The sequence below is a fragment of the Magnolia sinica genome, chromosome 8 (genome assembly GCF_029962835.1).
Source record: "Magnolia sinica isolate HGM2019 chromosome 8, MsV1, whole genome shotgun sequence".
Classification (NCBI taxonomy): domain Eukaryota; kingdom Viridiplantae; phylum Streptophyta; class Magnoliopsida; order Magnoliales; family Magnoliaceae; genus Magnolia; species Magnolia sinica.
In genome coordinates, this window is record NC_080580.1 from 5,980,929 (window position 1) to 6,125,107 (window position 144,179).

General features: G+C 39.6%; 2 protein-coding genes, 2 non-coding genes and 2 pseudogenes across 4 annotated transcripts; all 6 read right to left on the reverse strand.

The window, feature by feature from the left end:
• Window positions 1-20,419: 20,419 nt before the first annotated feature.
• LOC131253840 (UDP-sugar pyrophosphorylase-like) lies at window positions 20,420-22,425 on the reverse strand. Its single transcript, XM_058254974.1, has 3 exons — window positions 22,052-22,425; window positions 21,354-21,458; window positions 20,420-20,787 (listed from the first exon to the last, which is right to left on the reverse strand). Exons 1-3 carry the CDS (start codon window positions 22,112-22,114, stop codon window positions 20,524-20,526), a joined length of 432 nt encoding a protein of 143 aa, XP_058110957.1. The 5' UTR covers window positions 22,115-22,425; the 3' UTR covers window positions 20,420-20,523.
• Window positions 22,426-32,824: 10,399 nt separating this feature from the next.
• Window positions 32,825-33,755, reverse strand: LOC131253841 (DNA polymerase delta catalytic subunit-like). The gene is made up of 3 exons (XM_058254976.1): window positions 33,603-33,755; window positions 33,420-33,509; window positions 32,825-33,338 (listed from the first exon to the last, which is right to left on the reverse strand). Exons 1-3 carry the CDS (start codon window positions 33,738-33,740, stop codon window positions 33,174-33,176), a joined length of 393 nt encoding a protein of 130 aa, XP_058110959.1. The 5' UTR covers window positions 33,741-33,755; the 3' UTR covers window positions 32,825-33,173.
• A 13,645-nt stretch (window positions 33,756-47,400) lies between these two features.
• LOC131252716 (UDP-glycosyltransferase 76B1-like) lies at window positions 47,401-52,061 on the reverse strand (annotated as a pseudogene).
• Window positions 52,062-56,618: 4,557 nt separating this feature from the next.
• On the reverse strand, window positions 56,619-57,671 carry LOC131252717 (UDP-glycosyltransferase 76E2-like; annotated as a pseudogene).
• An 11,849-nt stretch (window positions 57,672-69,520) lies between these two features.
• LOC131254617 (small nucleolar RNA R71) lies at window positions 69,521-69,626 on the reverse strand. The gene has a single exon (XR_009175738.1). It is a non-coding gene; the product is annotated as a small nucleolar RNA R71 (small nucleolar RNA).
• Window positions 69,627-85,218: 15,592 nt separating this feature from the next.
• LOC131254528 (small nucleolar RNA R71) lies at window positions 85,219-85,324 on the reverse strand. The gene has a single exon (XR_009175642.1). It is a non-coding gene; the product is annotated as a small nucleolar RNA R71 (small nucleolar RNA).
• Window positions 85,325-144,179: the final 58,855 nt, after the last annotated feature.

Here is a 144,179-nt window from a genome sequence, read left to right on the forward strand (position 1 = left end):
CAAGTCCTTCAAAAGCCAGACATCTTAAGCCGGATGACAAAATGGGCGATAGAACTCGGAGAGTTCAATATTCAATATCGTCCAAAGACTGCAATCAAAGGTCAGGTTGTGGCTGACTTTATAGCCGAGTTTACCATCCTGAGTGCAGACACCGAAGCAAAACAACTCTCATGACCCCGCCTATTCCCTCGCCTATCAAGGATACGGAGTTGGAGCAGAGGTGAGTCCTCTATGTCGACGGGTTGTCCAATGCCAAGTGTGCCAGGCAGGAATTGTCCTGGTCGCTCTCGATTCTATGACTATACAGTTCGCCACCAGGCTCGGTTTCAGAGCTTCTATTAATGAAGTAGAGTACAAGGCCCTATTGGCGAGACTCAGATTAACAACTAGTTTGGGGGTTCAGTCCCTTGACTTGCGGTGCGATTCTCAACTTGTGGTGAATCATATCTCCACCAAGTATGAAGCTAAGGAAACCAAGATGGTGACCTATCTAGCCGAGGCCAGGAAACTAATAGAAAATTGTTCTGGAGCTGCGTCGTCAATCAAATTCCAAGGGCAGAGAATTTTTAGGCTGATGCCCTCACAAAGTTAGCCTTAGCCACGGCAGGAAAGATTCCTTGGATCATCCCCGTGAAATTTATAGAGAACCCTAGCATTGACCGAACGGATCAGGAAGTGGTCAACCCAGTGGAAGCTACCCCAAGTTGGATGGACCCGATCTACAACTACCTTGTATCTGGTGAGGTCCCCCAGGATAGATTGGAGGCCCGACGCCTGAAGATTAGAGCCGCCCGATACATTGTCCTAGACGAAGTCTTATACAAGAAGGGGCACTCCCAGCCCTACCTCAGATGCCTCTGACCCGAGGAAGCGGACTATGTAATATGTGAGATCCACGAAGGTATTTATGGAAATCACTCCGGTGGCCAAGCCTTGACTATGAAAATACTCCGATAGGGGTACTTCTGGCAGACCATTCGAGAGGACTCGAAAGATTACGTCCGAAGGTGTGACAAGTGTCAGAGGTTCGCCGCTATACCGAGGCAACCTGTAGAAGAAATGACCCCCATGAGTGGGTCGTGGCCGTTCGCTCAGAGGGGGATCGACATCATTGGACCTCTGCACTCATTAGGAGGGTAGGAGGCAAGTAGTATCCTGTCTACTACGTAAGCAAAGCAATGGTACCCGCCGAGACTAGATACTTGAAGGATGCCAGCTCTCCCACCCCTGGAATGCCGTTCGACAATGATAAATTCCTAAGCATATGTAGGGGGCTCGACATCTCAAATGCTTACGCCTCACCTCGGCATCCGTAGTCCAACGGACAGGTGGAAGCCGTGAATAAGGTCATCAAGCACCATCTTAAGATGAAGTTGGAGAAAGCGAAAGGCAACTGGGAAGAGGAGCTCCCATTCATCCTGTGGGCCTATAGGACACAGCTCAGTCATCTACTGGGGAGACCCCCTTTTCGCTATCCTACGTTTTGGAGGCAATCGTCCCAATTGATATCGACTTCCCAACGGCTCTGGTCAAAAGCTACCAAGAGGATCAGAATGTAGAGTAGGTCACAATAAACCTCGACTTGCTCGAGGAAGCTAGAGATGTCACCAGACTCCAAGTCACTACTAGGCATCATCAAGTGGCACAATTCTACAACTCAAGAGTCAAGACAAGGCAGTTCCAGCTAGGGGACTTAGTCCTCTACCGTGTCTTCCAAAATATAGCAAAGTCGGGGGCTGGGACACTCGGACCCAACTATGTGGTCAGATCGATCCAGCCAGGCTCCTACCACTTAGAGGAACTTGAAGGATGCCAGCTCTCCCACCCCTGGAATGCCGAACACTTAAAGATCTACTATTCGTGAGAATCTATTGGCCACTGATGACCCTCAATAAATGTATCACTCAGAGTAACAAGCCTGGTAAGGCCTTTAATAAAAGTTCCTACTTTTTTACATCGTTTACTTAAACAATTTACAAACGGAAAAAGTTACCTCTCATAAGCAGAGGCTAACTTAACGGACCAATCCCTTAAAGAAGGGTTCGGAACGTTAAACCCACGAAAATCCACCAAGGGATCCCCTCTATGCAGAGGAAAAGGACGCAGATGACCCAGCCCCCTGAAAAAGGGGTCGGCTCATCACACAATGATAAATCTACGAAAATGACCAAGGGGCACACGCAATTCATGGGGGGTAGACCTCTCAAGGTGTCGGTCCTTAAACATTAACATCAACGAATCATCACAGCAATCAGTACATGAGAATATACCCCCTACCAAGAGGTTAAAAGGTCATCCATATAAAAAAGTAATCATTAAAAAATCATCAAAAAATTATCCATGTTATAAGAAAATTACAATATAAGTCTCACTCCCTCCGAGTAGAGGGACTAGCTACCGAGCTGGGGGGCTGAGCGTCAGGGGCGGCCTCAGCGACAGGAGGGACATTCTCAGGCTCATCTAAAGTGACCGATTCAGCATCCTCAGCCTCGTCTATAGTGAGAACTTCGAGGTCGATGGTCAAATGAAGCTTCAGACCTCAACAAGGCAAGCATCGAAGCCAGTGTTATAGCCAAAGTAATACAATTTATCCAGCTCCTTGTCCCTTTCAGCTAACTCCTTGTATTCAGCCACAGTCGCGGAAGCCTGCAAGGCCGCTCGAACCTCGAGCACTTCTCATAGGGCTACCAGGTCTACAGATGCTGCGGCCTCGAGGGCGATCGGCTGCTGTGCCAACCAGTACGTAATTATCCATTGATTCATCTTGAGTCTCTCCTTCACTACTTCGAGCCCCGACTTAGCCTTCATGGCCTTGAACTCCAGGTCCCTATTAGCCCCACGCAGACACTTGATTTCAGGGTTGGCCACGTCCAAGCGAGCTTGGAGTTGGTTGACCTCCCCCTGGAGCGTTAGCTCCCTTGCTCGACCCTCCACAACAGCCCTTCTTAGCTCCTCTTGCTCCGTAGCCGAAGCTTCTAACAGTTTCTCTAGCTCAGCCCTTTGTACCTCGAGTTCGGCCCTTCGCGCCTCTTGCTCTATCTTCTCCATCAAAAACTCTGCCCTCTTCACCTCGAGCTATTCCATCTCCTTCAGCCTCTCCTTCACATCCACCATCATCGGCAGCAACTGGTAATAGACTGCTGCGTAATCATTCATAAAGTTGACGTGGCATTGGGAGAGCATCGGCTATCCTAACCTCTAGTACATGCTTGGGCGCTCATGGGTTTAGCAAAGCCATGTGATAACCGAGAGGCAGAATCTCTAAAATGGGCTTGAAAGTTCCTTCGACCCCATTGGCCGTGGAAGCTTGGGCAGTAGCCTCGGGCGTGGTGGTGTATCCGACAAGGGCGTCGGTTTAACTGGTTAAGAGCTCAGCCTCAGCGGCAGGATGGTGAGCTACGGATCGTGCAGGGACGACAGTACCAAGAGTCTCATTGACTACCTCTCTCTCCACCCTGAGAGGGCCTACAACTGCTGAAGGAGGAACCTCGAGGGCCTGCTCCTATGTAGATGGCATCAAGATAGTGGTAAGGTCGACTCCGATGGGGGCCTCAGGGGCTCGTGCTTTGAGAGCAGGGGTCGAGGAATCAATGGGAATGGCTTCAACTGGGGCCATGATGGGCACAACTTCTGCTGAAAGTTTAGCTCCGAGAGCAGAGGTCATAACTACAGCCAGAGCAGGTTCAACCTCGAAAGTCTTCCTCTTCTTCGGCATCACCTTCATCCTCGGCTCAGATGAAAGGACTACGTCCATTGGAGGGTGCGACACTATCAGTCTTTTCCTCTTAGAGCTGCCTGCCTTCATTCCTATCGAAAAGAGAAGATAAATTTACAGAATATCAGAAAATAAATCCCAGAAGATTTTTACCCGGCTTACCCAAAGCAAAGAGAGTATGCTGGATTCTGCAGAAGCCGAACGAAACCAAGTTCTTCTCGTTGATGAGTTCAAACCAGATGCGCTGGTCCTCAAGAAGCACTCTGGCTTGGGTGACCTGCTGCTTTTGAAGAGCAAAGAGGTCTGGAGCTCCCCTCGGTTGAGCTGCAAACAAAAGCAAAGCTTAGAGTTAAAATATGGAAGGATGGATCAAGTGTACAGTATGACTAAAAAGAAGTGGCCGACCTGGGTTGGCAAACTTGGTAGGGACTCGGACCTGTAGTCCACCCAATTCAGAGGCAGGGGCCTCCCATTCCCCCGAGGCACAGAACCACTTCCCTTTCCAATCTTTGTTAGAAGAGGGAAGTTGGGTTACCCAGCCTGGGACGCATGGAGGCCTAGCTAAGAAGTTCCACCAGGCCTTATCCGACTTATCGTATTTGGCCATGTACAAAAATAGGAACTCGTCTGGCATCAGCCTCTGACTTTCCGCCAAATGTTGGAGAATAAAGGTAGAGGCGAGGATCCTCCAGGAATTCGGAACCAACTGCCCCGGCACTATTCCCAACTATGTGGTCAGCTCGGGCAAGAATGGGTGGATGGGGAATTGGAGCCCGCATTGAAGGGCATAGATGAAGATAGCGATCTCCCCCTCAGCTAGAGAGCTCGCTTGGTCCTTGGGGGCAGGGGATCGGATGTACACCGAGTCGGGAATTTGATACTCTTTGCGAAGCTGGGCCATTTGGGACTCAACCAGGATCAAGCCCCCATGGACTAACGGTTTTGACCTGCCTCCCGAGGGGCCTGCCTTCGACCACCCCTCGGGATCTCTGAGAGCCCTCTTCAGTCTCTTGCCTCAGCTTTTGGCCCTCTGACTCACTGTTCTCTAGGCCGGGACCGAAGTGCCAAGGGGTACGGCCTCAAAAGGGCCTCCGAACTCTCCGAGTCCCGAGGCAGTAGTCTCTGGTTCAGAGTCTAAACCAGCTCCCCGGACCTCTTCTACTTCGTCAGAGTTGCTCGACATAATGCAATGAAAAAGGCTTTAAAGTGATGGAAGACTCACAGCATCGTAGACGATTTCCTCCAAGCAGAATCTTTTCTCCGATGGTCGGAAACTCTTTATCCGAAATGAAAATCCTTTTTCCAGCAGAGGGCCCCACCTAGGTTCCCAGTGCAAAAACTTCCTGCAAAGGCTTTGGTAGAAAATCTGCGTTCGTTCTTTCATCACCCCTGCATATGGCAAATGTACACCTTAATGCAAATTGTCAATTGTTCAGATCATAGGGACCAGTGCAGATGGAGAATAGTTGAAGAATCAAACTGATTATTGAATGATCCTGACCATTCGGCTGGTGTATGCCAAATGGATACATTAAAGAAAGGAAGATGAAGAATATTATCAGCTGTCCAAATTCAACTAGAAAATCAGACTACTAATATTGTCCAAGTAGGAGTCGTGTCCAACATGAAAAGGGCTTCCAAATATTATGAGAATAACGATATTAAGTAATAATCATGACCGTCATAAGTTTACTATTTATAGTAACTCACATTTTTAGGGAGTTTGAGTTGAGTTTGATTATGAAACTTCTTCCTAGATTCGAGATTACTATTTTAAGTATTGTAAATTCATTTTCAACATCAATCAATTAAAATTTGAATTTATTAGAATTTATATCTATTATGGGGAAATCTGAACAAGGATAATCGGGGTCGGCCCGAGCTACCCGAATCAGTTTACAATGCCTCGGAATGAGGATACCACGTCAAGTATGAGCCGACCCTAAGTTACGAACGTAGGTTAGTTGAGACAGGCTCTCCACTAACGAATCACGACTCAGAACTACAGCCCTGATTGGCCGATCCGAACCCTCGTCCTCATTCGAAGAAGGATGGCTGAGCCGAGCTCTAATCCTCGTGCTCAGCTTCATTTAGCGGACTCCGACCTCGGTGATCTACTGACAAGCTCTGACTACTAGTACTCGGTCTCAGGTCTACACAGCCTAAGGTCGAGCTCAGATGATGACACTCCGTATGCCGAGGCTGAGACCAAGCCCAGGTGAGGGTACTCCGTGTGCCGAGTTTGGAGACTAACCTAAATACGGACGTGACCGAAGATCTCACCCAAGGATACGTGCCCTTAAGACATGATATGTCGCACGACTCAAAGACTTTGGATAATATCTTCACGATCACAATATCTTCTTGATTGAGCAAATTGTCGAGATTAACAGACGTAGATCGTTCAACCCACAGGTATAAATACCAGGGGACCTCTTTGCTACAGGTACGCAAGATCTCACACCCTCTTTCTACTTTCGACTTAGACCCAGATTCCCTAGCCTGACTTAGGCATCGGAGGGTCCCCCGGCTGAGCCAGGGTCTCCTTTGCTCACCTCTTTGTGCAAGACCAGGGCTCGTTCGAGGTTTGTAGCATTGAGTGGAGGGTGGTCCAGATTTTAACCTCAACAAAATCTATCCTCTTCTTGCGGTAGAAAATATTCCACGGGCCCTGGTCGAGTTGAAAAGAAGGTCTACTACCATTTGGGAATCGCTTTCCACGACAACCCTGTTTTGGCCAAGAGCCAAACACAGGTTAAGACCAACATATGTGACCATTCCCCTCGATGGATGAATTCTTGAATGTAGGATTGCCATATAGTTACAAGCTTTGTTTGTTAAGGTTTGGTAAGCACACAAGCCAATATGAATCCACGAGGAAAGAAAGCAGAAAATAGAAATAAATTCTAAGAAATTCGAAATTGATTAATTGATGAATAAAAATGAGTTCACAACCCTTTAAATAGGGGTACCAAGCAATGGGAAAGAAATTAGAATCAAACTACAACTCAAACTCCTAGAATCCACGACTTACTATAAATAGTAAACTTACTATTTATAAACGGTCGTGATGTCTACTAGTGCGCAAGGTTTTCGGCCAAAAATAGTAAGTGTCCTATTTGGCTTCACTAAACCATTCTCCTAATTATTCTAAGCTCTTTTCACGTTGGGCGCAACTCCTAAAGCCCGACGGATGAAGAGTTATAATCAAACTAAAACTTACTATTTATAGTAAAAATGAAATTAAAACAGAAAAATGACCGTCGATCCAGGGGTTTTTCGCAATTCTGGGCTGCGCAACCCAGCATAGCAGGGTTGGTTGGCTTCAGTAGCTCGTTCTACCCCAAAATCATATATTTTACGTCAGATAACTCATTCCGGATTGCAAGATACGCCCGATTTAAGGTTCGATGGTCTAGATCACTTTTGTCGTCGACCGGGCCTTTTCTGATCCATCTTGGCCATGTAACTGATGAATTCTTGAATGTAGGATTGCCATATAGTTACAAGCTTTGTTTGTTAAGGTTTGGTAAGCACACAAGCCAATATGTCAAACAAGTGCAAGATCCAAACTTTCCATCAGGTGGGCCACTTTAACTAGATCTTTTGGTTAAAAAAATCAGGTCATTTCACTAATCAAGTTGGGCACAAATCAGGTCATCTCACTAATCAAGTGGGCCACCATGTTTAATGCATACAACAAAAGGACCAATTTTTCTGTCCATCCATTTAGTTTCTTCACTTGAGGACTGGGTTGGATGACATATACACAACACGGTGGACCACCTTTCTTGCAATTTCTATGGTCGGCGTCCCCCTCCCCAATGTCTTCGTTGTCTCCTTTTTAGTAGCCTGCCTGATTTATGAATCAGGTTGGATGTTGGGATCTAGGCCTATTGCATTCACACATCATAGTGGACCCACACAGCTGGAATGCATGATGATCATCATATACGTGATCATAAAAATTACTTCGATTGTGACCGTTGATTAAGTCGAGGAGAACAGTGTCGTGAGACTGTTAATTGCTTTGGTGGTATGTTCTTCCTGACAATAGGATTTTCTCAGGGCTTTCTTGTTTTCATTATCCTGTAACGAGGTTGCTAACATCTACATCCCAACAGTACGTAAAATCATCAACACCCAAAAGAGAAGGTGCTCCGGTGAGCATTCCAGCATTCCTCTGTACTCACATGCACACCTTCTTACGTTAGCACCATGCGCACCTTTACACACGTATCTTAAGCATAGAATCTGAACAGTATGCATTCCAGCATTCCTCTTACTCACATGCACACCTTCTTACGTTAGCACCATGCGCACCTTTACACACATATCTTAGGCATAGAGTCTGAACAGTGCATGTGATGCGACACTCCTTGACCTCACAAACCCAACTTTTAGACTTTGGAAAAAGGAAATAATTTTTTACCTTGATTTGCATTTCTCTTTACTATAGCCCACTATAGTTTTGGATCCAGCTAAAAATTGGGCCCATAAAGTTTCAGGAGGTGCTGCATCATGTGGACCATTCAGATTCTATGCCTAAGACACGTGTGCAAAGGTGCACATGGTGCTCATAGAAGAAGACGTGCAGCATATATATATATATATATATATATATATATATAGCGAAAAGGTTCTATGCGGTCGAGCTCATGGGAACTTCCCATGAGGTCGAGTTGTGTGGGCCCCACCATGATGTGTGTCGAACATCTACCCCATTAGTCAGATGCACCCTTCCATGGTGGGCATAGGGCTTAAAAATCAAGTCAATTCGTGACTTGTGCGGGCCACACCACATACAAAAGTTGACAGGGGTTGTCCTCCTTTAAAAGATTCATCAAGATGTGGTTCCCAAATCCAGCCCATCCATTATATGTGTACCACTTGGATGAGGGGTCAGACCAAGTTTCAGTCACATCCAAATTTCATGTGGGCTCCACGAAGTGCTTTTATATGTTTTAGGCATGTCTTCAGATGATTTTACATGGTATAGCCCACCTAAGTTCTGTATACGACGGCTGATTTTTAGGTTATCCCATAATTTAAATGAGACCCATCAAATGGATGGTATTGATGTTCGACACACATCACGGTGGGGCCCACACAGCTCAACCTCATGGGAAGTTCCCATGAACTTGACCGCATAGAACCTTTTCTCTCACTCACACACACACACACACACATATATATATATATATATATATGGCATTGGTCTCACGGTACCGCGAGAGAGAGAGAGAGAGAGAGAGAGAGAGAGAGAGAGCAGTGGTCTACTGCACATGGTACCGCGCAAGATATTTTACGCACCAACCAATTCAAGTAAAAAGGTAAGCTAATATTAAGCCCCACCGTGATGCATTAATGAAATCCACCTCGGTCGGTCATTAGGCTCATGATATAAATTTAGCAGTATGTCTCAAAAAGTAGGTAGATTCGTGATTTAGATGGACCCACACTAAGTGAAACCATTTGGATAATGGGAATCCCTGTACTATTTTTACTCATATGACCTACCAACATTATAAACGTGGCTGATCTTTTATTCTGGCGAGTAAATTATTGTCACACACCTTATGGATGGAACGGATTTCAAAGACACATCAAGGTTGGCCCACCACAGCTGACTCAGTAATGGTTGGGATGCATCAGAGATGGATTAATGCACGTCGACCCTGTCAGTAGCGACCTTGCTACAGGTCGGTGGTAGTGGGCCCAACAATGATGTATATATTTAATCCAAGCTGTGCATCCATTTTTCCAGCTCCATTTATCCTATAAACCTAAAAATGAGTAATATCCAAATTTAAAGTGGACCACACCACACGAAAATAGTGGTGATTAAACACCCATCATTGAAAATTCTTAGGTTACATTTTATTTACCATCCAACCTATTGATTAGGTCACAAAGACCTGGACGAAGGGAAAACACATATTAGCTTGATCCAAAACTTACTTTGGCCTAAAGAATTTTTTAATGGTGGACTTTCCAGCAATCTTTCTTGTGGCATGTTCCACTTGAGATTGGATTTGACTCATTTTTTGTTTGTCATGCCACACATTCAGCTAGAAAAATAGATGAACGGTTTGGATTAAACACATACATCATTATTGGGCGAACGAGTACCAACCAGCTGCTATGCAGTTGCCAGCGGTCCCAGCGTGTAATCCATGGCATAGGACAACATCCCAACCAATGCCGGGTCAGCTGGAGGTGGGCCCACCTTGACATGTATGTAAAATCCACTCCAACCATAATGGGGCATGATGATAATTTAGGTATATTGCTTCAACATCAGCCACATCTATAATTCTAGTGGGCCACATGAGTGGAAACCTTGTAGGGGACCCCCACCATTCAAATTTCTTCACTTGGTGTGATCCACATACATTGCATATAGGTTTAATGTTTGATATCCATATACTAACTTCCACAAGGTAGCTAATGGATGGAATGGATTTCACATAAACATCATGTCAGGTCTTGTAAAAATTCAAATGTAGGCTTCTCTTCTCCCACTGTTTTTCTTTTTGTGACCCGTAAATCATAAATCAGCCAGAGTTTTTTAACCTAATGGTTTAATTGCTATCACAGACTGAATTGTCGGAGTGGATGACAGCAAAACATTATGTTGAGGCTCACTTGTAGCACACTTGTCTAAGTTGGCATGACGAGTGGGAATCTGGTGCGCATGCAGAAGCTATCCTACGGTACGGTGCGCGGGAGAACAATACCACATATATATATATATATATATATATATATATATATAATTTCCTATGCCTTGGTTAATCGTGTCCATCCTGCAGTGACCGACTGGACCCAAACAAAAGAAAAAGTTCGTTAATCGGGTCAGAAGCAGCTGTGCATATGGGTTAGTCAAAGATAACTTCCCCATATATCGGTGCGGCACACGTGTGCAAAATTCAGGCTTTCATCAGGTTCGCTCCAGAACTCAGGTGGGCCTCACCACCGGAATAGTGGGATGGGGACGCAGTGTGTTGCGCCAACTGTGTTTTGTATATGCCATCTAATTCATGCAGAAGATGCGTCTCATCAGGATGCATAGACAGTCTAAAAATAAGACCATTTGAAAACTCTGGTGGGCCACACCTCATGATTTTAAGAGGTTTTAGGCATGATTTTACATGGTGTGGTCCACCTAAGATCCAGGACGTCCTGAAGTTTGGGCGCCATGGAAAAAAAATTAATAATAAGGGGTCTTCGCCCACCCCAAAACAAGATTGCATTTGAATCCAATCAAAATTTCCCAAACACCCAAACAGGCCACTACGTACCTGCATACATACCTTTGATGGAAATGCATCCCTTTCCTTGTAGAAGCTTATAAGCTGCAATTGCCTAAGCAGCGGTGGCACCGTTCGTACGTAGCACAATCCTCGGCCGCCCCAACTTCTCAGCGACGGCTCCAGCGAAAGGGAAGATCACGTCGGTGATGATGCACTTAATCAGGCCATCTGGGCTGTCTGATAGTAACCGAGACAAGCAATCCTGGAACGGTACTTGGCACGTGTCGTTGAGGATGGAGATAAGGGTTATCGGGTCATCGATTAAGGCCTGATCGTCCGATAAGCCGTCCGTTATGGACTTAAAGTGAAAGTTGGGGAAGTTGGATGGATTGGGAGAGTTGAAATGAGTATGAATTACGGTGATTGAGAATCCTTTGGAGTGTAGGAGAGTGGCCAGTTGAAGCATGGGATTTAGGTGTCCTTGGAATGGGATTGGGAAGATTACCAAACGAGGGGCTTTCATTTCCTGGATTTGCATGTCTTTTGCTGCTTGCATTGCTTTGGAGATGTGGTCGGCTGCAATGAAAATGAGCCACTTGCTTTTGGGCAATGTTGTGATGTGAGAGGGGGAGCTAAACAGCAGGTTATATATAATAATCAGACAGGGTATGATGGTTGATGCACATTCCCTTAAAATCCATAGACGTGGTAAGTATTAACTCATACCGACTACGGGTCGTCTGCACATAATCTCAACCGTTGCTTGCCAGAGCGTGCCCACAATCTTCGTTTCATCAAATTGGCAGAACGAAGCTTCATTAATGTGTCAACCCTGGAGTTCGGTCAGGTCGTGACCGTGGGGCCTACCTATATGTATGTGCTATATATCGATGCCGTCCATCCGCTTTTTGAGCTAATTTTAGCGCGCGGGCCAAAAATAGAAGCAGATCCAAATCTTAGGCAGACCACCTAATAGGAAACATTGTGGCGATTGAAAGGATGACGTTAAAACTTCATATGGCCAAACAGTATTGTTTATTTGCCATACAACCTATTAATAAGGCCAAATAGACCCGGACGAAGGGAAAATACATGTACCTACTTGATTCAAAACTTTTGTGCCCCACAATAAGTTTTTAATGGTCAATCATTATTTTTTTTCCTGTGGTGTGGCCCACCTGAGAACTGTATCTGCTTCATTTTTTTGGAAACTAAATTGAGCTGGAAAAATAGGTGAACGGAGTGGATATACGACATATACATCTAGGTGGGCCCACAGTCATGCCTGACGAACTCGGTCAGGTCCCAACGTACTTCATCCGCGTCCGACATAAATATCCAGGGCATCGAAATAAAAACTTCCCCCGCGGATCTTGATTTTGCCGGTGCATTACACGATTCCTCATTGGGATTGAAGCCGCACGGGACACACTCCATCCATCGCCACGTATGCGTGTATAAGGTGCCCCTGCGATCAGGGCCGCACGGTGTTGGGTGAGCAGTGATAGGAGTTGTCCTTCCCAGTCCAATCCTAAACAACGCAAAAAACTAGTAGTAGATTTGTGGGTCCACTGTAGTGCGAGCATATCATCCAACCCGATCAGCGTGCTTACTCCACTATGAAAATAGGACACCCCAAACAAAAGTTCAACTAAAGCATTAGGTGGGCGTCACTTGTATTTGGATGCGTTTGGTCCATTTTCTATTGTTTTTCACGGTGTGGACTGTTGAGGGTCAAATATTGCATGTTTTTATTCTCCAATTTTAAGGTGGAGTGGCCTTAAAATTAGAGAATGTCATATATAAGTAAAGAATGCTCTCCACACGTATGCAAAACAAACTCCTGAGAGCATTTTTTTGTCATTAGGTAAAGTTCCTCTAACATATGGTGATGCCTGCAGTAATGCGAAGTGACGTAGGGATGAACGTGATGAGTATGATTACCATCTTCCTCAAGGATAACCACATTGAATCCATGGAGCTTCTCTAGATTCCTAATGGAGACTTCTCGAATTCATGAAGAAAAAAAAAAGTAAGAAAATAAAAATAATATTCTAAAAAATTCATAAATTGATTGATGATTGTAATAAACAAGTCTACAATCCTTTAAATACAGAGACCAAGTCTTCGAAGAAGTTTCGGAATTAAATTATAGCTAAAACTCCCTAAAATTTGTAACTTACTATAAATAGCAAATTTATTATTTAAAGTAAGTATCCTATTTGACTTGACCATATTATTCTCCTAATTATTCTAAGAACTTTTCATGTTGAACACAATTCCTAAAGCCCAGTAGATGAAGAGTTACAATTAAATCAAAACTTATTAAAAATAGTAAAAATAGAAATAAACAGGGAATTTGATCGTCAATCTAATGGAATCTCGCAAATTCGGCATGGGTAACCCGAAATAGCCAGGTTAGTTGGCTAAAGTAGCTTGTCCTACCCCAAAATCCTATATGTTACGTCGAGTAACTCATTTCGGTTTGTGAGATATGCATGTTCTAAGGTTTTGACGGTCTTGATGACTTTTGCCTCCGATCGGGCCTTCTCTGATCCATCTTGGACATAAAAATGTCTGCTACCCACTCTACATCAATTCCCTCCGCTTTAAAAGAACTCGTCCTCGAGTTCTCGTCCTGCTTTGGTTCATGATACTCGGTCAGGTACGACTCATAATGATACTCGGATCAAAAGTTATGATCAATTTACGGTTCACCTTCTTTTGGTCCAATCATGCAAGGAATTTTTCGATACCATGTCCTACATCAGACCCCTCCACTTAAAAAATAAAAAAATAAAAATAAAAATAAAAACTCGTCCTCAAGTTACTCTTCACTCATAATACTGAAATAAATTCTGGAGTTAAATGTTTATCACCCTTTCCATTGGATCTTGCATTAGGCTCTTGAGCTGACACAATACATGTACTTATGTTCTCATTAACTTGACTAGTATGGATCAATTCCTTCACTTGTGCCCACAAGATCTCACATTCTTTTTTAATCATCCGACAATGAGGACGGTTAGGCAACCTTGCCCCATGAATAAGGTCTATGTGATGTTGGATGTTCCTCATGGGCTGCAATCTATCAAGTAAATTTTCAGGGCCAGTATTATTTGAATTTGTTTAACAATGGCTTTAAACTTGGAGGAATGTCTAGGGGCTTCGAGCCCTCGCCCTTTTCCACCACGGCATACATCTTGTGGGTTTTCTTAGATTCCTCCACAAAATGCCGAATGGTCAAAAGGGAGCTCCTCTCCACTTTAAAAGCTTCTGGTTGTTTCTCTGGTACCATAGGGACAAGGATTATCTTTTGACCATCCTTGACAAAAACGTAAACGTTGTCTCACCTTCTGTGGGTCGCATCATAGTCAGATTGCCATGGTCGACCGGGTAACATATGGCATGCTTCCATGTCGACCACGTCACAAAGTATCTAATCCTTATAAGTTTTACCAATTAAAAATGAGACAGTGCATTGTTCAATTACCTTGGTCTTGTTCACCTTTTTTTTTTTTATCCAGCCAATTGAGTACGGAAAATGATGTTTTGTCATTAATAGCTGCAACTTGTTCACCATCACTTTCGAGACGATGTTCTCACTACTACCACTGTGTATGATTACATCATAGACATCGCTATTGATGGTGCATTATGTACGGAATATATTGTGTCACTAAGATTAATTGCTTTCGTGGGTGTACAACAATCACCTCACGACTAGAGATTCACCACGATCATCGCCCATCCATTCTTTGTCATCTGCTCCTTCCTTGGTAGTTGTTCACCTTCATCAAAGCGAGAGTCTTCTTCTGTGGCCTCACCTTCAGTGGTCCCTTCATTTATGGTCAAGTGGGTTGTAGGGCGTTGAGGACATTTGTTTAATAAGTGGCATAGTTGGTCACAACGATAACAATTGTTTAGCCTTGGCTAAACGTAATGATTTAGAATCTTACTTGGGCCCGCTATTGTGGGTGCTACATATTGAGGCCTAGATGGGCCAATCCCTATGTCATGATTTGCGATTGCAGGAGGTTGGGGATGTCCTCTACTGATTCTTTTCCTCATGTCAACACTGAATCCTGCATGGGGGGTCCAAGTTGAAAGATAAGGCCAAGTAAGAATTCTTACAAGTTGCGTTTCTCCATTCAAATGGTAGGCTCGAGTACGAAGAACACCCGATGAAAGAAGTTAGGGCCATCCAATCACCTTGTTTGCATGTGTCCTTTGTATGTGATGGGTGATTGTCAATTGCTCTCTATGGCGTACCCCATCAGACGAGTCGCACGATTGTTCTGGTTTTTTTATGTAGGTAATCTTGATTGTACAAATTGGATGGTCTGGATTTTACACTCACATGAAAGGACGCTGGGATATTAGGTGGAGCTCACTGTGATATTTGTGAGAAATCCACTTCATCCATGCATTCTGCTAGCTCATCTTACAATGTGATAAAAAATGACCAACTCAAGTTGGATGAAGGAGATGAAAAATTAAGGAAAGAAATGCCTACGAACTTTCCTAAGCTCCACCTTGCTTTTTTCTTTTTTTGTTAGCATGTTAGCACACCCACGGTCAGTTCACAGCCCGATCGATACCAATACCTCAGTGTTGATACGAGGTATCTTTCACTCAGTCTACCACTTGAGCCATGTATCAGGGTGTTAAGCTCCACCTTGCTGATTATATGCCATCCAAACCTTTTATAAGGCCATTCTCACTGGAATAAAGTGAAAAAACAAAACACCTTAGCCTGATATAAAACTTTTGCGGTCATATGAATGTTTCAACGGCTATCATTGAATTCATACTTTTTCCTCTCATGTGACCCACTGGAGTCTTATATCTGCCTTGTTTTTTGCCTCATGTGGTAAAATAGGCTCGAAAAACGGATGGACGGAGTGGATTTCTTAAAACATCATGGTGAGCCCCACTTAGCATCCTAGCACACGAGCTTCCTCGTATAGGCTTTACAGGAAATCCTCGTCCCACATGCTAATTAAAATATTTGGTTCGACTAGTCGTTCTTATCTCCACATGTCGCATATTCCACTGCATGAGGGAAGTGACTTTGGCTCATATTTCCTTTCTTAGGTCACCCGTGAAATCAACGTCCCTCCATCCTAATCTTTTTAAAAGCGATCAGAGGCATCGTTACACGTTCACGTGAAACCCTACATACATGGATCAAATGTACATCAATCTTAACAATCTGGACCGTAGATCCCATTATGGATGAGTCATATAATCTGAAACTACCCGAATCTGGTGAACCAAACCGTTTTATTGGTCACCATCACATGAACAATATAAGCAGAAAACAACAAAACTATTGACAAATGATGATTATTAGATGTTAGGGTCATCCAATTAATCGAGCTTGTTCCCAGCTACAGTGGGACCCATGATTTGAACCCTTCGGTTTGCTGTACATGAATGTGAGCTAGGTCCCATCAACCCTGGGATCCATGATTTGGAATATTTAGATTGATGTACATGAATGCCACGTATACCAGGTGGTGAAGATGGTCAAAGTTTGTGCAGTTTGCTCTAGTAATATAGGGCTGTCAGGGGTACTAGACCTGAGGCTACCACATGTTAACATTAACAGTACCAATCTAATTTCTCGGATTCATTTTGGTGTACCCTTTCCGTGGATTCAATGATCAAGAAGTGACATGTGTTGTCGCACATAAAAAATAGCATGCAAAAGATTTTGTGAGATATTTGTAACAATTTCTATATAATCACAATTGTCACTCAACTGAATATTACATATTATTTAATGACAAGGTGCAGTTAATAAGTTTAAAAGAAAGAAAGCTATGGAGAGAAGAGGAACATTTATAAGAATACAAAAAGATAGAAAGACACGGAAAATTTTCCGTGGTAACAATTCTAATACTAATTGAAATAAAGAACATAGATAAATGCAGAGTATTTGCAAGGCAGAAAGGTTATAAATAGAAGGGAAACTAATATAACAAATCATATCATATCAATCAAACAAACCAATCAAATTATCCTTCAATTATCTTGTAATTTATTTTTCATTTTTATAGCTAAGCTCTTTCTTACGAGTAGTCGTAATCGATTAGCTATAATCTTAGTCTACACTTATACACTGGACTTTTATTTCAATATAAGCAGTTCTTTATTTAGAAAAAATAAAAATAAAATCTTACAGTTGCGCCTCAATCGACTTAACAAATTTCCTTTTTGTTTAACAACAACCAAGTATCAGAAAAGCCTTTTCATATGAAAGGGAAAGCGGAATCCATTTTCAGAGAAAGAATCCAACCTTCCGAATATCGCTTAATCACTTTATAAAACAACTTGCAAGTACTGAATAGGCGATCGATCTTCTCTAATCTCGATCATATACGATCGCAATCATTGTATATGCATTGTTTGGGGTCAAGTTGTTCAATTGGAATTGAACTGCACAATCGGATCTAGCATACCTGGCACACCACACGTGAAAAACATCCAAACCAACAAAAAAAAAAAAAGTGTTGAACAATTTTTAGCACGCCAGATGGGACCAAACTACTTAGTTGTCATAAAAAGCTGATATATTCAAGTATCATTGTGTTGTAAAACATGAGATGAAAGAGTAATCACAATACTTCTACCACTCATGAACCTCAATCCGTTAAGGAAGAGTTGCAGGCACAACCAACACCTGAGTTGTTGCCAAACACAACACCCAATTCTTTAAACCTGGATAAGACATGCATCCTCATCACGACTGACCCTTTAGAGATAATGTCTACTGGGTCACGTGAAATGCAAATGGCTATTCAACATATTACTGAACAGTCACTAACTTAGGTTGAACAATCTCAAAATGAGTCAATAGATGGATGGTTCGTTAAGCCAAGAGCATGAATAGGATGATGGCCATCATTACTAAACAAATGCCCAGTGTACATTAGAAAATTGTGCCTCAGCTTGTTGTTGAAGCAAGCTCTATTGGGAATTTGGCACTAATAGCACCTAAATATTGCATATTTATCCCTTATTTGGAATTGCTTTTATCGTATACATCAAGTTAATTAATCCTAATTATGTGTAGTTCATGTGCAATGAGAGATTTGAAGTCCAAGACCAAATATAAGTTAAAAGTAAAGATTTAAAGCTAAAAAATGATCATAGTGTAGTGATTAAAGATTTAAGAGCTCAATAAATGATGATCAAGCGTATTTGAGCACGTGAACCAAAGAAAATTAAAAGGAAGCCGAAAAAAGCTTGGTTCCAATAGAAGTCCTAATTATGCATATTTTTGAAACTCCAAGATACCACTGAAAAATTCTTTCATAAGTGCAACTTGGTTCCAAGGTAACAAGATTCTCTTAGTTGGGTCATTGACTTAGTTGACTCAAAGCAACTCATGATGAATTAAGCTAAGCCAATCATTTTTGTGAAAACTTAAAATTATTTTATTGGTAGAAGTTAAAAAGAGTTTGACATTAGCGGTAAAAAAAAAATCATTTTGAAATCATGACCTTAGTTAAGGAACCAGGCACGTATAACTGATGTAGAGTGGGTCGCGGACACTTTCATCTCCAAGATGGACTAGAGAAGGCCCGATCGAAGGCGAAAGTGATCAGGACGGCCAGAGCCCTAAAACAGATATGTCTCACAAACCGGAATGAGTTATTTGATATACTATATATGATTTTGAAGTAGGATAAGCTACTTTAGCCACCCAATCCGCTACGTTGGGTTGCCCTCACCGAATTTGTGAGATTCCATATAATTGACAATCGAAAGTCCATTTTAATTTCATTTTTACTATTTATAGTAAGTTTTAATTCGATCATAACTCTTGATCCTTTGAGCTTTAGGAGTCGTGCTCAACATGAAAAGGGGCTTAGAAAAATTAGGAGAATAACGTAGTTAAGGCTAAATTGGACACTTAATAATTTTGGTCGAAAACCATGAAATCTAGTAGGAATCATGATCGTCTATAAATAGTAAGTTTACCACTTATAGTAAGTCACATTTTCAGGGAGTTTGAGATGGAGTTTGATTCTGAAACTTCTTCCTAGGTTTGCTATCACTATTTAAAGGGTTGTAAATTCATTTTTTTTAAAAAAATCATCAATCAATTAATTTTTGAATTTATTTCTATTATCCTTTTGTTTCTTGTGGATTCAAGAAATCTCTATGAGGAGTTCAAATAAACTTTGTGGATTCAGAATAATTATCCCCTTGAGGAAGATGGTGATCATGTTCATCACTTGCGTCAATAACTATTATACATGGCTGCATTTTTTGTTATTTTAGCTAGTTGAAATGATTCTAATATTTATAAATATTTTAAATATATATAGGCCATTGTGTATTTTTCAATTAACTATTAAATATCAAATTGTGGTCAAATGATGACTTTGGTCAAGTCTTCGAGTTGAACCAGCTGGACTTTTGAGTTGGGATGAGTTTTCAGTGTTTTGAGCTAATGGTCTTTTGCTGGAGTCCTTTACAGCCTCGTCTATGTAATGTTTTGTTGCATTGGAAATCAGTTAATGCAAAACAGGCAGGTCTTTGCTACCCTTTACGCTTGTTTGTCAGGAGTTGCATGATAAAACCTTATTTTGCTTTGCAACCATTATTCTTTATGATTATGGGCTTTGCTTGGAGGAAAGCAATTTTTATGGTTGTTACTGTATCTTTGGAATTGTGTGTTGCAATTACTTTCAAGCTGCCCTTGGATTTTGTTTGTAAACCAGAATTGTCAATTTGGTCGATGAATTGTTACATTGTTGCTATGTTTGGATGCAAATGTGAATTGAAAAATGGCTAGTCTGTCCAGATTTTTATTTGATTGCTGACTGTTGGCGCTTGTTGTAAAACAGATGAATCAGTTTCGGATGATGAATCATAGCAAACTGCCAGGTTTCGGATGTTGTAAAACAGAAGTAGAGTGTTTCTCGGTGTAATCATCTCGCTGGGCGACGTTCTTCAGGGTCCGGCCTCTGCCCGGTTGCCTGCTGTTTGTTTGCTAGTTTGGGGGAGTCTGGCTGCCAGGTTTGGAGTTTCTTCTGGTTTGGAGCGGCTGGTAGTGGTTGGAGCAGTTTTGGAATCTGCTGCTGCTCTGGTTTCTCCTCTGTTTCAGCTCTGGTTATTCATTTTATCTTCGCCAGTTTTAGTTCCGCTGACTGATGCGGATTTCTCGGTTTTCTCTGCATTTATGTGGAGCCCCTCTGGATGCTATTGCTTCTGGTATCGGTGCTTCCATATGTTGCTGCCGCGCTGATAGGTCCAGCCAGTTTTCGTTTTTCTGTCTCTCTGTTTAGCCATGTGTAGGGGTTTGATATGATAGGCAGGGCCCGGATCTTTTTGTTGGGGCCTGCCCGGCAAAGACCAAGAAAACCGCCGCTAAATCCTTTGCCCGCGGTTAGCTAACAGCCGGTAAAGCATCAGTTGGCAAAGGCTTTACCGACGGCCAGGACCTTTACTGACAGTTGTGCTGGACGCCGCTAAATCGTTAGCTTTTGCTACACGACCAGAAAAGTGGTCAAAAGCTACGAATAAAATCCGTAGCTAAAGATGAGTACCCCACCATGCGACCGTAACCATTGTGCAAATCTTTCTCATTAAAAAACAAAAAGAAGTGAAATTGAAAACAAGTTTCTGGCAGAAATGTACAAGAAACACAAATTGCAAAACAAATTTAATGGATTCACTTACCGAAGGAGTAAAGCCATTAAATGGATTTTTCCCTGCTTTTGAATCTGCTAACAGATTCCTCGCATTTCGAATATATGATGCCAAACCACCTAGATAGCTTGAATTAAGCCGAGTTACCTATAGAAAAGAGCCACTTCACATCAATAAGCAGATACGTGAAGAGTATAAACAATCTTGCTGACAGGTACAAAGCAATGTAGGTTTCCAGAAACCCATCAAAATCTTCGAATATATGATGCCAAACCATCTAGATAGCTTGAATTAAGCCGAGTGACCTATAGAAAAGAGCTACTTGACATCAATAAGCAGATATGTGAAGAGTATTAACAATCTTGCTAACAGGTACAAAGCAATGTAGGTTTCCAGAAACCTATCAAAATCAGTTTGGTCTTCTACCAGAAATATGTGGTCAGCAAGGCTTCCAAAGATAAATTTCAAAATAATCATAATAATAAGAAAAATAAATGTTTGAGTGAGGAAAATGGAAGGTTAAAAGTTGAAACCGATGCTACACTTTTGCTGTTGGACTTGGAAATCAACAGAGACCATTTAATATTTCCAGGATACAGCAGCTGAGTTGTAAAAATAAACTGAGAATGCATGGAATATAAGGTTCTTGTACTCGTAAGAACCAAAATAATAATAACAAAAAAAAAATAAAAATAAGTGCCATGAAAACGAACCTGATCAAAGAAACTTTTCTTTTCTTCATCATCAACACCTTGTTCAGGCCAATGTACAAAAAGATGACTTTGTCCCTCTGCCGACAACATTTTTGCAAGCTCAATCTGGCAATCAACAATCAAGATAATGAAGGCAATGAGATTGTTATCAAAGTATAACTTTTGACAATCTGGCCTTGATAGACCATCTTAAAGTCACCATTGAAAACTTGGCTGGATCATCATCCTCCGCCACAAGTAACTAGTGAGAATTTCGATATAAAGATAACATGAAGTGGGCCACCATTCATTCATCAATCTCACCGTTTGTTCCAATATACCTGAAAAGTGTTGAGAAAAGAGACGAGCCCTTGAGAAGAGATTGAGCAAGATCTCAATGTTGAATTAGCTCTTTTATTTCTTTCTACATCTGCACAACAAAAGGTCAAGTCATCTATGCTTAGGCCATAGAAACTTTGGCTCTCTAAATGCCAAACAATTTTGAATCCAAAAATCAAAAATTGGATTTGGGTTTTGAATTTCTGCAGTTGAGGCCCTAGGAATTTAAAACCCCAAAATGAAAGTTACCGTTTTCTAGCGTTGGAGAGCCAAATTCAAAGAAACAAAACAACCAAATGCCATTTCAAAGTCATCTTCCAGAAAGAAAGGAAAAAGGGAAAAGAAAAGAAAAATCCACTTGAGTTCTTTGGAATCCGTACCATAAAGCTTGAGTTGTGTTTCAAGATCACGGATCCCACCCGAATAACCTCCACTACTGCCATCGGGCTGTTTATCAATCAACTGCCTCCTTTTCTTGGTCATTGTTTCTTCAACAATTCAACTCAACAAACATAAAAATACTATCAAACAGATCCCAAACCAATTTCCAAAGAAACCCAACTTCAATTCAATGAAATCGTCAATGAAAACAGAGAATTCTGCATGAAAAAAAAAAACACTAAAAAATAAACCTTTTTCTATGGCACTCTTGCTTTGCACCAAGGCCTCATCTCTTTTGGTAAGCTTCCATGTCAAATTAATGTGCATGATAACCATCAATCATTTTTCAGCAATGATCCACGTCAAATGTCTACTTTACACACACAACACAATCAGATAATGATATTCAGACAATCACTGTAAGAGTATCTTCAATTACAGCTACAAGACCATTTGTGTCTAGGTCCCATAAAGTGAGAACATCTTCTGTACCACGTGTCAGTGAAATTGCGGTGAATTGTGATAATGTTTTCTTGGAAAATGGTTCTCCTACCTTTTGACAAAGAGGATCTGAAAAAAATGGGTATGATTTGAGGAAACAAATAGAAAACTACTAGAGTTCTATGGCAAAGATGTTCCTGACAGTGTAAGAGGGAGTAGAAAAATATATACAACTTCCTTATTTTGTCTCCAGAAAAGAATAATGTGAAAGAAAAAACATGGGTTGGATTGCTTCTCTTGGTTTTGTATCTCGAGTCTTTCACTTGTCTCAACTTAACTTACCATTGCATAAGCTTAGCTTTGCAGGTTGTGTTCATAAAAAGAAAAAAGAATAAAAGGAACCAAAGCCAAACATGATTAGATGGAGTAAACTGAAATGAACATAGCAAGGAAACAGATTCAGTAAGCACTGAGTTTTCAGCAGATGGCTTGAAGATGGATAAAACAATGAGCCAGGGCCACATAATGCAGCTCATTACAATGTACATAGGACATACTGAATCTATCCAACTGAAGTTTGAAAGGGCAATCAATATATCATCAGTGCAAGACCAATGAGAAAACAATAGAGATTGGACATTGGAATAAAAATATGCCCATCCTCTTTTAGAACAACTAAAGAACCAAGATGGCATGGCAGTTGGAACAGTTATTTTAGCCTAATGCTGACTGTCTACAACCAATCATAGGCAGTCAGCCTTTAACAGTGTCAAAGGCAGTCAGCCTAATGCTGCAAAAGAATTTGGTCAGCTCCCAGCTGAGCATGACAGAGAAAATACTCATCAATGTATTAACAGAAAGGTTCTAAAAGGCGATTATACGAGTGAAGCACTCAGCTGCTGCAAGGGAATGGAAGCTTTTGAGTTCTTCCAGGTTATTCCGTAGATACATATGCTCCAAATATCAATCTTATGGTAAAAGATGATTACAAACTTGTAAAAAAAAGTTCCACATGAATTTATATCCGAAAGAATGAAAGAAAGACGACTTTTAGTTATCATGAAACACAATGGAACCACGTGTTCCTACTTCCAGCATTCTGAAAACTTCCACATGATTTCATTAAGAAAATTTTAGATTTAACCAAGACTTGAAAAAAGGAAGGAAAAAAAAAAATCAATTTAGTCACAATTCAGTCGAGACTTGTTTAAGATTCAGTCCACTTGACTAGTCAAAACTAATAAAACTTGAAAAAAGAAAACTCGATGAAACTCGACAAAACTTGAATCTCCTCGCAATGTCTCAAAAACAAGAAAACCTAAATAGGAAATAGAGATTAAAACATTACAAAGAACAACAACCTCACTTAGAACCATAGATTTCCTATCAACTGTTTCAAGTTTTATTTCTTCATTATCCAAACATCTCTTCCACTCCATGAAAAATTCTACTATCACCCAAATAAAGAACACTGAGTGAACTGCTATACTGACAACTAGTAGTATCAAATCCATGGAAGCTTATGAGGATGCAAGAACCCAGTTTAAAGCAAGAGACGACTGCACCAATATAATGAAGAGGGCAATCAATACAGTACAAACGTTCCATAATTTCAGGAAAAGTAGGATGATCATAGAGTACAATATCAATTCAAGTTCTTCAGATATGAAAGATGCACGTGCCATTTTGAAGAAATTCCAGAAAGATTAATGATTAAAAAAAAAAAAAAAAAACATTATACATCTATACCCACAACCATACGCTCAAAACTATGTTGTGCTAGATTTCAAAAAGGCAAAAGACATTACATAATTTCTTAATGAAATGTACACTTGGAACAGTATCTCACCTGGTAATGCAAGTCCCTGAAGAAAGGGAACAAATACTCAAAAAAAAGAAGAAGCAAAACATGAGAATAATATTGTCAGAATACAGTATTGGACTCTGAATTTATTTACATCAACAGTGATGAAAACAAGTTTAGCAGTTACTTCTGGCCAACGAATTTCTAAATTCAAACACGAACAAAACCATTTTCTGATGATCTTTTGGAGTGTATATGAATCATGAAAAAGAGAGTTATGGAAGCCTATGGTTTAAAAAGGCGTGAGGCAAAGGCAAGCCATAAGCCTCATGATAACCTTTTCTTTCTAATTTGATTAGGAAATTGAAGAAAAATAGCAATAATAAATTAAAGAAGATCGGAATTAAAGTTTAAAATAATTTGCATAACCATCAACCTCATGTGAGAATGCACACAAAACATATATATGGGTACAAGCAACTGCACTTTTACCCAACATTTTTTAGTTTTTTTAATGGCAATATAATGGCAACATAACTTTTATTGAAGAAAAGAACAAAGCTGAAATGGCTCTAAATGCCAGATAAAGGTGGATGATAAGAGATCATCCAAAGAGGAGGACTGAATCAGGCCCCACAAAGGAACAAACCTTTTCACATCCATACAGCTACTAAGCTCAAATTTTCAGTTTTTTTATTGATTGAATTTCTCCTTAAGCTTGATAGAAGTATGTTTTTACCCCTTAATATCTGTTAATTTGAGTTGATTGAACTGATTTGTTTAAGTTCTGAAGGCTTCCATGAATTGGTGTGAGTGTGTAAAAAAAAATGTAGGAGGGCTTTTGGAGGCCCTTACTGCTACAATACGTTGTGGGAGGGTTTTAAAGTCAATGCATCAATGCATAACTAAAGTTAATCACTGTATGCTGTTGTTGCAGTCATGAAGTAGCATCCATCGGGAGACCATTCGCTTGTAACAGAACATTCTGCCTTTGTTGTTCCAAGCAACTTTTTCTCAGAATAGTCCCAAAAAGCCTGAAAAAACAGAATAATATACAATAACAAAGGAAAAGAAAAACATTGATAGATAAATATTCTGAACTGAGAAAAGAATATCCACAGTTCAGCAAGTGACACATTGCAAATAAAATCCTATAACATATAAGTGGGAAGACAGGCAGCTTTTGAGCAAAGATCAACTAATGATTTAGCACCTTCAACCAAAGGAAAATAGTACAAGGTTCACACATGGTGTTGTGGATGCACCCGCTGCTTGTTTCCATATCCCTCTTATGAAGGCACTTTGGGTGACTAAAATGCCCTCTAGAAAGGTGATGTGGAGCCAGCAATGGGCATGTAAAATAAGGCAAAAGTATTGCCAGAAAACCTCTTGGCCAAAATAGAATGATACTAATTTTATAATGTGTCCAAGATCTGCGCAGCAATTAGGCAATATCCATTTCAGGTATTAGCTAACAAAAAAGAAATTTCAATAAAATGACTCAAAGCCACACCAGGAAAACTAGAATTATTTCAATTGGCCCCAATTTGGCCCATTTAAGTCATTGGGTCTAAAAGCACATAGGGCCTTTGATTTCAGGCCCAAGCTTGCACATTAACATTATACAAGGGCCTATAATCCTCCCCTTGAGCATCAGTATAATCATTTTGCAAAACATGAGAATGGCCATGTGATTGGTGCCCATGGATTGACTTACATTTCTCATTTATTTCTGGAAAGCATTACACGCTGCACATCTGGTGTAAATTTAGGCATATGCAATTACAAACAAAAGAGAAGTGCAATTAGAAAAACCTCTGGCTGCAATTCTACACAATCAGCAAAATCAGCATCTGCAACCAACTCCTCTGCATTCTGAGGTCGTAGTCTTACAGCCACTCGAACTCTTCCAAGAACTGTCCCAAGCATCCAAAGAAAAGAAAAGAAAATTCAGAATTGATCATAATTAAATTTTTTTTAGAAAATATTCCAGACTACAAAACAGATGCTAATGAGACAGTCATTTTCCAGGCAGGTCAACCAATTAGCCTTCTAAGGAACATAGAGAAAAGATACACACAACAATCTTTTCTTCTTCTTTTTTTTCCTTCTTTTTATCAAGAATCCTGACAATATGATGAGATATAACAAGAGATTTTTATTAAGAGATAATCGAGGAGGAAATAATTCCAAAATAGAGCATCATGGATACCACCTTCATTAACAGTAACATCTGCAGCAGATCCATTTCAGTTTATGGTTTTTAATGGTGTAAACAATATACAAATTTTATGGCATGGGCCAAAAGATGAACTATAAACAAATTTCAGGTGGACCACAACATACAAAACAGTGGTGGAAGACCATTATAAACATTTTTTTTTTTTGTGGGTCACAAAAGTTTTGGATCTAATTTTATCAAAACAGGTTAGATAGTAGCAGATGGCAAGTCAAAAATGATAGTGTTGGAAATATGTAAATACCCATGAAAATGCTGGACAAAAGGAAAGTGTAACATGGCCATAAAGATATCTACACAAAGAAAGCTTCAAATTGATTAATTTAAAAATAGAAAATGATATTTGCATAATGTTTACTACAAACAAACAATATCAACTCACCTAAGGCCCTGTTTGGTAGACACCTAAAAAATGATCAATAAGACTACTGATTTCAAAACTAAATCATCCCAAAATTGAAGAAGAAACTGATTGCATGGTAAAGTGAAGCAGCAACAGATTTGGATGCAGGCGTGGGATAGCGTCTATTAATGTAAATAAGTATAAATAGGTAGGAAGTAGGAGCGGGAGTGACAATCTGATGTGTGATTAGAAGCGGAAGCAACACCTAGTTAGAAGCTGTGTTGTCAAATCGCATAAGTCTTCTATGATGAAAAGCATCAAATTGAAACATAAGCAAACAGCTTCATCATTCTGAATGTGTTTCCACTGCAGATAATACTTTGCTCTGCCGTGAAGCTCTTTCACAGGGCAAAGAAGGATACGACCATCGGAGAGGTATTTTCCCATCTTGATTGAAGTATCCAGCACCCATCTTCAAATTTAAAGTATAAAAGCTGATCTTCTGATATGTTATCTGGGTGCAGCTGAATAAATCCTATTCTGACATCTGTAAGACTGCACTAGTTCCCCAGGCTAGCATGTTGGAATTCTCAAACATGTGCAGAGTGCTTAGTGACCAGGTCCTTGATTTTGTTTTGGCCAATTCAGATTCTCAGCATTTAATTTTTATTTTTTAAAAAAAACTAATAAACAGTCCCATCTGATTCATAGTGCAGGGGCTTCTCAAACTTGGTAGGATGATATCAAATGCTTAGGAATGTGCATTAGTGGGATAAGTGCCATAGTTTGCATGAATTTCAGGCCAATTTGGGATTCTTTTAAGTTAATAAAATCATTAGATGAGTTGAGACAACACTCTTACTAAAGAATGATCTGTTACAAGTTCCAGGTGATTTATCTTTTACTATTCAGGAGTATGCTAAGTATCTAAGCATATCCATGACAATAGCAAACAATAAAAGATTGCATATTGATTAGAAATTTAATAATAATAATAATAATAAAGTTATAAAAGATTGCAGGTAATCAATGAAAAAATAAACGTAAAAATTTTCAGCTATAGCAAAGAGAACAATGTGAATAGGAAGTTACAGTCTGTTACATGTGTTGGGGTTTACCTTTTGCTGGGTGAAACTGTAGGCACGACCTTTCCGAAGCTTCAGAATCGAAATTAATGGTTTGAATCCCACAGTTTCCTTCAGTAAAATCTGCACTGCACAAATTGTCTTAAGTAATCACCACAAAAGCATATTGGGACTAGGCATCTTTAAAAGCCACAAACCTGCTCGGATGCATTGTTACGGAGAAGATTGTTCAGTAATTCAAGACAATCCTGTTTAGAAACAAAATATCAGTGGATGCCATCAGTACCCATCAATATGCTCAAAGAATTCTGCGCTAGGGTTTCCAGACAACTGTTTAGAAACAAAAAGATATTTGCATAATGTTTACTGGCAATGTTTTTGTCTCTAAGTTTGATACGGTATGGTATAGAGTGCAATTTTATCTTAGGTATACGCTGCTGCTAGCATGAAGGGAGTGTAGCATGTGCCATGCTGGGCCTGATTTGGCCTCAACTGGGAGACTCATTGAGTCAAGTCAATGGCTCAGTCGACCCGACATGACTGGAACTGAGTCACTCCCCTTCTGAATGGGGATTTTACCAAAAACAAATATGTGCAAGTGGGATTTGAACCCCAGCATCCGCGGAGGTAAGCTATGCCCTTAATCAGTGAGGTTAGTGTTGTTATCGGTTTTGAGTTATGTTCTATATTACTTAATTGAACTATTTTAAGAAAAAGAGTGAAAAGGGTCTGGTAGAGTCTTCTATTCAACCCAACCTGTTTGAACATTGAATTGAGTTATCGGGTTTTTGAACTATGTACACAGTGCTACATGCAGTGTTGTTGTTGGTTTTGAGTTATGTTCTATATTACTAAGCTTGTGAACATTTTTCTTTTATATCTAGCTTGTAATGCTAAAACATAGATGTCGTTATGCATACAGAAGCACCTGGCCTCAACTGCATCCGTTGTGTGAAGAGTGATGAGGATATTTCATCTGGGATGCCACTAAATGGATGGGCCACAACACGAAAATACCATGACAATGCAAATCCCTAATTCGGGATTCGACAATGCAAATCCCTAATCAGGTATTCTAAATTGCAGAAAGCAACAGCAAGAAGGGGAAAAGGTTTACATCATACCTAAGAATCGGAGATTCACGAGCAACGGAAGGCCGAACTGTAGCAAAGGGCTGAGGAGATAGAGAGAGAGAGAGAGGACTAGGGTTTTGAGAGAGAGAGAGATAGGGATAGAGAGAGGGAGAGGGAGAGGGAGAGCGAGATGGAGAGGCAGAGAGAGGGAGGGAGAGGGAGAGCTTGAGGGACTCGAGATGGAGAATCGGCGCGCAGCTGGAGGTGAGGGGGCGGAAATGAAGTTAGGTTTTTGTTTTTTACTTCTTCTTATAGAACCCTTTACCCGCAGTTGTTAAAATCGGCTGCTAGCAAACGGTAGCCCCATCAGTCGGCTAAGCTACACTTTCTTGTAGTGTAAAATATGATAGGCAGGGCCCGGATCTTTTTGTTGGGGCCTGCCCGATTGGCTGTATATCCCTGTTTTCATATTTATAGATCAGGTGGATCATCCTCCACCATCCTCTAAAAAAAAAATCATAGCAAACTATATCTTTTGCTAACTACTAAAATACTAAGCATTCTCCGCCAATTCCTAAACACCGTTGTGTCATCCACAGTACACGTAGTGTAGTGTAATTGTACATCCAAACAGACCGTCCAAATTGTGGACCCTCTATCCTTTAAAATTGTAGCCATCAATTTGGTGGTTAAAAGGAAATGGTCAGTTGTTTTCTAAATGATTTATATGCTTCCAATATTAGATCCATCCCACAAGCTGGGTGGACCAGATTCTTTCAGGAAAAGTATAAAAGGTCAGAAAATCCTGATGGATGGATTGGGTGTCAAACCTATGCGTAGGCCTGGCCATGGGATGGGCGCTAGAGCCTTGATCTGGTCGGAGTCTATTAAATTTTTAAAATTTTCAGGCCCATAAATGTGCCATGTTGGCACGTGTGACGTGTACAATGTCCACTTAGCAAAGCTCATATTATTATAGTTGTTATTATTAGATTTTTATAAATTAGTACCTCATTAATATGCTATTTACATCTGGGTACCCTTTTTGTCGAAACAGTCCAGAGCATAATATAAAGGGAATTGCCGGAATTGCCAGAAGCTTGGTGACTGTGGTTAGCTGGTGGTTAGTTTCATACACTTTCAACTTTTTCACAAGTTAGATATCATCAAGTGAGAGAAGTCATATGATTCTAGTGTAGCTGTTTGGTTATTGCACGATTTTATACACTTTCAACTCTAGTATAAGATTTTGTTAGTGTTTACTGCTGGTTGTTTATTCTATTTTTCTTAAAATGGATAGTTTAGCATGTTCCAATGGACTACCCAAGTGAACAGCTCCACGTGACTCAGATATGCTTGCTTACCTTTATACTGTGATTTTGATTTGTATAGATATTTTACAACTTTTTACAATCCATGCATTTGAACAGTCATGCATGCCTTCATATTATGATTTTGTTGTGAATAGATATGCTATTAGGTGAAACAAATTCAAAATACCAAATTTAAAAGTTGTTTTATTTTTATGTTGAATTTTACCGATGGACCAAATCTGTCGCTACTATCAGAACTGTATATCAATAGATTTCAAGTTCAAACACTTTGCAAAGGATTGTAAGTCCAAGCGAATAGGACTTGCAGAAAGAATCGACAGGGCCTCAATGATGACGATGACTCGGAAGGATGATCGTCGAACACAAATTTCTCCCACTCTGAATGGTCAGGTTCCGAAAGCGACACCACAGCCCAAGAAAGAGTGGATTCTACTTCCCAAGCCTAGCTCCTAGAAAGAGAGGTTTAATTCCCCTCCACGTGGAAAGAAAGAATCTTTCAATGTGCCTACTTTCCTAATCCACTTGCTTTTTTTACTTGACTTTCCCTTCTTTCTGGAATTAGAAATCTTCGAATATAAGCTTGAAATGCGAAGTCCGAGAGATAAAGTCTTACCTGGAAGCACGACACATATATTCTATATTCTTAAGCCAAATAAACCAAATACTTCTCCAGCTCTCGCAAGAATTGTATGGGAGTCATCCATGGATGGACTTTCCGAATGACCATACCGGGAAATTCTACCACACTTCATGCAACAATGGTTGTTGATCCTGTTTTCACTTATCCGAAGAATAGCAACAGACCATATCTATTGCTCAATAGTTTTTGGAGTTTTCGCGGGACTTTTAATTTTTACGGCAGATACGATCCGTTGTTTTTTGGGCATCAGATCTGTCAATTTTTATTTTTATTTTGACGGATCCTATCCATGGGCACTACAAGAAATCCCACTTTTAGCAACGAAAATTTTCGTCGCTAAAAGCCAAAATTTCGTAGCTAATAAGTTTTTGCGACGAAAATTTTCGTCGCTAAATTCGTCGCTAAAACATCGGCGTAAAAGGGTTTTATCAACGGAAAATTTAAATCGCCGCCAAAGGTAATCTTTTTAGCGACGAAACTTTTCGTCGCTAAAAGAACTTCACAAGACTTTTAGCAGCGAAAATTTTCACTGTAAAAAATATACGTTTCACTTTTAGCGACGAAAATTGTCGTCGCTAAAAGAACTTCATAAGACTTTTAGCAACGAAAATTTTCGCTGCCAAAAATATACGTTCCACTTTTAGCGACGAAACTTTTCGCCGCTAAAAAACTTTATAAGGCTTTTGGCAACGAAAATTTTCGCGGCCAAAAATTTAAATTCCACTTTTGCCAAAAATATATGTTCCACTTTTAGCGACGAAACTTTTCATCGCTAAAAAAACTTTATAAGACTTTTAGCAGTGAAAATTTTCATCGCTAAAAAAACTTTACAAGACTTTTAGCAACGAAAATTTTCGCTGCTAAAAATATTCGGTCCACTTTTAGCGATGAAAACTGTCGTCGCTAAAAAAAACTTTACAAGACTTCTTCGCCGCTAAAAAATATTCGTTCCACTGTGAAAAGAAATTGTTAGACTTTTAGCAACAAAAGATTTGGTTGCTAAAAATATTTACAAAACTTTTGCCTACGAAAAATTTCGTAGCTAAAAGTCTCTTTTAAAAAATGAATATTCCGGCACAAAATTTCACAAAAAAAATATTTTTCCTGATATACACCTGTTATAATATATTTCATTATATTTTTCCTGATATATACCTTTTATATAGTATAATGCATCATATTCATATTCACATTCACATCCATATAAACCCAAACTAGTAAATCCATCCAAACATAAAAGTACATTCATCCAAACACAAACAATCTTATCCACATCACATTCATTCACGCATAAATACATATAAGTTCGTTTATCCATCGGTGGATGTCTATGAAACAAGTGTTCCTCCCGACTCCTATGTCATTTTGGATCAAGCCCTTCATCATGGGAATGTCTATGAAACAAGGAAATTGATCGGCTCCTATGTCAATGAAACTAGGAAATTTTCATAAGACAGCTACTTGACTGGCTATGCTTGGGACGAAAGTATAGAATTAAAAATGAGTTCATTGGAACAGCATAAGAATAATTCCAATAAGAAATTAAATGACCTAGAGCAGGTTGAGGTGATCGGTCATGTGCAACAAAGACTAGAGAGCTCCAGCAAGGAATAATGATAGGAGTTGAAAGGCCTCAAAAAGAATATGACAGGAAGACCTAAAAAGGTCTTGGATCAAGGTGGTGAGGAAGTATATGAAGGCTTGTTCAGTTGCATAGCATAGAGCCTTAGGATTGATTGGTGAAATGAGATTCACAAAGCTGACCCAAATACCTGAGGGAAGGCTATGATGATGACGATGATACACACGAGGTCTCATGTGCAACTAGTTGGACTATTGGTTATTGACCAACCAGCACATAAGATTCAATGTTTCAAGCGTGTCTAACATCCAACCAATCAAAAAGGTTGGCACCTCCATGAAAACACCTGATGCAAATTTCAGGTTGATCAAATAATCAAGTAGGCCAAACCACAAAAAACAATGGACAACCGCTCAGCCGATCCAAAGTACATGTGTGGCACATCTGATGAGTGGATATACCCGATTTATGTGCTAGGTGATCTTCATGGCCGGACCAACCTATTGGAGGGGGTGAATGTCATACACACGATACATTGACAATTATGCACTAGGACCATAACTTAGCAAATGTAGGAAACTTACCTGATTAGAGCTTTGCAGCCAATGCAACAAAGTTGTTTCTTAGCAAATTTCATGATACCGCTGTTTGAAGGAGTTGAAATGGAAACTGATCTTGTGTGGCTGCCATGGAGAAGTTCCTTTTCCGCATTCTTCAGAATGGGATCAAATATTCTCAAAAGCGGCTGTAACATGGAAAATACTCAATAACCAGGTCAATCAAAGAAAGTAGTGAAGTAAATCTTGAAGGAAATACCAAATAACACCTTGCTAATTTGATTTTCGAGATAGTAATGGGAATCAATTGGAATGTTATTCTCTAGCACGAAGATAGGATCCTCCGACCTTTCATAAGCCTGTTTCATTATGAACCAGTGGATTTGAAAGCATTACCAACGAACACAGAAAAAAAACAACTCACAAAGAACAAGCATCACATAACCAACTACCTTGGCACCTTTTGCAACTTTAATAATAACATACGGAACACGATCCCCAACATTTGGAGCAGTGGCAGCATCCCGCTTTTCATGACAACCACACAAGCAGAAAATAAGAGCATGCAATAAAAGAAAATAAAAATGCATCTTGCTGTAAGAACAAAGATAGGAATGACATCCAATTTGTTTAAATAAATACTGATTCGAAATCATGAGAACAATTAGCTGTACTTTATCAGAGACCAGATTTCAATATTAAAAAAAGAGCAAGAAGATGAGCATGAAGTACTAAGATGGGAAGCATAGGGTAGAGATCCTCTCATGCATCTCCTAAATTAGAAAGTGGAGTTGGTTTTATGCTTGTTTTGGGGTTAGAGGAATGTGGAAAAAGTTATCATGTTTAAGTTTGGTCAGATACATGTAAGAAGTTACCTGACATGGATTGAGTTCAGGAAATGACTGTGCCACACATCTACAGGCATGCTGATCAAGATATGGTGTAATAATTGCCTCAGCTTCCAATTGTCACATGGATCATGTCTTCCAGTACAGGTTTATTCCATTTATTCCTATTTTCTCTCACAAGTCATATATCATGAACCATGAACAGATTGGTTTCTTATTTTATGTCGAAGCATCAAACCACTAGCCCTTCAAGATTGTGGATTTTGGTAAATTATAAAGTGAAATATTTTACTAAAACTTATTTATACTCAAATCTTTAGTTTCCAATTTCAAGGATCCAAACTGCTCATAAAGAGGGTTTCTATAAATGGGCCTGCATGTCTAGAATCTAGATATATTTTATGCAAGAATCGCATGACAATTTTACAAAGTTTTTAGTTGATTGTATTCATATTAAATAAGTTTTGATGGTGTTAGCACCAACTCAAACCCTCAACCTTGGGGCCTATTGAGCCATTACATGGAACAACTAAGCAAAGGTTTGGAGTAAACAAGAAAATATTAGGAAACGCGCCATTCATATTATATAAATAAGAAAAACTTTAGGGGCTGTTTAGTTTCGAGTGAATGCTATGGTATGCCATGGTACTTCTTTTTCTTGAGTACTAAGTCACAAGTATGAAAAGAAATCAAGTATTAAATACAAAATATAATTATCATTAATAAATACAAAAAAACCTAGTGTACACTATGACGCTACATAGGCTGCGACCCCTGTAGCATACGCCACAAGGGATTTACGCTATTTGCTAACTTTAGCATCGTAGCTACGCTACGCTACGACACTATTCAAAACAGTGGTGTGGACACAACTGATAGATTTGCAGGTTATCTTACCAAACAGATTGATTAGCAAATCACCCAAAGAACCTGCAAAAAAATCACTTCATGTGGCCTATAGAATCACTCTCAAACAAAGTCAAGAAAAGGACGAGTTCATGAAAAACTAAGCAAAGTTTTGTTAAATGAATGATACATATCCCATGATCAACTTCCTCCTCTTTTAACTCTCTAGTTCCGAATCAGTGTCTAATATTTGCTCTCGGTTATGTAGTAAAGGCCTATTAACAAAATAATTCCTAGTCAAAACTCATAATACTACTCATTACACATAATCCGGATACAACTCACAGTACCACCTCCAATTGAGTCCAAAAATCTACTAGTCTACTACACTTCATACGATTAATAGCTTGCCTGAACAAGTCATGGGGCCTCCAGTAGAGAAAGCATAACTATAGTTGCACAAAGCGTGAAGCAGGCAACAGATATTGGTGCAAGAGGTCGTAAGCGTGGAAGCATTTGTTTCAATTCTCAAAATGTTGGCAAGCATAAACAGCTAGGAAGCAAGGGCCGCACAATTTGAGGTGAATCGCACCTGGTGGAAGTCCATGTATATTAGATTGTGCAAGGTTATTTTGTCTTTAATTTTATTTGTTCAACCACAAAAACCATGTAGAGGCGAGGATGTTGCTCAATGTTCAAATTCAACCTTTTGACAAGTTCTGCATAAAAAGAATTCGCGCTGGTTTCTCCACCATGCACCACCAAACACGTCTTCTCACCAAAATTACCACTTGAGCAGAAATAATTGGCACTCATTTTATTTTGTAGACATTACTTGCAAAATGACAATAATGCTCCCATCACCCTGTACTATGGCATAAAGGATAATATTTCTTCTCCTTGTTCCAAATCTTCATAACCTCCATCTCCTTCGATTAGATTGGGCTTCCATCATGGACACTCGTGTGCCATATGCTGTGTCTTCCCGCATTGGGAAAACAGCTATGGTTGTCAGCATTTTTTTGCCTGTTCACATCTCTTCCTCACTCTTTACTTTTGATCCATGCGACTGAAGGTGGCTAAATAGTACAAACGACACAAGAATGTCAAAATTATTTAATTTTCAATCTTTTTTGGCCAACATTTATTTATTTTTTTCAAATTATGAGGGATTTCAATTTTTCCATAAATGGTTGCTTCACTACCATGTGGGAAAGATGCACTAATATGTCCACATATATAAAGGACACAAACCAGGACATCAAATTTTTTATTTTATCCACTTGGAAATAAATACATGATAACATCTGTTGGCAGGCAAAAGGAAAACATTACAAGAGAAACAGTATGCATTTGCCTCAAAGCCATTTTGGGAGAGGAAAAACATAATATGTGATTGTAAGTTCTTGCATTTCCATGACAAGATCATCATTTCTTTGATTTTCATTTTCTTCCTAGGATTTTTATTACTAACCATTTTCTTGAGTCCTGTGATTACCATATTGTGGCATACCTAGGAGTAAAACAACCTGATTTTTCGGGCCATAAGTTTTAAACAATGTGGCCCACCTACTAAAAATCTCCTAACCATATTGGCAATGTGAAGATCCCCATTGTGACATGTCCCAACCAAATGTGGTACCTTGTTACATGCTCAAAAGGGACATCTATGAGGCGGAGAAGAATTGATCCTCGTGCAATTGGGAGAAACAGAAATGCAAGGCAATACAATCCAATTGATCCCAACCAAATTGTGATGTTTCCTAGCATTCACAGTTGGAAAGTAGCCATCAGTCACATGGCAGCAACATTGCTTTCCAGTTGAACTTGAAAGGAATATTGCTGTCATTTGGAGCTCAGGTCATGAATGATGAGGGAATTAAGATTTGGTTATTTCGAAATTATTAGACTAACAATTGCAGAGCTTTGCTAAGCAAACACACATGTGCAATAAAGCTCATAGGTTGATCTGTTGTAATTTTCCCTGCAAGTCCTCAAATTCAAAGGCTGAAAATCCTCAAAGGCTGGTGGTCCCATGATCAGAAAAATCTATAAATGAAGTTTACCTCATGGTTGGAATGGTTGCCTTATTTTCTCTGTCCTGTGAAACTGGTGAAGAGGTGGATGTAAGGCCTCTGTCGGTGCTTTGATTGACCCCATTATCCTTTCCAGTATTAGAATTCCTCCCACTACCAACATCTGATCATATGTAATTAAGTCAAGGACTTAAAACTTGGAAATATGACAATGGTAAAAATAATCAAAAAGAGATCATTCCAGTAGCTGATCAGCATAGTGCAAGTTCTGAATGAACAAACCTGATGGTGCAAATGCAATGTGATGCAATCGTCGATCACCAAAAAAAAAAAAAAAAAAGAAGGTAAGGTCTTCAGCTCTAACCAAGTAGCATGAATTTTACAGTAGTAAAAGAAGGTTTGTTGAGAAAAGGTTGGAAGCCCCACGAGTCTCCTTAGAGATTAAGGCTTGCTACTCTCCAACAATCTCCACCATAAACATGGAACATATACACTTATGTACGTAAGAAAAGAATTCAAATGAACATATCCAATAAATGAGAACTGAGAAAATAAAAATCACCAAGAAAATATTTTTTTTTTTTTTGTTTTAAAGGAAAACTAAATTCATACATTTTGGTGCAGTTCCCATAGAGACAAGTCCTGTACGAACCTGGCCCCCATGGTCCCAACTTGATCTAATTTTAGGCCTGCAAGTCAAACACGGGCCTATTTTTAAGTCCACCAAATGAACAGGACAGGCCCAGTCCAATTTTGACAGGCCCACCAATTATACATGTCTTAGTCCTCCCACCCAATGAATCACGCAACAAACGTGTGAGTTTGCACATAGGAAATGCCTTTTCAGCCTTGAATGTAGACATCAAAATCTCTGCTCATGATGGAAAAATAAATTATTATTATTATTCAATAAAGATCGACATAAATCCGGTACTACAGGCAAATTACGATACACATCAAAATCCCTGCTCATGATGGAAATGGCTCGCTTGAAATGCAAACTATGTTAATAAAGGCTTTCAAGCAACATGCTGATGGTCATCTAACTAAAAGTTATTATAATCCTATTTCTTGGGGCCAGGAAGTAGGACCTCTACCGGTCATAAAATCTGATTAACCTATAAGATGCGAGGCATAGGGCAAGGCAGAGATTCCCGTGCTATTTGAACTCACTTAAAAGAGAGCTCCTATCCCACCTAAATACCTCCATGCAATGTTGAATACAATTTCTTCTCATGGGCTGGCCATGAAATTCTTTACCTCATGCTACACTTTGCAGCTCTTTCTTAATAGAAGACGTGCATGCCCCATAAGAAGAAGTCTTATTATTAAGTGCCACAAGACAATTCCAATGTATCCACCATGTTGGAAGTTATCATCACTAGTTTCTAACACATTTACATGTAAATAAGTTAAACGCATTTAGGTGGTATGATTGCTTTGCCCATCATACATGTTAGGTCAAGGATCTGTTACAAGACATCGGCAACAGTTCCAAAGCATTTCAGCAGCATGATTGCTTCAGTCATCATACATGTTAGGTCAAGGATCAGTTACAAGAAGTCAGCAAAAGTTTCAAAGCATTTCAGCTCATCATTTTTTTAAAAACCAATCTGCACAGAACCATTGCTTCCTGAATTCCCATGAGCAACACACCAAAAACTGATCTAGTTTCTTCCTCTCTTTTTTTTTTAAAAAAAATAAAAAATCGAAAAAAAATAAAAAAATAAAAAAATCGTTGAGACAATCTGAAAATTCTTGCCAAGTTTTAAGTTATATATATTGCAAAGTTCAAAAGGAGAACTTACCACAGGATCCATTTCATATTCAAGTGGCTCTAAAATGAAATCTTCATCTTGGATTACTCCATTCACCATCAATTTTCCATCACGAACCTATCAAAAGGCAAAACACATGCATGTCCGATGCTTAGCATTAGAAAATGAAGTATGGAATCAAATGCATATTGAATCATTCTTGATCAATGAAAGTGATTTTAAAAAAATTAGCTAGAGGGGAAACTCACTTCGACAAAGTCCCCTACCTTGGCGACAACTCTTTTGATAAAGATATCACCTGAGCTGAAACCCTTTTCGTGCACATAGTGGTATCATGATCATAATTATAGGGTCCTAGTCATGCATATCATTCCATTGGCAACAACTGCTACTTAAGATGTATTGCAGTATGAGATTAAAAAAAAAAAAACATATCTGCAGGGCAGGAGGAACCTTGAAAATCACTGTCTGTGACATCTGGATTGTTAAAATAATAAGAAACCTGTAAAGTTTGCAAGGCAACACAAAAGATCAGCTCCAAGATATTTAAAGGGGAAAAAATATCATCCAGATGAGCAAGATCTACATGATTCTGGACGATAAAAGCATCAAGTCAAGGCCATTCTCAATGCAAGAGAAGATGTTCTGATAGATATCATTAGTTTAAAGAAAGCATGATTTTAATCATTTCATCATCCACCGCTGGTTTCCTTGACAATAAATAAAGCTTAGTGATGTAGCTAGTGAAAGAAGACTTGCCTGCATATGGTCAAACCATAAAGTAAGGCCAACAAGAGCTGCACTAGCAGACAGCTTCCTAAAATCAGCTCCCCAGTCCTTGTCTGCCACCCTGCATCACGGCAAAGATCACAAGGTGTCCAAAAGACAAGCCAATGTGCACAAAACAATAATGATCGGATCATGATACAATGGAAATGAGAAATTACTAAGGATGGCTTTCCAATTTGTCATGGTTATGAGTATTCTAATCAGGACTCAGAAGGGAAAGAAGTTGGGCTTAACAATCATCTGATGAGGTAGATGTTGATGGGAGATGCCATAGAACATCTTATTCGCTTCTCAAGGCTTCCTTGGGGAAATGTTCAGGGGTGGGAAATGCAGGTTGGAAAAATTACTTGCAGAAAAATCATTATAATTTTTTCCAACAGCCTTCCAGAAGAATATTATATGATGGCGAATGTTTTTTCTGTACCAAACTCTCCTCGCAACATACTTGGTAGCCCCAACCATTCACACAGGATCAAAATTTTACCTAACCATTTACAAGAGAAGGCCCTATAAAGCAAGTTTACTTCTCTAATGTCCAATGTCTGGTTTTTTCACTTTCATATACCTTTCTACACTGGATGAAGTGGAGCCCCTCTCTGTTTTTATCTCATATGCAGAGGAATCTTTTTTTAACAGTTACATGCAAAGGAATCTTTTCAGAGTTTTTTCTCCGAATTTCAGGCTGCATACTAGACATTGACTACAAATCTACCATGAAGCAACAGCCAACAGTAATGACAAAACAACAAATAAAAAGATAAATATGTGGAATTGTGCCACAAAACTCTTACGGCATTGCACCAAAGAGGCTTTAAAGCCATCACGCCAATAGAAAATCAAATCTATGAAAGGAAACAAGAAAACTGACTCAATTCAGTCAAAATATCATCATAGTCTACTCCAGAAGTCCATACATACAGCTCAACAAAGCCTATTGGAAAACAAAAAGTGATCTTCCCTGAACCATCTCTAAAGAACCTGGTTGAGCATTTTCCTCAAAATATGCAACTACGGAATACCACCTGACTGATATTTATGGTCATTTAATACTACCAAAGGTTTTGATTTCCACCATGTTTCTTGAATAACAGATGCATGGGTCTTTATATATTAAGCCTATTGACAGGATCTGCTATGGTTGAAATACAACCTCTAAAAGAGGACTCAGTTGATATCAATTATTTAGAGACAATTTGCTGAAGTACCATCTACTTATAACTGTATGGTGCCGTAGATCCGTACAGCTGTGAAAACATCGAAAAGAAAAACTATGGTTATATATTTCCATTCTAACATATCCAATTGAACCTGGGGGGTGTGAGGTCCACCCTTGAACCTCCATAGTACAGATATCCACAAGGACAGCCTGTTTGGCAAGCAATGTATCAATGGAATTCTTTCGTTGATGAACCTGTATCTCTGGACATAAAAAATCAAACAAAAAAATGGAACAGAGTAAAAAAGAAGTCTGACATGATGTTTGTAAAAAAAAAAAAAGAATTTGATAATGATTATGATTTTGGTGTAGTGCACTCTTCGACTTCAAACTGCTTGCACCCAATTCAACACTTGGGTTCTTGATTCCAGTAGACAGAAGGAAGAGCACAAGCACTTCCTGAGCTCTTACATTTTCAGGATGTGGAACTTTAACAAGCTTCCAAAGCAAGCTCACTTGAACAATGAAATGGACAACTTAGCAAATACACAAAAACAAAAATCATAATGAACATCCTCACAAGGTTAATAATGCTGAGATTGACTTCTCAGTCTTAATGGGATACGACATAGCATGTAAATGAGAATGACAGTTATCAAACAAGAAGTATCACCTTTCTTCTGTCTGTTTCAGGCAAACGATTCTGGCCAACTACTTTCCAAAGTTCTGACTCAAAACTAGCCATTGGCAAGTTTTTAAGGCTTTCGAGATCATCTATAGACAACACATCTTCTAACTCCTTCCTGCATGTGTGCGGGCACACAAACAAATGGAGCTAGATCATCTTTTACCTGAAGATATGTAAAGAAAAGGAGGAAAGCCAAACATCAATTTCAGACAAGTAAGCTTCCCCTTCCTCATGTTGAGATTTCAGAACATCAGACAGCATACCTATATACCTGAAATATGAATAAAGGCTGGACATATGTGATTCTTGCTCAAAATTATTTGTGCCAAATAGCCACAGTTTCAAGGAAAATATAATCTTAAAGACCTAAAGAACCAATGTCATTATACAACAGATTGATTTGAACCTGTAAATGGGGGGAAAAGGCTAACAAACAAAAAAACAATTTTGAAAGCATGCTAGCATTGAATAAAACCACCTTGGTAAAAATTGCTTGCTAAGGTACACCACTCATTATGACGCAACACAGATCAACAGATATTATTGAAGAATCAAATTAAAGTACATTGCATCCACTTCAGATATGAATCCCTAATAAATCTGTTAATTAGGGATTTTCAAATATGAATCCCCAAAAAATCAAAAAATCAGGGATTTTCGATTCTGAATCCTCAAATCCGAATCCCATACAGGCAAATTAGGGATTTCGAATCCCAAATCCAGAAATTAGGGATTTCGAATCCCAAAATCCAGAAATTGGGGATTTTCGTCAACGGTGAGAACGGTCAGAGAGAGAGAGAGAGAGAGATACCCGATCACGGTCCACCGATCCACCGAGAGAGACAGAGAGAGAGAGGATGCGCGAGAGAGAGAGCACCGAGAGAGACAGAGAGAGCGACAGAGAGACAGAGAGAGAGAGGGCGCGGTTGAGAGGGACCGAGAGAGAGAGAGTGAGAGACCGAGAGAGAGAGAGAGGGTGCGCGAGGGAGAGGAGACAGAGAGAGTGAGAGACAGAGGAGAATATATCTCCTTCTGTCTACTCGCGCAGACACCAACGCCCGTGGCTGGTTGTCGGTGTTGTGTGGGCCCCACGATGTTGTATGTGTTTCATCCCTGCCGTCCATCTATTTTTCCACATCATTTTATAGTATGAGACAAAAAATGAGGTATATCCCAATCTCAACTGGACCACATTATAGGAAACAGTGTTGAATGAGCGTCGACCATTAAGTTACTTTTGGGGGCCATATACATTTTTGGATCAATCTGATATTTCTTTTTCCCATCATCCGGGCATGTATGACCTAATCAATAGATTTGATGTCAAATAAAAAGTACAATGGACCTTAGGAGGGTTTTAATGGTGGATATCCAATCACTATTGTTATCATGTGGTGTGGTCCACCTGAGATTTATATACCTCTAATTTTTGGTATTAAGCCCTAATTTTATTTTTTTTTTAAATTTATGTGAGAGAACACCAACACATCTCCCATAAATATTGTTGCTCCACAAGGACTCTTTTATTTATTTATTTAGAAATGCTCCGGTGCCTACGAACACAATTAGTTATAGTGTACCCATTTTTATTCAGAACCTAGACAGTCCAAACCATTGATCAATACGGTTCATCAGGTATAATCCATATTTCAAGAACTACCATGAAAATATCACACTGATTGAGTAAATTTGACCATTCGGTAAATGGAATTAAAAATGGGCGGTCAAGATCATTTACACAAAAATAGGTCCAATCAACATTTCGATTCATCCATTTGTTAGGATTATCATGGTTTGCTTATAATTGTAAAGAATCACATTTGTGCAAGTGACAATTAAAAACCCATGTAATTCCATTTTTTTATCATCAATTAAGTTATTTTTGAATTTACTAGAATTTATTTTTATTTTTTCTCGTGGATTCGAGGAATCTTTATGAAAAATATAGAAAAACTCCATGGAATTGGAATAATTATCCACTTTGAGGAAGACAGTGATCGACCTCATCACGTCCATACCTGCGCCAGTTGCTATAAGGGTTTGATAGAGAATGGTGCCCACCATACCATAGCCATTGAGGATGGGTTTAGAACTCGAAATACATTTTAGATGATGAAATAAACTGTTCATATTCTAGTGTATAATAAGAAGCATTCGTTGAACTAATGATTGTCTAGGACAGAAAATTTAGAACATTGAGAACTAAAGATCAAATGGCTCATATTCGAATCCAAGCATGATAGGTTAGGATCAACAATGAAGCATTGCTACCATAGCATCTATGGCATGATTATAACAAAAACAGGGGAGATCATAGTTTAGGAAGCAAAACATATTGAAAACCCACCCCAGCAATGTATGCTGATAAGGGGCACCGTGAGTTGTCAAAATCCTCACTGCAAAATGCATGCCAAGGGATGGATGACGAAATGCATCATGGGAAGTTCTTGTGACCAGAAGCTATGTGGGCCCACAGAAATGCAGTAACAAAACCACTTTGTTCATGATTTTCTCAAGCTCGTAATGGGACAGGGTCTAAAAATCGGGCAGGTTCAAAACTAAGCTAGGCCACTCCGAGTGAAATACTGAGAATGGAAACGTCCACCATTGAGACTTCCTAGAACCCATTATGATATTTATACACCATCTCAACCGTTAATAAGGTTATCACCACACAAATAAAACCATGGGCACAAATATCATCCCGATGTCCTGCCAAGTTTCCAATGGTGGATGTTCCATCCTGCCCGTTTTGTCTGACGTGTGGCCCACTTGAATTTTAGATTTGCCTGATTTTTGAACTCTTCTATGGGCCCATATAGCTTATTACCATTGAAGCGGATTGCGTAGTGAGTAACTCACTATGAGTAAACTCTGTGAGGTCCACCATAATTTATGTATTTTATCCTCTCCATCCGTTAATTTTAACAGATAAATTTTCGGATTGAGACTAAAAATGAGGCATATCCAATGTTCATAAGGACCACACAACAGGATACAATTGAATTGAACATCTACAGTTGAAAAATTCTTGGGAGCCCTAGAAGTTTTGGATCAAGCTTATATTTGTGTTTTAACTTCATCTATGTCTGTATGATCTTATGAACAGGTTGGATGACAAATAAACATCACTGTGGGGCCTAGAAAGGTTTTTACGGTGGAAATTATTATCCCCATTGTTTCCAGTGATATGATCCACTTGATCTTTTGGGCTCAACTCCTTAAATTAGACAGAAAAACGGATGGATGACATGGATAGACCAAATACATTCAGGGCCTGTTTGGCCAAGCAGATTAAGAGGGATTAGGAGGGATGGGATGGTAAAATCCCATGATATGCCAAACGAGCCAAACAAACTCGATGAATTTATCCCGGGATATGGCAAACCCATGGATCACCATGATGTTTTATTATAATATATTTCAAAAAATAAAAATAAAAATACAAATTCTGAATTTTTATTTTCAAAATCTCAAAAAATTTCTTATATTTTAATTTTTTTCCTCAAAAATTTCAAAATGTTGATTTTTTTTTACATGAGCATCATTTTGTTTTCAAAGTTTTTCTCAAACATTGTCAAAGTTTTTCTCAATGTCATATTTTTGCATTTTGCTCCATTTTTTTGTTCAAATCGTACCAAATTAGTGCCAATAGGTGAGAAATGCTTGATTCTTCATTTTTTTTCTACCAAATTCAAGGATTTGAACGTTAGATTTCAAAATTTGAGGGCAGGTGATCCAATTTGGGAGAAATTGGTGAATTTGATTTAAACATCTGAAGTTATTTACTGTTCAATTTGAACTGATTAAATTGTCCAAAAAGAGTTGATTAAAGGTTCAATTAGTGGATCTCCCTAATAATTTAGTAATTTTATTTTTCACAGATAAATTTCAATTTACATTTAAAAATAACATTTTTTCCAAAATGTATATTTTTTTACTCTTTTAATAAAATATCATTTTTATTATAAAATATTTCAAAAAAAAATTAAAATACAAATTAGAATTTTTATTTTCAAAATCTCAAAAAACTTCTCATATTATAATTTTTTCTCAAAAATTTCAAATTTCTTATTTTTTCTTCAAAAGCAACATTACTTTTAACGACGAACATTTTCGTTGCTAAAAATATTATTGGCGACGGTTTTGGTTTGTCGCTAAAAGTGGAAATACTTTTCGTCGCTAAAAGTAAATTTCCATTTTTTAGCAACGAAATTATTCGTTGCTAAAACTCTTAGAGGGAAAATTTTTAAAAAGGCGGGAAATTACTTTTAGCGACGCAACTTTTCGTCGCTACTAGGCACGGCCAAGATTTTCACGACTCTTTTAGAGACAAAAATATTCGTTGCTAAAACTCTTAGCGGGAAAATTTTTAAAAAAGAGGGAAAATTATTAGCGACGGTCTTGGTTCGTCGCTAAAAGTCAGGGCCAAAATTTTTATTTTTTAGCGACGAAAATATTCGTCGCTAAAACTCTTCTGGAAATTACTTCCCCTGGTGAAACTTTTCGTCACTCTAAATATTATTAGCGACGGTCTTGGTTCGTCGCTAAAAGTCAGGGCCAAAATTTTCAAACTGAGATGTTTTAGCGACGAAAATATTCGTCGCTAAAACTCTTCTGGAAATAAAATGTTCATCGCTGAAAAAATTATTAGCGACGGTTTTGGTTCGTCGCTAAAAGTTAGGGCCACCTTTTTCAACACTTTTAACGACGAAAGTTTTAGAGACGAAAATATTTGTCGTTAAAAGTCTTAGCTGGAAAATTTTTTAAAAAGCAGGAAATTAGTTTTAGCGACGAACTGTTTCGTCGATAAAAGTCCCATACACGATTTGTAGCTACGAAAAGTTTCGTAGCTAAAAGTAATCGTCCAAAAAATGTTTGGAGCCTTTAGCGACAAATATTTTCGTTGCTAAAAGTCTCGTCCACGATGTTTAGCTACGAAAACTTTCGTCGCTAAAAGTTTCATTGTTAAAGATACTCTTTTAGCAACGAAAATTTATTTCATTGCTGAAAGTCACTTTTAGCGACGAAAAAAATTTCGTCGCTAAAAACCCTCTTTCTTGTAGTCCCTATCCATCGTTTAGCTTTTATGACAACAAAATTCAATGGACGAAGTCCATCGTCAACTGCATTTTATGACGAATTTGGTCCAACATTCTTTTGTTGTTTTGAGATAAAATTCCATAATTCGAAGTTATTTTTACCCATAAACTTCTCCATTTCAAAATTCACATTCAATACCCTCGATTCCATGCTTCAGATTCAATCTGAAAACCCAACGTACTCTCCGATACCACTTGTTGAAAACACAAAAGCCCTAACATGACTTGTCTGGCATAGAAGCAACCTCAGATAGAATCACACAACATAATAGGAAAATAAAAATAAAGCAACCACATATAACACAAAATTTACATGAAAAAACTACGATACCAAGCGACGAACAATCCATTATAATTAAAAAGTTAAAAGAGATGAAACAACTTACAAATGAGAAATGCTAACTTCTCCCTCGAAACCCTTGAAAATGTGCTAAGTTCCTTTTGCTCATTCAGAGATTAACTCTAATCCCGTATTAACCCGGTTTATATAACCCCTGTACAAAATTAGAAACAAAAACTTGCAATTACGCATTCCACTTTGTCGCACCTTCGGTTGACCAAGACATCAACAAAATCTCTTGATCAACCAATAAAGATCTCGGTTGACTAGGAACATCACAGTGTGCTCGACCTATGAATTCCTCGTTTAACTAAACAACACTACAACATATTAAAGGCACTATCAACAGAAAGCTTATCAAATTTAATTTTCCGACAAACTCAAGATCACTTAAAAGGGAGTCGAGTTCTCTTAAGTCAATTGAACTCTTTCAATGATACTAGGAGGCAATATTATAGTTTGGCAATGAGATTTTAAATCCATAAGAAAGTATTAAACCAACACTATGACAACTCCTAAGTAGCCATCGAAATTGTGTTATCCCAATTTCGGATTACTATGCATCACCCGTGAAGAGAATGGATATGAAAGGAACTCACCTCCGTCAACTATTAACAGAACTTGCTTGAAGAGGATGACAGGAAAGAAGTTGTCTTGAATGTTCACATAGAGCTTAAATTTCAATCAGTGCACTATTTAATATCAAAGGAATATGGTTACACTGAAACAGAACTCTATTTGATACGCATACATCTTGTTGTGGCTTGGCCATATAATGAAAATACAAATGAATTATTATACAGAAAAGAGGCATTTAAAATTACATAATAAGATCAATCAAACTCTCCAATGAATCGTACGAAGAACCTCCTCTCCTTAAACAACTTATTGCATTTTCCTTTAGCCCACTTACCCTCTCTCTTATCTCTTTCCCTTCAATCTCCACCATCAACCTTCTTATGGCCCACTCTATCTCACCTCTCTCGAACCCATTCTCTAGTTGCAATCCCACCCTCCAAACATAGCTCACATACCTAGCATTTACCTTTTGGTCCCATAAATAAGGACAGCATAACATGGGGATCCCTTCACAGATGCTCTCCAATGTAGAATTCCAACCATTGTGTGTCCAAAATCCTCCCACTGATGGGTGGGCCAACACTTCTTGGGGCCCACTTAACGATCCAGCCCCTCTCACGTGTCTTCTCTTCAAACCCTTCTAGCAGTTTGACCCAATCGTCGCCACGTATGGAGCCAGGCCGGACCACCCACAAGAAGGCCTGGTCACTATTGGCTAGCCCCCAGGCTATCTCCACCACGTCTGTTTTATTAATAGAAGCTAAGCTCCCGAAGCTGACATACATGATGGAATGTGGTGCCTGTTTGTCTAGCCAAGTAATGCAGCTGTGGTCTTGTTTTAGCAAGCTGTTTGAAGCTCCTGGTGAGAATTTATGTAGTGGGCCAATTGCAAAGATCGGAAGGGGATGATAACCTTTTCTAAATTTCTCCAATGCACTTGCTTCAATACTATCAAATGTGTTCACGATGAAACCCGAAGAGGCCTTTGTGCTGTTCTTCACGTTGGCCACCAATCGCTCCAACGTCTCCGGATCCGTCAAGCTGTAGTCAGGGAGATCCTTGATTCTGAGGGGCAGAAACTCCGACACTAGGGCATCCGGCTGTTGATCTGGTTGATACAGATTAGTGAATATGTTAATTAGAATCAACATTTACACCCACACTCTTTGATAGATATGAGGTAGATTCGAGCTGTGTGGGGCCCACCGTTGTTGGCTTGACTGTGAGATCCAAGCTTTCCATCAGGTGGGCCACTTTAACTAGGATCTTTGGTTAGATAAATCAGGTCATTTATGGGAGGAATGTCATGTGTTTTTCTCAAGTATCTTGTAGTGGGTTGTAATCCCCTACTATCAAGGTGTGCCATGATGGTAATGGTGATGGCTCTTAATGGTGGTTGTAACGGCAACCACCGTTACCATTAAGATATGGGCTGTAATGACTGTTATGATCTTTTTTGTTTAAAAAAAATAATAATAATAATGGAAATAAAAAGAAAAAACTGTATTAGCCCTATAGCAAGTCATAACGGCTGTTACATGGCCGATATAAGTAATTTTTTCAAGTAACAGCTGTTACAACCGTTACAACCCATAACATGTAATGGTTGGCACCTTACCTTTTATAGACTCCCCATCTACCGTTCTAACTGTGAAATCTTCAACACCCTAGAGAGAAATCGCACTCCTTATACTTTGGAAACACCAACCTACATTAACCTTTTATTTGAATGATTGAAAACCAAAATTAAAAAAATAAGTGTTTTTTTTATAACACTAATGGTATTAAAATAAGGTTTTAAAGTTCCTGATTAGCAAACCATTGTGGGGAAATACCTGAGTCTCCGCCACAAATTGTCAAGACCAAGAGGCCTCATGGCCATTGATTCAAGAATCATTCCCGCCTATTGCCCATGTCCCTTAGGGCCTGTTTGGCCGGACCGATCCCACGGTATTAGGAGGGATGGGATCGCGATATCCCAGGATATGCATGAGGAGCCAAACAGAACCGGTGAACTTGTCCCAGGATATAAGCAATCCCATGGATCTTAAAACAATCCACTGACATCACCATCATTACCTTAAAATTGATCCCATCCCTTGGTTGGACGGATTGGAAGGTAAAATCCCGGGATATGCCGGGCATGCCAAACAGACCCAGTGAACTGGTCCCAGGATATAGCAATCACATGGATCTTAAACCAATCCACTAACACCACCATCATTACCTTAAAATCCATCCCATCCCTCCTAATCCTGTGGGATTCGCCCGACCAAACAGGCCCTCAGTGAAGATGGAAAGTGATGGAAGGCCTAACTCCAGATATCTTAGGGGCCGTTTGGCACCATAGTATGTTTGGCACCATAAAGTAATTGTGGGTTTCAAGTCCCCTCAACGAAGGGGTTTGAAATCCAAGGTGAAAGCTTGGATTACATTTAAAATCATTCCAAGTACATGTGTAACATGTGTATCACTAGGCTATTAATCTATTGGGCACATGGCCCACTGATGATATCCCAAAACAATCATATTATCAATTGCATCACTATAATTACTTTAATACGATGATCTGTGTTGTCCAAGTATTGTCAATGTAAATCAACAGTTAAAAGTCATTGGTTAGTCATTCGGATGTGATCTTGTGCTTGTGACCCATCCGAGACTTGGAATTGGAATTTTATCATTTTCGGGCAAAGTATATATATTTCAACAGGCTTATTACAACCATTGTGCCAAGCATAACATACATAAAAACGGTTAGAGATATTAAAGTTCATTTAGTAACTAAATTTAAACCCCTGTAAATATATTATGCATAGCTACTTTGAATTACAGTGGGTGCCAAACATAACAACAAGATTTCAAATACAGAGGGTTTCAAATAAGGGGATTCCAAATCCAGGGGTTCCGAATCCACGCTCCAAAACAGGCCCTTGGTAAATCTGAGCTTCTCGCTCCTATTAGCGGCCTCACTACTATGCAGTGCAGTGTTGTGAGCGGTTATAGAGGGCTGATGTTTGTTTCTTATAGCTTCTTAGCCTAGCTCGGTTATTTTCTCCTTTTACATATCTTTTTGAGTTTTATATGTGTTTTGAGCGATGGGTAAAAGATAGTTGAGGTAGCCGTATTTTTTATGGCACCCACCCGAATATATTTTTGTCCAAAAAAGCAATAAATTTCGGATGAAAAAAATAATAATCTTGTCACAGGTGCTATACGGAGACGTGCGTGTGGCCTTGTCAAAGACAACGTCCCCATTTGCCGATATGGCACACTTGTGCAAAAATTAGCTTGTTCATCACGTTCGGTCCAAAATCCCCTCGTGCGTGTGATGTGGCACACGTGTGAAAAAAAATCAGGTTCATCAGGTTCCCCGGTCCAAAAAAACAAAGAAAAAGAAATCAGGCTGTTTATCTGGTTCGCCCCGAAATTGTGAATTGTCCTGTTCAACCCAGTACTTAGGTGGGCCTCTTAGGATGGGAACGCTGTGTGTAGGGCCACAGTACTTTGCATATGACATACAAAAGGCCATGAGGATAAGGCCAATTCAAAATTCCGGTGTGCCATACACCACATGATTTTAAGATATTTTAGGCACCAGTTTCCATGGTTTGTCCCACCTGGCTTAATTTTGGACGCCAGGAAAAAAGTAAGGGGGCTGACATGCTGGGATGATTGGATGTCAGTGGGCGCCACACGTCGCTCTATAAGCTTCCTACGGTATTTGTCCTCACCCACCCTAACACAAGATTGCATTTGAATTACACCCAGATCCATAACTCAACTGGCAGACTGATATGAGATACCTCGTTGCAACACTCGAGGTCTTTGGAATCGATCCCCAGCGGGGGTGGCTAATATGAGTGTGTGTACTGACATGGGTGTGTACTAACAAGCTAACCCACCCACCAAAAAATAGAAGAGAAAAAAAGATTGCATTTGAATCCAATCAAAATTTCCCAAACACCCAAACAGGCCACAAAGTAAATGCATACATACCTTTGATGGAAATGTTACCCTTTTCTTGCCTAAGCTTATAAGCTGCAACTGCCCCAGAAGAGCTGGCACTGTTGGTGCGTAGGACAATCCTCGGCAGCCCCCACTTCTTGGCGACGGCTACAGTGAAATGTAAGACTACATCGGTGATGATGCACTTAATCAGGCCATCTGTGCCGTCCGATAACAGCCGAGACAAGCAGTCCTCGAAGGGTACTTGGCACGTTTCGTTGAGGATGGAAGCAAGGGTTAAGGGTTCCAAGTTTAATGCCTGATCGTTCGATAATCCGTCCGATATGCACTCAAAGTGGAAGTTGGGGAAGTTGGATGGATTGGGAGCGTTGAAGTGAGTGTGAATTATGGTGATTGAGAATCCTTTGGAGTGTAGGAGAGTGGCCAGTTGAATCATGGGATTTATGTGTCCTTGAAATGGGAGTGGGAACATTACCAAACGAGGGGCTTTCATTTCCTGGATTTGCATGTCTTTTGCTGCTTCCATTGATTTCGAGATGTGGTCAGCTGCAGTGGAAACGAGCCGCTTGCTTTTGGGCAATGTTGCGTTGGGGGAAAAGGCTAAACAGATGGTCTGCAGATGAGGTAGTAATATACGATGCTCAGGCAACGTATGATGGTTGATACACAGGCACTTATTATACACGTGGTCAGTGTTAAAACCGACCACGGGATCGATGTATGGATGTAGAGCGCGGATTCGGTGAGATCCCGGACTCACCCAAGAAGGTGCGGCACTTACCGTGGGGTCATTTAGAACTGATGAAGGGAAAAGACAAGTGTAGCTCTAAAACAGTTTTTATAAGTAGTTTTTTATTTTTATTTTTATTTTTAAGTAGTAGTTTAATCTTCATTGTGTGGTACACTTGAGCATTGGATTTGCCTCATTTTTTGATCATATTCTAAAATGATCTAGAAATGAATAAATGGCGTAGATAAAACTCATGCACCACGGTGGATCCCACAAAACCCATAAAGACAGGGCAGGACGCAATTTGCTTCCAAATATTAGGGATGAAAGTCGGGTTGGTTCAACCCGACTGATGCATGACCGACCCAACATTGGGATGTATCAGGTTCGGTCTTAAGCTTGGGCTATATAAACACCAACAAAGTAAAACTTCAGTTGGGCTTAAGTTGAGGTGTATATATATATATATATATATAAGTTATTATAAATTATAATTGAGTGTCGATCAGCTGTGTTGAAGGTATGAGAAATTCCAACGACATCGGGTCTCATTGGTCCATGCCATTTTCGATGACTTAAGCTAACAAGATATGCCGGATTTCTCTCTTCCAAACAGATTGTGTGCTACACAACACAACTTTTAAAAGAGTAGTTGTCCTGTATTTTAGCTTGTTTGTTTAGAAAAAAAATGAATTCCTATACTATAAATAAATACATATATAATTAATAAAATTATAGGCACAAAAATTAAGACATGTATTGAAATATAATAAACTAATGTAATAATAAAAATATTATCATGTATCCACCCAAACCCAACCTGATTGAGCCTGCTTGGGTTGGGTTTGGGTTGAGAATTCCCAACTTGCCCAACTTTCAGCCCTACCAAATATGCCAGGGCATTGAAATTAGAGGATTTCCTCTACGGGATCACATGATGCTGTTGGTGCACCTAAACGTTCTAAATTGGGATGGTAGTGGTGTTGTACATAGTCTGTCCAACGGCAAGTGTGCATGTGTAAGCATTGGACGTACACTTAAGTGGGGAAAAATCATTATCTCATCCAAGCAGTACACGCGGTCTTGCCGCTTTTCCAACAGCGCTGGATGAAGTTGTTCATCCCATTATCGTCAATTCTTGCAAAAGCCAATCAAAATGGATTGTGTGTGAACAAGATAGATTTGCGGAGTGTATTTATAGATGTTTAGGGATATACTAAGAGGATTCTACGCTAGTATAACTGGAGTACATCAAGTGGCACCACGTCATCCACAAAGTGATCAAGTGAAGAGTGGTCACACAAAAGTGCTTACGGGACGATGATAGGTGTAGAAGCAAAGAGGGTTAAGATTGTTAAATGGTTACAGAAACCATCGGAACATGGAAAACATCTAGATGGCAGGATTGAGGCTATAAGTAGCAAAGATTTTAAACAAAACAAATTGTCTCGTACTAACTCTATGAAACTAAATATATCTTATTATCCTTGTAATTATCCGTCATTTACATTCCTTAGTGTAATTCTTTTACTTTTCTGTCAATCAATTACATTTCTTAGTATAATTCTTTAATTTTTTGCATGTTGTTTATATTCCTTAGTGTAATTCGTAGCGTTAATCAAGTAGTTATTAACTTTAGCTGTAATTTGGATCCACACTCATACGCTGGATTTAATTCAAGTGTTAATCCAAGTTCTCCACCTAGTTATACTCTAATAATTCATTTCCTTTTCTTTTATTTGTATTGAAAATTCATTTAATACAGAAAACAAATGTGTAACCCATTATTAGAGGATGAACCCTACTCTTTGAATATCACATTATCCTTTTAAAAATATTGTGCAAGTGGCTGAATAGGCGATCGATCTTATTCGATCTCAGTCACATATCACGTATTTGCCTATCTTGATGCTTGGGGTCATAGTTGTTTGGTTGAAATTGAGCCACTCATTCAATTTTGACAAATCCACACTTGTCACATGACAGAAACGGTAAATCAAGCCACAACAATAGTACACATGCCACCCTATTGGATGCAATCCACCTCCCTTTTCTCGCATCATTATTTAAAGGTATGTGCCCAAAAATGAGGCAAATCTAACACTTAAGTGGAGTACACCACATATGACACTTGCATTTAATGCAATTCAAACTTACCATTTAGTGTGGTCTGTCCACTTAAGCATTGTATTTGCCTCATTTTTAGGCTCATACCTTAAAATGATGTGAAAAAAGGGAAAGGACGATGGCAAGAGACTTGCATGTTTGGATGCCCACATCCTCCGTTTTAATGTTATGTAATGAGTTGCTAACATATGAAGATCATGCCCTAAAATGATATTTCTGTACGGATAGACAGAGTGGATGTGGTCACATACATCACGGTGGGCCCCATAGGTAAGTCCCACCCATCCACTAGGGTGGGTGGGACCCTGACCATGGGACTTACACTGATGTGTCTTAAATTTTCACGGTCCAATCATTTTGACAGCTCATTTTAAGGCATGATACCAAAAATGAAGCTAATCGGCCCCAAAGTTAAGTGGACAACACCACACAAAATAGTCGTGATTAAATCCCCACCATTAAAAACTTCATGGAATCCATCAGAATGTTTATTTGACATCCAAGTTGTTAATAAGGTAACAAAGACACAGCTGAAGATACCACAAAAATACCATCTTGATCCAAGGCTTCTGTGGCCATAATAAGTTTTTAATGGTCAATTTAATTTCATGTACTATGGTCTATCAGCAATTTGGATCTACTTCAATTTTTGAATCATGCCCTACAATAAGCTTTCAATACGTACGGACGGTGTGGATGTAGTCACATACATCATGGTGGGCCCCACAGTCAGGATCCCACCCACGGTGGAACAGGGGATCCACCGAAGCCGCCCCGGTCTACATCAAGGGCCCGCTAATCTGCAAAGCTCGACAGACATGCCCGTCAGTTGGCGTGTGAACACTGACAGGGACTGTCTAGTCCATGACCCATACCAATTCAGACTTTTACAGATTATTCCATTCCAAGAGTTTCTTGAAGATTACCTGGTCCATCAATGGTACGAAACACCATCTATTAGCATCGTTATCTCCAAGCAACTGTTCTACCACCTCCTCGTGACCAGATCCACAAGTAGATTGATTATTAAATAATTAATAAAATCCTGGTAAACCACTCTCCACTATGAAAATGAAACACCCTTAATATAAGTTCAACTAAGCATTAGGCACACTCCACGTGGCTTTGGAGGTTTTTGGCCAGTTCTCAGTTGTCTGCGGCCACCTACCTACTAATTAGGTTGGGAGCGGATTAGGTGAGACCCGATCCATTAAGGTAGGCGGGACTAACAGTGATTTATCTGTCTTAAAACAACACTGTCCATTCATTTTCAAAGCTCATTTTAGGGCATGATTCCCAAAATGAAGCAGGTCTAAATCGTAGGTGGACCACAGGAAAAAGTAGCGATTGAATCCACACCATTACAAACTTAATTGAGTCCATCGAAATGTTTATTTTCCATCCAACCTTTTGATAACGTCACAAAGACCTATATGAAGAGACCACACAAATATCATCTTGATCCAAAGATATTGTGGCCCACAAAAAGCTTTTAACGATGGATTACTATTATTTCCTGTACTATGGTCTATCTGATATTTGGATCTACTTCGATTTTTGGATCGTGCTCTTAAACAAGTTTTCAATACACACGGACGGAGTGGATGTAGTCACATACATCAAGGTACGCCTGACAGTAAGGTCTCTCACGCACATTAGTGTATCAGGTTAGTCTCATTATGATTGTTATTATTATTATTATTATTATTTAATTGTCCATTTTTTTTAATGGTGGAACGGAAGTTAGATAAGACGTATACATGACAGTGCTCTTCACAAGTTTCAGAACAAGCTCTTGAAAGTGTTTTTTTTTTTTAATCATTTGATAAAGGATGCTCTAACATGTGCTGGTACGTGCAATAATTCAAAGTAGGAGGGGGAAAGTATAATTTTAGGTAATTAAGGGGAGCCCCTACAATATATAGAAATGAGCAAGGCCAACCCACCACTACTCCAAGCAAGAATACCATCTTATAGAGATATCAATTGATTCTACCATTATTTTAATCATTTTTGATAGGACAAGGCCATCAACTGTTTTGGTAGTTAGTTGTTAGCTGGCCATCAGCAATTTTAGCCATCGGTCGTTGGTCTTCCGTTGGCGTCGTAAGTCAGGCTGATGCACTCATTAAGTGGGCCATAACTATATGTTGAGTTAAACCAGCCGCTGTTCATTTATTGTAATGGCACGTCGGAACTGACGAGTGGGACGGCCTACTTTTGTGCGAGGTGATCTTGATGACTTGAATCCACCATTTTGATGGCTTGGATTACCTGCATAAGTTAGAGAAAAGATGGGCCTGCATGATAAGTTCGCATGCAGCTGCATGGCTGGAAAGAGACTACCTCTGAAAGTCATAATAGAAGTTGCTATATATTTTTTCCGTATAAATCCAGGGTGCAGATTGAAGGGTTATGACCATCCAATCTAGGAGATTTGCGGGGCATCCGTGATTGATGATATGGCCCACCATTACACCTAAACTAGAAGCCTATTATCCACTTAGACAAAGATGCATTAGAATTTAGAAAGACGATATCAGATCAATCAAAGCATCCAAGGACTGATGGGAAGAGCCTCCTTTCCTAATAGAACAGTTTACGTTCTCCTTCAGATCCTTGATCCTTTTCCTTATCTCCTTCCCTTCATGTCCAACCATTAATCTTCTTATTCCCCTCTCTATCTCACCTCTCTCTAGCTCATTCTCTAGTGTCATCCCCACCCTCCAAACATGGCTTACTAGCCTAGCATTGATCCCTTGCTCTGCCAAACGTGGCGAACAAATTGCATAGGGACCCCCTCACATATGCTCTCTAACGTAGAATTCCAACCATTATGTGTCCAAAACCCTCCCACTGCTGGGTGGGCCAACACATCTTGTTGTGGGGCCCACTTGACGATCAGGCCCCTATCGCGTGTCTCCTCTTCAAACCCTTCAGGCAGCTTGGCACATTCCGAGAGACTAACCGATCCAGGCCTGACCACCCACAAGAAGGGTTGCCCGCTATTGGCCAGGCCCCACGCCATCTCGGCAAGATCTGCTCCGTCCATCACACCTGTACTCCCAAAGCTCACGTAGATGACGGATAATGGGGCTTGTTTGGCCAGCCATGCCATGCATTTATTATCTGGAGTTAACAAGCTGCTGGAATCAGAAGGGCCCACCATGAACTTGTGGAGTGGACCGATCGGGAAGGCCGGGATCCGAAGGTCCAGCCGGAGATTGGCCAGTGTGGTCTGTTCAAGGCAGTCTGGAGTGTTGAAAATGAGTCCTGATGAAGCCCTTGCCGCAATGGTCAATGAGACAAACAATTGAAGAGTTGCGTCCATGGCGGATGTAGTGATGATAGGCAAGTCCTTGATTCTGAGGGGTGGAATTTCAGACACTGGATCTTCTGACTTTGGATCTGGTAAGACATTGAAATTTATTCATGATTAGAAGTGTCATATGAATATCGCCGTGTGGCCCATGGTTTTGTTGATCCAAACCATTGACGCCACAGGCCGTGCTGTGGATGGACTGTTTCCACCAAAAGTCTTCCAGAGAAGAAGATCCTACCCATCCAGTTATTGTAATTCTTTACGTACAGTTCAATGCCACGCATTCTTCCTAATCGTCTATTTATCGGTAACTGATAGAAGGGCTAGGATTTTCTCGTCTAGTGGATTTTGGGTTTGTGGTCATCCAAATGAAGAAGAACTGGATGGCTAGGATCTTCTTCTCTGGAAGTACTGGAATTATGATTTAACCAAACAAAGCCTTTGAATAATTAAAGAGCCGTTTACAAAAACCCGCATATTTTTTGTCCATTTAGGAAAAAAAATAACTACTTTTAGAATATTTCAAGTAATCTGGTTATCCTTTTGCTCTGTTATCAATCTAACCACCTCATGTTGCCATTGCAATTGGATACAGTTTTACAACCCTATTTTATAAAAGGCTAAAATACCCTCCATTTAAAAAATGCCTTTCATTTAAAACATTCAATGTAGCAGATAGTGGTTGTAATGTTCAAGGATCCCAAAGCTAGGTGGGGTCAACTATGTTGTTTGTGAGAAATTCACACCATTCATATGTTTGCCAAATCATTTTATGGCATCAGTTCAAAAATGAGGCAATTTAAAAGCTCAAGGGGGCTACACAACACGAAATAGTGGAGATTATATGCTCACAATTGAAACATTTGTTGGGCTGCGGAAGCTTTTGATTAGGTTAATATTTTTGTTCTTTCAATTCATCCTAGTGGTAATGACCTAATCAATAAGTTGGATGACAAATAAACATTACAATTGGCCTTAGGAGGTTTTTAATGGTGGGAGTTCAATCACCATTGTTATCCTATGGTGTGGTCCACCCGGCCATGGTCATTGATGAATAAAAATAAGCCAATCTAATCATCATGTGAGATGCATGAATCAGTTTCAGGTATATATATTGTTTGTTAATGGCGTGACCCACCTGATTATTAAATCATACTAAATTGAATCATACTTAATTAAAATACCAAAATATTCTTTTCAGGGGTGAAATGGCTCAAATGCGATCTCCTTTATCTTTTCTAAAACGTCACAAGTAGAGCATTATCGGCTCGAGAAGGTGTACCCTTTCAATGGATGCAACCAGCCATGGTCATTGATGAATAAAAATAGGCCAATCTAATCATCGCTTGAGACACGTGAATCAGTTTTAGTTGTCTATATTGTTTGTTTATGGTGTGACCCACCTGATTATTGAATCATACTTAATTAAAATACCAAAATATTCTTTTTAGAGGTGAAATGGCCCAAATTCCTTCTCCTTTCTCTTTTTCTAAAATGTCGCAAGTAGAGCATCATGGGTTCCAGAAGTTGTACCCTTTCAAAATATGCAACCCACCATGGTCATTGACGAATAAAAAATAGGCCAATCTAATCATCATGTGAGACACATGAATCAGTTTCAGGTGTATATATTATTTATTTATAGTGCGGCCCACCTGAAGATTGAATCGTACTAAAATTTGTTTCCTCTGATCATCATGGTGGGTTATACCTGTTGAACTGGACATGTTCCATCTTACGTACCACTGAACAAGGGCTGGCAGGGTTAAGTGTTGGGGATTTGAGCTGCGGAATCACACAGATCTAGATCTAGGATAGCAATTCAATAGTAACAAGCAATCACAGAAGAACGAAAACATTTAACGTGGAAAACCCTTACGGAAAAAAACCATGGCACAAAACGACAGAAATTCACTATGAAATAGAAATTACAAGAGAGAGGACTTACTCGATTCGAACAACCTCGAATCTCACCCTTGCTACACACTTTGATAACCCTAGAACCCCTTTAGAAAGCTTTAATTAGAATTATTTTCCATGTCCTAGAAAAGCTCTAGGGACACCTATTTATAGTTTTGACAACTTCCCCTTTCGCACCGACTCAAATTTCCGCAGTCCGCATTAAATCCGAAAACCAATCTGCGTAACCACGACTAGTCGAGGGACCCCTACGACCAGTCAAGCAATCCCCACGACTGGTTGAGCGGCCCGGACACCAAAAGGTGAGCTCGCTGGACTTTGAGTCAAGCTGGCCATGACCGATCGAGTGGCCCGGACACTAAAAGGTGAGCTCGCTGGACTTTGAGTCGAGCGGGCCACAACCGGTCGAGATGACCCCTACGACCGGTCGAAGGCAGTGAAGACTTTTCTAACAATAATCTCCACCAAGTCTTCAACCTTCAACCGTGTAGCTCCTTGATATCTTCTCTTATCTCTTCATCACATCATAGCTTCAATCAATGTTTCTCGTGCACACTCCGTCCTTCTTTTACGCCATCGCCAAGCCCAGAAAAGTTGCACAGAACTTAAACTTTTCTGTAGGAACGACCTTGGTGAGCATGTCTGCTGGATTCACACTAGTGTGAATCTTTTTCAGTGTGACACCTCATTCATCAAGCACCTGTCGGATAAAGTGGTGACGAACATCAATGTGTTTAGTATGTGAGTGATAAACAGAATTTTTAGCCAAATTGATAGCGCTCTCACTATCACAGTTAACCGGCATGGCCTCCTGCTGAAGTCCCAACTGATTTATCATGTCTCTGAGCTAAACACCTTCTTTAAAAGCTTCCGTCACTGCCATATATTCTGCTTCGGTCATGGAAAGAGCCACCATAGACTGAAGCTTCGATATCTAACTGATTGCTCCACCCGCTAGTACAAACGAGTATCTTGAAGTTGACTTCCTGGAATCTATATTGCTTGCGTAATCAGAATCTATATACCCTACTAACTTTGTTCATGTCTTTTTAAAAGTTAAGACGTAGTCTTTCATACCTTAAATATATCGAAGTAGCCATTTCACCGCTTCTCAATGTTGCTTACCGAGGTTTGACATATATCTGCTCACAACACCGACAGCCTGTGAAATATCCGGTCTCGTACAGACCATGACATACATTAAACTGCCAATCGCATTCGAATAGGACACATGGGACATAACCTGCTTTTCCTCATTAGATTTAGGACATTGTTCTGAGGAAAGCTTGAAGTGAGCCGCGTGAGGAACGCTCACCGACTTTGCCTGATCCATCTCATACTTGATTAATAATTTTTCAAGGTATTCTGCCCATGATAACCAAAGTCTGCTCCTCTTCCTATCTCTATGAATATTTATGCCAAGAACCCTCTTTACAGCCCTCAGATCTTTCATCTCGAATGTCCCTGATAATTGAGTCTTCAGTACATTAATTTCAGACATATCATGACAGGCGATCAACATATCATCAACATACAATACTAGGATGATAAACTTTTCATCATTTAGTGTCTTATAATAGACACAGTGATCGTATTCACTTTGATTAAATTTCTGTCTCATCATGAAAGAATTAAATTTTTTATACCACTACCTAAGTGACTGTTTCAGGCCGTACAACGACCTCATTAACTTGAAAACTTTTTCCTTTGCCCCTTTAACTTCGTAGCCCTCTGTTTGCTTCATGTAGATCTGTTCTTCCAATTTTTCATGTAGGAATGCAGTCTTCACATCCATCTGTTCCAGCTCGAGATCGTATTGGGCAACCAGCGCCAACACAAATCTAATAGGTACCTGCTTAACCACCGGTGCGAATATCTCTGTGAAGTCGATTCCTTTTCTCTAAGCATAACCCTTCGCTACCAACCTTGTTTTGTATTTATTCTGTTTCCTTTTAAATAACCACTTGCATCCGATCACTTTTCGGCCCACAGGAAGCTCCACCAGCTCCCATGTGTGATTTTTGTACAACGAGTCCATCTCATCGTCCGTAGCCGCCTTCCACTTTTTTACATCAGGCTCATCAAGAGCCTCCTAAATAGTAGACGGGTTTCCCTCATCTGTAATGAGGGCATATGCAATATTAGAGTCGTCCCTGTATCTTGCCGGTAACTTGCGATCACGCAGTGGGTTCCTTCTCACAGGTGGCTGCTCCACCTGACCCTGTATCTCTGTCTTCACATCTGTCTCTGCCTGAGTATTATCTGTATCAATTGGATGTCTACGATCACCCTTTCGGGTTCATCTTGCTCCTTTTGATCATTCTTGCAAAATAAGGAGCTTTCATCGAATCTGACGTCATGGCTAATGATGACTTTGCGTGTGACCTTGTCGAATAACCTGTAACCTTTCACACCAATGTCATAGCTAACAAAGATGTACTTTTTGGCTCTATGGTCTAGCTTATCTCTCTCCATTGACGGTACATGAGAGTAAGCGTCACAACCAAATGTACATAGATTTGAGTAGTCGATTTTCTGATCACTCCATACTTCCTCTAGAATTTTACATTCAATTTCTGTTGAAGGAGATCAGTTCACCAAATAACAAGCCGTGTTAACGGCCTTAGTCCATAAATCCTTGCCCAACGCAGCATTACTTAACATGCATTTAGCCCTCTCCAGGAGAGTCCAATTCATTCACTCAGCCACACCGTTTTGCTTGGGCGTGTGGCGCACTGTATTGTGTCTGATGATCCCTTCATCCTTGCAATAATTATTAAACTCAGTGGAAGTAAATTCTCCACCATTGTCAGTCCTTAAAACCTTTATTTTTTGCCCTGACTGTTTTTCATCATTGCCTTTCATTGCTTGAATATGGTGAAAACTTCGGATTTACGTTTCATAAAGTAAACCCAAACTTTCCTGGAGTAGTCGTCAATGAATGAAACAAATCATAATGACCCCTCAATGGAAACTTCTGGCGATGGCCCCCATACATCAGAGTGCACATAATCAAGCACTCCCTTACAAACATATTTTCCAGATTTAAAAGACAGTTCAGATTGTTTACCATATATACAATGCTCGCATATATTTAAATCAGAATTTTTAAAAGTTGGAATCAAGCATCGATCAGAAAGTACCTTCATGCCTCGCTCGCTCATGTGGCCCAGACGAGCATGCCACATACGTAGAGATGTGGAGTCTGCAATAGCTAATGCCGCTCCACCTACTGAAGTGCTCCTAATCAACCTGTAAAGGTTTCCTTACCTCTGTGCTCTCATAACCACGAGTGCCCCTTTTGAAACTTTAAAGACGCTATCAATACAGGTGAACTTGCACCTTATAGCCTTAAGTGCACCAAGAGAAATCAGACTTTTCTTCATGTCAGGAACGTGCCCGACGTCAGTCAAGGTATGCTTCATCCTATTAAACATCTTGATGCTAACCGTACCAATAGCCACAACATTACAGGCATTATCATTGCTCATAAAAACCTATCCACCATCGCATTCCTTGTAACTGGTAAACCAACTCCGATGAGGAGTCATGTGATAAGATGCTCCTATGTTAAGTATCCACTCGTCTTTATGATTGTCATGTAAGTAACCAATCATGGAAACAGACAGAACATCACCACCACTTGATTCTTTATCAGATGTGACCACATTGGCCTCCTTGGAAGAAGCCGCTGAATTTTCTTTCTTCGTTTTAGGATTTCTACAATCCTTCTTCATGTGTCCAGACAACCCACAATTTCAATACTTTAATTTTCCTTTGCCCTTGCCCTTGGATTTGGATATAGGCCTTGAGGATCATGTACCTCGCTCAAAATCTCTGCCCCTCGTAATTAATGCATCGAAAGATGCCCCCATGTCGCCGTTTAACTTTCTCATAGCCTTCCCTTGAAGGATTGAGATAACAGTGTCAACACTTAGGGTTTTATTTGCAGTGCACATCGTGTCCCTGAAAGACTTATATGATGCAGGAAGAGAATTCAACAATATACATGCCTGTTCCTCATCTTTGACCACTTCCTTCATATCCAGCAATTTGCACATCAATTTATTAAAGTTGCTAATATGGGCTCTAGATCTCCACCTTCTGCCATCTTGAAGGTATAACATTGTAGCTTCAAGTACAGGCGATTTTTAGAGGACTTCTTTGCATAGATGTTTTCTAACTTTGCCCATAAACTAGCCGCAGTTTTCTCCCTCAAAACATTATAGAGAACCTCATCCGTGAGACATAAACGGATAGAGGCTAAAGCATTACTATCAAGGTTTTTCCATTCATCATCTTTCATGGTAGATTTTCGCTCCTCAAGAGCCTTAATCTCGCCTTACTTGGTTAACATGCTAATCATCTTAACCTTCCATAACACAAAATTATTTTTTCCTGAGTAATTCTAAATATGAAACTTGCTGTTTCCCATTCTTACTAATCCTGTAGATTCAGATCTGTGCCCCAACGATTGCTTTGATACCACTTGTTGGGGATTTGAGCTGCGGAATCACACAGATCTATATCTAGGATAGCAATTCAATAGTAACAAGCAATCGCAGAAGAACGTAAAGATATAATGTGGAAAACCTTTGCGGAAAAAAACCACGGCACAAAGCGACAAAAATCCACTATGAAATAGAAATTACAAGAGAGAGGACTTGCCCGATTCGAACAACCTCGAATCTCACCCTTACTACACCCTTTGATAACCCTAGAACCCCTTTAGAAAGCTTTAGAATTATTTCCCATGTCCTAGAAAAGCCCTAGGGACACCTATTTATAGTTTTGGCAACTTCCCCTTTCGCACTGACTCAAATTTCTACAGTCCGCATCAAATCCGAAAACGAATCTGCGTAACCACGACTAGTCGAGCTGAGTCCACGACTGGTCAAGGGACCCCTACGACCTGTTGAACAATCTCTACGACCGGTCGAGCGGCCCGGGCACCAAAAGGTGAGCTTACTGGACTTTGAGTCGAGCGAGCCACGACCAGTCGAGATGACCCCTACGACCAGTTGAGCAATCCATACGACTGGTTGAAGGCGGTGAAGACTTTTCTGACAACGCTAAGTTCACCACTTTTTTCCAAAAGAAGAAAATTGAGGGTGTTCCTGCCTTTTTTGTTGCTAAAAGGACTTCTTGGGCATTCAATAGGCAATTCATTCTTTGTTGAAATTTGGGTTATAAAGGTATTATGCCGTAAAAATCTTCAAAAATAAAAAGGTTATTCTGAAAGTAGGAAAATGATGTCATAAAATAGGGTTATAACTAGATACCCAATCCTATAGACCCGACCGAATTTTAACTCCCATATGTAGAACCCAGTAAGGGCTCGCTTGGGAGCTTGTAAATGGAGGTAAATAGGAAATAGCTACACCCTGATCCATAGCTCAACTGGTAGACGAAGTGGATATACCTCGTTTCAACACTTAAGGTCTTGGTATCGATCCCTAGTGGGGGTGGCTAACAGTGCACAAGCTAAAGAAAAAAGAAGAAGGTAGAATTAGAAGTAAATGAATTAAGAGAAGATAACTTATCAGTTGTGTTTGGATGGGAGTAAATGAAATGCATTTGAAATTTAAAATATTATATTTGGATGGCAGTAAATGATAGGAATTGAAAAGTATTAAATTTTTTAATATATTTAGAGGGACATATGTGATATCCTAAACCATCTTTCATATCCCAAATATTTAGATGAGAGTAAATGAAATGCATTTGAAATCTAAATATTTTATTTGGATTGGAGTAAATGGTAGGAATTGGTTAATATATTCAGAGGAACATATGTGATATCCCAAACTAGTTTTAATATCCCTAATATATATATATATATATATATATATGTTTGTGTGTGTGTGTGTGTGAGATATTTGACAGAATAATTCTAATAAGCCCATTGAAATATATATTTAGTGAAAAGGAGGAAATTTCAAGCCTTACGTGGCTCACAAACATAACAATCACAAACAAGCAACTTACCAATGTTTTTAACCGTCTATTTAGATAGCCAATAAATTGGATTGTTCTTTTTAGTGATGTAGCCAATGGTTGGATTATTTCGAAGCATCATCAGTGGGCCACATGCATAGCGAACATGTGTAGCAATACCTTTATTTACTCGTGTGACTTACTAAGAGAGCCCAAAAAGGTAATTTACCCCCATTTACTTCTAAATCTCTCTTTTGAGAGAGGATTTCATTTACAGGGATGTTTACTTCCATTTCATTTTATTTTCATGCATTTACTCCCACTAAGCACACCTCAAAGGCAATATACCTCAATTTACTCCCAATTCCTCTCATTTGCCTACATTTACTCACATCCATACCGCCTTAAGAGATTGGGTTAGGTTCAACTCTCATTGTTTGGACCTGGTTACAAATGGGTCTAGTTGGTTTCAAGTCATCTCGTTAAAGTGAGTGGTTGGGTTTGGTCGGGTCTAAATCAACTCTAGTTAGTTTTAAGGAATTTTACCAAACCTTTTCAAGTATACCGAGATATACAATGGCTTCAAATGTTGAGTCATTATAAGAGTCAGCCTTTCGATAATTACTTTTTCAAAGGGGGATCCTGGCTTAACTGTCAAGGTCGTTGATACCATTTTGGTTTTATCATCGGGAGTCATAGGAACCATGATATATGATTATAGGAGGGTCTAATTCTTTCACATCTCATTCCATCTTGTTTGGTTGAGATGGTCTAGTCTGAAATATTGCATATCAGACCCATTTATTGCATGGATTTACAAGCATGACACCGTTTAATAGCCTAATTTAATTGTATTTGTGATGCAGGGCGTCTTCATGAGCTTGGACTGGGAAAGGATACTAAAAAGCATGGATTTACCGATCTGATGACACCAAAGCATGGGACGGACCTTAGGAGACCAAGATCGATAGATTTGCACGCCAGGGATCCAAGAAAATCGAGGAATTGAAGCTCAAGTGGCCTGAAAAGTGTCCAGAATGTAAGATCATAGGGTTCTCACCATCCGATCAGTTCGAAACTCCATATGTGGCCTGAGGACTATAAAGTAACCGTACACGTCAAATTTCAGCCCTCGGATCACTATGGAAGTGCCCCAACTGACAGATCAGCCCATAAAACCGTTGATTCTGGGCCCACCTGATATCTGAAACTATCCAAATTTGGTCTTGACGGTTTAAATAAGATGGGAAAGTGAATGGATGGATCAGATTGTTAAAACACATCACAGTGGGGCCCGTATGTGATGTGTGTGTGCACAGAACATGTAGACCCGAGCCGCACCGAGCCAAGAGACGCGGGTCAGCGCTGACCCGCGTCTCCTTCCCAAACACGGCAGCAGCCGTTTCGCGCCGCGTAACGAACGGACGATGTCCGTTTTGCGGATCGTTGTGGGCCCCACTCAACCCCCAGTTTGATGATCCAAACCGTCCATTGGATCCGTAGGATGGCTAAGACCCTCGCCTAGGTGTTTCTTCTCCACCATGCAACCTATCGCACGTTCCTAGCCGTTTAACGCAGAACGGGCGGTGAAATTCAAAAATTCAGTGGACCGCATCAACGGACAACCAAAACCGTCCATCTTCAACTAGAATTTCGAGACGAATCCAACTGACGGAGTGGATTTCCTCTCCAGCATCATTCATGGCCTCCACCAACATCCCAGCGCGAGCCCTGTTGCGCGCAGCCGGGACTTCCGGGCCGTTCCCTGATCAAGACAGTGATTGGATCAGCAATCCAAACCGTTCATTCGCATCAACAGGAAGCCGTGACCACCACCAAGAAGGCCGATTTTGATTTTGGACAATCAGTCGTCCAAAATCTCAAGCCAAACGCGGGTTGATCGCGGGTCCTCCGCCTGTCGCTGCGAAACCTGTTTTATTCCGACTCCAACACAGCCTCTAGTGCGTAAGGCTTCCGCATGGAGGACGGAAAGTGGGCTCCGACGAGAGTACTATAAAAAAGAAAAGGAGAAAGGCCAGGGAGGGCATCAACGAAGGAAGAAAGGAGCGAGAATCAGCTTCGTTTTGGGGTCGCTTGTCAGGGAAACGGTATTGTTTCTGTTGCTGTGTGCACAAGAGGAGTGCGTGGAGCGTCAGGGCTGAAAACGAGAGAGAGGAAAGATGAGAGGTAAAAGATAAGAAGTTTTTTTTCCTTTATTTTTCTTCTCTTTTTCGTTTTCTTTTCTTTCTATTTGTTTTGGGTTTAGGCCAATCATGAGTGGCTAAACCTCTTAGCTAGGGCTAAGAGGTGAAGCTGTGGAGATGGGAGAGTTTATTCTATGCATTTAATTAAAAATTTCAACTTAATTTGATTTTTAAGTTGATAATTCAAGGAATATTTTCTTAGTATTTAATGGTCTGTTGTGAATTGAAATTACAATGGATTTGCAATGGCTTTGAATATTTCTCTTTCTCTTTTAATGTTTATGACGTCAGGAGGCCCTGTTGTTCACCATCGTCTCCTGGGCATGGTAGGATGACAGTACCCTTCCTGATCTTCATACATTGTTGATTGGTTGGTAATTAGTTTAATCTTGTTTTTTTGTCTTCCGGGCATGGTTAGATGATGGAATCCATTCTAATTCATATACCTTTCATCTCTTGAAACCTATATCAATGGCAGTTCAGTAAATTTCTTCCTGATCTCTACAAGTGGATCCTCTGAATCCCTAGTTTCCTTCCTCTGAATTCCTTAAAGTTTTAGATAATTCTTCCACAATTATTTCTTAAAGTCTATTTGGTTTAAATCACATCTTAGTCTAGTTCTAGTTCTACTTGGTTTCAGATAACGTACAGGTATCAGTCCCTGTGGATTCGACCTCGGTCTTACCGAGTTTATTACTACATCACAACCCTGCACTTGGGGAGTGAACAAGTTTTTGGCGCCGTTGCCGGGGACTGACGGTTACGTTTTTCTGAAATTAATTGGTTTTAGGATTAGTTTAAGATTAGGATTTTACTAACCTTAGTTTTTATTTATTTATTTTTATTTGAGTTCAAAATTAATTTGTTTCCTGTTTTATAGGATCTGGACATAAGTTTCTCAATTGGTAATTCTTTCCTAATCTCTCTACTTTTTCATATTTTTAGAATTAGGGTTATTTCTTTCCCTTCTTAGAAATTAACTTTCTATTTTTGTTTTATTTTAGTAACTTTCTAATTCTAACACTTTTAGAATCTAATTCTGTTTCCTAATTTATTTTTAGAATATTTGTTTAGGAACTAACCTTCCTATTTTGTAGGCCTTTAAGATAGAAATCTCTATTTTGGTGCACTCCTTCCCTACTCTCTATTTTTCAATTCTCTTTTAGTAATTTACTTCCTAGTATAGGATTTTCCTAGTTTACTTTAGAAATTTCCACTTTTCTTTACAGAATACCTTCTTTTAGAAATTAATTTACTGTTATTTTTCTTTTAAAGTATCGTTTTCCTTTTTTTTTAGAATCTAACTTATTTTTGTTTTATTTTGCAGGTCCTTAACTTAGGAGCTTCAATTTGGTAATTCCTTTCCAACTCTCCCTCTCTTTCTTCTTAGATTTTCTTTTTTCCTTCTTTAGGATTAGGCTTTGAATTGAGGGCTGCGAGTGTTTTATGCCCAAGTGGGCCCGTGACGGCACTCGACGTCTCTTAACTGAAGGAGGAGTGGTTGAGGGGTTGACTATCCATCGCAGGATTAGACACCGCTCGAAATCCCCTGAGTTAACTGAGGTTATGGCTGAAGACCAACCTCCTTTACCCCCACCCAGGGTGGAGGATACCCAAGATGAAAATGAGGTGCAACAGGCACCCCCGCCTCGTACTTTACGGGATTATCTACAACCGGCGGGAGTGAGTATGCCCTCATGTATGATTTTTCCTGAAAACACAGGACAAATGGACATCAAGCCAGGAGTTATCCAACTCCTTCCCAAATTCCATTGACTTGAATATGAAAGTAAATATTTACATTTGAAAGAGTTCGATGAAATTATAGCTACATTATGTTTTCCTAATGTATCCGAGGATACAAAGAGTGAAACTCTTTCCCTTTTCCTTAAAAGAGAAAGCTAAGACGTGGTTACATTCATGCGCCCTAGATCCATTGGCACATGGAACGACATGCGGAGAATTCATAAAAAAATTCTTCCCACATCATAAGACGATTACCCTCGAAAAGCGATCATGAACTTTGCCCAAAAGGAAGATGAAACATTCTTCCAATGTTGGGAAAGGTTTAAAGATTTGGTCAGTTCATGCCCACAATACGGATTTGAAACGTGGCGCATTACAATTTTTTTCTACGATGGACTGACATCTTCCATGCGCCAAATGGTCGAGACAATGTGTAATGGAGAATTCATTAATAAAGATGTTGACGAGGTATGGGATTACCTCGATAGTCTCGCTGAAAAAACACAATCATGGGACTATTACCCAATAGCGAACACCACGTCTAGGCCGACTCAATTAAAGGAGAAAGGTGGATTATATTTCTTGAAAGAAGAGGATGATCTCAAGTGTAAAGTGACTACGCTCATAAGGAAAGTTGAGGCCATGGAAAGAAAGAAGGATAAGGTCAATGAAATTGTTTGCGGCATCTGTGATTGCAACATTCACACAACTGAAAACTGTCCTACAATACCTGCCTTTCGAGGAGTGTTGAATGAACAAGCCAATGTCGTAAATAATTATCAAAGACCTTTTACTGGACCTAACTCCAACACATACAATCCTGGCTGGAAAAATCATCCAAACTTTAGTTGGAGAAATGGACAAACGGCGACTCCTCCAGGTTTCTTCAATCAAATCCCAAATCAAGTAAAACCTCAAGAGGAACCGGTTCAAAATCCCATACAAGAGCTGGCTCAGGCAATGCGGGGAATTACAGATTTTATGCAAAAGATAGACTCTCGTATGACGGTTATAGAAAAGGGGATGCTTCCTGCACAACCTCTCCCCAATCCTAAACCGCAGTACGAGAATAAGTGATCCCAGCTCTTCAAATCAAATGGGGCATGCTAAATCCATCACCACTCTTAGGAGTGGGAAGACCATTGATAAAACTCTTCCATTAGGCCCGAAAAGCCTCAAGAACCAAGAGGACAACAATGATGGATCCATGATGCCCACAAAAATTAGAACCGGACTTCTAGAGAAGTCAGTTGCTCCATTCCCCAACGGTTGGTTTCACCAAAATCTCTCTTAACTCTCATGACATTCGAGGTGTTGAAACAGTGAAAGTCAACATTCCTCTACTTGATGTCGTTAAACAGATACCTTCATATGCCAAATTTCTGAAAGACTTATGCACGACCAAAAGACGAAAAATTATTCAAAAGAAAATCTTGACTGAGAAAGTGAGTGCCATCCTGAAGCAAGACATGCCGCAGAAATTCAAGGATCCCGGTAGCCCAACCATATCATGTGTAATCGGAAACCATCGAATTGATCACGCACTTCTTGACTTAGGAGCGAGCGTCAATCTGATTCCCTACTCGGTATACAAACAGTTAGGTTTGGGTGAATTAAAACCCACCCTAACCACACTACAACTTGCTGATCGCTCTGTTCGTGTACCAAGAGGGATAATTGAGGATGTGTTGGTCCAAGTTGATAGATTTTACTACCCTGTAGACTTTATCATCCTGGACACCGAACCCATCAATAACATGAGCACTCAGATTCCTGTCATTCTTGGTCGCCCATTCCTTGCCACGTCAAATGCAATTATCAATTGCAGAATGGTATCATGACTATGTCTTTTGGAAGTTTGACTCACATTGGAGTCAAACATTTTTTTCAATAACGGCAGCAACTCAGAGGATGATGACGATTTCCACGACATTAACATGATTGACTCTTTCGTGGAAGATACGACACCTCTAACATTATCCTCCGACTATCTAGAGACATGCCTGGCCCACTCCCATGATTTTAATGATGACATGATTAGGGAGACGTGCGCCTTGCTTGATACTGCACCGGTACTTGAAGTTAACTGTGGAGGCCACTTTGAAGAATTACCACAAACCGATATAGTGTCTCTACCGTCTAACCTCAAGCCGCTGAAGCTTGACCTAAAACCTTTGCCCTCTGATCTGAAATATGCCTATTTAGGTCAAGATGAGACATACTCAGTGGTGATTTCTACCCACCTTGAGCAAGAACAAGAAAGTATGATCATCTCTACTCTCATTGAGCACAAAGGAGCCCTTGGATGGTCGATTGTGGACCTCAAGGGAATCAACCCTTTGATTTGTACTCACTGTATTTATCTTGAGGATAATATGAAGACCTCCTAACAATCACAACATAGACTAAATCCAAACATGAAGGAAGTGGTTAAGGCCGAGGTTCTTAAACTATTGGCTGTGGGTTTTATATACCCTATATCCGATAGTCAATGTGTGAGTCTAACTTAGATGGTTCCTAAGAAGTCTGGAATCACTATCGTAGCCAATGTCAACAATGAACTTGTGTCAACTAGAGTTACTACTAGTTGGAGAGTGTACATTGACTATAGGAAGTTGAATACCATCACGAGGAAGGACCACTTTCCGTTACCATTTATTGATCAAATTTTGGAAAAGCTAGCTGGTCATTCCTATTACTATTTCCTTGACGGATATTCAGGCTACAATCAGATCAAGATAGCCCTTGAAGATCAAGAAAAGACCACGTTCACATGTCCTTTTGACACCTTTACTTACCGAAGGATGCCATTCGGACTATGTAATGCCCCTGCCACTTTTCAGCGATGTATGCTTAGTATTTTTTCTGATATGGTGGGGCAATATCTAGAGGTCTTCATGGATGACTTCTCTGTTTAAGGTCCATCTTTCAGCAAGTGCTTGGAAAGTCTTAAATGTGTGCTGAAAAGATGTAAAGAAAAGAACTTGGTACTTAATTGGGAGAAGTGTCATTTCATAGTTCAGAAGGGAATTGTCCTTGGACATATCATCTCGTCCAAAGGAATCGGGGTAGATAAGGCAAAAATCAATCTTATCTCTAACCTACCTCCACCCAAAAACATCAGAGACGTGCGATCCTTCTTAGGACATGCAGGATTTTACAGGCGATTCATAAAGGAATTTAGTCTTCTCTCTCGTCCTTTATATAATCTTCTTCAAAAGGATGCTCCATACAAGTGGACTGAGCAATGCCAGGAAGCTTTCACCAAGCTTAAGGGCACGTTAACCACCGCACCTATCATGCAGCCACCCGACTGGAGCCTTCCTTTTGAGCTTATGTGCGACGCTTCTGATTATGCTCTTGGGGCGGTCCTAGGCCAGAGAAAAGATAAGAGGCCCTACGTCATTCATTACACAAGTAGAACTTTAAATTCTGCCCAGGTGAACTACTCGACTACGGAAAAGGAACTCTTAGCTGTAGTGTTCGCCTTGGACAAATTTAGGTCCTACTTGATCGGATCCAAGATCATTATCTACACAGATCATGCGGCACTTAAGTATCTTCTTTCTAAGAATGATTCTAAGCCCCGCCTAATCCGATGTATCCTTCTACCCCAAGAATTTGATTTGGAAATTAAAGATAAAAAGGGAGTAGAGAACGTAGTTGCCGATCACCTTTCTCGCCTTAATACCTCTGATTCCCTTAAGGCGACCCATATCAATGATATGTTCCCTGATGAACAATTGTTCAGAATCTCCCATTCACCTTGGTTCGCTGATCTTGCCAATTATCTTGCTACAGGTGCCATACCGACATAGTGAACTGCGCAAGATAAGAAGAAATTTTTTACCGAGGTGCGTAACTTTTTCTGGGATGATCCTTATTTATTTAAATATTGCCCAGACCAAATCCTAAGGAGATATGTACCAGACGATGAGCATCAGAGCGTCATCTCCTTCTGTCACTCACAGGCCTGTGGTGGTCACTTTTCTGCTAAAAAGACCACGGCCAAGATTCTGCAGTGTGGCTTTTACTGGCCCACTATGTTTAAAGACACTCATGAGTTTTGCAAAGCTTGTGAGCGTTGTCAGAAATTGGGAGCATTGTCCCGTCGAAATATGATGCCTTTGAATCCAATCCTTATCATCGAAGCATTTGATTGTTGGGGCATCGATTTCATGGGACCATTCCCCCAATCGTTTGGAAATTTATATATTTTGCTTGCCGTAGACTATGTCACTAAATGGGTCGAAGCGATTCCGTGTCGGAATAATGACCATCGCACGGTCATTAAATTCCTAAAAGAGAACATCCTTTCCCGATTTGGAACACCTCGAGCCATCATTAGTGATGGGGGCTCACACTTTTGTAATAGACCATTCGAGAGCTTAATGAAGAAATACGGTATCTCTCATAAGGTGAGCACCCCATACCATCCACAGACAAGTGGACAAGATGAGATTTCTAATAGGGAGATCAAACACATCTTGAGAAAACGGTTAACCCGATCGTAAGGATTGGTCAATTCGATTGACCGATGCCTTATGGGCTTACTGCATCGCTTTTAAAACCCCTATTGGAATGTCTCCCTTTAGACTTGTATATGAGAAGGCTTGTCACTTGCTTGTGGAGTTATAACATAAAGCGTACTAGGCAATCAAAAATCTGAATTTCAATATGGACAACGCTGGCTCGCTATGTAAACTTCAGTTGGATGAACTTGAAGAAATCCGGAATGATGCATATGAGAACTTGAGAATTTACAAGGACATGATGAAGCCGTTTCATGATTAATATATTCTGCGAAATCATTCACGCCATGTCAGAAAGTCCTTTTGTATAACTCTCGACTACATCTCTTTCTAGGTAAGCTTCGATCTCATTAGACCGTCCCTTACATTGTTGTCACCGCTTATCCTTATGGGGCCGTCGAGATAAGAGATCCCGACAATGGCAAGGAGTTTAAAGTAAATGGACATCACTTAAAACCATTTGTCGAGAAATTTGATTCAGAGGACATGTCCATGCCTTTGACTGATCCTGTTTACCAGGATTGATTTCCTAGTCTTATGGAGGTATAGGTCGGTTTATCGCTTTCATAGGATTAGGATAGTTGCTTTGGTCTGGCTGAAGACGTTAAACTTAGCACTCCTGGGAGGCAACCCAGCTTTTCAACTTATTTCATTTTCCTAGCTAGTTCAATGTTTGTGGGTAACATTCCTGCAAACCCCCACGAGACTACAACTCGTCCACTAGGGGTAACCTAGGGGTTTAAAGGCTTGTTGCATGTGCTAAATGCAATCGAGAGCACCTGCGAAAGTGGTATAGGTAGGATTTTATTTTTGTTAGTTTTGTGTTATTTTCTCTCGTGCTGACTGGATTCCATGCTGCGATCTCTTTGAAAGTCTCTCATGATTCATCATCCAGGTACTATCTTCCCTTCACTTTTTCTTTACTTTTGTTGTTCTATGCGCATTCCATACTCATATCTTTTACATTGAGGACAATGTAGCTTTTAGGTTGGGGGTGGGAGATTAGGTTACCTAATCAGTATTTTCTTGAGTAAAAAAAATTGTGAAAATTTTTAAATTTTTTCTGGACTTTCTGGTGAATTCAAAGTGATTTGACAACCATCTTTGATTTAGAATCACAGGATATGGAATGTTGGTGATTTACTGCTCTTGGATTCAGTTGCTCGTTAGATTTCACAGTTAAGTTTAATTATTAATCCATGATTAGAAGTTGTAAACATTGATTGAGTCATGATTTCACATGTCACATCTCGCTTACACATCAAGATTTCAGTTTAAAACTGAAGGGTTAATTTGGGGATCAGTAAGCATAGAAGGAACCAACTTGAACAATTGCCCGTCAAGATCAATTAAAAGGAAGAGATATCATCGGGAAAGGTTAGGCAAAGAATCTTCACTATAGGTTTGCTCCCTATAAGTGTGGACTTCATTCTCCTTCTTTGTTTTCAGTTAAAAAAAAAAATAAAAAAAAAAAAAAATGAAAAGATGATCTTTGTGGCAAGCTTTGGTTATTATGAATTCTCTTGTTGATTACCAACGATATCCTGAAATAAAGAATTGAATATTAATGTTGAAAGTTGGGATTACACTTTACATCTGTGGAACTCAATGTTTAGGATTATTTCTAATTAAGGGACTAATGCTTTGAATGAAGTTTACCGTGTGTTTGAGTCTAGGAGAGAGTAAGGTCCAACATTCATGAATTGTTGAATTCTGAATATCTAGATTGTTTTCCAAAATCACTCGAGTTCATAGAAATTCTCCTGTAATTCTCAACTTATTTTTCGCATACCTTGCTCGGGACTAGCAAAATGCTGGTTGGGGGTTGTGTTGAGGGTCAAATATTGCATATCAGACCCATTTATTGCATGGATTTACAAGCATGACACCGTTTAATAGCCTAATTTAATTGTATTTGTGATGCAGGGCGTCTTCATGAGCTTGGACTGGGAAAGGATACTAAAAAGCATGGATTTACCGATCTGATGACACCAAAGCATGGGACGGACCTTAGGAGACCAAGATCGATAGATTTGCACGCCAGGGATCCAAGAAAATCGAAGAATTGAAGCTCAAGTGGCCTGAAAAGTGTCCAGAATGCAAGATCATAGGGTTCTCACCATCCGATCAGTTCGAAACTCCATATGTGGCCTGAGGACTATAAAGTAACCGTACACGTCAAATTTCAGCCCTCGGATCACTATGGAAGTGCCCCAACTGACAGATCAGCCCATAAAATCGTTGATTCTAGGCCCACCTGATATCTGAAACTATCCAAATTTGGTCTTGACGGTTTAAATAAGATGGGAAAGTGAATGGATGGATCAGATTGTTAAAACACATCACAGTGGGGCCCGTATGTGATGTGTGTGTGCACTGTACATGTAACGAGCCGCACGAGTCAGACGCGGTCCAGCACGACCGCGCTCCTTCCCAAACACTGGCAGCGCCGTTTGAGCACAGAACGACGGACGATGTCCGTTTTGCGGATCGTTGTGGGCCCATGTGGACCCAAGTTGATGATCCAAACCGTCCATTGGATCCGTAGGATGGCCAAGACCTTCGCCTAGGTGTTTCTTCTCCACCATGCAACCTATCACACGTTCCTAGCCGTTTAACCGCAGAGACGGTGGAAGAGAAACATCGGTGGACCGCATCAACGGACAACCAAAACCGTCCATCTTCAACCAGAATTCCCATGGGAGTTGGAGTTTCTCTCAAGATCATTCATGGCCTCACCAACATCCCGAGAGCCTGTTGCGCTGCATGACTTCTGGCCGTTCCTAATCAAGCGGTGATCGGATCGGAATCCAAACAGTTCATTCTCATCAACAGGAAGTCGTGACCACCACCAAGAAGGCCGATTTTGATTTTGGACAATCAGTCGTCCAAAATCTTAAGCCAAACGCGGGTTGATCACGGGTCCTCCGCCTGTCGCTGCAAAACCTGTTTTATTCCGACTCCAACACAGCCTCTGGTGCGTAAGGCTTCCGCATGGAGGACGGAAAGTGGGCTCCGACGAGAGTACTATAAAAAAAAGAAAAGGAGAAAGAGTATGGGGCATCAACGAAGGAAGAAAGGCGCGAGAATCAGCTTCGTTTTGGGAGCTACGGCTGCTACTGTGAACGGCTGGGAGAGAAAAGGAGTTGCTGCTATGCATGGTTGGGAAAAGGGCTGAACGTGAAGGCAGGGGGGGAGCTTTCTGCTATCCACGGCTGGAGAGAAAGAGCACAGGTGCTCGGTCTTGGTTCTTCTTCTTCCTCTTCTTCTTCTTCTTTTTTTCGTTTTCTTTTTCTTTCTATTTGTTTTGGGTTTAGGCCAATCATGAGTGGCTAAACCTCTTAGCTAGGGCTAAGAGGTGAAGCCTGTAGCGAGATGGGAGAGTTTATTCTATGCATTTAATTAAAAATTTCTGAACTTAATTTGATTTTTAAGTTGATAATTCAAGGAATATTTTCTCAGTATTTAATGGTCTGTTGTGACTGAAATTACAATGGATTTGCAATGGCTTTGAATATTTCTCTTTCTCTTTTAATGTTTATGGCGTCAGGAGGCCCTGTTGTTCACCATCGTCTCCTGGGCATGGTAGGATGACAGTTACCCTTCATGATCTTCATACATTGTTGATTGGTTGGTAATTAGTTTAATCCTGTTGTTTACTTTGTCTCCGGGCATGGTTAGATGATGGAATCCATTCTAATTCATATACCTTTCATCTCTTGAAACCTATATCAATGGCAGTTCAGTAAATTTCTTCCTGATCTCTACAAGTGGATCCTCTGAATCCCTAGTTTCCTTCCTCTGAATTCCTTAAAGTTTTAGATAACTATTCCACAATTATTCTTCAAATTCTCTTTGGTTTAAATCACATCTTAGTCTAAGTTCTAGTTCTACTAGATCTCGTACAAGTTTCAGTCCCTGTGGATTCGACCTCGGTCTTACCAAGTTTATTACTACATCACAACCCCGCACTTGGGGAGTGAACAATGGTCTAGTCTGAAAACTCAATGGTAGTGTTAGCACCATATGAAAATCCACTATCCACTTTAATTGGTGGGAATGAGCTAAACTATATGACTGAATTTAGGCATTGCCCCCTCGCGCGGGTGTCTCTGAACTCGGTTCATTTACAGCTTCATTTTTTATCCATTCAATCAGTTTAAAAGAAGTTGCTTCTAATATTCATACTTTAGCAAGTAATTCTTCAATCAAAAGATCATCTAAGAACTCTTCATTGCTTAAGTATTTGATCAATCATTCCATATCTATTCCTACCTTATTGTAACTCATATTTTCGACCGAGAAAAGCTCCACATAAAGTTCAGTCATATTAACTAATATATGTTCTTTTCCTTTTGCCTTTGGTATCGTCAAGCTCAATCGGGTTGGTGAGTACTTCATCTGAGATTCGTCCCATACAGCAACCAACTGTCTTCTCTTTGTTGTATGTCACCTTTGCCAACATCATTTTTTTACTCCAAGTCATCCCTTCTAGTACTGCTGAGAATTTCATATGACTCAATCTTTTCAAAGCGCTTTCTCAAGTAGGTGGAGGTTTAACCATCCTTTGCCCTTGGATGGGCCTAGGGTGATCGTTGGCATGCTTAACTTTTTGTAGTTAAAATGAATTTCCTTCTTCATAGCTTCAATTAATCGATTGTCTTGCCTAATATTTTGGTTGATAAAATATGTCGTTTGATCGAGCCGGCCTCGCACACAGCTTACAAAGGTGCTGATAGTTTAAAATTATTGCTTCCAAATGTGCTTTGGTCTACTCGACCATGGGCTTAGGCTTCATACTCTTCTTGCCATCTTTTCGCTCCTCGACTTGACCCATTTAAACTCCAAGATCAATTTTTTTTCATGGTTAAACCGGCCTTTGAGGATTAATGATAACCATAATGATCTCCATGTTGGACGAAAATGGATCAATATCGATCAACATTGTTTCTTTTTTCTTTTTCAAGGAACTTCAGTAACCCTTTGTTGATTTATATTGAATAATATTCATGAAAATAACACATTTGTTGGTGGAATGCAACCGAGTTCCATGCCATTTGCAATAATTAATTTTCTTCAATTCTTCTGCTGTCAGAATCTTATAGTTAACAAGACTTTTGATAAATTTACCAGCTAACATGATATTAAAGATTTTGTCACAGTGCATGAGAAATATCAAAAGTGTACGTTCTTTGAACTTTCTGATTAGACGATGTCATTACCTTTGCATTAACTAAGAATGATTCTAAGCCCCGTTTGATACGATGGATCCTTCTACTCCAAGAATTTGATTTGGAAATTAAAGATAAAAAGGGAGTAGAGAACGTAGTGGCCGATCACCTTTCTCGCCTTAACACCTCTGATTCCCTTGAGGCGACCCATATCAATGATATGTTCATTGATGAACAATTTTCCGAGTCTCCCATTTACCTTGGTTCGATATTGCTAATTATCTTGCTACGGGTGCTATACCACATTGGACTACGAAGATAAGAAGAAATTCTTCACCGAGGTACGTAACTAATTCGATGATATTTATTTATTTAAATATTGCCCGACCAAATCCTAAGGAGATGTGTACGACGAAATATTACCCATCCTTTTGTCATTCTCAAGCTGTGGTGGTCACTTTTCTGCTAAAAAGACCACGGCAAAGATTCTGTAGTATGGCTATCGGCCCACTATGTTTAGGGACACTCATGAGTTTTGCAAAGCTTATGAGCGTTGTCGAAATTGGAAGCATTGTCCCGTCGAAATATGATGCCTTTGAATCCCATCCTTATCATCGAAGCATTGATTTTTGGGGCATCGATTTCATGGGACCATTCCCCCAATCGTTTGGAAATTTGTATATTTTGCTCGCCATGGATTATGTCACTAAATGGGTCGAAGCGATTCCGTGTCAAACTAATGACCATCACACGGTCATTAAATTCCTAAAAGAAAACATCCTTTCTCGATTCGGAATGCCTCAAGCCATCATTAGTGATGGGGGCTCACACTTTTGTAATAAACCATTTGAGAGCTTAATGAAGAAATACGGTATCTCTTATAAGGTGAGCACCCCATACCACCCACAGACAAGTGGGCAAGCCGAGATTTCTAATAGAGAAATTAAACACATCTTGGAGAAAACGGTCAACCCTAATCGTAAGGATTGGTCAATCCGATTGACCGATGCCTTATGGGCATACCATACTGCCTTTAAAACCCCTATTGGAATGTCTCCCTTTAGACTTGTCTATGGAAAAGCTTGTCACTTGCCTGTGGAGCTGGAACATAAAGCGTACTGAGTGATCAAAAATCTTAATTTCAATCTGGACAACGCTGGCTCGCTACGCAAACTTCAATTGAATGAACTTGAAGAAATCCGGAATGATGCGTATGATAATTCGAGAATTTACAAGGACAAGATGAAAGCATTTCATGACCAACACATTTTACGAAAATCATTCACGCCTGATCAGAAGGTCCTTTTGTACAATTCTCGATTACATCTCTTTCCGGATAAGCTTCGATCTCGTTGGACCGGCCCTTACCTTGTTGTAACTGTTTTTCCTCATGGGGCTGTTGAAATTAGAGATCCCGACAATGGTAAGGAGTTTAAAGTCAATGGACATCGATTGAAACCATTTTTCGAGAAATTTGATTCAGAGGACATGTCCATACCTCTGACTGATCCTGTTTACCTAGATTGATCTCCTAGTCTGATGGAGGTATAGGTAGGTTTATCGCTTTCATAGGACTAGAGCTGTTGCTTTATTTGTCTGGCTGAAGATGGTAAACTTAGTGCTCTTGGGAGGCAACCCAGCTCGTCATTTCATTTTGTTTTTATCATTAGTTAGTTCAATGTTTGTGGGTAACATTACTGCAAATCCTCACGAGACTACAACTCGTCCACTAGGGGCAACCTAGGGGTTTAAAGGCTTGTTGCATACGCTAAATGCAATCAAGAGCACCTACGAAAGTGGTATAGATAGGATTTTATTTTTGTTATTTTTGTGTTGCCTTCTCTCTCGTGCTGACCGACACCCATGCTGCGATCTCTTGGAAAGTGTCTCTCGACTCATCATCCAGGTACTATCTTCCCATCACTTCATATTTACTTTTCGTTGTCCCAAGTGCATTGCACGCTCATATCTTTTACATTGAGGACAATGTAGATTTTAGGTTGGGGGTGGGAGATTAGGTTTCCTAATCAGCGTTTTCTTGGTCTTGACCAAAAATTGTGAAAACTTTTAAATTTTTTTCTGGACTTTCTTGTGAATTCGAAGAGATTTTGACAAGCCATCTAGGGCACTTGGAATTTCAAGATGCATGATGTTGGAAATTTAAGACGCTTGGACTCAGTATCTATTGGATTGCATAATTAAGTTTGAATTGTTAATCCATTACTAGAATTTGTAAACTTTGATTGAGTTATGATCTCACATGTCACATCTCGCTTTCACATTAAGGTCTCAGTTTGATATTGAAGGATTTACTTGGTACTCACTAAGCATGAAAGGAACCAACTTGAAAAATTGAATGGATTGGGCGAACAGTCTTTACCATAGGTTTGCTCCCTATAGGTGAAGATTCGATTCCCCATGGATGATATTTGAAAAATAGTTGGGTGTATAGTCTTTACCTTAGGTTTGCTCCCTATAGGTGAGGATTTGATCCCTCTTCTTGGCGTTACTTCTAATGAAAAAAATCAAAAATTAAAAGAATAAAAAGATAATGTGTAAGGCAAAGTTGGATTACCGTGAATTCTCTTATTGGTCTCCGATAATATCTTTAAATAGAGAGGTGAATCTTAATGTTGATAAGTCAAGATTAGACTTTACATCCATGGAATTCAATGTTTAGAATTTTTCTAATTCCTGGAATAATACTTTGAACTTGATTATGAAGTTTACCGTGCGCCTGAGTCTAGGAGAAAGTAATACCCAACAGTCATGAATCTAAAAATTCTCATATCTGGATTACTTTGCAAAAATCACTCGAGTTTATAAATTGTTCTGTAATTCTCAACTTACTTTTCGCATATTTTGCTCGGGACTACACCAAGTCCCGAGTTTGTTGAGGGTCTAATATTACATATCAGACCCAATTATTGCCTGGATTTATAAACATGGTACCGTTGAATAGCCCATTTTAATCATGTTTGTGTTGCAAGGTGGAATTGCGAGCCTGACCGGATCGGGATGCTAAAAGCACGGATTTAACGCTCAATGCACCAAGGCAAGGGACGGACTCCAAGGGACCAAGATCAACGGAATTATACGCCAGGATCCGCGAAAATTGAGAAATTAAGCTCAAGTGGCTTGAAAGTCAGAATGCAAGATCACCGGGTTTCCATCATCTGCTTGGCTCGAAACTTTATACATGGCTCGAGGACTAAAAACTAACCATACACGTCAAATTTCAATCATTGGATCCTCATGAAAGTGGCAAAACAGATAGATCAGTTGATTTGGGGCCCACCCGCCGTCCGGATACTCTTTAACTTCGGCCCCAAATGAAATGGGGAACAAGATGGATGGTGTGGATTTCTCATAATTATCATACAAGTGTACATAGTACACTTTTGCACTAAGACGTGCATGGCAACACAGGACCATCTCCTCTTCAAAAACAAAAACAGAAGTTATGACCTCTGCACGATCTCGGTGGGCCATCATCATGGACAAAAAGATCAATCCGAGCCGTCAATCCAAACCTAATGAATGAACCATGTTGATATTATATACCCATGCACCCATACATGCTGGTTTCAACGGTCACAAACGGACAGCCCTGCACTGATTGCAGCGTGATTACCACCTTTGGCCGCGTCCATAACATTCCAAAGCCAGACACATCCAGCTGAAATTTCGAGGAGAATCTGGTGAACGGAATGGATTCATCTGGAAATCCCGATAATGGGCCCCACCAAGCTTCAGCGCAGCAAGGCGTGCGTATTCACGAGCGTCCGGACGCTGCCCGGTTTCTCCGGTCGTAACGTGATCAAGATCACATTCTGATGCATGATCCGGACCGTCCAAACTTTCGCAATGAAGGTCCTAACGCTGTCCAAGAAGGCGAATATGAAAATCTGGACGATCCTTTGTCTCAGATTCAGAAAACGCAATACGGTTATGCGTTTTTGCTGCGCAGAACAGAGGTACGCAGTCGGATGTTTTCTTTGGCAAACTGTCCTACGTAAATAAGGTCGGTGAACGACCTAGCCACCGACGGCTGCTGCTGTTATAAAAGGAAAAGAGAAGGAGGAGCCGTGGGGGGAAAGGGAGGTGAGCTCGGCTTGGTTGGAACGAGAAGACAGGAGGCAGAGGCTGGGCTTGAACGTGGAGACAGAGAGGAGAACGAAAAGTTTTTTTTCTTTTCTATTTCCTTGGCTATTGTTTTTCCTTGCTTTCTTTCCCTTATGACTCTTAAGGTCATTAGCCTAATCATGATGGGCTAATCCTCCTAGCTAAGGCTAAGAGGTGAAGCTTGTATTGAGATGGGAGACTCTATTTGTTGATTTAATTATTTAATTGTGAATTAAACTTGATTGTGGTTTAATTATTAAGGGATGTTTGTAGTTTTTTAATGGTCTATTGTGACTGAAATTACAATGGGTCTGAGATAGCTTTGAGCATGTTCCTTTCTTTTTGTATTTATGACGTCAGGAAGCCCTGTTGTTCACCATCGTCTCATGGGCATGGTCGGATGACGGAACCCTTCCTAACTTTCATGCACTATTGATTGGTTGGTAATTAGTTTAATCATGTTGTTTGCTTTGTCTCCTGGGCATGGTTAGATGATGGAATCCATTCTAATTCATATACCTTTCATCTCTTGAAAACCAGATCAAGTAAATTCAGTTTAAATTCAATAATTCTTGATGCAGGCAAAAGATCTCCCTGATCCCTACAAGTGGATCCTCTGAATCCCTAGTTTCCTTCCTCTGAATTCCTTAAGTTTTACATTAATCTCTCACCATTATTCATCAATTTACATTGGATTTAGATTGCATCTTAGGCTAGTTCTATATCTAGTTAGTTTCAGATCACGTACAAGTATCAGTCTCTGTGGATTCGACCTCGGTCTTACCGAGTTTATTACTACATCACAACCCTATACTTGGGGAGTGAACAAGTTTTTGGCGCCGTTGCCGGGGACTGACGGTTACGATTCTCTGAAATTAATTGGTTTTAGGATTAGTTTAAGATTAGAATTTTACTAACCTTAGTTTTTATTTTTATTTAAGTTCAAAACTAACTTGTTTCCTGTTTTATAGGATCCTGACATAAGTTTCTCAATTGGTAATTCCTTCCTAATCTCTCTACTTTTTCTACTTTTTAGAATTAGGGTTTAAATTGTGAAAATTTTTAATTCTAGTATTTTTCTATTTTTAGGAAGTAGTTTATTTTTAGAAACTTTCCTCTTTTGTTTTTTACTTTCTAATTTTAACTCTTTTAGAATCTGACTTTGTTTCCTAATTCACTTTTAGAAATTTTCTACTTGTAGAATTTTTATTTAGAAACTAACCTTCCTATTTTGTATGCCTTTAAGATAGAAATTTCTAATTCGGTAAGCTCCTTCCCTACTTTCTATTTTTCAGTTCTCTTTTTGTAATTTACTTTCTAGTTTAGGACTTTCCTAATTTATTTTAGAAATTTCCACTTTCTTTTAGGAATTCCTTCTTTTAGAAATCATTCACTCTATCTTTCTTTTAAAGGATTGTTCTTCTCCTTTTTTAGAATCTAACTTATTTTGTTTTATTTTGCGGGTCTTTAACTTAGGGCCTCCAATTTGGTAACTCCTTTCCAACCCTCCCTTTCTTTTTAGATTTTCTTTCTTAGGATTAGGTTTCAAATTTAAATTGAGGGTCATGAGTGTTTCATGCCCAAGTGGGCCCGTGACGACACTCGACGTCTCTGATCAAGGAGGATTGGTTGAGGGGTTGACTATCCATCGCAGGACTAGACACCGCTCGAAATCCCCGGAGTTAACTGAGGTTATGGCTGAAGACCAACCTCCTCTACTCCCACCCAGGGTGGAGGATACCCAAGATGAGAATGAGGTGCATCAGGCACCCCCGCCTCGTACTTTACGAGATTATCTACAACCGGCGGGAGTGAGTATGCCCTCATGCATGATTTTTTCTGAAAACACAGGACAAATGGACATCAAGCCGGAGTTATCTAACTCCTTCCCAAATTCCATGGACTTGAATCGAAAGTCCATATTTACATTTGAAAGAGTTCGATGAGATTATACTACATTATGTTTTTCTAATGTATCTGAGGATTCAGAGTGAAACTCTTTCCTTTTTCCTTAAAAGAGAAAGCTAAGATGTGGTTACATTCATTGCTCCTAGATCCATTAGCACATGGAACGACATGCGAGGGAATTCATAAAAAAATTCTTCCCACATCATAAAATGATTACCCTCAGAAAGCAATCATGAACTTTGCCCAAAAGGAAGATGAAACATTCTTCCAATGTTGGGAAAGGTTCAAAGATTTGGTCAGTTCATGCCCACAACACGGATTTGAAACGTGGCGCATTACAAATTTTTTCTATGATGGACTGACATCTTCCATGCGCCAAATGGTCGAGACAATGTGTAATGGAGAGTTCATTAATAAAGATGTTGACGAGGTATGGGATTACCTCGATAGTCTTGCTGAAAAAACACAATCATGGGACTATTACCCAATGGCGAACACCACGTCTAGGCTGACTCAATTAAAGGAGAAAGGTGGATTATATCTCTTGAAAGAAGAGGATGATCTCAAGTGTAAAGTGACTACGCTCATAAGGAAAGTTGAGGCCATGGAAGGAAAGAAGGATAAGGTTAATGAAATTGTTTGCGGCATCTGTGATTGCAACATTCATACAACTGAAAATTGTCCTACAATACCCGCCTTTCGAGGAGTGTTGAATGAACAAGCCAATGCCGTAAACAACTATCAAAGACCTTTTACTGGACCTAACTCCAATACGTACAATCCTGGTTGGAAAAATCATCCAAACTTTAGTTGGAGGAATGGACAAACGGCTACTCCTCAAGGTTTCTTCAATCAAAATCCAAATCAAGTGAAACCTCAAGAGGAACCGGTTCAAAATTCCATACAAGAGCTGGCTCAGGCAATGCGGGGAATTACAGATTTTATGCAAAAGATAGATTCTCGTATGACGGTTATAGAAAAGGGGATGCTTCCTGCACAACCTCTCCCCAATCCTAAACCGCAGTACGAGATTAATGATCCCAGCTCTTTAAATCAGATGGGGCATGTTAAATCCATCGCCACTCTTAGGAGTGGAAAGATCATTGATAAAACTCTTCCGGTTAGGCCCGAAAAGCCTCAAGAACCAGAAGAGGACAACAACGATGGATCCAGTGATGCCCCACAAAAATTAGAACCGGAACTTCTAGAGAAGCCAGTTGCTCCGTTCCCCATTCGTTGGTTTCACCAAAACCTCTCTCTAACTCTCGGGATATCCTAGAGGTGTTAAACAAGTGAAAGTCAACATTCCTCTACTTGATGTCGTTAAACCAATTCCTTCATATGCCAAATTCAAAGACTTATGCACGACCAAAAGACGAAAAATTATTCAAAAGAAAATCTTCTTGGAGAAAGTGAGTGCCATCCTAAGCAAGATGTGCCACAAATTCAAAGATCCCGGTAGCCAACCATATCATGTGTAATCGGGAACCATCGAATTGATCACGCACTTCTTGACTTAGAGCGAGTGTAAATCTTTCCCTACTCGGGATACAAACAGTTAGGTTTGGGTGAGTTAAAAAACCCAACCACACTACAACTTGTTGATCGCTGTTCATGTACCAAGAGGGATAATTGAGGATGTGTTAGTCCAGTCGATAGATTTTACTACCCCGTAGATTTTATCATCCTGAACACCGAACCCATCAATAACATGAGCACTCGATTCCGTCATTCTTGGTCGCCCATTCCTTGCCACATCAAATGCAATTATCAATTGCGGGAATGGTGTCATGAAATATGTCTTTTGGAAATTTGACATTGGAGTCAAACATTTTTTCAATAACGGCAGAAACCATGGAGGATGATGACGATTTCCACGACATTAACATGATTGACTCTTTCGTGGAAGATACGACACCTCCGACCTTATCCTCCGACCATCTAGAGACATGCCTCGGCCCACTCCCATGATTTTGATAATGACATGCTTAGGGAGACGTGTGCCTTGCTTGACACTGCACCAGTACTTGAAGTTAACTGGAGGCCACCATTTGAAGAATTGCCACAAACCGATGTAGTGCCTCTACCGTCCTAACCTCAAGCCCCGAAGCTTGACCTAAAACCTTTGCCCTCTGATTTGAAATATGCCTATTTAGGTCAAGATGAGACATACCCGGTGGTGATCTCTGCCCATCTGGAGAAAGAACAGGAGAGTATGCTCATATCTACTCTCATTGAGCATAAAGGAGCCCTGGGATGGACGATAGCGGACCTCAAGGGAATCGATCCCTCGATTTGTACTCACCGCATATATCTTGAGGATAATGCAAAAACCGTTCGGCAACCACATAGACTAAATCCAAACATGAAGGAAGTGGTTAAGGCCGAGGTTCTTAAACTATTGGACGTGGGTATCATATACCCTATATCTGATAGTCAATGGGTGAGTCCAACTCAAGTGGTCCCTAAGAAGTCCGGAATCACCATCGTAGCCAATGCTAATAATGAACTCGTGCCAACTAGAGTCACTACTGGTTGGAGAATGTGCATTGACTACAGGAAATTGAATACCGTCACGAGGAAAGACCACTTTCCTTTACCATTCATTGATCAGATCCTGGAAAGGTTAGCTGGTCATTCCTATTACAGTTTCCTTGACGGGTATTCGGGCTACAACGAGATAGAGATAGCCCCGAAGACCAGGAAAAGACCACATTTACATGTCCCTATGGTACCTTTGCCTATCGAAGGATGCCATTCGGACTATGTAATGCCCCGCCACCTTTCGTGATGTATGCTTAGTATCTTTTCCGATATGGTAGGGAAATATCTAGAGGTCTTCATGGATGATTTCTCAGTTTTGGTCATCTTTCAGAAAGTGCTTGGAAAGTCTTAAATGTGTGCTGTTGAAAAGATGTGAAGAAAAGAACTTGGTACTTAATTGGGAGAAGTGTTATTTCATGGTTCGTAAGAGAATTGTCCTTGGGCATATCATCTCGTCCCAAGGAATCGAGGTAGATAAGGCAAAAATCGATCTTATCTCTAACCTACCTCCACCCAAGAACATCGAGACGTGCGATCCTTCTTAGGACACGCAGATTTTACAGCGATTCATAAAGGACTTTAGTCTCTCTCTCGCCCTTTATGTAATCTTCTTCAAAAGGATGCTCCGACGAGTGGACTGAGCAATGCCAGAAGCTTTCACCAAGCTTAAGGGCACGTTAACCACCGCACCTATCATGCAACCCAACTCGAGCCTTCCTTTTGAGCTTATGTGCGACGCTTCGATTATGCTCTTGGGGCGGTCCTAGGCCAGAGAAAAGATAAGAGGCCCTACTCATTCATTACGCAAGTAGAACTTTAAATTCTGCCCAGGTGAACTACTCGACTACGGAAAATGAACTCTTAGCTGTAGTGTTCACCTTGGACAAATTTAGGTCCTACTTGATCGGATCCAAGATCATTATCTACACAGATCATGCGGCACTTAAGTATCTTCTTTCTAAGAATGATTCTAAGCCCCGTTTGATACGATGGATCCTTCTACTCCAAGAATTTGATTTGGAAATTAAAGATAAAAAGGGAGTAGAGAACGTAGTGGCTGATCACCTTTCTCGCCTTAATACCTCTGAGTCCCTTGAGACGACCCATATCAATGACATGTTCCCTGATGAACAACTGTTCAGAGTCTCCCATTCACCTTGGTTTGCTGATATTGCTAATTATCTTGCTACAGGTGCCATACTGACATAGTGAACTGCGCAAGATAAGAAGAAATTCTTCACCAAGGTGCGTAACTTTTTCTGAGATGATCCTTACTTATTTAAATATTGCCCAGACCAAATCCTAAGGAGATGTGTACCAGATGATGAGCATCAGAGTGTCATCTCCTTCTGTCACTTACAGGCCTGTGGTGGTCACTTTTCTGTTAAAAAGACCACGGCCAAGATTCTACAGTGTGCTTTTACTGGCCCACTATGTTTAGGGACACTCATGAGTTTTGCAAAGCTTGTGAGCATTGTCAGAAATTGAGAACATTGTCCCATCGAAATATGATGTCTTTGAATCCCATCCTTATCATTGAAGCATTTGATTGCTGGGGCATCGATTTCATGGGACCATTCCCCCAATCGTTTGGAAATCTGTATATTTTGCTCGCCGTGGTTTATGTCACTAAATGGGTCGAAGCGATTCCGTGTCAAAAGAATGACCATCGCACGGTCATTAAATTCCTAAAAGAAAACATCCTTTCTCGATTTGGAACGCCTCGAGCCATCATTATTGATGGGGGCTCACACTTTTGTAATAAACCATTTGAGAGCTTAATGAAGAAATACGGTATCTCTCATAAGGTGAGCACCCCATACCACCCACGACAAGTGGGCAAGCCGAGATTTCTAATAGAAAAATTAAACACATCTTGGAGAAAACGGTTAACCCTGATCGTAAGGATTGGTCAATCCGATTGACCGATGCCTTATGGGCATACCGTACTGCCTTTAAAACCCCTATTGGAATGTCTCCCTTTAGACTTGTCTATGGGAAAGCTTGTCACTTGCCTGTGGAGCTGGAACATAAAGCATACTGGGCGATCAAAAATCTTAATTTCAATCTGGACAATGCTGGCTCGCTACGCAAACTTCAATTGAATGAACTTGAAGAAATCCGGAATGATACGTACGATAATTCGAGAATTTACAAGGACAAGATAAAAGCATTTCATGACCAACACATTTTGCGAAAATCATTCACGCCTGGTCAGAAGGTCCTTTTGTACAATTCTCGATTACATCTCTTTCCGGGTAAGCTTCGATCTCGTTGGACCGGCCCTTACATTGTTGTTACTGTTTTTCCTCATGGGGCCGTTGAAATTAGAGATCCCGACAATGGCAAGGAGTTTAAAGTCAATGGACATCGATTGAAACCATTTGTCGAGAAATTTGATTCAGAGGACTTGTCCATACTTCTGATCGACCGTTTACCAGGATCGATCTCCTAGTCCGATGGAGGTATAGGTAGGTTTATTGCTTTCATAGACTAGAGTAGTTGCTTTATTTGTCTAGTTAACACCATAATTTATGTATCTGATCCACTCTGTCCATCCATTTTATCATATAATTTTAGGACCTGAGCCCAAAAATTAAACATATAGAATATTCAAATGGACCACACCACATGAAACAGTTGAATTGAACGTCTACTGTTGAAAAATTCTTGGGGGCCACGGAAGTTTTGGATCAAGCTTATATTTGTTTTTTTTTTGTCATCCATGTTTGTATGATCTTATGAACAGATTGGATGACAAATAAAGATCATCGTGCGGCCTAGCAAGATTTCAATGGTTGAAATCATTATTCCCACTGTTTCCTATAATATGATCAACTTGAGACTTGGATTTGGTTCAATTTTAGGCTCAACCTTTTAAATGATATGGAAAAATAGATAGATGGGGTGGATTTCTCAAAAACTCCCAAGGTAAGCCCCACCTATGTTTCTATAGCAGTAATTCATGCTAAAGGCTTTTGCAGGAAATACATCGTACGGAGTCGTATTTTAGTAACCGGTTTCATCAATTTTGTTTCTCCACTCATCCTATAAAATCTCACCATTGGTTTGGAATTTTCAACATCTAACTGCTAGTGTGTCGTCAACACTCGACCTCATGGAAAGGTATTATGCAGTGGAGGGCATAATACCTTTTCCCATATATATATAGGGAAATGATATTATAAGGTTGGGCGCATGCAACCTTAACGTAAGGTCGAGTCGTGTCTTAGTGTGAGCCATTGGATGATAAACATTTAAAATACGCGATATGATGGGAAGATGCGGCAACCTCTCGAGGGAAGCTTAATGTGATGGGAAGCTAGTTACGGCCCACCATCATGTTGTGAGAAATCCACATTGTCCATCCGTTTTTTCATGTCACGTTAGGATATGAGACAAAAAGTGGGGCAGATCTGAAAATAATGTGGGTTCACGACAGGAAATAGTGAGGAATGGATGTCTGCTGGTGAACATTGGTGGGGTTACAGAAGTTTTGAATTGGGCTAATATTTTTGTATTTTCAGTTCATCCTAGTAAGAATGACACGGTGAACAGTATAGATGGCATATAAGAATAATGGTAGACCTTAGGAAGGTTTCAACAGTAGGCATTTAACTACTCAAATTTTCTTGTTGTATGGCCTAGTTGAATTATAGATATACCTCATTTATTTCCCACGTCCTAACATGACCAAAAAAAATGAATGAACATGGTGGATTTCTCATAAATATCATAATGGGTCCACCCATTTGTGTAGATAAAAATTCCTTCCCACAGCGACAGGATGTCATCGTGGGGGAGTGTATTAGGTGCAGCTTAGGCTTTACCTAAGACGATTGTAGGCCCACATTGACGTATGAATTTTATATCCAGTCTACCCATCTGTCTTTATAGATCATTCTAAGATATGATTTAGAACCTGAAGCAGATCCAATTCTCTGTTGGACCAAACCATAGTAAAAGGTTGTGATTAACAATTAATGGGCCACTTATATTTTGAATGAAGCTGATATTTATTTATTTATTATTATTATTTTTACTTCATCCAGGTTTATGTAATGTATCAATAAGTTAGATGGAAAATAACATTATGTAAATGTTACAGTAGGCCATGGGAAGTTTTTAATGGTAGAGTATTCAATCACTACTGTTTTCGATAGTATGGTTCACCTTAGAATTAGATCTTCTTTATTTTTGGAATCAGGACCTAAAATTGTCTTCCAAAACACATGGACCATGTGGGTACACGATATGTAGATCAAGTTGGCCCCACGATGAGGGACGCACTATCATATGCTAGGCGGAGGCCGCACCTAATCTACCCCCTTCCGTGGGGCGCGAATTAGCTACTGACAGGTTAAGCAGCTAGACTAGCTACTCAAGTGACGTAAGCAAGTTCCGTGGGCCCACCATGAGGTATGTTTCGTATCCACACCTTCCATCCATTTGGAGAGATCATTTTAGGGCAACATCCAAAGAACGAGTTAAATCCAAAGCTCTAGGGACCTAGCACAGAAAACAGTGACACCCACCATTAAAAACTTCTAAAGGCCACAAAGTTTTAGATCAAGCTGATATTTGTGTTTTCCCTTATTTCATGTCTTTTTTAACTTTTGAACAGGTTGGATTTCAAATAAACATTATGATGGGCCTTAGGATAGTTTCAACGGTGGGAATCACTCTCCCCACTGTTTTCTTTGGTGGGGTCCACTACAAATTTTATTTGCCTCATTCTTTGGTTCATACCCTAAAATGATATCTAAAAATGGATGGACGGTGTGGATATAACACATACATCATAGTGGGGCCCACATAACTTGGTGACATCACTTTAGTAGCCAACTCACTACTCAACCTGCCAGTATCTAATTCGGGTCCCCTTCCGCGTGGGAAGCGGAAAGGCTGGTGTGCCACACGCCACCAACATTGATGGTGTGTTGCCGTCGCTAAGTTCCGTGGGCCCCACCATGATATAAGTATTATATCCACACCGTCCATTCATTTGAAAAAATCATTTTAGGGCATTAGCAAGAAAATTAAGCAGATCCAAAGCTCAAGTGGACCATAACATAGAAAGTAGTAGGGATTGAATGCCTACCATTGAAAACTTCTTGGGGCCACAAAAGTTTTGGATCAAGATGATATTTGTTTGTTCCCTTCATTTAGTTTTATGTGATGTTATGGATAGGTTGGATGTAAAATAAACATTATGATGGGCCGTAGAAAGATTTCAATAGTGGGCATCATTATCCCCACTGCTTTATGTGCCGTGGTCCACTTGAGGTTTGGATCTGCCTCAGTTTTACAGTCAAGCCCTAAAATGATATCTCAAAATAGATAGGCGGTATGGATATAACACATATATCATGGAGAACCACATAATTGGTGACGGCAACATACCCCAAGATTGTATAATGCTGATTTATCCGGTTTTACCTTTTTTTCGGGGATGGCATCTCCGCTGTATGTTTTGAAAATTTATCATCCAATGGTTTGGACTACGACATGACTTGACCTTATATTATGGTTCCATGCGCTCGACCTTATAGTAACATTTCATTATATATATATATATATATATATATATATATTTTTTGATGATTCTAACAACAAAGCTAGATTTCCCTTCCCAAGACCCATTCACACACTGTGCATGTGTTATCTAATCCATCCACCAAGTGGGCTGATCCATGTACTGTTCTTATTTGATCTAAACCCAACTTAAAACCTAGATCCAACGACCCAATGGGTGGCCGAGGATCCAGGTCCAGGTCTTCAAGAACTAGGCTTGTACCTGAAATGATCTGGACCGGTTAGGCCATATACGGGTGCTATTGGACCTGACCAGTTTATAGCCCTACCATGAAAGGATGAGATAGTTCAGTTCGGTGAGGACACAAAAAAGATTGAAATTCTCTCAATAAAACATTTCTTTTTATTTTATTTTATTATTGGTGTCCGAAATAATGATTTTTTTTAATAGATTCTCATAATCTATAATATGGTTGAATACACACCTTCGATTGGATAGTATCCCTTCTGATGGAGCATTGGAATGCTTGAAATGGTAACATAGCTCGTAGCATTGCAAATCACTAAGACGATCCGTGGGACCTTCAAAGAATCTGTAATGGACTGAGTGAAGGACAGCACATCATCGGTGATGACACATGTGATTGGGCCACGCCGGTTGTCTGATAGCATCCGAGCCAGGACGGCTCGAAACGGGGCAGCGCAGTTTACGTTGATGATGGAAAGTATATCTATGGGATGCAGACCATCTGATAAGCCGTCAGGTATGATCTCAAAATGAAAGTTAGGGAAATTGGATGGATTGGGAGAGTTGAATTGTGTGTGAACTATGGTGATTGAGAATCCTTTGGAGTGTAGGAGTGTGGCCAGTTGAAGCATGGGATTGAGGTGGCCTTGGAATGGGCATGGGAAGAGCAGTAAGTGATGGGCTTGTGGCCGTTGATTCTCTCCTACTTTTTCCATTGAGCTGAGATGGACGCTTTTGGCTTAGGGTTTGGGCCTTTGGGGGACGCGTTTTCTATGAGCAGATATATATTGCAATCCACATCCTTTAAAAGTCCACAGAATTATTTGCTCCAAGCTTTTGGTTAATGACAGAATGCTGTCCCGTAGCACCATAAGTTACCATGGCATGGGGCAGAAGTGTGGCCCACCGGATTTATTCATAACATCTGAACTGTCCATCAGATGAGCGACCTCACATTACCCCCAGGTCACAGCAAGAATCAAGGGTAGGTATCGCTTCCCTCCTCGTTACCTGTGCCATGGCCAACCAGAGATTTTGATCAAGCTGATTTCGGGCCCTCAAGGTAACATGAGGGAACGCATCCAATGAACGGTTTGAATGTGATACATGCACCACATGGGCCTCACGAACTGCCCGGAGGGTTCCATTAAGAGCGCACCTCTATAGGAGCGGATTAGGTGAGACCCAGGATCCACCCGGGTAAGTGGGACCCTGACTGTAGGGCTCACAGTGATGTATTTTCCTTAAATCCATACTGTCCAACCATTTTCAAAGCTCATTTTACAGCATGATCTCAGAAATGAAGCATGCCCAAATCTGAGTTGGACCACACCACAGGAAACAGTGGTGATTGAATCCCCACCATTAAAAAATTCACGGAGTACCTACCGGAATGTTTATTTGCCATCCAACCTATTGATAAGGTCACAAAGACCTATGTGAAGACACCACACTAGTATCATCTTCATCCAATGTTTTTGTGGCCCACAAGAAGTTTTTAATGGTCAATTACTACCATTATTGTTTCATGTTCTATGGCCCATATGAGAATGGGATCTGCTTCATTTTGTAATCATGCTTTAAAATGAGTTTTCAATATAAATGGAGGGCGTGCATGTTATTATATATGTTGATGTAGGAATCTAGTTAGCCCTATCTGGATTGGTGAAACTGCACCAGGAATAAAAGGAAGACATTAGCTGGGTCCTTACTCTTGCTCAGGTGGTAGACTCTTAGGAGTTTCAACTCACGGTCAAGGGTTCCAGTACCCATAGGTGGTGAAATTCCACTAGCGTGTGTGTGCATGTGTTAAAAAAAATAATAATAATAAATAATAAAATAAAATAAAATAAAGAAGACAAAAATAAAGAAAAACGGAAGACATTAGCTCGCGCAAGGACCCTCCAATGCCTAAGGTGTGGAATTTGGGTCTTTGTTGAATGAAGAATTTTGGGCTAGTGATCATGCAAAAGTAGTAACCAGGCAAATGATAGGTTTAGAAGCAAAATAGGTTAAGACATGTTAAATGGTTACAACAACCATACAATGTGGGAAGCATCTGGCGGGATTGAGGATATAAATAGCGAAGGATTTCAGTGAAATAAATTGTCTTATACCAACTTAATCAAACTAAATCTATCTTTCATTTGTCTTTGCAATTACTTTTATTTCAGTCAATTACATTTCTTAGTGAAATCCTTTACTTTCTTCCTATTGTTTACATTCCTTAATGTAATCCGTAACGTTAATCAAGTAGTCGTTAACTTTAATTGTAATTTGAATTTATGCTCATACATTGAATTCGATCCAAGCATTAATTAAAGTTCTTCACATAGAAAGGTGTTTTGCAGTTAACTCTCTACAACCAACTATAAGAATTCATTTAGTATTTTTTTATTTATATTGAAAAGTCCTTTCATATAGAAGACAAAAGTATAACCTGTTGTCAAAGGACAAACCTTAACATATCGCTTTATTCTTTTAAAATATTATGTGAGTGGCTGAATAGATGTGGCTAAATATGCCAACGATCTTATTCAATCTCAGTCACATACGACGTATTTGTCTATCATGATGCTTGGAGTCATAATTGTTTGGTTTGAATTAAGCCTCACATCTAATTATGGCACGTCTGCACTTGTCACGTAACATAAATGGTAAATCGAGCCACAACAAAAGCACACATGGCACTTTGTTGGATGCAATCCACCTCGCAATGTGGGACGCTAATTGTCTCCTACCTAGCCCGTCTCTAACCATAAATGCGCAGATGGGAGGTGTGATATATCTATTTATCCACAGTATCCATCCCTTTTCTCACATCATTATTTAAAGGTATATGCCAAAGAATGAAACAGATCTACCGCTTAAGTGGAGCACACCACATGACACTTGCATTTAATGCATCCCAAGCTTACTCGTTTGGCGTTGTCCACTTAAGTGCTGGATTTGCCTCATTTTAGAGCGCATATATTAAAATGATGTGAAAAAAAAGAAAAAAGAAGAAGAATGGAACCCATGGCTAGAGACTAGTGCGATAGGTCGCAAGCTGCATCCCATTTTAATCTTAATTAATGGGTTGCTAATTAACTTGAAGATCATGCCCTAAAATGAGATCTCCATCACGACGGATAGAGTGGATGTAGTCACATACATCACGGTGGGCCCACAGTCAGGGTCCCACCCATCCACCGTGGACCCTGACTGTGGGACTCACAGTGATACATGTGTCTTAAATCTACACTTTCCATTCCAACCTTATCAAGGATGGAAGTAGGAAAGACCCGTCCTTCTTATGAAGAATTATACATGCCCCATTTCTATTTAGACTTTTACAGATACTTCCCTCTTTCCAGGAGTTTCTTGGAGGTTACCCGGTGCATTGATGGTACGAAATACCATCTATTATCATCGTTATCTCCAAGCAATTGACTGTTTTATCACTTTCCCATGATCAGATTAAGAAGTAGTTTGATTATTAAATAATAAAAAACATTCTGGTAAACCACTCTCTACTACGAAAATGGGACACCCTTAATATAAGTTCAACTAAGCATTTGGCTGACCACACGTGACTTTGGAGGTTTTTGGCCAGTTCTCAGTTGTTTTATTTGATGTGGCCCACCTACTTATTAGGTTGGGAGCGGATTTAGTGAGACCCGGATCCATTGAGGTGGGTGGGACCCTAACAGTGATCTATCTGCCTTAAATCCACACTGTCTATCCAATTTCAAAGCTCATTTTAGGACATGATCCCCAAAATGAAGCAGGCCTAAATCTTAGGTGGACCACACCACATCAAACAGTAGTGATTGAATTGCCTCCATTAAAAACTTCATGGAGTCCACCGAAATGTTTATTTTCCATCCAACCTTTTGATAAGGTCACAAAGACCTATACAAAAAGACCACACAAATATCATCTTGATCCAAAGATTTTGTGGCCCACAAGAAGCTTTTAATGATTGATTACTATTGTTTCCTATACTATGGTCCATCTAAGATTTGGATCTACTTCATTTTTTTTGGGATCATGCTCTAAAACGAGTTTTCAATATGGATGAACAAAGTGGTCACATACATCAAGGTACGCCCGACCATAAGGTCTCCCACGCACACCGGTGTATTGGGTTAGTCTCATTTTTATAATTGTCCATTATTTTTTTTAATTGTGGAACGGAAGTTAGATGAGATGTATACACGACAGTGCTCTTCACATGTTTGGAAACAAGCTCTTGAAAAAAAGGGGGTAAGTATAATTCATAGTAGAAGGGGTTAAGTATAATTTTAGGTATATATATATATACAAAGGATACCATAACATGTGTTGGCACGTGCAATAATTCATAGGAGAAGGGGGTAAGTATAATTTTAGGTAATTAAGGGGCGCCGCTGCAATATATAGAAATGAGCAAGGCTAACCGGCCACTTGGGTCATAAATTCATTACACAACCTGCTCATTAGCACCGATCAACTCATCAAGCGTTCATGGCATCCGCTCCGTACAAAAGGTTTACTCGACTATGAAGATTGGAAAAAACGGGGCCATCCATTCATCTTATTTACAGACGTGTAGTTTGGATGTCAATTTCTCTCTATAGTGTAACCCATCAAACGTGTCTATTAGTTTATTTTTTTTTAAATTTTAATAATAATAATCTAGGAAATCCTGATCTATCAGTCGGACGGTTTGGATTCTGGCATTTTGCGCAGACATGACAGCCTGTAATTAAATGTTTGGTTCGACTGGTCATTCGTCGCCTTGTCGTGTGGTGTATTCGTAACATCGGGGAGAATGATTTTGCGTCTTATATCTGATCTTATGTCACTCCTGACGTCAAAGACTCCTTTGACATGATCTTTTTAAAAAAGGGTCCGGATCCTCTATTTGTTAAAACCACTACTTTTCTGCCTTTTGTGGGGACGTGTTTTCTCCTTGCTGTACAGTGGTTGGTCCATCCCTGTCAGCTAAGCATTATTCGATACAGAACATAACCATACGTTGCAATTATATTGCCAAAACCGTAATTTTGCTGCTTTACGCAAACGTAGGATCCGTATTCATTAAAAAGACGGAAGGCATCCCACGGAAGCAGATTGGCGGGTGTACCACACACCATCTATATAAATGCGGTAGGTACGTGTCCTGCAAAGACTAGCTGATGCTCTTTGAGCTCTAAGGTATACGAACGGTTCAAAGGAGATCGAAGTTAAATAGCCCTGCAGCAATGTATTTATTATGTATACACTTCATCTATTTTTAGAGATCATTTTGGATCATTACTCAAAAACTGAGTCATATTCAAAGATTAACTGCACCACGCCACAAATTGAAGTGGAAATAATGATTTTTACCATTAAACAATTCGTAAGGCCCACTGTAACATTTCTTTTCCATCCAATGTGTTCATAAGATCACAAAGACCTCAGTGAAGAGGAAAATCAAATTTCATATTGATCCAAAATTGCTATGATCCCAAAAAGGGTTTCAATGGTAGACGTTCAATCCCCCACTGCTTATTGCATTGTGGTCCACTTAATAGTTAGATTTATCTTATTTTTCATCTCAAGCCTTAAGACAATCTCGCCAAATGGATGGACAGTTTGGATATAACACATACCTCATGATCAGACCCACATAACTTGCTGACATAAATACAGCAGCTATATAGCTGGTGTGAGGTACATCTGCTAATCCGCTTCCTCCTTACACATAACCCCTGCATGCTGAAGTGGATTGGCTAGTGTACCACACACCACTATATAAATGTTGTAAGTACCTATCGTGCAAAGACGAGCACTGATGCTCCTCAAGCTCCGAGGTGTACGAACGGTTCAAAGGAGATCAAAGTTACATTGGCCTCAAAATAATATATTTATTATATCTACACTGTTCATCTATTTTTTAAGATAATTTTAGAGTATTAGAGAAGAAATGAATCATATCCAAAGCCCAATTGGACCACACCAAAAATAACAATGAAGATAATGATTTTCATCATTAAAAATTTTGTAGGGCCTACCATAATATTTATTTTTCACCCAATTTGTTAATAAGGTCACAAAGACCTGAATTAAGAGTAAAAGAAAAAAAATTCTAAATTGATCCAAAACTTCTATGACCCCAAAAAGGGTTTCAATGATAGAAGTTCAATCTCTCACTGGTTTTGCAGTGTGGGATCTATCCTATTTTTCTTCTCAAGCCTTAAGATGACTCGCCAAATAGATGGACGGTTTGGATATAACACATACCTCATGATCAAACCCACGAATATTGCTGATTTATTCAGCTTCATATATTTATATTTATATTTATTCTTTTGATGGTGCCTGCATGCGGAAGCAGATTGGCTAGTGTACCACACACCACTATATAGCTGTTGTAGGTACATGCCTTGCGAAGACGAGCACTACGCTCCTCGAGCTTTGAGTTGTATGAACAGTTCAAAGGAGATCAAAGTTACATAGCCCCACAATGATGTATTTATTATATCTACACCGTTCATTTATTTTTAGAGATTATTTTAGAGCATTATCAAATAAACGAATCATATCCAAAGATCATCTGGACCACACCAAAAATAGCATCGGAGATAACGATTTTTATCGTTAAACAATTCATAGGGTCCACCATACCGTTTATTTTCCATCCAATATGTTCATGATGGAAAATAAACATTATGGTGGACCGTATGAAAATTTTAACGATGAAAATCATTATCTCCATTACTATTTATTGTGTGGTCCATTTGATCTTTGAGATATGATTCATTTCGTGGATACTATTCTAAAATGATCTCAAAAAATGGACCAACGGTGTCTATGTAATTAATACATCATTGTGGGGCCATGTAACTTTGATCTCCTTTGTGGGGCCATGTACAACTCGGAGCTCGATGAGTGTGCAGTCATCTTCGTGGAAGCGGATTGGTTGGTGTACAACACACCAACTATATAGCTAGTGTAGATACGTGCCGCACGAAGATGACATTCCTCGAGCTCCGTGTTATACCGGAGGTTCAAAGGTGATCAAAGTTACATTGCCCCACAATGATGTATTTATTATATCCACGCCGCTCATCCATTTTTAGAGATCATTTTAGAGCATCAGAAGAAATATGAATCATATCCAAAGTTCAAATGGACCACACCAAAAATAGTAGAGAAGATAATGATTTTTCGTTAAAAAATTTGCAGGGCCCACCGTAACATTTATTTTCCATCCAATCTGTTAATAAGGTCAGAAATACATGGATCAAGAGGATAAACAAATTTCATGTTGATCCGATACTTTTGTGGCTCCCAAAAGGGTTTCAATGGTAGGCATTTAATCTCCCACTACTTTTTGCAATGTGGTCCACTTGATCTTTAGATCTAGCTTATTTTTCGGCTCAAACCTTAGGACCAGATTGCCAAATGGATGGACGGTTTGGATGTAACACATACCTCATGATGGGACCCACAGAACTTACTGACATCGATACAATAGCTATATAGCTAGTGTGTGGTTCACCAGCAAATCCACTTCCCCTCTTCGCACGACATGTACCTACGCCAGATATATAGCTGGTATGTGGTACACCAGCCAATCCGTTTCCTTAGATATCCACCGAACTTAGGTGGGATAGAATTAGTCCAGTACAATGATTATTTACTGTCAAGATTCCTATTAAATTTCCTGTTGAGCAACTGAAGCAGTGAAAATCCATCATTCTAAAAAGTACACCTTGTACAACATAACTGACTCTTTTAGTACTGTGATTAAATCAACAGCTAAGGTAATGTATGTTTTATATCTGCAGCATTTATACACTTTGGGAGTTCATTTTACAGTGTGAACCTAATAATGCATAGATTCAAAGTTTGCATGGATCACATCATGGAAAGCAGTGGGGACAATGAGGCCCACCATTGAAACCTTCCTAAGTCTCATCGTGATGTTTATATGCCACCCAAATATGTTCACAAGGTTATGCAGGAAGCAGGGAAAATACAGATATCAACTCGATCCAAAACTTCTATAGCCGCGTCAAAGAGTTTTGACTGGTTGGTCTTCAATCCACATTAATTTCTATGGTGTGGTCCACTTGAGCTTTGGATCTACCTGATTTTTGCTATGATGCCCTGATATAATCTTGAAAAATGAATTGATGGTGTGGATATAGGCCATACATCATGGTCAAACCCACCGATCTTACTGACAACAACACTGCTTTTTGCTACATGTCACATGAATTTGGATGTTAATTTCTCACCGCTGATTTATAAAAACTATGGAAATCCTACATGCCATTAATCCCGTCTAATACCATGCACCAAATGCTCCCTTATATAGGAGTCATATCATCTGAAATTGCACCAATCCAGTGCAAAAAATTATATTGGTCACCATCGTATAAACAATTTAAGCAGAAAAGAAAACTATTGACAATGAACAGATGGTGATTAGATTTAAGGCTCATCCAAATAGTCAACCAGGCCCCATCTATAGTGGGACCCATGATTTGGACCCTTTGGATTGATATACATCAATGTGGGCTAGGTCCCATGTACTTGTGGCTCCTTTTACTACCAGAAAACTGGGTTAAAGCTATGGATGAAAACCGTAGCTAAAGATCTCTCGCTACGGCTATAGTCCGTAGTACGACGGTAGCCATCGTACCAGAACCATAGATCTTAAAGCTATGGCTACGGAATTAATCCGTAGCTGTAGAGACAATAGGTTCAGATTTAATATATGGCAATATTTTCCATAGCTCTAAAGTATATACAGCTACGGATTATATCTATAGCTAAAAGTAGAATGAGAACCATAACAATAGGCTGAAATTAACAATAGCATGGATTCCATGTAAAGGGATACGGTTAATAACCGTAGCTATTGCCTATTTTTTTAAAAATTAAAGAAAATATAATAATGACATCTCTTACCATTGGAGTACATGCCTGATAGATCAACTCATATAAACTAATATACATAAATACTTCACGGCTAAATCATTCATTCAATCAAACACAATCATTCATTCATTCAATCAAATACAATCATTCATTTTAATCCATTCACAAAAGTACAATGCCAACATAATAGTTATATGTCTATTTAAACTTCTCATCGATAGCAAGATCCAATGCCTTCTCGCAGCCAAATAGCTTCTCAACAATCGCAAGTGAGAACTCCAAGGATGTTTCTCTATTGGTTATCAATTCGCCATCAACTAACACCCTATTCTCAACTTCGCTTTAATCCAAAAGCTTACTGCACATGGCTGAAAATTAATTTCATCATACAAACAATGTACTCATATGAAAAAATTATGCCCCGAAACTGAAGAACTAAATTATAGAGAAAGACGATGACGAAATGACATAAAAAAGAAAGACAATACTCTGGAGCATACACTGATCTTCTCATTTTTGAACAAGCAAAATTTACAACAGCCAAAGATAAAATAAACATTCAGCTATTCAAAATACCAACTAATATAGGTATAGCAATACCAACTAAATTTGCAAAAATAGAATAGATCAACCATTTCAGCTAAACTCAGCCAATGACTTGGGTAGGTATAGCATTTCAGCTATTCAAAATACAATGGTAAATCAACCAATGACTTGGGTAGGTACGTATAGCATTTCAGCTATTCAAACTCAGCTAAACTCAGCCAATGACTTGGGTACATATAACATTTCAGCTATTCAAACCCAGCCGATGACTTAGGTATAGCAATACCAACTAAATTTGCAAAAACAGAATAGATCAACCATTTCAACTATTCTAATATCACAAATATATTTTTCTACACACTAATTGTCAAAAGAGCTGGATTTCCCTTCACATTCTATTCAGGTTAACAGACTCCTAATGTTGAGAGCATCTTCGGTGCGAGAAAAGAGTATGTCATGTATATGAAATACTGTCCTTAAAAGAAAGGAAGCAATGCACAGAAACAGCTAGTAGAGACTGTAAAGTTGACAGGCCTTAAGCATATAACCACAAGACTTTTCAAAATAGAAAGGATATCAAGTTCACACATGCATCACAAACTTCCTAAATTAAACAATTAACTTTTGATGGGAAAAAAAATAATCAAGGAAACTAATAGCAAATACAGCATAGCATGTGAGCATAGGATTCAGTTTTTTCAGTACTAAATCAAACAAGCAATACAAACCTTGCTAGCGAGCAGGAAAGGAGCCCATTTGTCTAGATTTGAATGTTCCCTCCACAAAACATCTAAAAATTCAGATAAGAGGATGATCAAAAAGGCAATGTATAACCATTTCCTATTACAAAGTAGATTATGTAGTCATACAGCAGCACCCACGTCAAAGTTTATATACCATATCCTCTGTTCATTCAAGTTGCTTGAGTAGACCTGTTAGCAGCATATAACGACAAAGGGGAATGGTCAATTTGGAAGTCTTGGCTATCCATCAAGTTGTGGCAGATGATGTGCCGCCACAGCTTGGCAGACCATGCATCTGGTTTTCCCCGTCTGCCCAAGATACAGATTGTGTGGTTTGGCAATCTGTTCCGTTTTTTTGTGAGGATGTTATATCCAAATATATAGGCCATAAATCTAGCCGGAGGTAAGTGGACTGAAACATGCACCATGCTGCAAGTCAAACCCAGTCTGTCCATCTTGAGGATCCCACCATGCTCTCTCGCAAGACTCAAGCCTACCAACTCAAAAGGAAGGCAACCAATTTTTATTGGTCGTCAACTAGTTTTGTTAACTGTGGCCCACCTATTTTGTTAATCAGTCTGAATTTTCCATCCACATCTACACTTTGATACACCTGAAAATCTTGCATAGTTTGGATCAATAGAGTCATTTGCACATGCAAATCATCATGCTTTGCCAGATAATCAAATAACTCAAAAAAGAAAAAAGAGGAGATCGCCAATCTTACAGCATCTAATTCATCCATGGAGAGGACCAAGGACTGCACTAATATGATCAAGTGACTAAAAAATACAGTACAAACGTTCCATAATTTCAAGAAAAGTAGGATGATCATACAGTACAATCTCAATTCGAATTCTTCATATATGAAAGATGAACATGGCATTTTGAAGAAATTCCAGAAAGATTCATGATTTTTTTTATTTTTTTTTAAAACACTATACCTCTATACCCACCAACCATATGCTCAAAACTATGATGTGCTAGATTTCAAAATGGCAAAAGACATCACATAATTTCTCAATGAAACATACACTTGAAATAGTATCTCACCTCGAATTATTGTTTCAACCCGGTAGTTCATAGCTAACAACAACCAGTTAGACATATCCAATGAGGAACATTGTGGGGATGTTCCAGCCACAATGTGGCCAAAGTGTGAACTATTGAGACCACCAAAAGTCATGATTTTCAAGCTACAGTACATACCGACCAATGCACGTAAAAATAAAAGCAAGTGGGACAAATGGGAAGGCTCCAAGGCCTTCCAACTTTACATGTGCAACAAAAATTTAACTACTACTTCCAAAGGCCTAACTAAAATGGGTAGGAATATGAATAGAAATTCTGCTTCATGCTTGGTAGCCAGGCTTGTGTGTTCAAGCGACTGCTCAATCCTATGTTTCTCCAAAGCCTGAAATAAGGAGAAAAGAAAAAAGATAAATAAATTTCAAAGGTAATTAAAAAATAGAAGATGTTATTACCGTTGGAAATAGAGAGGAAAGTATGCATGTCCTAGCTCTAAAATTCAGCAACTCCACAAGATATCCAACCACCACAAAATATAATCAAAATATCACGAGTTCATCATGAGGCATCGCCAGAATAATATCCTACACGCAAGAAAATATAATCAAAATCTATTAGATAAAAAAGTCGCATTAATAAAGTTTCTCTTATCAGAAATGTACAAATGTTTATCTTATTAGTGATAAATAAACTCAACTACCGAAAAAGATGTAGCAACAGGGCAAGAATCCATCAACATGCCAGATTATAGAAAAGAGGTGATACTTTTCATTACACGGACCCCAAGAGTCATAAAGAAACTGATGTGGGAAAAACGTCTACTTTGTCACTATATCATATTTAAGGCAAAAAATCAATCCATCCATGGTCCATAACATTAGGAAACTTGACAATAAATGTTTGATTTCAGGTTGCCTAAGCAAAGGAATAGATGATAGAGACGCACCAAAATGCCCTGAGGAAGAATGTTGAGAAACTGCAAACTCCCAGTCTGCAAACTGACTTTGAGAAGGCAAATCTCCATACACCGTAAAAGAAGGCAAATCTCCCAGCCCATTTTTTTAAAGCTTTTAAAAGAACCCAGAGACCCAGATGCATTTCTTCTTTGTATATTATACCTTGGCAGGTGGCTCTACATGCATGGGCTCAGATGGGAAGAGAGAAAAGGAAGATATACATTACCATTCTAAGTATCTTATGGCCTGTTTGGCCGGCCAGATTGAATGGGATTAAGAGGAATGGGATGGATTTTAAGGTAATGATGGTGGTGTTAGTGGATTGGTTTAAGATCCATGGGATTGCTATATCCTGGGACAAGTTCACCGAGACTGTTTGGCACGTTTGGCATATCCCGGGATTTTACCTTCAAATCCCTTCCATTCCATCCGTCCAAACATGCCCCAGGCACAATTGAATGGGATTAGGAGGGATGGGATGGATTTTAAGATAATGATGGTGGTGTCAGTGGATTGGTTTAAGATCCATGGGTTTGCTATATCTCAGGACAAGTTCACTGGGTCTGTTTGGCTTGTTTGGTGTTAGGGGTCAAATATTGTATATCAGACCCAGTTATTGCCTGGATTTATGAACTTGGTACCGTTTAATAGCCCATTTTAATCATGTTTGTGTTGCAAGGTGTAATTGCGAGCTTGGACTGGATCGGGATGCTAAAAGCACGGATTTAACATTCAGAATGCACCAAGGCAAGGGACGGACTCCAGGGGACCAAGATCGATGGAATTACACACCAGGGATCCGAGGAAATAAAGCCGTTCACGTTAAAGAGGCCCGAAACTGGCGCAGAATGCAAGATCACAGGGTTCTCGCCATCCGATTGGCTCGAAACTTCATATATGGCCTGAAGACCCTAAATAAACCGTACACGTCAAATTTCAGTAGTTGGATCCCTATGGAAGTGGTCCAATGGTCAGATCAGCCCATGAATTACTGATCTGAGGCCCACCTGATATTCAGATATGCTTCAAACGTGGGCTTTATCCATTACATGAGATGAGAAAAGGGACGAGCGGATCCGATTTCCCACAAACATCAAGGTAGACCCCACTTCACATGGCGGCTGTACACAGCGAGTGTACACCCGCTGTGCACCGGACCAACCAAAGGGTCAAAGTCGGTTTTGACCGACTTATTTCTAAAAAAACGAAAATCTCCGTTTCTCTGTTCGCAACAGGGAGTTGTGGGTGATCTCAGTGGGCCACCATATGGACCCATTAGCTCAATCCGATTTTTTCGTCATCCATGTTTGTATGATCTTATGAACAGATTGGATGACAAATAAAGATCATCGTGCGGCCGAGCAAGATTTCAATGGTTGAAATCATTATTCCCACTGTTTCCTATAATATGATCAACTTGAGACTTGGATTTGGTTCAATTTTAGGCTCAACCTTTTAAATGATATGGAAAAATAGATAGATGGGGTGGATTTCTCAAAAACTCCCAAGGTAAGCCCCACCTATGTTTCTATAGCAGTAATTCATGCTAAAGGCTTTTGCAGGAAATACATCGTACGGAGTCGTATTTTAGTAACCGGTTTCATCAATTTTGTTTCTCCACTCATCCTATAAAATCTCACCATTGGTTTGGAATTTTCAACATCTAACTGCTAGTGTGTCGTCAACACTCGACCTCATGGAAAGGTATTATGCAGTCGAAGGCATAATACCTTTTCCCATATATATATAGGGAAATGATATTATAAGGTTGGGCACATGCAACCTTAACGTAAGGTCGAGTCGTGTCTTAGTGTGAGCCATTGGATGATAAACATTTAAAATACGCGATATGACGGGAAGATGCAGCAACCTCTCGAGGGAAGCTTAATGTGATGGGAAGCTAGTTACGGCCCACCATCATGTTGTGAGAAATCCACATTGTCCATCTGTTTTTTCATGTCACGTTAGGATATGAGACAAAAAGTGGGGCATATCTGAAAATAATGTGGGTTCACAACAGGAAATAGTGAGGAATGGATGTCTGCTGGTGAACATTGGTGGGGTTACAGAAGTTTTGAATTGGGCTAATATTTTTGTATTTTCAGTTCATCCTAGTAAGAATGACACGGTGAACAGTATAGATGGCATATAAGAATAATGGTAGACCTTAGGAAGGTTTCAACAGTAGGCATTTAACTACTCAAATTTTCTTGTTGTATGGCCTAGTTGAATTATAGATATACCTCATTTATTTCCCACGTCCTAACATGACAAAAAAAAATGAATGAACGTGGTGGATTTCTCATAAATATCATAATGGGCCCACCCATTTGTGTAGATGAAAATTCCTTCCCATAGCGACAGGATGTCATCGTGGGGGAGTGTATTAGGTGCGGCTTAGGCTTTACCTAAGACGATTGTAGGCCCACATTGACGTATGAATTTTATATCCAGTCTACCCATCTGTCTTTATAGATCATTCTAAGATATGATTTAGAACCTGAAGCAGATCCAATTCTCTGTTGGACTAAACCATAGTAAAAGGTTGTGATTAACAATTAATGGGCCACTTATATTTTGAATGAAGCTGATATTTATTTATTTATTATTATTATTTTTACTTCATCTAGGTTTATGTAATGTATCAATAAGTTAGATGGAAAATAAGCATTATGTATATGTTACAGTAGGCCATGGGAAGTTTTTAATGGTAGAGTACTCAATCACTACTGTTTTCGATAGTATGGTTCACCTTAGAATTAGATCTTCTTTATTTTTGGAATCAGGACCTAAAATTGTCTTCCAAAACACATGGACCATGTGGGTACACAATATGTAGATCAAGTTGGCCCCACGATGAGGGACGCACTGTCATATGCTAGGCGGAGGCCGCACCTAATCTACCCCCTTCCGCGGGGCACGAATTAGCTACTGACAGGTTAAGCAGCTAGACTAGCTACTCAAGTGATGTAAGCAAGTTCCGTGGGCCCTACCATGATGTATACTTTGTATCCACACCTTCCATCCATTTGGAGAGATCATTTTAGGGCAATATTCAAAGAATGAGTTAAATCCAAAGCTTCAATTGACCCCAGCATAGAAAACAGAGGGACTGATGCCCACCGTTAAATACTTCTAAAGGCCACAAAAGTCTATGATCAAGCTGTTATTTGTGTTTTCCCTTATTTCATGTATTTTTTAACTTCTGAACGAGTTGGATTTCAAATAAACATTATGATGGGCCTTAGGATAGTTTCAACGGTGGGAATCACTATCCCCGCTGTTTTCTGTGGTGGGGTGCACTACAGATTTATATCTGCCTCATTCTTTGGCTCATCACTTAAAATGATATCTCAAAATGGATGGACGGTGTGGGTATAACACATATATCATAGTGGGGTCTACAGAACTTGGTAACGTCACTTCAGTAGCCAACTCGCTACTTAACCTGTTAGTATCTAATTCGGGTCCCCTTTCGCGTTGGAAGCGAAAAGGCTGGTGTGTCACATGCCACCGACATTGGTGGTGTGTTGCCGTCGCTAAGTTCTGTGGGCCCCACCATGATATAAGTATTATATCCACACCGTCCATCCATTTGGAAAAATCATTTTAGGGCATTAGCACAAAAATTAAGCAGATCCAAAGCTCAAGTGGACCATAACATAGAAAGTAGTAGGGATTGAACACCTACCATTGAAAACTTCTTGGGGCCACAAAAGTTTTGGATCAAGATGATATTTGTTTGGTCCCTTCATCTAGTTATGTGTGACGTTATGGACAGGTTGGATGTAAAATAAACATTATGATGTGCCGTAGAAAAGTTTTAACAGTGGGCATCATTGTCCCTCCTCTGTGTCGTGGTCCACTTGAGGATTGGATCTGCCTCAGTTTTACAGTCAAGCCCTAAAATGATATCTCAAAATAGATAGGCGGTATGGATATAACACATATATCATGGAGAACCACATAATTGGTGACGGCAACATACCCCAAGATTGTATAATGCTGATTTATCCGGTTTTACCTTTTTTTCGGGGATGGCATCTCCGCTGTATGTTTTGAAAATTTATCATCCAATGGTTTGGACTACGACATGACTTGACCTTATATTATGGTTCCATGCGCTCGACCTTATAGTAACATTTCATTATATATATATATATATATATATATATATATTTTTTGATGATTCTAACAACAAAGCTAGATTTCCCTTCCCAAGACCCATTCACACACTGTGCATGTGTTATCTAATCCATCCACCAAGTGGGCTGATCCATGTACTGTTCTTATTTGATCTAAACCCAACTTAAAACCTAGATCCAACGACCCAATGGGTGGCCGAGGATCCAGGTCCAGGTCTTCAAGAACTAGGCTTGTACCTGAAATGATCTGGACCGGTTAGGCCATATACAGGTGCTATTGGACCTGACCAGTTTATAGCCCTACCATGAAAGGATGAGATAGTTCAGTTCGGTGAGGACACAAAAAAGATTGAAATTCTCTCAATAAAACATTTCTTTTTATTTTATTTTATTATTGGTGTCCGAAATAATGATTTTTTTTAATAGATTCTCATAATCTATAATATGGTTGAATACACACCTTCGATTGGATAGTATCCCTTCTGATGGAGCATTGGAATGCTTGAAATGGTAACATAGCTCGTAGCATTGCAAATCACTAAGACGATCCGTGGGACCTTCAAAGAATCTGTAATGGACTGAGTGAAGGACAGCACATCATCGGTGATGACACATGCGATTGGGCCACGCCGGTTGTCTGATAGCATCCGAGCCAGGACGGCTCGAAACGGGGCAGCGCAGTTTACGTTGATGATGGAAAGTATATCTAAGGGATGCAGACCATCTGATAAGCCGTCAGGTATGATCTCAAAATGAAAGTTAGGGAAATTGGATGGATTGGGAGAGTTGAATTGTGTGTGAACTATGGTGATTGAGAATCCTTTGGAGTGTAGGAGTGTGGCCAGTTGAAGCATGGGATTGAGGTGGCCTTGGAATGGGCATGGGAAGAGCAGTAAGTGATGGGCTTGTGGCCGTTGATTCTCTCCTACTCTTTCCATTGAGCTGAGATGGACGCTTTTGGCTTAGGGTTTGGGCCTTTGGGGGACGCGTTTTCTATGAGCAGATATGTATTGCAATCCACATCCTCTAAAAGTCCACAGAATTATTTGCTCCAAGCTTTTGGTTAATGATAGAATGCTGTCCCGTAGCACCATAAGTTACCATGGCATGGGGCAGAAGTGTGGCCCACCGGATTTATTCATAACATCTGAACTGTCCATCAGATGAGCGACCTCACATTACCCCCAGGTCACAGCAAGAATCAAGGGTAGGTATCGCTTCCCTCCTCGTTACCTGTGCCATGGCCAACCAGAGATTTTGATCAAGCTGATTTCGGGCCCTCAAGGTAACATGAGGGAACGCATCCAATGAACGGTTTGAATGTGATACATGCACCACATGGGCCTCACGAACTGCCCGGAGGGTTCCATTAAGAGCGCACCTCTATAGGAGCGGATTAGGTGAGACCCAGGATCCACCCGGGTAAGTGGGACCCTGACTGTAGGGCTCACAGTGATGTATTTTCCTTAAATCCATACTGTCCAACCATTTTCAAAGCTCATTTTACAGCATGATCTCAGAAATGAAGCATGCCCAAATCTGAGTTGGACCACACCACAGGAAACAGTGGTGATTGAATCCCCACCATTAAAAAATTCACGGAGTACCTACCGGAATGTTTATTTGCCATCCAACCTATTGATAAGGTCACAAAGACCTATGTGAAGACACCACACTAGTATCATCTTCATCCAATGTTTTTGTGGCCCACAAGAAGTTTTTAATGGTCAATTACTACCATTATTGTTTCATGTTCTATGGCCCATATGAGAATGGGATCTGCTTCATTTTGTAATCATGCTTTAAAATGAGTTTTCAATATAAATGGAGGGCGTGCATGTTATTATATATGTTGATGTAGGAATCTAGTTAGCCCTATCTGGATTGGTGAAACTGCACCAGGAATAAAAGGAAGACATTAGCTGGGTCCTTACTCTTGCTCAGGTGGTAGACTCTTAGGAGTTTCAACTCACGGTCAAGGGTTCCAGTACCCATAGGTGGTGAAATTCCACTAGCGTGTGTGTGCATGTGTTAAAAAAAATAATAATAATAAATAATAAAATAAAATAAAATAAAGAAGACAAAAATAAAGAAAAACGGAAGACATTAGCTCGCGCAAGGACCCTCCAATGCCTAAGGTGTGGAATTTGGGTCTTTGTTGAATGAAGAATTTTGGGCTAGTGATCATGCAAAAGTAGTAACCAGGCAAATGATAGGTTTAGAAGCAAAATAGGTTAAGACATGTTAAATGGTTACAACAACCATACAATGTGGGAAGCATCTGGCGGGATTGAGGATATAAATAGCGAAGGATTTCAGTGAAATAAATTGTCTTATACCAACTTAATCAAACTAAATCTATCTTTCATTTGTCTTTGCAATTACTTTTATTTCAGTCAATTACATTTCTTAGTGAAATCCTTTACTTTCTTCCTATTGTTTACATTCCTTAATGTAATCCGTAACGTTAATCAAGTAGTCGTTAACTTTAATTGTAATTTGAATTTATGCTCATACATTGAATTCGATCCAAGCATTAATTAAAGTTCTTCACATAGAAAGGTGTTTTGCAGTTAACTCTCTACAACCAACTATAAGAATTCATTTAGTATTTTTTTATTTATATTGAAAAGTCCTTTCATATAGAAGACAAAAGTATAACCTGTTGTCAAAGGACAAACCTTAACATATCGCTTTATTCTTTTAAAATATTATGTGAGTGGCTGAATAGATGTGGCTAAATATGCCAACGATCTTATTCAATCTCAGTCACATACGACGTATTTGTCTATCATGATGCTTGGAGTCATAATTGTTTGGTTTGAATTAAGCCTCACATCTAATTATGGCACGTCTGCACTTGTCACGTAACATAAATGGTAAATCGAGCCACAACAAAAGCACACATGGCACTTTGTTGGATGCAATCCACCTCGCAATGTGGGACGCTAATTGTCTCCTACCTAGCCCGTCTCTAACCATAAATGCGCAGATGGGAGGTGTGATATATCTATTTATCCACAGTATCCATCCCTTTTCTCACATCATTATTTAAAGGTATATGCCAAAGAATGAAACAGATCTACCGCTTAAGTGGAGCACACCACATGACACTTGCATTTAATGCATCCCAAGCTTACTCGTTTGGCGTTGTCCACTTAAGTGCTGGATTTGCCTCATTTTAGAGCGCATATATTAAAATGATGTGAAAAAAAAGAAAAAAGAAGAAGAATGGAACCCATGGCTAGAGACTAGTGCGATAGGTCGCAAGCTGCATCCCATTTTAATCTTATTTAATGGGTTGCTAATTAACTTGAAGATCATGCCCTAAAATGAGATTTCAATAAGGATGGATAGATTGGATGTAGTCACATACATCACGGTGGGCCCACAGTCAGGGTCCCACCCATCCACCGTGGACCCTGACTGTGGGACTCACAGTGATACATGTGTCTTAAATCTACACTTTCCATTCCAACCTTATCAAGGATGGAAGTAGGAAAGACCCGTCCTTCTTATGAAGAATTATACATGCCCCATTTCTATTTAGACTTTTACAGATACTTCCCTCTTTCCAGGAGTTTCTTGGAGGTTACCCGGTGCATTGATGGTACGAAATACCATCTATTATCATCGTTATCTCCAAGCAATTGACTGTTTTATCACTTTCCCATGATCAGATTAAGAAGTAGTTTGATTATTAAATAATAAAAAACATTCTGGTAAACCACTCTCTACTACGAAAATGGGACACCCTTAATATAAGTTCAACTAAGCATTTGGCTGACCACACGTGACTTTGGAGGTTTTTGGCCAGTTCTCAGTTGTTTTATTTGATGTGGCCCACCTACTTATTAGGTTGGGAGCGGATTTAGTGAGACCCGGATCCATTGAGGTGGGTGGGACCCTAACAGTGATCTATCTGCCTTAAATCCACACTGTCTATCCAGTTTCAAAGCTCATTTTAGGACATGATCCCCAAAATGAAGCAGGCCTAAATCTTAGGTGGACCACACCACATGAAACAGTAGTGATTGAATTGCCTCCATTAAAAACTTCATGGAGTCCACCGAAATGTTTATTTTCCATCCAACCCTTTGATAAGGTCACAAAGACCTATACAAAAAGACCACACAAATATCATCTTGATCCAAAGATTTTGTGGCCCACAAGAAGCTTTTAATGATTGATTACTATTGTTTTCTATACTATGGTCCATCTAAGATTTGGATCTACTTCATTTTTTTTTGGATCATGCTCTAAAACGAGTTTTCAATATGGATGAACAAAGTGGTCACATACATCAAGGTACGCCCGACCATAAGGTCTCCCACGCACACCGGTGTATTGGGTTAGTCTCATTTTTATAATTGTCCATTATTTTTTTTAATTGTGGAACGGAAGTTAGATGAGATGTATACACGACAGTGCTCTTCACATGTTTGGAAACAAGCTCTTGAAAAAAAGGGGGTAAGTATAATTCATAGTAGAAGGGGTTAAGTATAATTTTAGGTATATATATATATACAAAGGATACCATAGCATGTGTTGGCACGTGCAATAATTCATAGGAGAAGGGGGTAAGTATAATTTTAGGTAATTAAGGGGCGCCGCTGCAATATATAGAAATGAGCAAGGCTAACCGGCCACTTGGGTCATAAATTCATTACACAACCTGCTCATTAGCACCAATCAGCTCATCAAGCGTTCATGGCATCCGCTCCGTACAAAAGGTTTACTCGACTATGAAGATTGGAAAAAACGGGGCCATCCATTCATCTTATTTACAGACGTGTAGTTTGGATGTCAATTTCTCTCTATAGTGTAACCCATCAAACGTGTCTATTAGTTTATTTTTTTAAAATTTTAATAATAATAATCTAGGAAATCCTGATCTATCAGTCGGACGGTTTGGATTCTGGCATTTTGCGCAGACATGACAGCCTGTAATTAAATGTTTGGTTCAACTGGTCATTCGTCACCTTGTCGTGTGGTGTATTCGTAACATCGGGGAGAATGATTTTGCGTCTTATATCTGATCTTATGTCACTCCTGACGTCAAAGACTCCTTTGACATGATCTTTTTAAAAAAGGGTCCGGATCCTCTATTTGTTAAAACCACTACTTTTCTGCCTTTTGTGGGGACGTGTTTTCTCCTTGCTGTACAGTGGTTGGTCCATCCCTGTCAGCTAAGCATTATTCGATACAGAACATAACCATACGTTGCAATTATATTGCCAAAACCGTAATTTTGCTGCTTTACGCAAACGTAGGATCCGTATTCATTAAAAAGACGGAAGGCATCCCACGGAAGCAGATTGGCGGGTGTACCACACACCATCTATATAAATGCGGTAGGTACGTGTCCTGCAAAGACTAGCTGATGCTCTTTGAGCTCTAAGGTATACGAACGGTTCAAAGGAGATCGAAGTTAAATAGCCCTGCAGCAATGTATTTATTATGTATACACTTCATCTATTTTTAGAGATCATTTTGGATCATTACTCAAAAACTGAGTCATATTCAAAGATTAACTGCACCACGCCACAAATTGAAGTGGAAATAATGATTTTTACCATTAAACAATTCTTAAGGCCCACTGTAACATTTCTTTTCCATCCAATGTGTTCATAAGATCACAAAGACCTCAGTGAAGAGGAAAATCAAATTTCATATTGATCCAAAATTGCTATGATCCCAAAAAGGGTTTCAATGGTAGACGTTCAATCCCCCACTGCTTATTGCATTGTGGTCCACTTAATAGTTAGATTTATCTTATTTTTCATCTCAAGCCTTAAGACAATCTCGCCAAATGGATGGACAGTTTGGATATAACACATACCTCATGATCAGACCCACATAACTTGCTGACATAAATACAGCAGCTATATAGCTGGTGTGAGGTACATCTGCTAATCCGCTTCCTCCTTACACATAACCCCTGCATGCTGAAGTGGATTGGCTAGTGTACCACACACCACTATATAAATGTTGTAAGTACCTATCGTGCAAAGACGAGCACTGATGCTCCTCAAGCTCCGAGGTGTACGAACGGTTCAAAGGAGATCAAAATTAAATGGCCCCACGATGTATGTATTATATCTACACCGTTCATCTATTTTTAGAGATCATTTTAGAGCAATATCCAAAAAAAGAATCATATTCAAAGATCATTTGGACCACACCACAAATAACAGCGTAGATTATGATTTTCACCATTAAATAATTTGTAGGGCCCATCATAATGTTTTTTTTCCATCCAATTTGTTCATAAGGTCACAAAGACCTGAATGAAGAGGAGAAACAAATTTCATATTGATTCAAAACTTCAGTGACCCCAAAAAGGGTTTCAATGGTAGACGTTCAATCCCTCACTGCTTTTTGCAGTGTGGGATCTATCCTATTTTTCTTCTCAAGCCTTAAGATGACTCGCCAAATAGATGGACGGTTTAGATATAACACGTACCTCATGATCAGACCCACGAATATTGCTGATTTATTCAGCTTCATATATTTATATTTATATTTATTCTTTTGATGGTGCCTGCATGCGGAAGCAGATTGGCTAGTGTACCACACACCACTATATAGCTGTTGTAGGTACATGCCTTGCGAAGACGAGCACTACGCTCCTCGAGCTTTGAGTTGTATGAACAGTTCAAAGGAGATCAAAGTTACATAGCCCCACAATGATGTATTTATTATATCTACACCGTTCATTTATTTTTAGAGATTATTTTAGAGCATTATCCAAAAAATGAATCATATCCAAAGATCATCTGGACCACACCAAAAATAGCATCGGAGATAACGATTTTTATCGTTAAACAATTCATAGGGTCCACCATACCGTTTATTTTCCATCCAATATGTTCATGATGGAAAATAAACATTATGGTGGACCGTATGAAAATTTTAACGATGAAAATCATTATCTCCATTACTATTTATTGTGTGGTCCATTTGATCTTTGAGATATGATTCATTTCGTGGATACTATTCTAAAATGATCTCAAAAAATGGACCAACGGTGTCTATGTAATTAATACATCATTGTGGGGCCATGTAACTTTGATCTCCTTTGTGGGGCCATGTACAACTCGGAGCTCGATGAGTGTGCAGTCATCTTCGTGGAAGCGGATTGGTTGGTGTACAACACACCAACTATATAGCTAGTGTAGATACGTGCCGCACGAAGATGACATTCCTCGAGCTCCGTGTTATACCGGAGGTTCAAAGGTGATCAAAGTTACATTGCCCCACAATGATGTATTTATTATATCCACGCCGCTCATCCATTTTTAGAGATCATTTTAGAGCATCAGAAGAAATATGAATCATATCCAAAGTTCAAATGGACCACACCAAAAATAGTAGAGAAGATAATGATTTTTCGTTAAAAAATTTGCAGGGCCCACCGTAACATTTATTTTCCATCCAATCTGTTAATAAGGTTAGAAATACATGGATCAAGAGGATAAACAAATTTCATGTTGATCCGATACTTTTGTGGCTCCCAAAAGGGTTTCAATGGTAGGCATTTAATCTCCCACTACTTTTTGCAATGTGGTCCACTTGATCTTTAGATCTAGCTTATTTTTCGGCTCAAACCTTAGGACCAGATTGCCAAATGGATGGACGGTTTGGATGTAACACATACCTCATGATGGGACCCACAGAACTTACTGACATCGATACAATAGCTATATAGCTAGTGTGTGGTTCACCAGCAAATCCACTTCCCCTCTTCGCACGACATGTACCTACGCCAGATATATAGCTGGTATGTGGTACACCAGCCAATCCGTTTCCTTAGATATCCACCGAACTTAGGTGGGATAGAATTAGTCCAGTACAATGATTATTTACTGTCAAGATTCCTATTAAATTTCCTGTTGAGCAACTGAAGCAGTGAAAATCCATCATTCTAAAAAGTACACCTTGTACAACATAACTGACTCTTTTAGTACTGTGATTAAATCAACAGCTAAGGTAATGTATGTTTTATATCTGCAGCATTTATACACTTTGGGAGTTCATTTTACAGTGTGAACCTAATAATGCATAGATTCAAAGTTTGCATGGATCACATCATGGAAAGCAGTGGGGACAATGAGGCCCACCATTGAAACCTTCCTAAGTCTCATCGTGATGTTTATATGCCACCCAAATATGTTCACAAGGTTATGCAGGAAGCAGGGAAAATACAGATATCAACTCGATCCAAAACTTCTATAGCCGCGTCAAAGAGTTTTGACTGGTTGGTCTTCAATCCACATTAATTTCTATGGTGTGGACCACTTGAGCTTTGGATCTACCTGATTTTTGCTATGATGCCCTGATATAATCTTGAAAAATGAATTGATGGTGTGGATATAGGCCATACATCATGGTCAAACCCACCGATCTTACTGACAACAACACTGCTTTTTGCTACATGTCACATGAATTTGGATGTTAATTTCTCACCGCTGATTTATAAAAACTATGGAAATCCTACATGCCATTAATCCCGTCTAATACCATGCACCAAATGCTCCCTTATATAGGAGTCATATCATCTGAAATTGCACCAATCCAGTGCAAAAAATTATATTGGTCACCATCGTATAAACAATTTAAGCAGAAAAGAAAACTATTGACAATGAACAGATGGTGATTAGATTTAAGGCTCATCCAAATAGTCAACCAGGCCCCATCTATAGTGGGACCCATGATTTGGACCCTTTGGATTGATATACATCAATGTGGGCTAGGTCCCATGTACTCGTGGCTCCTTTTACTACCAGAAAACTGGGTTAGAGCTATGGATGAAAACCGTAGCTAAAGATCTCTCGCTACGGCTATAGTCCGTAGTACGACGGTAGCCATCGTACCAGAACCATAGATCTTAAAGCTATGGCTACGGAATTAATCCGTAGCTGTAGAGACAATAGGTTCAGATTTAATATATGGCAATATTTTCCATAGCTCTAAAGTATATACAGCTACGGATTATATCTATAGCTAAAAGTAGAATGAGAACCATAACAATAGGCTGAAATTAACAATAGCATGGATTCCATGTAAAGGGATACGGTTAATAACCGTAGCTATTGCCTATTTTTTTAAAAATTAAAGAAAATATAATAATGACATCTCTTACCATTGGAGTACATGCCTGATAGATCAACTCATATAAACTAATATACATAAATACTTCACGGCTAAATCATTCATTCAATCAAACACAATCATTCATTCATTCAATCAAATACAATCATTCATTTTAATCCATTCACAAAAGTACAATGCCAACATAATAGTTATATGTCTATTTAAACTTCTCATCGATAGCAAGATCCAATGCCTTCTCGCAGCCAAATAGCTTCTCAACAATCGCAAGTGAGAACTCCAAGGATGTTTCTCTATTGGTTATCAATTCGCCATCAACTAACACCCTATTCTCAACTTCGCTTTAATCCAAAAGCTTACTGCACATGGCTGAAAATTAATTTCATCATACAAACAATGTACTCATATGAAAAAATTATGCCCCGAAACTGAAGAACTAAATTATAGAGAAAGACGATGACGAAATGACATAAAAAAGAAAGACAATACTCTGGAGCATACACTGATCTTCTCATTTTTGAACAAGCAAAATTTACAACAGCCAAAGATAAAATAAACATTCAGCTATTCAAAATACCAACTAATATAGGTATAGCAATACCAACTAAATTTGCAAAAATAGAATAGATCAACCATTTCAGCTAAACTCAGCCAATGACTTGGGTAGGTATAGCATTTCAGCTATTCAAAATACAATGGTAAATCAACCAATGACTTGGGTAGGTACGTATAGCATTTCAGCTATTCAAACTCAGCTAAACTCAGCCAATGACTTGGGTACATATAACATTTCAGCTATTCAAACCCAGCCGATGACTTAGGTATAGCAATACCAACTAAATTTGCAAAAACAGAATAGATCAACCATTTCAACTATTCTAATATCACAAATATATTTTTCTACACACTAATTGTCAAAAGAGCTGGATTTCCCTTCACATTCTATTCAGGTTAACAGACTCCTAATGTTGAGAGCATCTTCGGTGCGAGAAAAGAGTATGTCATGTATATTAAATACTGTCCTTAAAAGAAAGGAAGCAATGCACAGAAACAGCTAGTAGAGACTGTAAAGTTGACAGGCCTTAAGCATATAACCACAAGACTTTTCAAAATAGAAAGGATATCAAGTTCACACATGCATCACAAACTTCCTAAATTAAACAATTAACTTTTGATGGGAAAAAAAATAATCAAGGAAACTAATAGCAAATACAGCATAGCATGTGAGCATAGGATTCAGTTTTTTCAGTACTAAATCAAACAAGCAATACAAACCTTGCTAGCGAGCAGGAAAGGAGCCCATTTGTCTAGATTTGAATGTTCCCTCCACAAAACATCTAAAAATTCAGATAAGAGGATGATCAAAAAGGCAATGTATAACCATTTCCTATTACAAAGTAGATTATGTAGTCATACAGCAGCACCCACGTCAAAGTTTATATACCATATCCTCTGTTCATTCAAGTTGCTTGAGTAGACCTGTTAGCAGCATATAACGACAAAGGGGAATGGTCAATTTGGAAGTCTTGGCTATCCATCAAGTTGTGGCAGATGATGTGCCGCCACAGCTTGGCAGACCATGCATCTGGTTTTCCCCGTCTGCCCAAGATACAGATTGTGTGGTTTGGCAATCTGTTCCGTTTTTTTGTGAGGATGTTATATCCAAATATATAGGCCATAAATCTAGCCGGAGGTAAGTGGACTGAAACATGCACCATGCTGCAAGTCAAACCCAGTCTGTCCATCTTGAGGATCCCACCATGCTCTCTCGCAAGACTCAAGCCTACCAACTCAAAAGGAAGGCAACCAATTTTTATTGGTCGTCAACTAGTTTTGTTAACTGTGGCCCACCTATTTTGTTAATCAGTCTGAATTTTCCATCCACATCTACACTTTGATACACCTGAAAATCTTGCATAGTTTGGATCAATAGAGTCATTTGCACATGCAAATCATCATGCTTTGCCAGATAATCAAATAACTCAAAAAAGAAAAAAGAGGAGATCGCCAATCTTACAGCATCTAATTCATCCATGGAGAGGACCAAGGACTGCACTAATATGATCAAGTGACTAAAAAATACAGTACAAACGTTCCATAATTTCAAGAAAAGTAGGATGATCATACAGTACAATCTCAATTCGAATTCTTCATATATGAAAGATGAACATGGCATTTTGAAGAAATTCCAGAAAGATTCATGATTTTTTTTATTTTTTTTTAAAACACTATACCTCTATACCCACCAACCATATGCTCAAAACTATGATGTGCTAGATTTCAAAATGGCAAAAGACATCACATAATTTCTCAATGAAACATACACTTGAAATAGTATCTCACCTCGAATTATTGTTTCAACCCGGTAGTTCATAGCTAACAACAACCAGTTAGACATATCCAATGAGGAACATTGTGGGGATGTTCCAGCCACAATGTGGCCAAAGTGTGAACTATTGAGACCACCAAAAGTCATGATTTTCAAGCTACAGTACATACCGACCAATGCACGTAAAAATAAAAGCAAGTGGGACAAATGGGAAGGCTCCAAGGCCTTCCAACTTTACATGTGCAACAAAAATTTAACTACTACTTCCAAAGGCCTAACTAAAATGGGTAGGAATATGAATAGAAATTCTGCTTCATGCTTGGTAGCCAGGCTTGTGTGTTCAAGCGACTGCTCAATCCTATGTTTCTCCAAAGCCTGAAATAAGGAGAAAAGAAAAAAGATAAATAAATTTCAAAGGTAATTAAAAAATAGAAGATGTTATTACCGTTGGAAATAGAGAGGAAAGTATGCATGTCCTAGCTCTAAAATTCAGCAACTCCACAAGATATCCAACCACCACAAAATATAATCAAAATATCACGAGTTCATCATGAGGCATCGCCAGAATAATATCCTACACGCAAGAAAATATAATCAAAATCTATTAGATAAAAAAGTCGCATTAATAAAGTTTCTCTTATCAGAAATGTACAAATGTTTATCTTATTAGTGATAAATAAACTCAACTACCGAAAAAGATGTAGCAACAGGGCAAGAATCCATCAACATGCCAGATTATAGAAAAGAGGTGATACTTTTCATTACACGGACCCCAAGAGTCATAAAGAAACTGATGTGGGAAAAACGTCTACTTTGTCACTATATCATATTTAAGGCAAAAAATCAATCCATCCATGGTCCATAACATTAGGAAACTTGACAATAAATGTTTGATTTCAGGTTGCCTAAGCAAAGGAATAGATGATAGAGACGCACCAAAATGCCCTGAGGAAGAATGTTGAGAAACTGCAAACTCCCAGTCTGCAAACTGACTTTGAGAAGGCAAATCTCCATACACCGTAAAAGAAGGCAAATCTCCCAGCCCATTTTTTTAAAGCTTTTAAAAGAACCCAGAGACCCAGATGCATTTCTTCTTTGTATATTATACCTTGGCAGGTGGCTCTACATGCATGGGCTCAGATGGGAAGAGAGAAAAGGAAGATATACATTACCATTCTAAGTATCTTATGGCCTGTTTGGCCGGCCAGATTGAATGGGATTAAGAGGAATGGGATGGATTTTAAGGTAATGATGGTGGTGTTAGTGGATTGGTTTAAGATCCATGGGATTGCTATATCCTGGGACAAGTTCACCGAGACTGTTTGGCACGTTTGGCATATCCCGGGATTTTACCTTCAAATCCCTTCCATTCCATCCGTCCAAACATGCCCCAGGCACAATTGAATGGGATTAGGAGGGATGGGATGGATTTTAAGATAATGATGGTGGTGTCAGTGGATTGGTTTAAGATCCATGGGTTTGCTATATCTCAGGACAAGTTCACTGGGTCTGTTTGGCTTGTTTGGTGTTAGGGGTCAAATATTGTATATCAGACCCAGTTATTGCCTGGATTTATGAACTTGGTACCGTTTAATAGCCCATTTTAATCATGTTTGTGTTGCAAGGTGTAATTGCGAGCTTGGACTGGATCGGGATGCTAAAAGCACGGATTTAAGGTTCAGAATGCACCAAGGTAAGGGACGGACTCCAGGGGACCAAGATCGATGGAATTACACACCAAGGATCCGAGGAAATAAAGCCGTTCACGTTAAAGAGGCTCGAAACTGGCGCAGAATGCAAGATCAAAGGGTTCTCGCCATACGATTGGCTCGAAACTTCATATTGGCCTGAAGACCCTAAATAAACTGTACACATCAAATTTCAGTAGTTAGATCCTTATGGAAGTGGTCCAATGGTCAGATTAGCCCATGAATTACTAATCTGAGGCCCACCTAATATTCAGATATGCTTCAAACTTGGGGTCTACCATTAAATGAGATGAGAAAAGAGACGAGCGGATCGGATTTCCCAAAAACATCAAGGTAGACCCCACTTCATGTGGCGGGTGTGCACAGCAAGTGTACACCCGCTGTGCACCGGACCAACCAAAGGGGTCAAAGTCGGTTTTGACCGACCTTATTTCTAAAAACGAAAATCTCCGTTTTCTCTGTTCACAACAGGGGGATTAAATTCCTACTTTGAAAAATTCTTATGACGACAGAAGTTTTGGATCAAGATGATATTGGCTCTTTCACTTCATCCATCTATATGTAACCATATCAACAGGTTGGATGGAGAATAAACGACCCGGTAGACCCTAAGAAGGTTTCAATAGTGGTGTGGTCCACTTGAGGATTGGATCTGCCTTATTTTTGGTTTAATACTGTAAAATGATACGGAAAAATAGATGGACAGTGTGGATAAAAGTCATACATCACAGTGGCCCCACGGTGGCCCTCCGAGCATATTTGTTTCTTCACGCACTATTTGGTATATATATATAAAAATCTGGATGAATTTTATAATAATAAGAATCCTTTATATATGGATTTTGATGGTACTGGCCTCGTTCTATAGTAAAATTCCCTAAAGGGATACAACCTTTCAAATATTCTGAGGGTAGAATTCTAGCTTTGGAAAAAAATTCAAACCAAAATGCCATTGTCCTTTGATCAGTAGTTGTACAGCTTAGAGTGCGGAGGAAGTTACGTGTTATCTCAATTATGAGAAAGTGATGTGGACGGAAGCCTTTTTTAACATGGCAAGGCCCAACTCATGGGGCCCACATTGATGTATGTGTAAAATCCATGTCGCCCATCCTTTTTGTCGTGTCATTTTAGGGCCAGGGCCCAAATATCAACCTGATTTAGATCTCATGTGGGCCACATAATAGAAAATAATGGTGGCACTGACACCCACTGTTGAAACTTTTCAGGTTCACTATGATATTTGTTAGAAGTGGACATTGCCCAAGTTAAGACTTTTTGGGCCCGTGGCGAGCTGGCCGACAAGGTGGATGCAACGGATCACCCCATTATAGGCCTTAGGCTATGGTACAAATGCCTATCCTTTCATTTGGTAGTAAATGAAGTACATATGTGACAAACACAACCTATGTAACATGACAACCACGACCCATATAACATGACAACTACAACCCATGACAACCACGACCTATATAACATGACAACTACGACCCATATAACATGACAACCTTGACCCTTGCCACATTACAACCACGACCCATATAACACGACAACCACAACCTCAACCTTCACTTTATTACAACCACGACCTTAATTTGTAGCCTTTGATTCATTTTTGGTAGTGTAGACAGTGAACAAGTGACAATCCGTCTATTAAATTTAGAATTTAATTTAACTTCATGGGCTAAAAATGAGTTATATCCAAAAATATTATGGCCCCCAAAAGGTTTCAATGGTAGGTTTTCAATTTATATGGGTCGGGGTTGTTATGGTTGTGATGTGTTAAGGATTGGAGTTGTGATGTGTTAAGGGTCGAGGTTGTCACTTGTTCACTGCCTACACTACCAAAAATAGATCAAAGGCTACGGATTAAGGTCGTGGTTGTAATGTAGTAAGCGTCAAGGTTGTGGTTGTCATGTTATATGAGTCGTGGTAGTCATGTTACATGGGTCGTGATTGTAATGTAGCAAGGGTTGTAGTTGTCATGTTATATTGGTCGTGGTTGTCATCGGACGTAGTTGCCATGTTATATGGGTCGCGGTTGTCATGTTATATGGGTTGTAGTTGTCATGGGTCGTAATTGTCATGTTATATGGGTTATGGTTGTAACATGTTTACTTTCTTTACTACCAAATGAAAGGCTAGCCATTGGTACCATAGCCTAAGGCTCATAATGGGGTGATTCATTCCATCCACCTTGTCGTACAGCTCACAGTGGGCCCAAAGAGTCCTAACTTGGGTAGTGTCCACTTCTAACAAATATCATAGTGAACCTGAAAAGTTTCAACAGTAGGTGCCACTGTCACCATTATTTTCTATTATGTGGCTCACACGAGCTCTGGATCAGGCTGATATTTGGGCTTTAGCCCTAAAATGACAAGGCAAAAAGGATGGGTGGCATGATTATACACATGCATCAATGTGGGTCTCACACGAGCAAGGCCTATATTGGTCGTGGTTGTCATGAGTCATAGTTGTCATGTCATATGGGTCGTGGTTGATATGTTATATGGGTCGTGGTTGTCACATGTTCACTTCTTTTACTATCAAATGAAAGGCTAGCCATTGATACCATAGCCTAAGGCGAATAATGGGGTGATCTATTCCATCCACCTTGTCGGTCAGCTCGTAGTGGGCTAACAAAGTCCTGACTTGGGCAGTGTCTATTTCTAACAAACATCACAATGAGTCTAGAAAGTTTCAACATTGGGTACCATTGTCACCATTATTTTATATTATGTGGCCCACACGAACTTTGGATTAGGCTGATATTTGGACCTTAGTACTAAAATGACAAGGCAAAAAGGATGGGTGGCATGGATTATACACATGCATCAATGTGGGCCCCACATGAGCAAGGCCGATATGAGTCGTGGTTGTTATTGGTCGTAGTCGTTATGTTATATGGGTCATGGTTGTCATGTTATATGGGTCGTGGTTGTAACATGTTCACTTCCTTTACTACCAAATGAAAGACTAGTCATCGATACCATAACTTAAGGCCTACAATGGGGTGATCCATTCCATCCACCTTGTCGGCTAGCTCACCGTAGGCCCACAAAGTGCTGACTTGGGCAGTGTCCACTTCTAACAAATATCATAGTGAGCCTGGAAAGTTTTAACACTGGGTATCATTGTCACCATTATTTTTTATTATGTGGCCCACATGAGCTCTGGATTAGTTTGATATTTAGTCCCTAGCCCTAAAATGACAAGGAAAAAAGGGTGGGTGGTGTGGATTATACACATGCATCAATGTAGGCCCCACATGAACAAGGCCCATATGGGTCGTGGTTGTCATGTTATATGGGTTGTGGTTGTGACATATGTTCACTTCCTTTACTACCAAATGAAAGGCTAGCCATTGGTATCATAGCCTAAGGCCCACAATGGGGTGATCCATTCTATTCACCTTGTCGGCCAACTCGTCGTGAGCCCAAAAAGTCCTGACTTTAGCAGTGTCTACTTCTAACAAACATCACAGTGATCCTGAAAAGTTTCAATCGTGGGTGTCATTGTCACCATTATTTTCTATTATTTGGCCCACATGAGATCTGGATTAGGCTGGTATTTGGGCCCTAGCCCTAAAATGACCCCGCAAAAAGGATGAACGGTATGGATTATACACATACATTAATGTGGGCCCCACAAGTTGGGGCTTGCCCATGCTAAAAAAGGCTTCCATCCACTTTCTCGGGATTAAAATAACACGTAACTTCTTTTGCAATAATACGTAACTTCTTTCGCACTCTAAACTGTACAACTACTGATCCAGGGGCAAGGGCATTTTGGTCTGAATAAATTTCCAAAGCTTGTCAAAAGGCCACCCTTGAAATATTTGAAAGGTTGAATCCCTTTAGGGAATTTGACCAGACAACGAGGCCAATACGATCAAAATCCCATATATATATATATATATAGGAAAAGGTACTATGCGCTCAACCGCATGTTACCTTCCCATGAGGTCGAGTGCTGGCATTATGCTAGTGGTCGGATGGTGAAAGTTTCAAAAGAACAATGAGATTTTATAGGGAGAAAGGTGAGATTTTATAAGAGAGTGGAGAAACAAAACTGGTGAAACCGGCTCTCTCTCACGTATATTTCCTACAAAAGCCTCCCGCATGAAGGTCCTGCCCTAGAACTATTGTGGGGTTTTTTGAGAAATCCACCCCGTCCATTCGTTTTTCCTATATCATTTTAAGATATGATTTAAAAAATGAGTCAGGTCCAGGGATCAAATGGACCACAAGTTGGGGATTGAAAGTCCACCATTAAAAACTTCTTGGGAGATGGAGAAGTTTCAAATCAACCTAAGTGGTGGTCGGTGCTCTATGGGCGCCACCATGATGTATGTGTTTCATCCATGTTGTTCATCCATGGAAAGGTAGTGTGTTGTCAGCACTTGACCCCACGGAAAGGTACTATGCGGTCGTGGTAGATAAAAATCTGCAGTGGACCCCACCACAGAAAACATCGAGGAGAGTGATTCCCACCGTTGAAAATATCCTAAGGCCCACCATAATGTTTATTTGAAATCCAACCTGTTCAAAAGTTAAAAAAGATATGAAATAAGAGAAAACACAAATATCAGCTTTTTTTTTCCCTTTTTTTTTTTTTTTGTTAACTTGTTAGTACACCCACTATTAGTTCACACTTCACTCTTAGCCACCCCCACGAGGGAATCGATACCAAGACCTCAGTGTTGAAACGAGGTATCTTTCACTCAGTCTACCACTTGAGCTATGGATCTAGGTGTAACTCAAATATCAGCTTGATCTAAAACTTTTGTGGCCTTTAAAAGCTTTTAATGGTGGGCGTAATTGTCCCCACTATTTTCTGTGTTGGGGTCCACTGGAGCTTTGGATTTAACTCATTCTTTGGATATTGCCCTAAAATGATCTCTCCAAATGGATGGAAGATGTGGATACAAAACATACATCATGGTGGGGCCCATGGAACTTGGTGATGTCACTTCATTAGCCAGTCTCACTACTCAACCTTTCAGTAGCTAATCCACGCCCTTGTTTGACGAAAGCAAATTGCACAGCGAGTAACTCACTACGCTTAGCGTACTGAGTAAAATCTGTGAGGTCCACCATGATTTATGTATCTGATCCGTTCTGTCTATCCATTTTACCATATAATTTTAGGGCCTGAGCCCAAAAATTAATCATATAGAACGTTTAAATGGACCACACCACATGAAACAGTTGAATTGAACGTCTACTGTTGAAAAATTCTTGGGGGCCACGGAAGTTTTGGATCAAGCTTATATTTGTTTTTTTTCGTCATCCATGTTTGTATGATCTTATGAACAGATTGGATGACAAATAAAGATCATCGTGCGACCTAGCAAGATTTCAATGGTTGAAATCATTATTCCCACTGTTTCCTATAATATGATCAACTTGAGACTTGGATTTGGTTCAATTTTAGGCTCAACCTTTTAAATTATATGGAAAAATAGATAGATGGGGTGGATTTCTCAAAAACTCCCAAGGTAGGCCCCACCTATGTTTCTATAGCAGTAATTCATGCTAAAGGCTTTTGCAGGAAGTACACTTACGGAGTCGTATTTTAGTAACCGGTTTCATCAATTTTGTTTCTCCACTCATCCTATAAAATCTCACCATTGGTTTGGAATTTTCAACATCTAACTGCCAGTGTGTCGTCAACACTCGACCTCATGGAAAGGTATTATGCAGTCGAAGGCATAATACCTTTTCCCATATATATATAGGGAAATGATATTATAAGGTTGGGCGCATGCAACCTTAACGTAAGGTCGAGTCGTGTCTTAGTGTGAGCCATTGGATGATAAACATTTAAAATACGCGATATGATGGGAAGATGCGGCAACCTCTCGAGGGAAGCTTAATGTGATGGGAAGCTAGTTACGGCCCACCATCATGTTGTGAGAAATCCACATTGTCCATCCGTTTTTTCATGTCACGTTAGGATATGAGACAAAAAGTGGGGCAGATCTGAAAATAATGTGGGTTCACGACAGGAAATAGTGAGGAATGGATGTCTGCTGGTGAACATTGGTGGGGTTACAGAAGTTTTGAATTGGGCTAATATTTTTGTATTTTCAGTTCATCCTAGTAAGAATGACACGGTGAACAGTATAGATGGCATATAAGAATAATGGTAGACCTTAGGAAGGTTTCAACAGTAGGCATTTAACTACTCAAATTTTCTTGTTGTATGGCCTAGTTGAATTATAGATATACCTCATTTATTTCCCACGTCCTAACATGACAAAAAAAAATGAATGAACGTGGTGGATTTCTCATAAATATCATAATGGGCCCACCCATTTGTGTAGATGAAAATTCCTTCCCATAGCGACAGGATGTCATCGTGGGGGAGTGTATTAGGTGCGGCTTAGGCTTTACCTAAGACGATTGTAGGCCCACATTGACGTATGAATTTTATATCCAGTCTACCCATCTGTCTTTATAGATCATTCTAAGATATGATTTAGAACCTGAAGCAGATCCAATTCTCTGTTGGACTAAACCATAGTAAAAGGTTGTGATTAACAATTAATGGGCCACTTATATTTTGAATGAAGCTGATATTTATTTATTTATTATTATTATTTTTACTTCATCCAGGTTTATGTAATGTATCAATAAGTTAGATGGAAAATAACATTATGTAAATGTTACAGTAGGCCATGGGAAGTTTTTAATGGTAGAGTATTCAATCACTACTGTTTTCGATAGTATGGTTCACCTTAGAATTAGATCTTCTTTATTTTTGGAATCAGGACCTAAAATTGTCTTCCAAAACACATGGACCATGTGGGTACACAATATGTAGATCAAGTTGGCCCCACGATGAGGGACGCACTGTCATATGCTAGGCGGAGGCCGCACCTAATCTACCCCCTTCCGCGGGGCACGAATTAGCTACTGACAGGTTAAGCAGCTAGACTAGCTACTCAAGTGATGTAAGCAAGTTCCGTGGGCCCACCATGAGGTACGTTTCGTATCCACACCTTCCATCCATTTGGAGAGATCATTTTAGGGCAACATCCAAAGAACGAGTTAAATCCAAAGCTCTAAGGACCTAGCACAGAAAACAGTGGGACAGTGACGCCCACCATTAAAAACTTCTAAAGGCCACAAAAGTTTTAGATCAAGCAGATATTTGTGTTTTCCCTTATTTCATGTCTTTTTTAACTTTTGAACAGGTTGGATTTCAAATAAACATTATGATGGGCCTTAGGATAGTTTCAACGGTGGGAATCACTCTCCCCACTGTTTTCTTTGGTGGGGTCCACTACAAATTTTATTTGCCTCATTCTTTGGTTCATACCCTAAAATGATATCTAAAAATGGATGGACAGTGTGGATATAACACATACATCATAGTGGGGCCCACATAACTTGGTGACATCACTTTAGTAGCCAACTCACTACTCAACCTGCTAGTATCTAATTCGGGTCCCCTTCCGCGTGGGAAGCGGAAAGGCTGGTGTGCCACACGCCACCAACATTGATGGTGTGTTGCCGTCGCTAAGTTCCGTGGGCCCCACCATGATATAAGTATTATATCCACACCGTCCATTCATTTGGAAAAATCATTTTAGGGCATTAGCACAAAAATTAAGCAGATCCAAAGCTCAAGTGGACCATAACATAGAAAGTAGTAGGGATTGAATGCCTACCATTGAAAACTTCTTGGGGCCACAAAAGTTTTGGATCAAGATGATATTTGTTTGGTCCCTTCATCTAGTTCTGTGTGACGTTACGAACAGGTTAGATGTAAAATAGACATCATGATGGGCCGTAGAAAGATTTCAATAGTGGGCATCATTATCCCCACTGCTTTATGTGTCGTGGTCCACTTGAGGTTTGGATCTGCCTCAGTTTTACAGTCAAGCCCTAAAATGATATCTCAAAATAGATAGGCGGTATGGATATAACACATATATCATGGAGAACCACATAATTGGTGACGGCAACATACCCCAAGATTGTATAATGCTGATTTATCCGGTTTTACCTTTTTTTCGGGGATGGCATCTCCGCTGTATGTTTTGAAAATTTATCATCCAATGGTTTGGACTACGACATGACTTGACCTTATATTATGGTTCCATGCGCTCGACCTTATAGTAACATTTCATTATATATATATATATATATATATATATATATTTTTTGATGATTCTAACAACAAAGCTAGATTTCCCTTCCCAAGACCCATTCACACACTGTGCATGTGTTATCTAATCCATCCACCAAGTGGGCTGATCCATGTACTGTTCTTATTTGATCTAAACCCAACTTAAAACCTAGATCCAACGACCCAATGGGTGGCCGAGGATCCAGGTCCAGGTCTTCAAGAACTAGGCTTGTACCTGAAATGATCTGGACCGGTTAGGCCATATACAGGTGCTATTGGACCTGACCAGTTTATAGCCCTACCATGAAAGGATGAGATAGTTCAGTTCGGTGAGGACACAAAAAAGATTGAAATTCTCTCAATAAAACATTTCTTTTTATTTTATTTTATTATTGGTGTCCGAAATAATGATTTTTTTTAATAGATTCTCATAATCTATAATATGGTTGAATACACACCTTCGATTGGATAGTATCCCTTCTGATGGAGCATTGGAATGCTTGAAATGGTAACATAGCTCGTAGCATTGCAAATCACTAAGACGATCCGTGGGACCTTCAAAGAATCTGTAATGGACTGAGTGAAGGACAGCACATCATCGGTGATGACACATGCGATTGGGCCACGCCGGTTGTCTGATAGCATCCGAGCCAGGACGGCTCGAAACGGGGCAGCGCAGTTTACGTTGATGATGGAAAGTATATCTAAGGGATGCAGACCATCTGATAAGCCGTCAGGTATGATCTCAAAATGAAAGTTAGGGAAATTGGATGGATTGGGAGAGTTGAATTGTGTGTGAACTATGGTGATTGAGAATCCTTTGGAGTGTAGGAGTGTGGCCAGTTGAAGCATGGGATTGAGGTGGCCTTGGAATGGGCATGGGAAGAGCAGTAAGTGATGGGCTTGTGGCCGTTGATTCTCTCCTACTCTTTCCATTGAGCTGAGATGGACGCTTTTGGCTTAGGGTTTGGGCCTTTGGGGGACGCGTTTTCTATGAGCAGATATGTATTGCAATCCACATCCTCTAAAAGTCCACAGAATTATTTGCTCCAAGCTTTTGGTTAATGATAGAATGCTGTCCCGTAGCACCATAAGTTACCATGGCATGGGGCAGAAGTGTGGCCCACCGGATTTATTCATAACATCTGAACTGTCCATCAGATGAGCGACCTCACATTACCCCCAGGTCACAGCAAGAATCAAGGGTAGGTATCGCTTCCCTCCTCGTTACCTGTGCCATGGCCAACCAGAGATTTTGATCAAGCTGATTTCGGGCCCTCAAGGTAACATGAGGGAACGCATCCAATGAACGGTTTGAATGTGATACATGCACCACATGGGCCTCACGAACTGCCCGGAGGGTTCCATTAAGAGCGCACCTCTGTCGGAGCGGATTAGGTGAGACCCAGGATCCACCCGGGTAAGTGGGACCCTGACTGTAGGGCTCACAGTGATGTATTTTCCTTAAATCCATACTGTCCAACCATTTTCAAAGCTCATTTTACAGCATGATCTCAGAAATGAAGCATGCCCAAATCTGAGTTGGACCACACCACAGGAAACAGTGGTGATTGAATCCCCACCATTAAAAAATTCACGGAGTACCTACCGGAATGTTTATTTGCCATCCAACCTATTGATAAGGTCACAAAGACCTATGTGAAGACACCACACTAGTATCATCTTCATCCAATGTTTTTGTGGCCCACAAGAAGTTTTTAATGGTCAATTACTACCATTATTGTTTCATGTTCTATGGCCCATATGAGAATGGGATCTGCTTTTTTTTGTAATCATGCTTTAAAATGAGTTTTCAATATAGATGGAGGGCGTGCATGTTATTATATATGTTGATGTAGGAATCTAGTTAGCCCTATCTGGATTGGTGAAACTGCACAAGGAATAAAAGGAAGACATTAGCTGGGTCCTTACTCTTGCTCGGGTGGTAGACTCTTAGGAGTTTCAACTCACGGTCAAGGGTTCCAGTACCCATAGGTGGTGAAATTCCACTAGCGTGTGTGTGCATGTGTTAAAAAAAAATAATAATAATAATAAATAATAAAATAAAGAAGACAAAAATAAAGAAAAAAGGAAGACATTAGCTCGCGCAAGGACCCTCCAATGCCTAAGGTGTGGAATCTGGGTCTTTGTTGAATGAAGAATTTTGGGCTAGTGATCATGCAAAAGTAGTTACCGGGCAAGTGACAGGTTTAGAAGCAAAATAGGTTAAGACATGTTAAATGGTTATAGCAACCATACAATGTGGGAAGCATTTGGCGGGATTGAGGATATAAATAGCGAAGGATTTCAGTGAAATAAATTGTCTTATACCAACCTAATCAAACTAAATCTATCTTTCATTTATCTTTGCAATTACTTTTATGTCAGTCAATTACATTTCTTAGTGAAATCCTTTACTTTCTTCTTATTATTTACATTCCTTAATGTAATCCGTAACGTTAATCAAGTAGTCGTTAATTTTAACTGTAATTTGAATTTATGCTCATACATTAGATTCGATCCAAGCATTAATTAAAGTTCTTCACATAGAAAGGTGTTTTGCAGTTAACTCTCTACGACCAACTATAAGAATTTATTTAGTGTTTTTTTATTTATATTGAAAAGTCCTTTCGTATAGAAGGCAAAAGCATAACTTGTCGTCAAAGGACAAACCCTAACATATCGCTTTATTCTTTTAAAATATTATGTGAGTGGCTGAATAGATGTGGCTAAATATGTCAACGATCTTATTCAATCTCAGTCACATACGACGTATTTGTCTATCATGATGCTTGGGGTCATAATTGTTTGGTTTGAATTAAGCCTCACATCTAATTATGGCACGTCTGCACTTGTCACGTAACATAAATGGTAAATCGAGCCACAACAAAAGCACACATGGCACTTTGTTGGATGCAATCCACCTCGCAATGTGGGACGCTAATTGTGTCCTACCTAGCCCGTCTCTAACCATAAACAGGCAGATAAGAGGTATGATATATCTATTTATCTACAGTGTCCATCCCTTTTCTCACATCATTATTTAAAGGTACATGCCAAAGAATGAAACAGATCTACCGCTTAAGTGGAGCACACCACATGACACTTGCATTTAATGCATCCCAATCTTACTCGTTTGGCATTGTCCCCTTGAGTGCTGGATTTGCCTCATTTTAGAGCGCATATATTAAAATGATGTGAAAAAAAAAGGAAGAAGAAGAATGGAACCCATGGCTAGAGACTAGCGGGGTAGGTCGCAAGCTGCATCCCCATTTTAATCTTAATTAATGGGTTGCTAATTAACTTGAAGATCATGCCCTAAAATGAGATTTCAATAAGGATGGATAGAGTGGATGTAGTCACATACATCACGGTGGGCCCACAGTCAGGGTCCCACCCATCCACCGTGGACCCTGACTGTGGGACTCACAGTGATATATGTGTCTTAAATCTACACTTTCCATTCCAACCTTATCAAGGATGGAAGTAGGAAAGACCCGTCCTTCTTATGAAGAATTATACATGCCCCATTTCTATTTAGACTCTTACAGATACTTCCCTTCTTTCCAGGAGTTTCTTGGAGGTTACCCGGTGCATTGATGGTACGAAATACCATCTATTATCATCGTTATCTCCAAGCAATTGACTGTTTTATCACTTTCCCATGATCAGATTAAGAAGTAGTTTGATTATTAAATAATAAAAAACATTCTGGTAAACCACTCTCTACTACGAAAATGGGACACCCTTAATATAAGTTCAACTAAGCATTTGGCTGACCACACGTGACTTTGGAGGTTTTTGGCCAGTTCTCAGTTGTTTTATTTGATGTGGCCCACCTACTTATTAGGTTGGGAGCGGATTTAGTGAGACCCGGATCCATTGAGGTGGGTGGGACCCTAACAGTGATCTATCTGCCTTAAATCCACACTGTCTATCCAATTTCAAAGCTCATTTTAGGACATGATCCCCAAAATGAAGCAGGCCTAAATCTTAGGTGGACCACACCACATGAAACAGTAGTGATTGAATTGCCTCCATTAAAAACTTCATGGAGTCCACCGAAATGTTTATTTTCCATCCAACCCTTTGATAAGGTCACAAAGACCTATACAAAAAGACCACACAAATATCATCTTGATCCAAAGATTTTGTGGCCCACAAGAAGCTTTTAATGATTGATTACTATTGTTTTCTATACTATGGTCCATCTAAGATTTGGATCTACTTCATTTTTTTTTGGATCATGCTCTAAAACGAGTTTTCAATATGGATGAACAAAGTGGTCACATACATCAAGGTACGCCCGACCATAAGGTCTCCCACGCACACCGGTGTATTGGGTTAGTCTCATTTTTATAATTGTCCATTATTTTTTTTAATTGTGGAACGGAAGTTAGATGAGATGTATACACGACAGTGCTCTTCACATGTTTGGAAACAAGCTCTTGAAAAAAAGGGGGTAAGTATAATTCATAGTAGAAGGGGTTAAGTATAATTTTAGGTATATATATATATACAAAGGATACCATAGCATGTGTTGGCACGTGCAATAATTCATAGGAGAAGGGGGTAAGTATAATTTTAGGTAATTAAGGGGCGCCGCTGCAATATATAGAAATGAGCAAGGCTAACCGGCCACTTGGGTCATAAATTCATTACACAACCTGCTCATTAGCACCGATCAACTCATCAAGCGTTCATGGCATCCGCTCCGTACAAAAGGTTTACTCGACTATGAAGATTGGAAAAAACGGGGCCATCCATTCATCTTATTTACAGACGTGTAGTTTGGATGTCAATTTCTCTCTATAGTGTAACCCATCAAACGTGTCTATTAGTTTATTTTTTTAAAATTTTAATAATAATAATCTAGGAAATCCTGATCTATCAGTCGGACGGTTTGGATTCTGGCATTTTGCGCAGACATGACAGCCTGTAATTAAATGTTTGGTTCAACTGGTCATTCGTCACCTTGTCGTGTGGTGTATTCGTAACATCGGGGAGAATGATTTTGCGTCTTATATCTGATCTTATGTCACTCCTGACGTCAAAGACTCCTTTGACATAATCTTTTTAAAAAAGGGTCCGGATCCTCTATTTGTTAAAGCCACTACTTTTCTGCCTTTTGTGGGGACGTGTTTTCTCCTTGCTGTACAGTGGTTGGTCCATCCCTGTCAGCTAAGCATTATTCGATACAGAACATAACCATACGTTGCAATTATATTGCCAAAACCGTAATTTTGCTGCTTTACGCAAACGTAGGATCCGTATTCATTAAAAAGACGGAAGGCATCCCACGGAAGCAGATTGGCGGGTGTACCACACACCATCTATATAAATGCGGTAGGTACGTGTCCTGCAAAGACTAGCTGATGCTCTTTGAGCTCTAAGGTATACGAACGGCTCAAAGGAGATCGAAGTTAAATAGCCCTGCAGCAATGTATTTATTATGTATACACTTCATCTATTTTTAGAGATCATTTTGGATCATTACTCAAAAACTGAGTCATATTCAAAGATTAACTGCACCACGCCACAAATTGAAGTGGAAATAATGATTTTTACCATTAAACAATTCTTAAGGCCCACTGTAACATTTCTTTTCCATCCAATGTGTTCATAAGATCACAAAGACCTCAGTGAAGAGGAAAATCAAATTTCATATTGATCCAAAATTGCTATGATCCCAAAAAGGGTTTCAATGGTAGACGTTCAATCCCCCACTGCTTATTGCATTGTGGTCCACTTAATAGTTAGATTTATCTTATTTTTCATCTCAAGCCTTAAGACAATCTCGCCAAATGGATGGACAGTTTGGATATAACACATACCTCATGATCAGACCCACATAACTTGCTGACATAAATACAGCAGCTATATAGCTGGTGTGAGGTACATCTGCTAATCCGCTTCCTCCTTACACATAACCCCTGCATGCTGAAGTGGATTGGCTAGTGTACCACACACCACTATATAAATGTTGTAAGTACCTATCGTGCAAAGACGAGCACTGATGCTCCTCAAGCTCCGAGGTGTACGAACGGTTCAAAGGAGATCAAAATTAAATGGCCCCACAGTTATGTATTTATTATGTATATACCGTTCATCTATTTTTAGAGATCATTTTAGAGCATTATCCAAAAAATGAATCATATCCAAAGATCAACTGGACCACACCACAAATAACAATGAAGATAATGATTTTTACCATTAAATAATTTGTAGGGCCCACCATAACGTTTATTTTCCATCCAATCTATTCATAAGGTCACAAAGACCTGAATGAAGAGGAAAAGCAAATTTTATATTGATCCAAAACTTCTATGACCCCAAAAAGGGTTTCAATGGTAGAAGTTCAATCTCTCACTGGTTTTGCAGTGTGGTCCACTTGATAGTTAGATGTGTCTTATTTTTCGTCTCAAGCCTTAAGACGATCTTGCCAAATGGATAGACGGTTTGGATATAATACATACCTCATGATCAAACCCACAGAATTTGCTGACATAAATACAGCTGCTATATATCTGGTGTGAGGTACACCAGCCAATCCGCTTCTTCCTTACACATAACCCCTGCATGCGGAAGCAGATTGGCTAGTGTACCACACACCACTATATAGCTGTTGTAGGTACATGCCTTGCGAAGACGAGCACTACGCTCCTCGAGCTTTGAGTTGTATGAACAGTTCAAAGGAGATCAAAGTTACATAGCCCCACAATGATGTATTTATTATATCTACACCGTTCATTTATTTTTAGAGATTATTTTAGAGCATTATCCAAAAAATGAATCATATCCAAAGATCATCTGGACCACACCAAAAATAGCATCGGAGATAACGATTTTTATCGTTAAACAATTCATAGGGTCCACCATACCGTTTATTTTCCATCCAATATGTTCATGATGGAAAATAAACATTATGGTGGACCGTATGAAAATTTTAACGATGAAAATCATTATCTCCATTACTATTTATTGTGTGGTCCATTTGATCTTTGAGATATGATTCATTTCGTGGATACTATTCTAAAATGATCTCAAAAAATGGACCAACGGTGTCTATGTAATTAATACATCATTGTGGGGCCATGTAACTTTGATCTCCTTTGTGGGGCCATGTACAACTCGGAGCTCGATGAGTGTGCAGTCATCTTCGTGGAAGCGGATTGGTTGGTGTACAACACACCAACTATATAGCTAGTGTAGATACGTGCCGCACGAAGATGACATTCCTCGAGCTCCGTGTTATACCGGAGGTTCAAAGGTGATCAAAGTTACATTGCCCCACAATGATGTATTTATTATATCCACGCCGCTCATCCATTTTTAGAGATCATTTTAGAGCATCAGAAGAAATATGAATCATATCCAAAGTTCAAATGGACCACACCAAAAATAGTAGAGAAGATAATGATTTTTCGTTAAAAAATTTGCAGGGCCCACCGTAACATTTATTTTCCATCCAATCTGTTAATAAGGTTAGAAATACATGGATCAAGAGGATAAACAAATTTCATGTTGATCCGATACTTTTGTGGCTCCCAAAAGGGTTTCAATGGTAGGCATTTAATCTCCCACTACTTTTTGCAATGTGGTCCACTTGATCTTTAGATCTAGCTTATTTTTCGGCTCAAACCTTAGGACCAGATTGCCAAATGGATGGACGGTTTGGATGTAACACATACCTCATGATGGGACCCACAGAACTTACTGACATCGATACAATAGCTATATAGCTAGTGTGTGGTTCACCAGCAAATCCACTTCCCCTCTTCGCACGACATGTACCTACGCCAGATATATAGCTGGTATGTGGTACACCAGCCAATCCGTTTCCTTAGATATCCACCGAACTTAGGTGGGATAGAATTAGTCCAGTACAATGATTATTTACTGTCAAGATTCCTATTAAATTTCCTGTTGAGCAACTGAAGCAGTGAAAATCCATCATTCTAAAAAGTACACCTTGTACAACATAACTGACTCTTTTAGTACTGTGATTAAATCAACAGCTAAGGTAATGTATGTTTTATATCTGCAGCATTTATACACTTTGGGAGTTCATTTTACAGTGTGAACCTAATAATGCATAGATTCAAAGTTTGCATGGATCACATCATGGAAAGCAGTGGGGACAATGAGGCCCACCATTGAAACCTTCCTAAGTCTCATCGTGATGTTTATATGCCACCCAAATATGTTCACAAGGTTATGCAGGAAGCAGGGAAAATACAGATATCAACTCGATCCAAAACTTCTATAGCCGCGTCAAAGAGTTTTGACTGGTTGGTCTTCAATCCACATTAATTTCTATGGTGTGGACCACTTGAGCTTTGGATCTACCTGATTTTTGCTATGATGCCCTGATATAATCTTGAAAAATGAATTGATGGTGTGGATATAGGCCATACATCATGGTCAAACCCACCGATCTTACTGACAACAACACTGCTTTTTGCTACATGTCACATGAATTTGGATGTTAATTTCTCACCGCTGATTTATAAAAACTATGGAAATCCTACATGCCATTAATCCCGTCTAATACCATGCACCAAATGCTCCCTTATATAGGAGTCATATCATCTGAAATTGCACCAATCCAGTGCAAAAAATTATATTGGTCACCATCGTATAAACAATTTAAGCAGAAAAGAAAACTATTGACAATGAACAGATGGTGATTAGATTTAAGGCTCATCCAAATAGTCAACCAGGCCCCATCTATAGTGGGACCCATGATTTGGACCCTTTGGATTGATATACATCAATGTGGGCTAGGTCCCATGTACTCGTGGCTCCTTTTACTACCAGAAAACTGGGTTAGAGCTATGGATGAAAACCGTAGCTAAAGATCTCTCGCTACGGCTATAGTCCGTAGTACGACGGTAGCCATCGTACCAGAACCATAGATCTTAAAGCTATGGCTACGGAATTAATCCGTAGCTGTAGAGACAATAGGTTCAGATTTAATATATGGCAATATTTTCCATAGCTCTAAAGTATATACAGCTACGGATTATATCTATAGCTAAAAGTAGAATGAGAACCATAACAATAGGCTGAAATTAACAATAGCATGGATTCCATGTAAAGGGATACGGTTAATAACCGTAGCTATTGCCTATTTTTTTAAAAATTAAAGAAAATATAATAATGACATCTCTTACCATTGGAGTACATGCCTGATAGATCAACTCATATAAACTAATATACATAAATACTTCACGGCTAAATCATTCATTCAATCAAACACAATCATTCATTCATTCAATCAAATACAATCATTCATTTTAATCCATTCACAAAAGTACAATGCCAACATAATAGTTATATGTCTATTTAAACTTCTCATCGATAGCAAGATCCAATGCCTTCTCGCAGCCAAATAGCTTCTCAACAATCGCAAGTGAGAACTCCAAGGATGTTTCTCTATTGGTTATCAATTCGCCATCAACTAACACCCTATTCTCAACTTCGCTTTAATCCAAAAGCTTACTGCACATGGCTGAAAATTAATTTCATCATACAAACAATGTACTCATATGAAAAAATTATGCCCGAAACTGAAGAACTAAATTATAGAGAAAGACGATGACGAAATGACATAAAAAAGAAAGACAATACTCTGGAGCATACACTGATCTTCTCATTTTTGAACAAGCAAAATTTACAACAGCCAAAGATAAAATAAACATTCAGCTATTCAAAATACCAACTAATATAGGTATAGCAATACCAACTAAATTTGCAAAAATAGAATAGATCAACCATTTCAGCTAAACTCAGCCAATGACTTGGGTAGGTATAGCATTTCAGCTATTCAAAATACAATGGTAAATCAACCAATGACTTGGGTAGGTACGTATAGCATTTCAGCTATTCAAACTCAGCTAAACTCAGCCAATGACTTGGGTACATATAACATTTCAGCTATTCAAACCCAGCCGATGACTTAGGTATAGCAATACCAACTAAATTTGCAAAAACAGAATAGATCAACCATTTCAACTATTCTAATATCACAAATATATTTTTCTACACACTAATTGTCAAAAGAGCTGGATTTCCCTTCACATTCTATTCAGGTTAACAGACTCCTAATGTTGAGAGCATCTTCGGTGCGAGAAAAGAGTATGTCATGTATATGAAATACTGTCCTTAAAAGAAAGGAAGCAATGCACAGAAACAGCTAGTAGAGACTGTAAAGTTGACAGGCCTTAAGCATATAACCACAAGACTTTTCAAAATAGAAAGGATATCAAGTTCACACATGCATCACAAACTTCCTAAATTAAACAATTAACTTTTGATGGGAAAAAAAATACTCAAGGAAACTAATAGCAAATACAGCATAGCATGTGAGCATAGGATTCAGTTTTTTCAGTACTAAATCAAACAAGCAATACAAACCTTGCTAGCGAGCAGGAAAGGAGCCCATTTGTCTAGATTTGAATGTTCCCTCCACAAAACATCTAAAAATTCAGATAAGAGGATGATCAAAAAGGCAATGTATAACCATTTCCTATTACAAAGTAGATTATATAGTCATACAGCAGCACCCACGTCAAAGTTTATATACCATATCCTCTGTTCATTCAAGTTGCTTGAGTAGACCTGTTAGCAGCATATAACGACAAAGGGGAATGGTCAATTTGGAAGTCTTGGCTATCCATCAAGTTGTGGCAGATGATGTGCCGCCACAGCTTGGCAGACCATGCATCTGGTTTTCCCCGTCTGCCCAAGATACAGATTGTGTGGTTTGGCAATCTGTTCCGTTTTTTTGTGAGGATGTTATATCCAAATATATAGGCCATAAATCTAGCCGGAGGTAAGTGGACTGAAACATGCACCATGCTGCAAGTCAAACCCAGTCTGTCCATCTTGAGGATCCCACCATGCTCTCTCGCAAGACTCAAGCCTACCAACTCAAAAGGAAGGCAACCAATTTTTATTGGTCGTCAACTAGTTTTGTTAACTGTGGCCCACCTATTTTGTTAATCAGTCTGAATTTTCCATCCACATCTACACTTTGATACACCTGAAAATCTTGCATAGTTTGGATCAATAGAGTCATTTGCACATGCAAATCATCATGCTTTGCCAGATAATCAAATAACTCAAAAAAGAAAAAAGAGGAGATCGCCAATCTTACAGCATCTAATTCATCCATGGAGAGGACCAAGGACTGCACTAATATGATCAAGTGACTAAAAAATACAGTACAAACGTTCCATAATTTCAAGAAAAGTAGGATGATCATACAGTACAATCTCAATTCGAATTCTTCATATATGAAAGATGAACATGGCATTTTGAAGAAATTCCAGAAAGATTCATGATTTTTTTTATTTTTTTTTAAAACACTATACCTCTATACCCACCAACCATATGCTCAAAACTATGATGTGCTAGATTTCAAAATGGCAAAAGACATCACATAATTTCTCAATGAAACATACACTTGAAATAGTATCTCACCTCGAATTATTGTTTCAACCCGGTAGTTCATAGCTAACAACAACCAGTTAGACATATCCAATGAGGAACATTGTGGGGATGTTCCAGCCACAATGTGGCCAAAGTGTGAACTATTGAGACCACCAAAAGTCATGATTTTCAAGCTACAGTACATACCGACCAATGCACGTAAAAATAAAAGCAAGTGGGACAAATGGGAAGGCTCCAAGGCCTTCCAACTTTACATGTGCAACAAAAATTTAACTACTACTTCCAAAGGCCTAACTAAAATGGGTAGGAATATGAATAGAAATTCTGCTTCATGCTTGGTAGCCAGGCTTGTGTGTTCAAGCGACTGCTCAATCCTATGTTTCTCCAAAGCCTGAAATAAGGAGAAAAGAAAAAAGATAAATAAATTTCAAAGGTAATTAAAAAATAGAAGATGTTATTACCGTTGGAAATAGAGAGGAAAGTATGCATGTCCTAGCTCTAAAATTCAGCAACTCCACAAGATATCCAACCACCACAAAATATAATCAAAATATCACGAGTTCATCATGAGGCATCGCCAGAATAATATCCTACACGCAAGAAAATATAATCAAAATCTATTAGATAAAAAAGTCGCATTAATAAAGTTTCTCTTATCAGAAATGTACAAATGTTTATCTTATTAGTGATAAATAAACTCAACTACCGAAAAAGATGTAGCAACAGGGCAAGAATCCATCAACATGCCAGATTATAGAAAAGAGGTGATACTTTTCATTACACGGACCCCAAGAGTCATAAAGAAACTGATGTGGGAAAAACGTCTACTTTGTCACTATATCATATTTAAGGCAAAAAATCAATCCATCCATGGTCCATAACATTAGGAAACTTGACAATAAATGTTTGATTTCAGGTTGCCTAAGCAAAGGAATAGATGATAGAGACGCACCAAAATGCCCTGAGGAAGAATGTTGAGAAACTGCAAACTCCCAGTCTGCAAACTGACTTTGAGAAGGCAAATCTCCATACACCGTAAAAGAAGGCAAATCTCCCAGCCCATTTTTTTAAAGCTTTTAAAAGAACCCAGAGACCCAGATGCATTTCTTCTTTGTATATTATACCTTGGCAGGTGGCTCTACATGCATGGGCTCAGATGGGAAGAGAGAAAAGGAAGATATACATTACCATTCTAAGTATCTTATGGCCTGTTTGGCCGGCCAGATTGAATGGGATTAAGAGGAATGGGATGGATTTTAAGGTAATGATGGTGGTGTTAGTGGATTGGTTTAAGATCCATGGGATTGCTATATCCTGGGACAAGTTCACCGAGACTGTTTGGCACGTTTGGCATATCCCGGGATTTTACCTTCAAATCCCTTCCATTCCATCCGTCCAAACATGCCCCAGGCACAATTGAATGGGATTAGGAGGGATGGGATGGATTTTAAGATAATGATGGTGGTGTCAGTGGATTGGTTTAAGATCCATGGGTTTGCTATATCTCAGGACAAGTTCACTGGGTCTGTTTGGCTTGTTTGGTGTTAGGGGTCAAATATTGCATATCAGACCCAGTTATTGCCTAGATTTATAAACATGGTACCATTTAATAGCCCATTTTAATCATGTTTGTGTTGCAAGGTGTAATTGCGAGCTTGGACTAGATCGGGATGCTAAAAGCACGGATTTAATGTTCAGAATACACCAAGGCAAGGGACGGACTCCAGGGGACCAAGATCGACGGAATTACACACCAGGGATCCTAGGAAATAAAGCTGTTCACGT

Excerpts from the sequence above, each read along its gene's own strand:
- LOC131253841 (XM_058254976.1), bottom strand. The coding sequence starts at position 33,740 with ATGCATTTTTATTTTCTTTTATTGCATGCTCTTATTTTCTGCTTGTGT. Across the intron at positions 33,510-33,602 it reads AAGTTGCAAAAGGTGCCAAG|GCTTATGAAAGGTCGGAGGA; the intron begins GTAGTTGGTTAT and ends ATAATGAAACAG. Across the intron at positions 33,339-33,419 it reads TCGAAAATCAAATTAGCAAG|CCGCTTTTGAGAATATTTGA; the intron begins GTGTTATTTGGT and ends TCCATGTTACAG.
- LOC131253840 (XM_058254974.1), bottom strand. The coding sequence starts at position 22,114 with ATGGCAGTAGTGGAGGTTATTCGGGTGGGATCCGTGATCTTGAAACAC. Across the intron at positions 21,459-22,051 it reads AACACAACTCAAGCTTTATG|ATTGAGCTTGCAAAAATGTT; the intron begins GTACGGATTCCA and ends GTTGATTGCCAG. Across the intron at positions 20,788-21,353 it reads AGAAAAGTTTCTTTGATCAG|GTAACTCGGCTTAATTCAAG; the intron begins GTTCGTTTTCAT and ends TCTTTTCTATAG.